Raw genomic sequence first — 142,891 nt, forward strand, 5'->3', positions numbered from 1 at the left:
CCTCTCACAAACTCCAGGAGAAAAGCTTTGGTAGCCTCCTATTTAAAGGAATCTTAGCATCTAGTTACCAATCAATCAATTGGCCAATCAATCAATCATAAACATTTATATGGCACTTACTATGTGCTAAGCACTTTACAATTATCATTTTATTTGTTCCTAGTCATTAACTTGTCATAACCCTGGGATATGAATGCTATTATAATCTTCATTTTAATTTCCATTTTACTGGTAAGGAAACTGAGGTTAAATGACTTGCCCAGGGTCACACAGGTAGTAAGTGTCCCAGACTGGATTTGAATTCATCTTCTTGAGTGTATGTATGCCTGGGCCTCTGCCTCCTGCTCTACCAAGCTGCCCTATTAAGCCCCTACTATCTGTCAGCCACTTACACTAGGCTTTGGAGATACAAAAACAAAAGTGAAATAGTCTCAAGAATGGTTAGTTGTTTCTTCACTCTTGACATCAAGCTGTGGAAGATGCTTTTCAGAAAAACAAGAAGGAATGTGGTGTTCACTATGAGTCCAACTCAGATATTCTAAATGTTCTGAAGAAGCAACAATCACTAGTGAAGTCTTTTACAACCATACGAGAATATGAAGGCCCTTGCTTTGTAGGGCCAACTGAGGAAGTGAAGATGTTTGTACAATGTGTTCAGGAAATGGCTTTCAGTGAAAAGCCAGTGTGTGTGGAACATCCCATTCTCCATCTGCCTAGATATATGGTGGTCAAAAACACAACAAGAAGGTTATATCTTCTTCCTCACTCTCCAGTGACTATAGCCATGGCAGAAGATCCTTTAGGTATGATCACTTTTCAGGGACCCCAACAGGATGTGCTTGAGGTGGAGAGGCAGTTTTATAGTCTGCTGGGTGGTTTTAAGGACTGGCCAGTCTCACTATCTCCATTTCAAGTGCAATTTATCCAAAAACTCCAGGAAGAACTCTTTAATGAGAATTTTTTCCTTGCTCGAGATATTTTGGCAGTGCTGAGCACTTCTGATGGAGTTGTGATTTGGGAGCTTGACTTTGGATAATTGGTGCAAGCAGAAGAATTACTGAAGACCCTGGTATACGAAAGGAAGATTTATAAAGGGGAAGATGTCCAGTAGGAAGCCAATAACCAGGAATAGGAAGCTCTACTTTTTTATAGTGTCAAATCACAACAAGATAGCTTGACTTCAGTGGTCATAGTGGGTGGTAGGGCTGAAGCAGCTGAGACAGATATCAATATTAGGGAATATTTGATGAGTTATTCAATAACTGAAGACAGAGTTATTTCCCCCCGACCTGAGCTGGCTGAAGCCAGAGAAAACCTACTTCGGATAGTGAATTGGGGAGACTTAAAGGTGAATATTTGCATTCAGACCAACCATTCTACTTTAACCTTGAAATTAAGAGGACTTAGAAGACATGTAAATGAGGCCAGAGTTGTTGTTCAGACTGATCTAGATTCATTGACTGTGAGAAGCATTCCCATAAGGCACAGAGGAGTACAGCAATATCTTTTGGGGACTGGAGCTACAGTTCTTGTCACATTTGCTGAAGGACTCCAATGTTTGGTGAAGATGCAAATGCCAGAGGAAATTACAAGTGCTTTGTTCTCTGAGGTCTCAACCTGTAGGGAGGAGAGTGAATGGGTAAGAGTCATTAATTCTTGATAAAATTACAGAACTGAAAGGGAACTCAAGGAGTCTTTTTCTCCCTTTATTCTAAGACTAGAAAAATGCCTCTTCTGTTCTCAGAGGACTTTAGAGTTGTGACCCAACCTTGCTTAAGCTCTTTTTGATGTTCACCCATTCATTAAACATTTGTTAAGTGCATAGTAAATATAACACTGTGCTGAATGGTAGAGAAAGTTCAAATTTGGTCCCTTCCCTCGAGGACTTTATAATCTAGTAAGATGTACACATGTACATGCATATCTCTGAGATATTACAGGTTCAGTTCCAAACCACTTCAATAAAGTAAATATCACAATAAAGTAAGTCACATGAATTTTTTGGTTTCCCTGTGCATATAAAAGTTATGTCTATACTGTACTCTAGTCTATTAAGTGTGCAATAGTATTATGTCTAGAAAAATGTATACACATTAATTTAAAAATATTTTATGCTAAAATAAATGCTAACCATCATCCAGGCCTTTAGTGAGGCATAATCTTTTTGCTGGTGGAGGGTCTTACCTCAGTGTTGATGGCTGCCGACTGATCAGGGTGGTGGCTGCTGGTGGTTATAATGGCTTTGGCAATTTCTTAAAATGAGACAACAAGGAAATTTGTCACATTGATTGACTCTTCCTTTTTACTAGAACACTTCTAGGCCATTGTAGGATTATTAATGGTCCTAATTTCAATATTGTTGTATCTCAAGGAATAGGGAGGCTAAAAGAGAGGGAAAGAGACAGAGAACAACCAGTCAATGGAGTAGTCAGAACATATGCAACATTTATTGGTTAAGTTTGCCCCTCTTATATGGGCATAATTTGTGGCACCCCAAAACAACACAATAGTAATATCAAAGATCACTGATCAACATAATAGATATAATAATAATGAAAAAGTTTGAAATATTGTGAGGATTACCAAAATGTGACACTGAGACATGATGTGAGCACGTGTTGTTGGAAAAGTGGCTTTGCTAGACTTGCAGGGTTGCTACAGATCTTCAATTTGTATAAAATGCAATATCGACAAAGCACAATAAAGGGAAGCATAATAAAACAAGATACGACTCTATACAAATAAATATTACATAAATGTTGGTGTTTAATAACTTTTAATATTGAAGTATTGGGAAGCAAATTAGACTAGATGACTCCTAAATTTGCTTTTAATTCTAAGATTCTATGACCAAATCCTACATTATTCTAGAATTCCCTGGATTTTGAGTTGTTGTGCCACTTGACAACACACTGGGAAACAACCCTCACTGACCCATTTTAGCTCTCATTGGCTTTTGCAATCTTCCTTTTTTTTCCTTTAGCTTTTCTCATCTGTGCTTGGATGAATTTTCTCATGTTTGAGTATAGTTTCTATGCATTGATCTATACCCATCACTCTTTTCATAAGGTCCATTAGCATCACCCCTTGTATTCTATATTAATCTGAAACATGGTCACTATAAAAATATTCTTCCTGATGTCTAACCACTATCTCTCTTGTGGCATTTTTGGCCCATTTAATTTCACTTTTTTTTAGTAAACACTGACTGGTATCTTCTATATAATAATTCTTTGCATATTTGGATGCCATTTAGTGGTTTCACCAGACTAGTCCAGAATCTCAAGGCATGCAGACAGAGTTTCATACTCAGCTGACTAACAAAGAGATTTATTTTAGTATATCTTAAATCCTGCTACATTATTAAAGCTATTGTTTCAAACAATTTTTAAAATTTGAATCACTGAGGTTCTTTAAATAGACAATCATATCATTTTGCCACCATAGATAATTTTGCTTCCTCTTTGTTTATTCCCATGATTTTATTTTCTTGTCTAACTACAGTAGCTAGCATTTCTAGCTCTATATCAAATAAGAGTGGAGACACTAGACACCTTTGCCTCACCCTTGATGTTACTGGGAAATATTCTAGTTTTTCTCGAATTACATTTTAAGTAGATATATTTGACCATGATAATTGGCAATTTACAAAACAATTTAGTGGATAGTGTCCTGGGCTTCAATCTTGGTTCTGGTTCCTGGAAGCAAAGCAGCAAGTGAAATAATCTGGGGTCACCAACCCTTTCCAAAATTGTGAAGGCTGATTCTGGATGTTACAGTAGTTAGGATGAATAGTGGGTAGACTGGGGAAGCAGGACTCTACAAATAAACCAGTCTGGGGTAAGCAGAACCTAACCACCTCTAAACACACTAATTATCACCAAATAGGGATAAACACAGCGGTTAGCCGCACTTAAGGATTATTCTTAATGGATTCATCAGTAATTCAATCAGTAATTTTGTGTCCCTATTCTCCGTCTTCCCTCCTGGGGGAAGGATCCCAACCTAACTAGACTGCATCAATGGTAAAATGTCAGTACACCCTTCAAGGCTTTCCCTTGATTTCTTCATCTTTTAGTCCACTTAGCTTTTTGTTTTTTAGATGAGAAAAAAAAACTTTCTAAATGAGAAGTGGAAGAATAGTTTATAAGCTTCTGAAACTCAGCATCATATAGAGTAGTTAAAAGAAAGATCTTCTCAGAGTCTTCTGGGGAATGTCATGTTTTGCTAATATACTTAGTAGGTTTCTTTTTCTTTCTCTTAGACATCTGTCCATGAGCTCCTGAAGGTTCTCAGAAGATACAGAAATGAACATTTTACTCTTGGTAAGGCTAAGAAGATGTTGTCCTGTTCTCTGGGATCCCTGCTAAATAGCTGAATTATTTTTCTTTCATCTCCAGATGAGTGGGAATTTGGGGGCATTATCCCATTTAGAGATATTTGTGCTCCAGCTAGAAGTATCCTCTTCCCAGTTACTGTCAAAATGGCAATGGAGACACTAAGCAGCAATCTAAAGATAGTATAGTACCTATAGTTGCTCAGCATTTTCAGAGCAGTGGTACACATTATTTTTTGAATACTGCTCTGTGCCTTCTTTTAGTGTGGAATCTGTAGAGGGGACCAATGTGTAGAAGGAGAAGGGGGAGAAGGAAGAGGAGGATCAGTGTTACTAGTTGGCTGAGCTATTAATCAGCATCAAGCCAGTCTGATATAACAACCAGTTAAGGAAGAGAATAGCCATTCATATAGTGTTTCCTATGGGCCAAGCACTGTGCTAAGTGCTTTTATAAATATTACTTCATTTGCTCCAATAACCCTGCAAGGTAAGAGCTATTATTATCCCCATTTTATAATTGAGGAAACTGAGGCAAACAGAGGTTAACTGAGTTGCCCAGGGTCACACATGTAGTAAATATCTGAAGTTGGATTTGAATTCTGGTTTTCCTGAATCCAGGGCCTGCAGTCTATCTACTGTATCACTGGCTGCCTCTAATGAAATCACTAATGCCAGCCATACACTGATTGAAGCTCAGTCAGCTAGTGATATTGATGAAAAGAGAGAGGAAGTAGTAGTTTCCTCTAAATTAAACTTCATACTTTTAATCATTGTAGGTTAGATTTGTAAAAGATCTTAGATGTTATAGTTCAACTCCTACTTCCTCAGCCCATTCCCAGGGTTTGATGAGCATACGGAAATTCATGCATATAACAATTCTATATGTAAAATTTTCTGTATGTAATAAGTTTCTGAATAAGTGGAAATTCCATCTTATCAATCTTAAAAGTTAAAAAAATCCTGACTCTTGTCATTCCTCCACAGTTTGTTCATATATATTTATTTATATATTGTATAATTTATATTCATTTAATTTTTTAAAAATACTAGTTAAAAGTTGGACAGTTCCACAAGTCATCTTGTCTTGGGTCCACAAGCCAAGTGGGTTGCCATTAGCAGTACTAAGCAATGCCTATGGGTACTATTAGAAGCTCAATACATGAAGAGAAGGGGAGAGAGAGAGAGAGATTAATCTAGTCTTTTAACTCTCCTTTGCAGACATGTTTCTGATATATAAGCTTAGCCCTTTGCTAGATTTCTAGTGCAATTCATTATTTTCTTGATATCAGTTACATTAGAAAATAGTTATTCCCATTTTCTATATGCTAATCCTTCAGAAACTGAAGGGAATTATTCAGCCTTTTTCAGACTAAGTAATTTCAATTCTTCTGCCCTTTCCTTATACATCCCATTATTCTAGACCCTTCATAGGCAGCATGGGGTCAGAATGGGTCAGCTTTTGCTTCCTTTTCAAGAATCTGGGGTATTTGACTCATTATGAATCTCTTCTCTCTGTTCTCAGGTGACCATCCACTAGGACTGGTTCAGGTATTGGGTAGGGAGGTGAATTTAGCCAAATTTCAGGAAGCTTTTGAGGACTTTATGAATGGATTTTACAGTGAAACATTCAACAGTGATAAAATATTAACTTTCAGTGAAGACTGTCTTCAAGGGGTCTTGGATCAGGGGTACTATTTCCCTCTCAACCTGCGTCATCATGAGAATCTCTTAAATATCCAGGGCTTCCAGGAAGATGTGAAGAAAGCTGCCACTGCTGTCCAAACTCTCATCCAGGAAGCTCAAGACACAGTTAGAGCAGCAGAAGCCCTGAAATCAGTGGTTCAGTGGCAGTATGACATTGGGATCACTGGTCTTTCCCCATTTGACAAAATCACAAATCTAAAGCTGGAAGCAGCATATAGGAAGAAGAGAACATTGAAATCATCCTGGATTCTAGAAGAACCCAGGTCAACTTGAAGAAGAGGGAAGGTTTGGTGCCAGACACGGGGACAATCTTTAAAATAAAGCGGGAAATCTGCATATGGGGTGAGTTCTCCCTTCCCTTTAATTTTCATTTCTCACTCAATCTGGGTTTACTTGACTTTATCCCTTTCTTTAAGTTCTCATTCCTTCCCAGATCATCCTCAATAATTTCTCTTAAATAGGAGTGAGAGAGGTGATCATTGACATAGGTTGTTAATATGAATCGTGGATGATGTTTATGGAATTTCACAAATTAGAAATTTGAGGTGGTAGTTGTTACTTTGTCTTGCACTATTTTTTCCACTGGGGTGCTCTATCTAGTCAGTTTCCTAATTGCTGATAATGGGGGAAACATAAATATTCGACATGCACTGATTATCCAAAAAGCCCTTTTGCCAATCATTCTAACCTCTTTGTTTTATTTTTATTAATACGTTGTATTCCCCTGAAATACCTAAATAACACTACCCCCAGGATGTTCTCTGAAATGTTAAGTAAAACTGTAACTAATAATACCGTAGATCTCTATATTTGTAGTTTACCAATTGAAAAATGAAAAAGAAAAAAAATAAAGCATCCCAATGTAAGAAGTAGGAAAGCTCACAGATTTCACTTAAGATTTTAAAGATACTTCCAACTTTTTGTAATAGAGATGAGCATCCCTCAACATTGGGAACAAATGAATCATGGCCCAGTGAAGATTGTGAAACTCCCATCAAATCTGGAGGAGTACCAGAGAGTAACCAGGAGGTTCAAGTGCTCCATGAATAGGAGTACCATCCTTAAGGTGAATTATGTTTAATGAATAGGCAATTATGCTCATTAACTCAACGTACAAGGAAACACTGTTGAGTACTAAAAAGATCAAGATTGCATAGGAATCTGTAATGTAGGTAAGCTAGATGTGGTCAAACAGGAGATGCAAAGTTTAAACAACATCTTGTGTGCTAGTGAACTTAAATGGACAAGAAGGGGTGAACTTAATTAAGGAGGTCATTACATATTCTACTGTGGGCAAAAATCTATTAGAAAAAATGCAATAGCCATCATAGTCAATAAAAGGGTGAGAAAAGCAATACTAGGGTATAATTTCAAAAATGACAGAATGATATCTGTTCAAATCAAAAGAAATCACTCAGCATGACAGTAACACAAATCTGGAACCAAACACTGATGCCAAAGATAACAAAGTTGCTCAATTCTGTGAAGATCTATATCTTCTAGAAATTACTCCCCTGAAAACGTTATATTCATCATAGAGGATTAGAATGCTAAAGTAGGAAATCAAAGATAGAATAACAGGCAAGTTTGGCTTTGGAGTGTAAAATGAAGCAGGGCAGAGACTAACATTTTGTCAAGATAACACTCTGGTCATAGTAAACACTGTTTTCAATGATGCAAAAGATGACTCTACATATGGACATCACCAGATGGTCAATATCAAAATCAGGTTGATTGTAAACTTTGCAACCAAAGGTGGAGAAGCTCTATACAGTTAGTCAGAACAAATCCTGGTGCTGGCTATGGCTCATATTATGAGTTTTTTATTGCAAAATTCACACTTAAATTGAAGAAAGTAGGGAAATCCATCAGACCATATAGGTAACACCCATTATGAATATGAATTGGAAGTGATCAATAGATTTTAAGGATTATATCTGGCAGACAGAATGCCAAAAGAACGATGGACAGAAGTTTGTAAAAACACATCTCAAAGAAAAAGAGAAAGAAAGCAAAATGGATGTCTGATGAGGTTTTACAAATAGCTGAGGAAGGAAGGAAAATGAAAGGTAAATATGAAAGGAAAAGATATATCCAACTGAATGCAGAATTTTACATAACAGCAAGAAGAAATAAGGTTTTCTTAAATTAGCAATGCAACATAATAGAAGAAAACAATAGAATTGGAAAGACAAGAGATCTTTTCAAAAATTAGAGATATCAAAAGAATATTTCTTTCAAAATTGTGAATGATAAAAGACAAAAAATAAGGACTTAACAATAGTAAAAGAGATTAAGAATTGGTGGCAAGAATATACAGAGGAACTATAAAAGAAACGTCATAACATCACTGATCACCACAACAGTGGGCTTACTGATCTAGAGACAGGCATCATGGAGAATGAAGTCAAGTGGGCCTTAGGAAACATTATTATAGCTAGTATTTCTAACACAATACTGAAAAATATTGAAGTTAATGGACATTCTTGCTTCACACCAGATCGTATTGAGAAGGCAGCAAGTTCACCCCCATTAGAGGTATTGTATAGATGCTTGCTATTGGTTTTAGTTAGATGCTACTCACTCATTTTAAGAAAGGCCCCATTTATTCCTGTGCTTTCTAGTGTTTTTAATAGAAATTGTATATTTTGTCAAAGGCTTTTCCTGTATGTATTGATATAATTATATGCTTTTTGTTGTTTTTGTTATTAAGTTGGTCAATTACACTGATGATTTTTCTAATTTTGAACCAGTCCTGCATTCCTGGTATACATTCCATCTAATCATACTGTATAATCTTTGTGATATGTTGCTGTAATCTCCTTGCTAGTATTTTATTCAATTTTTTGCATTGGGGAAATTGATCTAGTGTTTTTTTTCTCTGTTTTCCATTTTCATGATTTAGGTGCCAAAACCATATATGTTTCATAAAAATATTTTGGTAAGATTTCTACTTTACTTGGTTTTTTTCCCCTTTGGGCAAAGCAATCAGGGTTAAGCAACTTGCCCAGGTTCACACACACAGCTAAGTGTCAAGTGTCTGAGACGGGATTTGAACTCAGATCCTCTTGACTACAGGGCTGGTGCTCTACCTACTGTGCCACCTAGCTGCCTCTTTACTTTTTTTCCACATAGCTTTCATAGTATTGAGATTAATTTTTCCTTAAATGTTTCGTAGAATTCACTTGTAATCTATTTGGTCATAGGGAATTTTCTTTGGGAGCTCATTGGCTTGTTCAATTTCTTTTTCTAAGATAATTTAAGTATTCTATTTCCTTTTCTGTTGATCTCATCAGTCTTTATTTTTGTAAATATGAATCAGTTTAACAGTCATTTTTACTGTCATATAATAATAATTTCTCTAATTGTATCTTCATTGGTGGTACATTTGTCCTTTTCATTTTTGATACTAGTAATTTGGCTTTCTTTATTTTTTTAAATTAATTTAACCAAATTATTTGTCTATTTTATTGTTTTGTTTTTCATACAACTTACTCCTAGTTTTATTCTTTAATTTATAACATTTTAATTAATTATACACATTACACTATTTGTTATGTTCAATTTTTAACCTCCAATTTTTATTAATCTCTCCTTTGATTTTCAGGATTTCTATTTTGGTATTCAATTGGAATTTTTAATTTATTCTTTATCTAGGTTGTTTTAGTTGCATGTCCAATTCATTGATTTGTTCTTTCACACATTTATTGTGTTTACATCTTTTAGAGATATAAAATTTTCCGTAAGTACTTATTTAGCTACATTCTAAAAATTTTGGAATGTTGTCTCATTTTTGTCATTTTCTTTAATGAAATTGATTATTTCTATGATTTGTTCTTTGACACACTCCTTCTTTAGAAACAGATTTAGTTTCCAATTAATTTTTAATCTATGCTTCTATGGCCCTTTGTTAAATTTAAATTTTTATTGCATTATGGTCTGATAAGGGTGTTTTCCTGCATTTGCTTATGAGGTTTTTATGCCCTAATAAATGGTCAATTTTTGTGAAGGTGCCATATACAACTGAGTAAAAGGCATAATCCTTTCAATCCCCATTCAGTTTTCTCCAGAGGTCTGTAATATCTAAACTTTCTAAGATTCTTTTTATCTCTTTAACTTTTTTTTTCTTATTTATTTTATTGTTAGATTTAGCTAGTTCTGGGGCAGGGGGGGGGGAGTTAATGTCTACCACTAGTAAAGTTTTAATATTTCTTCCTATAATTGATTTGATTTTTTTCCTTAAAGAATTTGGATGCTATGCCTTTTAATGCATATATGTTTTGTATTGATATTACTTCACTGTCTATGGTTCCTTTTATTCCCTTTGTATCCCCTTTAATTAGGTCTATTTTTGCTTTTGCTTTTCTGAGATCATGATTGCTACCCTTACCCATTTTATGCAGCTGAAACATAATGGATTCTGCTCTGGCCCCTTATTTTAATTATGTGTGTGTGTGTGCATCTGTTTCAAATGCCTTTCTCATTAAAAAACAACAACAACAACAACATGTTGTTAGATTCTAGTTTCTAGTCCATTCTGCTCTATGCTTCTCTTTTGTGGGTGAATTCATCCCATTCACATTCACAGTTATGATTAGTAATTGTGCATTCCCCTCCATCCTATTTTCTTCTGCCTATTTTCTTCTCACTTTTTATCTAGTTTCTTTCCTAAAGTCTGTTTTGCTTCTGACCACTGCTTATTTTATCTTCCTTCCCTTTTATCATTCTTCTACCTTTTCCTTAATGCCTTGCCCTCTTACTTCCCTACTGGATAAGAAAAATTTCTATTACCAATTGAGTGTGTGTGTGTGTATTCCCTCTGTAAACTAATTTAAATGTGACATTCAAGGATTACCCACCCCTCTCACCATTTTCCCCTTCACTATAAAAGTGATTTTTTTGTGCACCTCTTTTATGTAAGTTCATTCCCATTCTTCCTTTCCCTTCCCCCTTCTTCCAGGACATTTTTTCTTGCCTATCCTTTTTATTTTCTTCATCATTCCAAAGTAATCAACTCATTCTTATCCATTCTCTCTATGTAGGTCTTTCTAATTGCCTTGATAGTGATAAAGTTCTTAGAAGTTCCATATCTTCCCATATAGAAAGGTAAACAGTTTAACCTCATGGAGTCCCTTATGATTTCTCTTTCCTGTTTACCTTTTTAACTTTCCCTTGAGTCTTGTATTTGAAAGTCATGTTTTCAATTCAGTTCTGTTATTTTCATCAGCAATACTTGAAAGGGTTCTATTTCACTAAATATCTACTTTTCCCTGATAGATTTTCACTCCATTTTGTTGGGTAGGTTATTCTTGGTTGCAATTTTAATGTATTCTTGGTTGGCTTAAAAAAACTATATAATAAGTATTACTCATCATTTTCAAAGCTGCTCTGCTTTCTATGCTTCCTTCTACATTTTCTTTTATTCTCTGCTGTGCATTTTTTATATTTTTTCCTCCACCCCCTCCATAGCTACCATTAGACACAGATGTGTGTGTGTATATATATATATATATATATATACACACAAATATATATGTGTATATGTATATATTCACACATATATGTAAAGCTTTACTATATGCGCATCTATTTATCAGTTCTTTCCCTGGAAGCAGATAGTGTCTTCCTTTATAGGTCCTTTGCAGTTAATTTGGGTATTTAAAACACTCGAAGGATTTGGTCTCTCTTAAAACAATATTGCTGTAATTGTACACAGAGTTCTCTTTGTTCTGCTCATATTGCTATTCATTATTTCTGGCAAGTCTTTCCATAGTTTTCTAAAATCATTGAACCCATCATTTCTTGTAGCAAAGTATCATTCCATCACAATCCTATATCAAAACTTGCTTAGCCATTCTCTAATTTCCGGTTCTTTGTCACCATGAAGAGAGCTGCTATAGCTATTTTAGAATATGTAAGTTCTTTTCCTTTTTCCCTAAATAGCCCTCATAGTTGTATTGCTTGGTCAGCATTTGGATCCTGTTCTTATGAGAAGTCATAGGATCTGGATTTGAATTCTGGTTTTGCCACTTCCTACCTGTGTGTACTTGGGAAAGAAAATTCACCTCTCTGTGACTTATTTTACTAATCTATAAAATAGAGGAGTTGGACTAGATGATTTCCAAGGTCTCTTTCACCTCCAAATCCTATGGCTCTGTGATCCTACTCTAAAATTCTTTCAACTGTACTTGCAAACCTCCTTGTAAGAAAGCTTACTGAGAACAAGAACTGTCCTCTTTCTCTTTAGGTCCATCCATTCTGTTACCTATTACATTGAGTTTAACATGGGTGCTTGATAATTTTATAGTCTTGATACCTTGTAAGCACCACAAGGGCAGAACATACGTCTCACACTTTATCTCCAGTGCCTAACATGTGGTAGGCTTCAATCAACAAAAAGATTAAGTAATTTGTCAAAGAACAAAGATAAGTTGAACTATGAAAAGTATTGATGCTCATAATAAATAAATACTTGATAAATGAATGAAAGCTTCCCTTGGTTAATTGGTGTTTAATTATAAGCCATCAAAACAGCTGGCCATCCTGGGTTTTCACTCTTCCCTTTATCTTGGGATGTCTACCTTTAGACATTAGCAGATGGAATAAGTGATGCCTGACTGACAGCTGTCAACTATCAGTGGGGTATGATATAGCAATGATGAGTGAGTCCCTTGAGTACCAGTGTATTTACGAGCTCCATCCATGGAACTGATTTTCTTTTTATAAAATCTGCTATCCACTATAGATTTTGAGTAGCAAAGGGCTTCTCCAGTGACTGCAAAGAAGTTTAAAGGTGTAAGGATGAGAGAGAGGATCCAAGAGTTTGGGAGTTGGAATGGTGGGTTTTATCAGCAAGTTTTATGTTATAAAATAGTGCAAGCACACCATTTTCTTATTTGCTACCTTGTTCCAATGAACAGGCATTATTATTATGAATATCACTGTTAATCAGCTAGTGTTGATTACAACTGCTTACTGACTATTGACTATATGCCCTATATTGTGCTAAGTGATATAAGAAAAATATAATACATGATACCTCAAGGAACTTATAATCCTGCTATGAGGGAAAAAAACCCAACTATATGTGAAATAATTAATGAAAACTTATTTACCAAACAGGGCTACTCAGCAAAAGTTTGTCCTAGAGTGATAAAATGTTTCCTGGAGTAGGAAATGACTAGATCCTTGAAAAATCCATAATATTTGGGATAAAGAAAAGAAGAGAAGATGATGTAGACTTTAGAAACTGCATGAGAAAAATCGGAAATCTATTTATTGTCCTATAAGGATCAGTTTTGAGCTCTCCCACAGGCACAGTGTTTATATAGAGAGTTTGCTGGACCTGGAGGCAGAAAGACTTGGGTTCAAATCGGGCATTCAAATACTTACTGATTGTGGGATTCTGGTCAAATCATTTAATACCTCTGAGTTTCTTCATTTGCAAAATGATGACAATACCTCCAACAACTACCTCATAATATTGTTGTGAAGGTTAAATGAGATCATAGGTGTTAATGTCATTCAAGAGTTACATATATGTCAGTGATTTTAATTATCAAACAAATTAGTGTGAAGATGAATCCGAGAGGAGGGTTGCCGCTAGGAGGTGCAATATATAGGCTTATCCCCATCCTGCCCCTACATGTTTATCTCTCTTTTTTTTTTCTCTTGTCTTTCTGCCTTGTTTCCTCTGTTCTCTCTACCAACTCATGGTCTTCTTGGACATTTTGCAGACCAGAAAAGATGCTCTAGAAGTATTTCTTGTGAAGAGACTAAAAAGCAGCAGAACTCCAGAAGCTAAACACACACAAAGGGGATCTTTCTCAGTATCACCAGGGCTTGAAGGGAATGTGATTCACACTTTTAACTCAGGTGATACAGTCACAGATTGTAATCATTACACATGATCAAGTTTTCGTGTAAAAACAATCTGTGTCTATACTCTGATCTCTTTATGAGGTTCAAAAATTCTCTTATTGAGTCGAGAAGGAAATAATTCAGTTGACTGGGAGGGGAACGATGGGGGGGGGGGAGGGGAACGATGGGGGAGAGGGAAAGGGGGAGGGGAATAAGCCTGGATTGTAGAGGCTTTAGAAAGATAAATTCTGAGGAGCAGTCAAGGATTGGAGAAGTAGTGAAGTGACACCCCTACAGGTGAGGAAAAAGAGATTTAATCTCTCTTCTTTCTGTATCAAGCATGACATCTATCAGCAGAAAGAGAGACATCCCATTCAGCAGTTCAAGAGTGAGAGAGATTTCAGGAATAATTAAGAGACACTGCCTCTAATGGAGAGTAGCGTAGAGGCAAAAGGGCTCACAGACATGCAGGCACCCAGAATCAGAATCAGAGGTACATAGCACAGACACACACTCCAGACAGACACTGATACACAGAGACTGTCCCTCAAGGGAGGAAGCAGCTTCAAGAAACGTGACCTCCGGCAATTGAGTGTCAGGATGCAGAGAGGAACACACCCTGGGAACCCAGGCGAGCAGCCAGCTAAGCAGAGATGCCCTGGGAACAGCAAAGCCAGCCCGGCTGTGAGGCTGTAGTCAAAGGGAGTTGCATGAGGACTCTGGGAAGAGAGAAAACTTCCAGACCTTGCAATACTAGAAGCTGAGCTGTCTTCACCACACATTTACTACACATATGCCTAATGACCATCATGCTCTTCGAGTCCGAGTCAACTCTTCCCACCAACTATATGTGTATTTGTGGGATGATGTGCCCTAAGTTCATGAAAGGAATATCTTACAGAAACTCTTTTTACCATACTGTCTTAGTGAATGATTTTTCTAAGAGCTCATTGCCTACACTAGTTGATTGACAAGAAACCCGAGTAGAGGAGCTCCTGAGCTATGTTGTTAGGAATGTAGTCCCATAGGACTCCCCTAGAACCTAAGGCAGAAGCAGTAGAGTGCTGGAAGCCATTTCACAACCGCCTCTCTGAAAATATCCAATGCTTTTTAAAGTTTATTCTGCATCATTAGTATTTTCTCCATCATTTTCTTATTTACAAAAAAAATAACTCAAGGTCTAATTTGTAGCATCTGATGACTTCCAAGATGCAAATATTCACACTGAAAATTTAATCATTGGCTCACTTGAGAAAGTTCTAGCTGGTTCTAGCACACCTCTGAACAAATTATACTGAGGCATAAATAAATGACTTTATCAGATCCTTTCCTGAAACCAAGTTTCAGTAGGGCAGAAGGAACTGGCCTTGCAAACTGAAGTAAAAATTAACTAATTCTTACTTCTGCCTTAGGATCTGCCCTGCAACTGCCTACTGGGAAAGAAATTGGTAGAGTTGACTGATTAATTTATACAAAAGTGTCCCTGATTTCTGAGAAGACTAGATGACTCTTTGTTGGAAATGCTAGAGAAGAGATTAATGTTTTCTCCAAAGATTGGAGGTCCCTTCCAATGTGGGAATTCAGTGATTCTGAAGCCTTCTCTTGGATTCATTCCTAAATTTCTACTGACTCCTTCTGCCTCACCTGCATCAAATATTTGCTAGCTGTCCCTGCACAAGTCAATTTACTGCCTCAGTTTCCTTATCTCTATGATGGGGGAAATAATAGGAACTACTTCATAGAGTTGTGAGGGTGAAATGAGTTAACATATGTAAATCACTTTGCAAACCTTAAAATGTTGTTATTATTATTTTGTGCCCAAAAGAACAATATAGTCATATTGTAAAGACTGAAAATATTAGAGATCAACTTGCAGATCCCTTTATAGACACCACTAATGGTCCTTGGACCACACTTTGAAGACCAACAAGGCATAGAAGACCTACCTGGGCCTAAGTCTCAGTTTTCTCAGTTGTAAATTCAGGATGCTATTTGTCTTCCTTACTTTGAAGGGCTCTTGTGAAAATCAAAAGAGTGAATGCTTGTGGGGGCACCCTCTAGCAAGTTTTCTGAGACTTAAAGTCTTGGAGAATTTTCTGGGAGCCTAAGTAATTAGGCTCATGATCCTACTTACATGATCACACAGCTAGTATGTGTTAGAGATGGGTCTTGAGAGCTCCAAGACCAGGCTTCTCTCTACTATGCCATCCTAACTCTCAACAATCATGAAACTTGTGATTTCATTAATAGATGGCACTCTCAAATAAGAGAAACTTCCTCTGACAATTTGGTACCTTCTCTGCAACATATAATCTGGGACAGAAAGCCCCATCCTAGAGCAATGAGGGCTTAAGTGACTTTCCCAGGGTCACACAACCAGTATGTGTTAAAGACAAAATTTGAACCTAGGTCTTACTGATTCCTAGGCCATGCAACTATACCCCTGTGACATATTTTCTCGAACTGGAAAGCCAGATAACCATAATGGACAGTTAAATTGAGTAAAGACCAAAAGGCCTGGTTTCCCCCAGAAAAGAATTAAACTAACAAAAGCTAGAGAGAATACTAAAAACATTTAAATTCAGGTGTGCAGCTACAGGTCAGCTACAAACAAGAGAGCTGTGGGGGTGTAAGCAAGGAGCAGAACTGTCTGATGATTGAACAGTTGCCAGTCATTTTCCAATCTTGGATCATTTCCTTTCTTGATGATTGGATGTGTTTCAGTCTCCAAATGGCCTGATTTTATAAAATTGGTGGGTGTAGGAGCAAAAACAGGCTGAGAATATACCCAAAGAGCTGGGAGGTAAGAGGGTGGAAGGAGGGGACAGAACTATATATAAGGATACAGAGTAAACTAGGAGATTCCTTACTGTTTCTTCTGTAGCTCAGCTTCAGCATCTGATAAAGGGAAGGAAACCTTAGGTGGGAAGGGAGACTCAGGGAGGGTAAAAGGGGAGAGGCAAGAAATTGAAGAGAGCCTTGGAAGCTACTCTGGTGCTTAGGTAAGTTATATCAGTATTGGGAGTACTGGAAGAAATACCATCCTAGATGGAAGGGACCAGTCTGTGGAGGTCTGACTTGGATTCAGAGCTTGATGCACCCTTGCTCAGCTGTCTTTAGATCTGGTAAGCAAGAAAACCCATCACTAGGTATCTGACATCCCCTAGCCTACCTTGGGGTTGGTTTAAGTTCAAATATAACTGGGTAAAAGAATAGTTTATCAGCTGCAGAAGTGGCTTATTGAGGCAAGACCTAACTCTAACAAGCATCATCTGGCCTGGAGATATAAAAATAAATATTCCCCTCCCTGAATTGGCTTGGAGATATGGAATAGTTGACAGGAGTGAGAGAGTTTCTTCCTGGTTTGGCGGTGAGGTAAGGGCATAGATTTCACAACGAGGAAAAATTGCAAGAGAATCAGAGCCATAAATGTACTATTGTACATTTTGCTTCATCTCCTTATAGGATCATAAGCATTACTGCTGAATGGGACCTAGATCATCTTAATCTAACACTCTCATTTTACAGAGGAGAAAACTAAGACCCAGAAAAACTGAGTGACTTTCCCAAAATAAGGAAAACAATATCAGAACAAAGACCAGAAACCATAGTCATTAGAAACCAAGCCAGCGTTTTTTCCAAACACTTAGCAGTCTCCTATTATAATCCTCTACACAGAGTGAGGTTTGGACCAGGTTTCCCTATTGCTGAGGATATTTCTCAGATGTTTAAAAGCTAAATCCATTTGCTCCAAGTGAGAGGAAAAAAATAAAGGCTATTCTCACAGAATCTTGCTTCATCCATCACTTGGAGCTGTAGAATTTATGATCACATTCTCACTAGACTGTGATTGTAATCTCACTGAAGAGAAGTGTATTTGTATGAATTTATGTTACTCCTGGCCTTCTACCTTGGAGTCGTTGTGGTCATTTATGTCCTAAGGGAATACTTGAGCAACTTCCATCTTTCCCCACTAAGGTGCTACATGTGGAAAAAGTCTCAACTTCACCTATTCCACTAATTTCCAACTCTAGCTCCTGTCAGTTATAGAAGAAAGACATTCCTAGAGCCTCTTCGACCTGAGGAAGAGGCAGATCTTGTTTCTGTAGAAACCACGGCACAGGACCTGGGAAGGGGAAGGCCCCAGAACTATGATAGGATGTCTTGGGCCAGTGTGGGCTATAAGAGAAAGGCCACTGGTTCTTGAGTCAGAGGAGCGGGATTCATGTCCTGCCTCCCCCGTTGACCACCTGTGTGGCCCTAGGAAAAACATTTAACCTCCCCAGGCCTCTGTTGTCTCATCTGTAAAATGAGGAGGTTGAAGGCAGTCATTTCTAAGGTCCCTTCCAGTTCTAGTTTCATGATCTGAGGATCCCAAAGTAAGGTGAGAAAGTAGAATAGAAAGCACTGGAAATATGTGAAACATAAGTAGAAGGATACTTTTTCACTTGTGGATGAGGGAATGTGGAGAAGGAAGACACTAAGGGACAAGACTGGGAGGGTTAGGGAGATGAGTGTCTTAAAAAAAAAATAGGTTCCTACCTCTCTTCCCTCCTGTTATCTCCCTTTCTTTTCTCCCAGGGAAAATGAAGTTAGTCCCGCTGAAGACCTTTCCTGTGATGCTGCTGTTGCTGCTGGGGCTAGGGTTGGGCCTGGGCCTGGGGCTTTGGCCGACTTCCACAAAGCCAGAGGAAAACCAGGAGCTGCTGAACCTGCTCTGGGACAGTGACTCATGGGAGGAAGCAGAGACCACAGATGATACAGGAGACATCAAAGCTACAGAACCACAAGAGTCTGGCAAGAATGACATGCTATTGGGTGAGGTGAAAATGTCATTGGCAGAGGCCAGTGAAAAGGAAGCTACAGGCCATGAGACACCAGTAACTGAGGAGTTGTTTCAAAAGGAGGCTATATTCTACTCAAGGCAGCTCAAGAATAGTAGGGACTGCAATGTCATGATGGCCCAGAAATTATCAGGGCCAAAGGGCACCTGTAAGGAGAAGCACACCTTCATCCATGAACACTACGACAAAGTGAGAGCCATCTGTGCCACTCCAAATATTCCTTGTAAGGAAAAAGGGAATAACTGTCACCAGAGCAGAGAACCTTTGCAATTGACTGTCTGCCAACTGATCCACGACATGGTCTCAAGCCATAAGTGCAAATACCAAAGCATTCCCATGACCATGAACATAATCTTTGCCTGTGATGGGATGAACCCCCGGAATTTTAAAGAACATGCCTAGTAATGGAGGCATCTCTTCTTTTCCTTTCTCCTGTTTGTTCTCACTCTAAAGACATAGAAAAATTGACTCCAGATCCTAATGAGAATATAGAGATTATGTCCCTCACTTCAGATGAAATCATATTTGTAAGACGTTCTTAGTGCAGTGCTTGACAAATAATAGATATTGTATAAATACTTATTCCTTCCTCCCCCTCCTGCCCTTCCCTTCCCTCTCACTTCCTAAATTAATAAACTGAGGTCAAGAAACTTTAAGAGAATTGCCCAGCATGCTCTTCCTTCTCTTCCCACACCATACACACACACACACACACGCACACATACATACACACAGACACACAGACACACAGACACACAGACACACAGACACACACACACACACACACACACACACACCCCTTAAATGATTTTGCAAGGAAGGCTGCCAGAAGAGGCGCCAATGAACTGGGTTCTCACCCTTCACTGCTTTTATCACCCCTTCAGCAATCACCCTAGTGAGGGTCTTCTAGAAAATGGGACACATCTTTGACCCTTCAGAAGATGGAGGCAAGAAAAGCAAAGCTATTAAATTTCCTTTTTTTTCTCTTGGCATGAGGGGTAATGAAAAGGCAGATCCAGTGTTGGGTCTGCCCCTGCCCAACATCCTCTCCCAATCAAGGAGCAGGTATAACTGGTGTAGAGCTGCTGTCCTAGTCTTGATCCTCTGAGTTTCTATTTCAGGGGAAACTTGGGTTTGGTAAAAGTCAAGATAAACTGAGTCTCTTTGCTTTTGTTGCAATTAAAGTGGTTACAATTGTGTGACAACTATAGATAGATAATAATTTCTCATAGGGAACCAAAATCAGTTCCATTTTAACCAATCCGTAATTAGTGATAATTCCATAATATAAATTAGTTATGAATCCATAATATCTCTCTTATATTAAAGGAATAATCAAGTATAAAAATAAGCTAATAATCTGATTTTATGCTATTGACTCAAGGAAGAATGTAGACATTTAGGAGAGGGTTCCAGTGAATGTCTATGTGCACTGTTCATGGTTGGCTATTAGTATGAAAGCTCAATAGAAGTAATCCTTGGAAAAAAAATGTGAAGGAAGGTGACACAGCGGTACCAGATATCAAACTGTATTACAAAGTAGTAATCATCAAAACAATCTGGTACTGGCTAAGAAATAGAGTGGGGGATCAGTGGAATAGATTAGGCACAATATACAATAGTAAATGACTATAGCAATGTAGTGTTTGACAAACCCAAAGATCCAAGATTTGGGGACAAGGAATCACTGTTTGACAAAAATTGGTAGGGAAACTAGAACGCAGTTTGGCAGAAACTAGGTATAGACATTACTCATATCTCATACCATATACTGAGATAAGGTCAAAATTAATACATGATTTAGACATAAAGGGCAAAATCATAAGCAAAAAAGGAGAGAAGGGAATATTTTTCTTGTCAGATTTATGGATAAGGGAAGAGTTTATGACCAAACAAGAAATAGAGAGCGTTATAGATATAAAATGGACAACTTTGATTACGTCAAGTTAAAAAGTTTTCACAAACAAAACCAATGGAGTCAAGATTAGGAAGTAAAGCAAGAGATGGGGGAGGGGGGGTGGTATCCGGGAATGCACAGAATTTTTTACAAGTTTCTCTGGTAAAGACTTCCTTTCTCGAATATGTAGGGAACTGAGACAAATTTATAAGAGTATGAGTCATTCTCCCACTGATGAATGGACAGTTTTCAAATCAAAGCTATCTATAGCCATACAAAAAAATGTTCTACACATCACTACTGATTAGAACAATGCAAATTAAAAAAAACTCTGAGGTACCACCTCCTACCTATCAGATTGGCTAATGTGACAGAAAGGAAAATTACAAATGTTGGAGGGGATATGGAAAAACTGGGACACCAATGAATTGTTGGTGGAGTTATGAACTGATCCAAACATTCTGGAGAGCGATTTGAAACTATGCCCAAAGCACTATAAACCTGAGCATGACCCAGCAATACCACTACTAGGTCTGTACCCCAAAGAGGTCAAAGAAGAAAGAAAATATACACAAATATTTATAGCAGCTCTTTTTGCGGCGGCAAAGAATTGGAAATTAAAAGGAATGCTCATCAACTGGGGAATGGCTGAACAACCTGTGATATACAATTGTGATGGAAAATTATTGTGCTATAAGAAATGACAGGCAGACACATTTCAGAAAAATCTGGAAAGACTTACATGAACTGATGCAAAGTGAAACGAGCAGAAACAAAAACATTGGACACAGTAACAGCGATATTGTATGATGATCAACCGTGAATGACTTAGCTACTCTTAGCAACACGATGATCCAACAATTCCAAAGGATTTGTGATGAAAAATGCTCTCCACCAGAGAAAGAACTGGAGTCTGAAGACAAATTGAAGCATTTTTTTTTACTTTCTTTATTATTGTTGGGAATTTTTTGGGTCTGTGCTTTCTTTTGCAATGAGGCTAATGTGGAAATATTTTGCATGCATGACTTCACCTGTATAATCTATATTAAATTGCTTGTCTTCTTAAGGAGGAGAAATAGAAAGGAGGGGAGGAGAGAATTTGGAACTCAAAATTTTAAAAAATGAATGTTAAAAAATGTTTGTATATAATTGAGAAAACATATGCCAAAAATCTTCAAAAAAAACCCTTTAAAAACAGTAATCCTTACCAAAGAACAGATTCTTTCCTGGACTTTCCCTCTATCTGTCTTATCACTACCCACTAAAAGAATGACCTTCTGATAAGACAATAGCACTTAGTTTTCCAGGGTTCGTAACCTGAGCTCCTTGAACTTTTAAAATTATACATATGGAAAATATATTTGAATATAATTGGTTTCCTTTGTAATCTTTTGTATTTTATTTTAGGTATTTAAAAACATTATTCTCAGAAGTGACCCACAGGCTTCACCAGATTGCCAATGTACTCTATGACACACACAAAAAAAATAAAAACCTTTGGTTTGGAGCACCCTTAGCACTCTTAATCGTACATTTATTCGTGTATGTACATGTCCTATTCTCTTTCCAGACTGTGGTCCTTCCTGTAAAGACATGAACCATGACTTACGCAAATTTTATATGTGGCTGGTGGTGAAATGGATAGCAAACAGAGCCTGGAATCAGGAAGACCTGAGTCCACATCTGGCCTCAAACAATCATTTCTTTTTTTGAAAGGGAAAGGCAGGGCAATTGGGGTTAAGTGACTTGCCCAAGGTCACACAGCCAGTACATGTGTCAAGTGTCTGAGGCTGGATTTGAACTCAGGTCCTCCTGACTCCAGGGCTGGTGCTATAGTCACTGTGCCACCTAGCTGCCCCGCCTCAAGCAATTATTAATTATGTGAACTTGGGCAAGTAATTTACCCTCTGTTTGCCTCAGTTTCTTATCTGTAAATGGAATTAACAATAGCACCTACATCAAAAGGCTGCTGTAAGGATCAAATGAGATATTTGTAAAAGCGCTTAGCAAGGTGCTTGGAACTTAAAAAAATGTTAGCAACTAAAGAAACAATAGTCACTAAAGAGATCCTTATTTCCTTCTCCCTTGCTAACACGTCTGCCTGTATCACTTGGTACTTAATACTTTTAAAATTGCTGGTCAATAACTGGACCATGAGGAAAAACTTTCTATTCAGTGATGTAGGAACCCAAAATCTCCCAAGAAGAGGTGAGAGTTTAAGGTTGGTTAACTGACCTAGGTGTAGGGAAACTTGAATACTAAGAAAAAAATTTTTTATTATAACCATAGGTAGAACTACAGAAGGACTTGAAATACAAGGGTGCTCCAAAGTAAATACAAAAGAGGCTTTGAATCACTCTGCAAACATGCCTCCCTCCCCACCTCTCTTCCAATGAATTTCTGTATTTTTGTAGATGTAGCATCCTCTGCGGTGATTCCTCCAACTGCATACTTGCTCCCACAAGCAACTCGAGGTACCAAAGGGTGGTTAACTATTTTCTCCTTTTAGAGTTCTAGGAGTAACCCTTAGAATATGGGTACCACATCAATAGTTAGCTGGTAGACCAGACCTGCACAACATATGGCCCACGGATCCCTTGCGTTCTACCAAAGGATTTCGGGTGGCCCACGAAAAATGTTGAGGATGTCAAAGAAAGTAAAGGTGTGATGAGTGCTTTGTCCATGCCCCAATTAACCCTCCTTCCACCAGTCACTATTGTGCCTGACTCGTAACTTGGCAAGTGGGTTGCCACTACGAACTCTCTCCTTTTTGTCTCTTGACCCGAAGCAACCAACCATCGTCAGTCTGTCTCTAGTCTGAGAGGAGAGCAGGTCGTATCTCTTTTTGGTCATTACTGGTATTGAACAGGAACAAAGTGAGTGCAGCCACTCACCAACACAGCTGATGCCAGCTATGTGATGAATGGCAACAACATGCAGGCTTCTTCCCCCCCCTCGCTGCACGGCTGCCCTCCAAGTTATAGGAGTGTCTAGTGCTCTCTCCAAGGTCAGACTACTCAGTTCAGTATTTCTGTATATGTGAGAAATTGCTGTGGAGATTTTTTGGTTCTAACATTAAAGTTTTGGGGGTGACTTTGTAAAATGGGTGATAAAAAGAAACAAGAACAAATCAGAACATAAAGTATTTAATCCAGAGTGGACAAATAGATACTTGTTTACTTACACAAGAGACATAATATTGTGCCTTGTTTGCCAAGAAATAATAGTCATTCCTAAGGAATACAATCTTTGTCACCATTTCAAATCAAAACATCTTGACATAAGCATGTCGGACACCAATGAAAAACAAATTAAAGCATCCAAATTGTTGAAAAATCTCAGTGGGAACAATGGTTTTTAAAGACAGTAAACTCAGAAAATGAGGCAGCTACTAAAGTTAGTTTTCAGATTTTTAAAGAAACTGCTATTGCTGGGAAGACTTTTACTGAAGGTGACTTCATAAAGAAGTGTTTGCTGATTGCAGTTTCTGAATTATGTCCCGATGTAAAAAAAAAAGTGTTTTTGAGAATATAAATTTTTCCCCTATGACCATGCATGGAAAAATAGCAAATGATAAACTGATTGCTGACAAAAACTGTAATTAATACGTCCCATTAACTAAATATAAACAGTAACAAAACCTGAAAAATGTATTAAAACTTGTATCACTTAGTAAAATAATTTTTAACATTAATGTGATTTCATGATAAATAAAAATCTTAAGCAATAAGCATAATTAATTGATATTAATTGAAATGTCCTCTTTTTAAAATGTGGTTTATTGGCAAAATAGTTTAATCATTAATTATACCTTTACTTGGAAAGTGAGCCGCTAAAAATCTATTCGTGGCCCAAAGAAGTTTAGCCTGTTTTAATTTTGGACCCTACCTACTGCCAAGTTGTGCAGATCTGCAGCAGACAACAATTAGGTTTTAGAAAAGTTATTTACTAAAAAGTTATAGCAAGAGTTGGTACAAAACAATCCACCAAAAGCCTGAGGCTTGCTCTCCCACAAATAGACACAAAGTTCACGGGGGATAGTGGGCTACTGAGTTAAGGAGCATATGAGGGTAATGAGGCATACACCTGGAGAACAAGTGTGACTGGAGTTTTTCCAGACTCTGGTACCCGGAAGTCCCTCCCACCCAGCTTTGCATGGGAGGCATTAGTATTCCATTGGGTTGGCTCCTCAAAAAATGAAACATCTCTATTGGACAGATTGGTCTACTATGAAGCTGAACAAATCTGCTGTTAGGCTATGCTGCTCTCCTAGCTGCAGGACCGGGCTACTCTTCTTGTGGGCTGAGTTGGGTTTTTGGCTTTTTTTTTTTAACTGCCAGCTGACTAATTAGCCATTGCCCTTCCTATCACTAATTGGAGATCTGGACCTCCCATACTCACAAAGTCACTGCTACTGCCTCCAATTTGGATTACTCATTCAATTAACATTAGGAAAGCACAAACACCAGTGACAGTAGTGGCCATGGGCTCACAGTCACCTTGGCACGGTGGGAGGGTAGATAGGGCAGTCCTTCTCCCAAATGGCTCTGGTGGAGGCAGAGAGGTGGAATGCAAAAGTAGTACTGCCTCCTAAAGGAAAGAAAGCATAGGAAGGGTGGGTCAGCAATAAAAAGTGGGTCATCTCTTTTGCATAACCACTCAGATCTGATGCAGCACACCTCGGATTGTCATTTCTTTTCATTCTATGGGCAATTAGAAGTCTTTTTGTCTTTATACAGCATTAACACCTAATCACTATAAATGGAAAACAGATTCTCCTGAGATTCCACATTCACCTAGACTGAAACCAGGATGGAAACATAGGGACATACTTCAAGGATTGCCTCCTCCCCCTTCTGACCAGTACTCTCTCCACAAGAAATTGTAGATTATTTAGATATCTATGAATGTAGAAACAAAATGCTTGGATGAAAGAATGAGAAGTAGGTGAAGAAAACCAAGGAAAAGAATATAAATCTTCGTAAATTGTCATTCTGTTTCAGTTAGTGTGATTTGTCCCTAACACTTTCTCTCCTGATAGTACATATTTAACAGCATTGTTTGACTGATAGCAGTGTTAATTCAACAACTATTTGGAAGTCCCTGAGATTTGATTCTTTCTCCCTCTTATTTTCATCTCTCCCTGGAACTGCTGTAGGACCTGAACCCTAGAAAGGACAAATACAGTTTAGGGATCAACTGCTAAAGTATCTGTATAGAGATATCAGGGCAAAGGGAGAGCAGGTGGGGTACAAAACAAATAGTGTTTGCCTTAAGAAAAGCATACAGGTGTCCTGGCCCTGAGGATATCTCTCTATTCAGAGAAAAGGAGAGGAGCATGTTAGGGGGACTGATCAGGGCATTGAGGCATAATGAAGAGAAGCACCTAGTGACACAGGTGGCAGAGTATTTGTGTTCAAACCCTGTCTCTGCTATTTACTACCTGTGTGACCTTAAGACACATAACCTGTCTGAGACTTTATTTCCTCATCTACAAAACTAAAGGACTTAATGATTAGGCCCCTTCCAGCTCCAATTCCTATGATTTAAATTCCTATGACTCATCAGAACTTGCTTCTGAGATGCCATCTCCCATGGTCCCCTTCTGGAGTGGCATAGCCAACAACATTTTTCCAGCACAAGACAGCTTAGGAGGAGGTCTGAAGGTCTGTGACACTGGGGTTGAGGCTGGCCCAGAGCCCATACTGGGGCAACACCAGCAGTGGGTCTTGGAGGTAGTTGTGACAGCAGCAACGGCAGCAGAAGCTTCAGGAACTCTCAGACCAAAGATGTTAAGGGGACTGGACAAGTGGTCAGAAAGACATTACACGAGATACTTGTGCTGACATTTTGGCACCGTCAGCCCCTGAAAATAAATTAACAAAGAATCACAGAAGTCATGCAACAACTGTTAACTCTGAAAATACCAAAGCTCACAGAAATTATACCTGTTAAACTCTGAAAAATAAAACCAAAGAGCTCACAAAGGCTATTGGCAAAAAGTCTTATTTATTTCACTGGAGGAGGGAAACTAAACATGTGTCCCAGGGACTGCTCTGATATTGAAGAGACCCACTTCAGCAAGACCAAACCTTGATACATATAGCAGTGGCTAGACAAAGAAACAAACTTTACTTTATGGCAATGAGGGGGTAGCAGCAACAATGAAGTGAGTTTGATTCACAGCAGGGCTTCATGACCAGAATGTGGTTCAGATAAGCAGGTGTTTGTCTGACTTCAGGGGTGACCTGGGGCTGGTGTGAAACAATTCTGGGATTTTTGTGCAGCAGAGTTCATGTAGAGGTGAGCACAAAGGATTGTTGTTATGCCCAGCTTAGGGCACAGCTTGCTTGCTGGGCCTTAGCTCCGGAAAACAGGGTGTCTCCTAATAGTAAAAAGTGAGAAGTAAAAAGAGGGAGGTAGTCTTGGCATGGGGATCCTGACAACACCTAAATTTCCCACACACAGTTCTGGGTCACAGTTCCAAAGTGAAAAGGAGTGCTAGCCACAATGGACCTTCCTGATTAAGCACCAAAGGACAGACCAGGAGAGCAGTAACCAGAACTCTCCCCAGATCACACAACCAAAAAACACCAAAACTTACAAACTCCAAAAACTATCTCTAAAAAAAGCACTGTGGAAAAAAAAAAAACCTGAAGCTTGGGACAGTGGGTCTTCTACCAGGTGAGCAGAGCCCAATTTTAGCATAACGTTCAAAGTCAAGAAATAGGCTGGCAAAATGAGAAAACAACAAGAACAAAAAAGAACCTGACCATAAAAAGCTACTATGGTGACATAAAAGATCAAGATACAAATTCAGGAGAACATAACATTTAAAAATAGCTGCAAGCAAAGGCACAGAGGAAAAACAATGCTAAGTGGGCACAAGTCCCAAAAGAATTCCTGGAAAAGAGCACAAAAATGATTTTAAAAAACAAATAAGAATGATAGAGGAAAAATTCAGAAAAGTAAAGACAGCAATGCAAGAAAATTATGAAAAAAACAAGAATTAATAGCTTGGTAAAAGAGGCATAAAAAATGCTGAAGAAAATAACACCTTAAAAACAGAATTGTCCAAATGATGAAAGAGTTACAAAAGATCACTGAAGAAAATAAGTCCTTAAAAATTAGAATTGGACAAGTGAAGCTAACGCATCCATGAGACATCACAAAACAATCAAAGAAAATTTAAAAAATAAAAAAGTAGAAAATGTGAAATATCTCATCAGAAAAATAATTAACACGGAAAAGAGATCAGGGAGAGACCATTTAAGAATTATGGGACTACCTGAAAGCCTAAAAAAGAGCCTAAACATTATCTTTCAAGAAATTATCAACGAAAACTACCCCAAAATCTTATAACTAGATGGTAAAAAAAAAAAAATTGAAAGAATCCATTGATCACCTCCTGAAAGAGATCCCAAAATGAAAACTCCCAGGAATATCATAGCCAAATTCCAAAGCCCCCAGGTCAAAGGGAAAATACTGAAAGCAGCCAGAAAGAAACTATTCAACTATCATGGACCCAAAGTCAGGATCACACAAGATTTAACAGCTACCACATTAAGGGATCAGAGGACTTAGGATATAGTCCAGAAGGCAAAAGAGATGGGAGTACAACAAAGAATAACATACCCAGCAAAACTGAACAAAATTGTTCAGGGGGAAAAATGGATATTTAATGAAATTAAGGACATTTGTTGTTGCTGAGTCATTTCTGACTCTCTGTGACCCCATTTGGAGTTTTCTTGGCAAAAATACCGGAGTGGTTTGCCATTTCCTTCTCCAGTTCATTTTGTGGATGAGGAAACTAACCCAAACAGAGTTAAGGGTCACAGAGCTAGTAAGGGTATGTGGTCAAATTTGAACTGAGGTCCTCCTGATTCCAGGGCCAGTGCTCTATCTACTGCACCAGACCAGAGCCAACAGAAAACTTAACATTCAAACACAACACTCAAGAGAAGCATAAAAAGGCAAATATAAAAGTAAGTCACAAGAAAATTAATAAAGTTAAGCTGCTTATATTCGTATGTGGGAAGATGATATTTATAACTCCTAAGAACTTTATCATTATTAGGACAATTAGAAGGATTATACAAAGACAGAGGACATGGCTACACGTTGATTATAATGAAATGATCTCCCAAAAATGGAGGGGTGAGAAAGAAAGATGTTCTGGGAAAAGAGGGAAGGGAAAGAAAGAATGAGGACAATTATCTCACCTAAATGGGGTATGAAAGGAACAGCTTTGAAAATGGAAGGGGAAATGGTGGTGTGGCAGACAACTCTTGAACTTCATTCTCATCAGAATTAGTTCAAAGAGTGAAGAGTGTGTGTGTGTGTGCGCGTGTGTGTGTGTGCACGTACGTACGTACTCAGATATAGAAATTTATCTTACCCAACAAGGAAACAGGACAGGAAGGTAATAAGAGAAAGGGGAGAGGGGTGATAAGAGGGAGAGTGGATTAAGGAGAGCAGTGGTCAGAAATAAAACAGACTTTTGAGGAGGCACAAAGTTAAAAGAGAGAGAAAGAAAAATAAACAGAAGGAAATAGGATGATAGGAAATATACAGTTAGTAATCATAACTGTGAATGTGAATAGGATGAATTCACACACAAAATGGAAGCAGAAAGCAGAATGGATCAGAAACCAGAATCCAACAATATGCTGTTTATGAGAAACGCACTTGAAACAGAAAGACACAAACAAGTTAAAATAAGAGGCTACAGTGGAATCTATTATGCTTCAGCTGAAGGGGAAAAAAGGCAAAATATGATCTCAGACAAAGCAAAAGTAACAACAGACATAATTAAAAGAGATGATCAGGAAAACTACATTTTGCTAAAAAAAAAATATCATAGATAATGATATAATGGCAATACTAAACATATATGCCATGAATGGAAGAGCATCCAAATTCATAGAGGAAAAGTTAAATGAGTTATAAGAAAAATAAACAGTAAAATGATGCTGGTGGGGGACCTCAACTTTCCCATCTCAGAGCTAAGAAAATCTAACAATAAAATAAGTAAGAAAGAAGTTAAGGAGATGAATACAATTTTAGAAAAGTTAGAATAATAGACCTCTGGAGAAAATTGAGTGGGAATTGAAAGAATACCTTTTTCTCAGCTGTATATGCATCCTCACAAAAATCGACCATATGTTGGAGCATAAAAACCTCCCAAACAAATGCAGAAAAGTAGAAATAGTAAATGCAACATTTCCAGACCATAAAACAATAAAAAATTATTCAGTAAAGGGCTGTGGAAACATAGATTAAAAATTAATTATGAAGTAAACAATTTAATCCTAAGAAGAAGGCACAAAGGACAAATCACAGATATCAATAATTTAGCTAAAGAGAATGACAACAATGAGACAACATTCCCAAATTTATGAGATCTAGCCAAAGCAGTATCTAGGGGAAATTTTATATCTCTAAATGCTTACATGAAGAAAAAAGAAAAAGAGCAGATCAATGAATCAGACATGCAATTAATAAAATTGGGAGATTCAAAGACAACTCCAAAGGACTCATGAAGGAGAGAGCTATCTACATCCAGAGAAGGAACTATGGAGACTGAATACAGATTGAGGCAGAATGTTTGCTCTTCCTTTTTCTTCTTTTGGTTTTTTTTTCTCTCTGTTGTTTTTGGTTTTGTGGTGTTTTATTTTTGTTTTGTTTTGTTTTTTCTTTCTCATGATTCATTCAATTGGTCATAATTCTTCTTTACAACTTGATTATTGTGTAAACAAGTTTAATGTGAAGTTATATGTAGAAGATTTATTGGATTCCATGCTGTCTTGGATGGGGGGAAGAAAATCTGGAACTCAAAATCATGCAGAACTGAGTGTTGTAAACTAAAAGTAAAAAATCTTAATAAAAAAAGAGGAAAAAAATAAAACTGGGGGGTGGGGATTTTAATCCCTAATTAAACACCAAAGTAGAAATCCTAAAAATCAAAGGAGAGATAATAAAAATTGAAAGGAAAAAAAGAACTAATTAATAAAATAAAAGCTGGTTTTATGAAAAAAAGTAAAATAGATAAACAATTGGCTAATTTTTTTATTTTTTAAAAAAGAATGAAGAGAATCAAACTACCAGTATCAAAAAAAAAAGATAAATTCCCTACTAATGAAGATGAAATTAAAGTAATTATTAGGAGCTATTTTGCCCAATTACATGCCATAAAGCTGACAACCTAAGTAAAATGGATGAATATTTACAAAAAATATATAAATTGCCTACATTAACAAAAGATGAAATAAAATACTTAGGTAACCTTATCTTAGAACAAGAAATTAATTTTGCCAGGTAAGTTATTCTTGGTTGTAGTCCTAGCTCATTTGCCTTCTGGAATATCATCTTCCATGACCTCTGATTCTTCAATTGTCACAGATACCAAGTCCTGTGACATCCTGATTGTGAGTTCCCAATATTTGAATTGTTTCTTTCTGGCCACTTGTAGTATTTTCCTTGACCTGATAACTCTGAAATTTGGCTATAATGTTCCTTGGAGTTTTTATTTTGGGATCTCATTCCAGAGGTCATCAGTGGATTATTTCAATGCCAATTTTGCCCACTGGTTCCAGGATATCAGAGCAGTTTTCCTTGATAATTTCTTGAAATGCTGTCCAGGTCATCCTTTTGATTATGGCTTTCAGTTAATCCAATGATTCTGATATTATCTCTTCTGGATCTATTTTCCATATAAGTTGTTTTTCCCAGAAAGAATTTTACATTTTCTTCCATTTTTTTTCATTCTTTTGAATTTGATTGATTCTTGATGTCTCATAGAATCATTAGCTTCCACTTGCCCAATTCTAACTTTTAAGGTGTTGTTTTCAATTAGCTTTTGTACTTTCTTTTCCATTTGGCCAACTGTACTCTTTAAGGAGTTGTTTTCTTCAATATATTTTTATATATCCTTTTCCATTTGGCCAACTCTACTTTCTAAACAGTCTTCCAAGGTGTTGACTCTTTTCTCATAATTCTTTTGTATCACTCTCATTTCTTTTCCCATTTTTTCTTCTTCCTCTCATATGATTTTTAAGCTCCTTTTTGAGTTCTTACATGAGTTCTTTCTGGACTTGAGACCACCTCCCATTCTTCTTTGGGGTTTTGCCCATAGGTGTTTTGACATTGTGGTTCGCTTTTGAGTTTGTGTCTTGGTCTTCCTTGTTACCATAACAACTTTCTATGGTCAGATTTTTTTGTTGTTGTTTTGCTCATTTTGGGGGTCCTTTTTCCTTTCTTTTAAATTTGAGCTCTGTACATGGGGTGGAAGGGGCACTGTTTCAGGTTTCTTGTACCAGTGGCTGCAGGTCCTAGCTGTTTACCTTGTGTTGCACTGATATTGTCTTGAGGCCCCTAGGAGACCCTCATGTCAGGTGCTGTACTGAGCTGGGGAGGGGGAGTCACTGGAACTGTTGGAGGCTGTAAGGGTCTGGCAGCTTACCTGGTGCTGAGATGGGGTCCTAGTGGTAGTATCTGGCATGTGCTGAGGCCCAGTGGGGTATTTCTGCATTTCCCAGGGTGACACTGAAGCACGTGGAAGTCTGGCCTACTTTCTACTCCTCCTGTACCTAATTTTTACCTTATCTTGGTATATGATATGAGAGGATGGTCTATGCCTTGTTTCTGCCATATTATTTTCCAGTTTTCTCAGTAGCTTTTGTCAAATAGTGACTTCTTATCCCAGAAGCTGGAGTCTTTGGGTTTATCGAACAGTAGATTAACTATGGTCATTTACTACTGTGTCCTGTGTACCTAAGCTATCCCACTGATCCACCCCTCTATTTCTTAGCCAGTACAAAATAGTTTTGATGATGGCTGCTTTATAATATGTTTTAGAAATGGTATGGCTAGGCCACCCTCCTTTGCCTTTTTTTTTCATTAATTCCCTTGATATTCTTGACCTTTTGCTCTTCCATATAACTGTTGTAATATTTTTTCTAGCTCTATAAAATAATTTTTTGGTAGTTTGGTAGTTTGACTGGTTTATGGCACTTATTTGAACTGATGCAAAGTGAAGTGAGCAGAACCTCGAGAACATTAATCAGGAGAATTTGTACACAGTAACAGTAATATTGCACAATGATAAACTGTGAAAGACTTAGCTACTCTGATCAACACAATGATCCCAGATAATTCTGAAGGACTTATGATGAAAAATGCTATCTGCATCTAAAGAGAAAATGATGAACTCAGTGCAAATCAAAGCACATTTTTCAACTTTCTTTTTGTGTGTAACATGGTCAGTATGAAAGTATGTTTTGCATGACTTCCCATGCACAACTGATATCATTTTGCTTGCCTTCTCAGTGAGTTGGGAAGAGGATGGAGGGATAGAGAGAATTTGAAACTCAAAAAATTTTAAATGAATGTTAAAAAAGACTTTTAAAATAAATAAATTTTATAATCATGCCATATCTGCCTTAATATGTTACTGATAAAAATAGTAATAATAATATTAGCTAACATTTACATAGTGCTTACTATGTGCCAGGCACTGCACTAAGCGGTCTACAAATATTACCTCATTTGATCCACACAACAACCCTGGGAGGTAGGTATTATGGTTATCCCCACTTTACAAATGAAACTGAGGCAGAGGTTAAGTGACTTGCCCAGGGTCACCTAACTTGTGAATGTCTTAGACCAGATTTGAATTCAGGTCTTCATGACTTCAGACCTGGCATTCACTGCACTATGTAGCTAATGAGCCAAATAGGGTCCAAAACAAACTCTTATGGCACTTGACCAGAGCTATCCTTCTAGATCAAGAGGTCATAATCTTTTTTTTGTGTCATGGACCCCTTTGGCAGTCTGGTGAAGCTTTTGAACCCCTTCTCAGAATAATATTTTTAAATAATTAAAGGAAGTGCTAAATTTTAGTTAGAGGTTAGTGAAAATAAAGACGTGGTTTTTTTTCCCATACAAATTCACAGACCTCTCCTCAGAAAGCTAAGACTCTATAGCTTACGAACCCCTGCTCTAGGTTGATATCAATCAACTAATCAGCAATCTTTGGGTCTAATTGTTCTACCTGTTTCTAATCACCCTAACTGCCCTATCCTTTGGCCTTCTCACAAGACTATTCTGAAATTATTAATCAAATCCTTTGCTGTAATCCAGGTAATGTGTGTTTTAACTTTTCCCTTACCTACCAGGTTAGCCACTTTATTTTAAAAAAAGAAGTGAGACTAATTCTGTACAACTTGTTCTCTTTAAAAACAAAAACTTAACATGCCATTTTGACACAACACATGCTTTCAACCAAACACTCAATCAACCCTACCCTACAAAGAACATTTCCTAAAAATAAGCCAGCAAAATAATTGATTGCAACAGGCTACTTTCTGTTTTCAGTTTATCCACTGTTAACAGAAAGGATCTCTTTTTAACTTTGAAACTACGGTACTAGCATTGACATATATTTAAACCCATGTTTTGTTGCCTGTCAGCATCACCTATATTTATAGTGTTGTAGTCAATGTAATTTTTCTTTGAGTTCTGTTGTCTTCAGTTGACATCATTTCATATGAGTGTTCCCATGTTACTTAAAACTAGTAATATTTGATATTCCTATTGACACAGTAAAAATTGTATTGCACTCATATTAGCACACTGAACACATATTTCTTTCCAGTTCCAGCTTTTTGTTTTGACAAATAATTCTGCTATGAATGCTTAATACAGATGAGTATTTTTTTCCTGTTCTCAATAACCTCCTTAGGGTGCCCCAGTAGTAGAATCTCTGAATCAAAAGGTTTAAACAATTTAGTAACTTTTCTTGCATAATTCCCAGTTTTTTCTGTAGCAGTTCAGCTGATTCACAGTCCTACCAGCAGTGAATTAAGATACTTGATTTTCTACAGATCCTCCAACAAAAGAAAGTGTCCCTTTTTTTTTGCCATATTTGCAAAACTGGATTTCAAGACAAGATAGGAGACACACCTATTACAACAAAACCCTGAAGTTGGTACCAGATTGAATCCTAAGGTCATTAGGAGAGGAGGTTTCCAACAAAGCCAGTACTAGTACATGGTAGCCTTCTAGTAAAACTAGTCAGGGCCAGAGACATATGTAGACTGCAAGGTTCTGTGTGCAAGGCAGCAAGAGCAAAGGCCTTCTCTGAGAAAACCCCAGAGTAATTAAACAGCCCCAGGCTGGGAAGTGCTAAGCAGCATGACCAAACAGAAACCAGTAGGGCACCTAAGCAGTCTGACCAAATCACCCCAGGCTCAGGGCCTCTGAAGTCCCAAACACTCTATGTTAAGACATCATAAAGGGTCCTAAACATATAGTTCCTTCAAATTCAAAGATCCACCAGGATTTCTAATCCTGGAAGGTAAATGTCAGTGCAGGAATTCAGGTTACTGAAGGTGGAACCAAGCAGCAACAACCACTCCTCCCCAGGAATACAGCCTGGGGTTGGCATAAGAATCCAATTCAGGAACTAAAGCTATAGAGTTGAATAAAGAAATTAAAAGCAGGAGAATTTTTTTTTAAATGAAATAAAATCTTGAGGAGAGACTTGGAAGGAGAATAGCAGGTTTCAAAGAGAAAGTGTTAAACCTTACCCACTAATGGACTCCAGAAAACTAGAATAGGTTAAAAAGAAATAAATGACTCCATGAAACATTAAGAATCATTAAAATAAATCCAGCAAATTAAAAAAATAGAAAAAAATGGAAAATATCTGATTTTTTAAAAACTAACCTGAAAAACAGGTTAAGGCTAGAGAATTTAAGAATCACTGGACTCCTTAAAAACCATGATAAAACAAGAAGCCTGGACTACATTTCAAGAAATCATGTGAAAACTGACCAGATTTATTTGAACCAGCTGGGAAATTGAAATTGGAAAGAAACCACCAATTCCCTGCTGAAAGAAATCCCAAAATTAAAAGTCCAAAATATGCTATAGCCAAAATCTAGAGCTGTCACACCAAAAAGACGATATGACAAGCATTCAGGGAAAAACAGTTCAAGGACCAAGGGACACAGTGAGAATCACCACACCCTCACAGCTTTTACTGTAAACAAGAGGAAAACTTGGAACACAATATTCTCAAAAGGCAAAAGATAAAGGCTTACAACCAAGAATAACTTACTCTGCCAAACTGAGTATAATCCTCCTGGAGTAGAGGGAATGGACTTGGAATGCATCATTAATGGAATAGAGGACTTTAAAGCATTTCTGATGAAAAGATCAGAGCTGAGGAACTTTAAAATATAAACACAAGAATCAAGAGAAATCTAGAATGGTATGTTTTGTTTAAGTGATTAGAAGGATCTCTCTTAAGCAATGGGCTAACATTGTTTTTTAAAAATGTTATTTATTTTATTCTGAACTTAAGAAATAAAACAAGCATTTCCATAACATAGAAGAATAGAGAAAATGATTGTACATGAAACTGCAAATCCTTTATGTGCAACTTGCTATTCCTTTTAAATATATAACAAAGTTGTTACGTAACTTTTTTTCTTTTCCTTCCTTCCCCCTCACACTGAGATGGCTACCTCTAGACATAAGGGTGTGTGTGTGTGTGTGTGTGTGTGTGTGTGTGTGTGTGTGTGTGTGTGTAAAGTATCAGTTCTTTCTCTGGATGCAGATAGTAACTTTCTTCATATGTCCTTTGCAGTTAATTTGGGTATATATAATAGTCAAAATGACTTAGTCACTCAGTTGTTCTTAAAACAATGTTGCTGTTACTATATACATTGTTCTCTTGGTTCTGCTCATTTCACTCTTCATTATTTTGTACAACTCTATCCATGTTTTTCTAGGATCATCAAGCTCACCACTTTTTATAGCACAGTAGTATTTCATCACAATCATACCAAAACTTGTTCAGCCATTCCCCAATTGACAGGCATCTCCAAAATTTCCAGTTCTTTGCTACTACATATTTTAGAAAATATTGGCTCTTTTCCTTTTTCCCTAATCATCTTGGGAAACAGATCTAGTAGTGGGATTGGTAAATCAAAAGCAATAGGCAGTTTTTTAACCCTTTGGTCATAATTCTAGATGCTCTCCAAAAGGGTTAGGTCAGTTCACAGTTCCACCAACAGTGAGTTAGTGTCCTAATTTTTTCTCACATTCCTTCCAACATTTCACATTCTAATAGGGTAAGTAGTGTCCCATCAAAACCTTACTATCTTTGAGAGGAATTGATAAGAAAATCAAAGGTCCTCATTATGGATTGGTTTTGTTCTAAGGATTTTAAGAGGGAAAAGAGAAGGGAGGATAAAAGGAGGAATACACATAGTGTAGGAAGAAGGGGGAATTTGCTTCTTCTTCTAATTGTGGTGTATGAGATGAAGAGCACATAAATATGAAGAATAGAGTGAAGGAAATGGCTCTCAGAAGAACTTCACATTTATCTAAAATGGGTAAAAGAGCTGAACACACACAATTTGGTTCAGAAATACGTCAAACCCAACTGGGAAAAAAGCAGGGGGCAGGTTTAAGAGGAACATTAACAGCAGAGAGAAAATAGTAACAAGTGGAAGGGAAGAACTTAATGGGAGGTGTTTTATGTTGCATCTTAGACAATTGGAGAATGATCAAACAAATTGTGGGCTATGAATATGATGAATTATTATTGTGTCATGAGAAATAACAAAAGAGACTATTTCAGAAAATCTTGATAGGGATTGTTCAAACAGAGGGATGTTCAAACAACAAAAACAATTTATACCAGGGCATCAACATTATAAAGAAAAACAATTTGAAAGAATTAAGAACTCTGATCAATGACCAACTGTCATCTGTGCGATGACCAATCATATCTCCAGAGGCCATGATGAACCTTGTTATCCACCTCTTGATAAAAAGGTGATGGACATAAGGTGAAGAAAGAGACAATTTTTTTTTTTTACTACAGCCATTTTATGGATTTGGGTTTTTCTTATTTGGATTTATTTTCTTTCTTTTTCTCAGTTAATTGGGTGAGAAGTAGAGAAAAGGAGTTAGCAATACTAGTTTCCCCCCTCCCCCAAAAAAAGAGAGCCATTGAAACATTTTTTTAATGTAAAGAAGACAGAATGAACTTCAAAAGGAAGCAGAGCGAAAAGATCACTTCTGAAAGTAACATATAGAATGTATTATATATTTTAGGGAAAAAAGCAAGTGGTATAAAATGAATATTACAGTTTTACAGAGAATTCATTTTTGTGCATTCCTTTGTATGGTTGGATAGGCTTTTTTATATTTAAATGGAGAATTTTAAAAAATTTTAAAGGAAAAAAGAAACCATGTTTGTTAAGTTGCTGGATGTAAGGTAACATATCAGGGTTGTTTTGATTTCTTGATGATTTTTCAGGTGATTGTTTGATACTTCAAGTTTCTCCTTTGAAAATTGTTCATATCTTTTGACCACTTGCGGACTTGCTCTTTACAAAGCATGCTGATCATGATCATGACTTTCCTCTTATAAAATGCACAAATCATACATTTAATAATGTCTTATATAAGGAAAACTTATTGACTTACAGTTTAGAGAAACTACCTTCTTTTTGAAAACAGGGACATTTATTCCTCTCTAGTCCTTTGGCACCTCTACCATTCTCCAAGATTTTTTTGGTGAAGGCCTGTGCTAGAGTGGTGACAGTATCAGAGGAGAGGAGGGTGGTTTTTAAGAGATGAAAATAAATTTGACAGACCTCCACAACAGATTGGATATGGGGATGAGAGATAGTGAAAAGTCCAGGATGGCTCCTAGGTTGTGAGCCTGAGGGACCAGAAGGGTGCTGTTGCCCTCTACAGTAATAGGAAAGTAGGAGAGGGAGAAGGTTTGAGGGAAAGATAATGAGTTCTGTTGTGACATATTGAGTTTAAGATGTCTATTGGATATCCAGTTTGGGATGTCTGAAAGACAGTTGGAGATGTGAGACAGAGTTTGGGGCATGATAGGTAGATTTGAGAATTGTCAGCATAGAGATGGTAAGTGAATCCATGGGAGTGGATGAGATCACCAAGTAAAGTAGCATAGAGGAAGAAGAGAAAAGAAGCCAGAACAAAACCCTGAGGGACACCTATAGTGAGAGGGCTTAATCTAGAGGAGGATCCTGCAAAATAGACAGAAGGAGCAGTTTCCCCTAGGGACCCTTTTCCTTGTAAGGGAAGGCAGAGGGAGAAGTGAAAAGCCAATAGATTATGGTTGGATAAGAGGATTTAAGAATTCTTTGATATAGAGGTGGTCTGTTGGTGGGTGATAGCAACATCAAGAATAGGACCATCTTTGTGTATAGCTGAGGTGGAATAGAGAAATAGATAATGGGAATTGAATAAGTTAAAGAACTGGAAGGATAGAGTATTCGAGGGATTTGAAGTCTTAGTATGGTGGCAGGAGTTGAAGAAGAGAGAACAAGTGTGAGCCATATACCAAACTCATTGAAGAAGGAAAGGAAGTAACATGGGGGTCTGTAGACAACAGCTACCAGGATTTTGACTGGGTGGTAAACATGACAACCATGAACCTGAAAGGGGGGGAGGTTCCCAAATGATAGAAGTAAGGGGAGAAGGTGGAAATGGCAATGGGGAGCAAGAACTATTCTAACTCTCCTGCTTTAACCAGTGAGCTGAGGAGAAAGAGTGAAGGTATAGCCAATACTGGAAAGAGTGGCCAGGGAGGCTCATCAAAGAAGGTATCATCAGAGGAGAGCCAGATTTCAGTAAGAATGGGTAGACAGAAGGAACAGGAGAGGAAAAAATTATTTAAGATGAAGGGAAGTTTGTTACTTATGGAACAGGCATTCCAGAGGGCAAAGTGTAAGGTTTGCATGGAGTTAGATTGAAACTTTATGGTAACCCAAATGACACCCAGAAAGTTAAGTGATTTGTCTAAAGCCACACAACCAGTAGAGCTGGAACCAGAACCTGGATTTTCCCTCCTGCACTTTTACTTCTATATGCAACAACTTGACTCCTAGCAGGACTGTTCTTGACAACACCCAGACAAATGGAGGTATGGTTACTTATCCTTTTCTTAAGAAGGTTCATTAGTTCTTCTTGCAACCCTTGTTTACTTCCTTGATAAATGCTTCCTTTAAATGACCTCAATCCTGCATGTAGTCATAATAAACTCTGAGGATGAATATCTCCTACTCTGAGAGATGATTCTGATCCCTCAGAGCAAGGCCATATCTCTAGGGGGGTAGCACAGAAGGGCAGGAGGGGTGGTTATCTAATACTACTGGTTAGGCCACCACCCCACTCCCTATGTGCTCTTCCTAATATCAATGAACTGGAATTATCACTGTAATTTTATTTAACCAACTTACATCAATTAGCTTTGACAAAGGGATATTTACTGAGAAGACATAGCAAGAATAGGAAGTTACAAAACATTTCCCTCAATGCCTTCCCTATACCACCCATGTCCTTTGGGAAAATGGATTCATATTATATAATATTCATCCCACTCAATTCATTTCTAAATTTGCCATAGCTGATGGATGAACCATACCCCTCTTGACTGCCTTCAATCTATGCTGGATCAAACAAATATCTTAGGACTCCACTCCTCACCTCTGGCTTCCAGAAAAATCTGACATGGACTTCAACTCATGGATTTCTGGTATTTGCAATTCCCACCTTTGAAATTATTTCCCAATAAAATAGGTCATAACTAGAGACAAAGCAGCCCACGTGCACGTGCCTTTTTCCTTTGTTTCCTCTCTCTTTCTGGTTTAGATATGAAGAGCATATTTCTTTTATAGAAGAAATTTAGAAGATCTCTCTTATGCCTATTTTTCCAAACAATTTATGTGATGTGTGATATTAGAATGAATGTTCAGTAGTATTCATGTGTAAATCCACCTAATCCTGGGATATTTTTCTTTGGGTTTCATGTGTTGTTTGTTCAATTTCTTTTCTGAGATTACGCTATTTAGTTTCTCTCTTAGTCTATTTATCTGGGTATTTTATATTTTTAAAAATATTAATCTATTTCATTTAAGTTTTTGTTGGGCAAAATAATGCCTTATAATGTCTTTTATTTCATTTTCATTTCATACAGATTTCCTTTGTCATTTATGGTACTGGCAATTTGATTTTCCTTTCTTTAAAAATATCATTTTAGCTAAAGCTTTATACGTATTATTCTTATTTTCAAATAATTCCTACCTGTATTTTTCAATTTAATGAGTTATTAGGTTTTTTAATTTCAATTTTACTTATCTCTTCTTTAATATTTGGGATTTCTATGTGTTCAGTTGGGTTTTTTACAATTTCTGTTTTTCTAGGGTTTTTGTTGCAATTGTAATTCACTAATTTATTCTTTTTCTCTTTTGTTGATGAGAGTGTCTAAACAAATAAAATTTCCTCTTAAGACTGCTTTGACTTCATCCTAGAAGTTTTGCTATGTTGGTTCACTGCTGTCATTTTGTGATATAATTATCTGCAGTTTTTCATTTGTTCTTTGACTCACCCATGTTTGAGTATTATTTAGTCTTCATTTCAGTTTGAATCTTTTCTTCAAATGCCTTTAGTGATTATAATTTTTGTATGTGTAACAAAAGATGTATTTAATATTTTGTCTTTGTTATATTTGTTTTATGTCCTAGGACATTGTCAATTTTTATGAAGATACCACATCAAGGTGAGAAATACATATATTCCTTTCTACTCATATTCACTAATTGTCAAAGGCTTACCATATCTAACTTTTCTAAAATTCTGTTTAGTTTCTTAGCTTCTTTCTTGTTTATCTTACTGTTAGATGTATCTGTATCTGGAAAAGACACACTGAGGTACCTAAATAAGTTTTGCTTTCTATTTCTCCCTCTCATTCAATTACTTTTTCCTACAGATATTTACAGGTTATGCCATTCAGTGAATATAAATCTAAAACTGATATTATTGTATTGTATGCGATACTCTTTAGCATCATGGAAGCTTGCTTAGGGGAGGCTTGCTTGTAGGAAGGCTTTCACAGCTTTTGGTACTAAGGCACTGAGTCACTGAGGTTGTGATGCATTCTGGTTCTGAGAAGTTTATATATACTCTGAGTTGGTATTTTGCTTTGGAGGTTCACTTATGAGAAGGACTTTGTTATTCCCTGATCAAGATTCTGAGTAGCCATGCATTCAGACTCCCCTCTCTCCTGACTGCTTGGTTGTAAAGGCTGCCTTGATCCAGTGGTGTATGTAAAGTGTATAGCAATGTTGCTTTGATTCAGCCAGTCAGAGCCCTGTCTGTTGGTCTTTATGCTAATTTCTCTGCTTGTATTTTCTCTGTCTATATTTTCTCTGCTTGTATTTTCTCTGACTTTCAGGGGGCTGACTTTTCACCTGAACTAGTGAATATAATTAAACAGGATTGTTGACCCCTTTAAAGTTGGCTCTGTCGACCTTCAGTTTGGTAAGCAGCCTCATACTCCTTCCCTCCCATACTTTCCTTCTGAGCCTCCCAAACGCTGAGCTAGTTCTGGCAATATGTGTGTCAACCTCATCATCTATGTGTACATCCCTGGAAAGTATACTTCCAAGGTAAGTGAAGTTACCCACAGCATTTAAAATTTCTCCGTTTGCTGTAACCAGTGGTTCTATGTATGAATGATGTGGTGCAGGCTGGTGGAGAACCTCTGTTTTCCTGGTGTTGTCAGACCAAAATGAGCACCAGTAGCAGCGAATTGTATCTCAGCCTCAGAGGCTACATCAAGTGCACAATCATCTGCAAACAAAAAGTCAAGCACTAACTCTCCCTCCACTTTAGTCTAGACCTACAGGGACTGGTCCCTGAATGAAGTAATAAAAAGGAAAAATCTCAATCTTAACTTAATACTTGGTTATTGATATAGTAGTAAATAATCATTTCTCTCACATATAACCTGGAAGATTTTTCAGCTTTTGTGTAAGCAATAGACTCCCGTCTTGTAAATCTCAGCTGGAATAGAATCAGCACCAAGGACCTTTGCCACACAAGGGAATCCTAATAGCATTCAAAACCTCTTTTTCAGTTAGAAGTTCAGATATAGAGGGATTGGCATCAACAATGATTGATGACAGTGTTGAGAATACTATGGAAGAATTCAGCCCATCTCTCTGGGATCATGTCCTTATCACTAATCAATGTTGTTCCATCAGTACTGAGTCATTGAAATGCTATAAATATTTGTATATATTGTCTTTTTTCTTTGACCTCTTTGAGATACAGATCTAGTTGTAGTGTTGCTGGATGAAAGAGTATGTACAGTTTTGTAGCCCTTTGGCCCATAAATAACCTTCAGGGCATCATAAAGGTGCATTAGATTGTCATTATCAGCATAAAATTTAATTTTATTTGCCTTCTTACTGAAACAAGAATCCTGCATCTCTCTAAATTTCACTTACACTTTACTTTTGATGGAGATAAACACTGCCTTCTTAGAGACAGACAAACTATACTTCTGGTAAGCCCTGTGGAGTTCTTGTTTTTCACTTAGCAGTTTCTGAATGTCCCCATTATTTCTGTCAAACCAATCTTGATGTTTGTGAGTGTTCTATCCCAGATGAGTAAAAGCGGTGCTGTAAACCAAATTTCTGAAAGCTGCCGGCTGCTTTTCTGCTCCACTGTTGCCAACCATGTGTTCACTCAGCTCTCCCTCCAAGTTAGCAACAAATTGTTCATGCACAGTTGTCTTGCCCTGGGGTGACCACTTTTGTTAAATGTCAACATTTAGCTTGGAGAGATACAAAAAAGGGTAAAATTTTAAATTAAAACAGTCACATCTTTATGTCTGATTTTCTCTAATAACATTCTCTTAAAACTGCATTTCCATTTGCATTTTTTGTACATCATTATATACGTGTTTTATGTTTTTAACACTTAAATTTGTTGCACTTAACTACATTTGTATGGCATTGCATTTTAAAATTTTAGCCTTTTTTGTATCTTTTGTTCTCTGACTACTTAAATGAAAGAGAACATATTCATTTCAATTCAGCAAACATATTAAGCACCTACTTTGTGAAAGGCACTGGAGATGGACTGAATTCTTCCATAGCATTCTCAGAGGAATACAAAGGACAGTAACTGTAGAGTAAGAATACTTGGGTTCAAATACCCCTTCTGAAGCTGACTGCCTTGGGAAAGTAACTGACTCTCCTTGGGCCTGAGTTTAGTCATCTGTAAAATACAGGGATTGGCCCACATGGCCCCTGAGGTACTTTCCAGCTTTAGATCTATAATCCTAGGAGCCTATTCTAACATAAGCTAGAGGCACCACTCATCTGAACCCACTGGGCCTGGACACCTATACCTCTAGGTTATTCTGTAGGTTACCCTGGTTCATTGCCAGGGTGGGATTTGATTTCAATCTAGGGAAGTTGGCTCCTGAGTTTCACATCTATTGGTTCATAATACTTCCTCCTAATATACACACAAGCCCTGGAAGAAAGTTACTAATATGTAAAATTCATATTACTCTAAAGTCATAAGTTCCCTTAAAAGGAGAAAATTTTAAAATTGTTCAATATGCAAATGTGAATTACATATGGAATGTTTTTTTTACACATAGAAAAAGGAATGGTAAGAATTAAAGAATCACGACATGCATTACAGAATGATTAGAAGAGAATCTAGTAACTTATTTCTACTAGTATAATTAATGACCAGAAGAGAAAGACTCACAACTAAGGACAAAGGGAAACAAGCACCAGGCACTATTCTCTCTTTTGATCTTTGTAACAATTCTGGGAAGGCAAATGCTATTATTATCCCCATTTAACAGCTGAGGAAACTGAGGCATGGAAGTTAAATGACTTGCCTAGGGCCACACAACTAATAAAGGTCAGATTTTAACTCAGGTCTAACTGACTCCAGGCTCACTGGCCACCTAGCTGCCTCTAACTGCTGTAAGTCATTATCTTTCAAAGGTATATTGAATCATTGGCTCTTTTTGTCTCTGATCTCAAAAAAAAAGGGTAAATTTTTTAAATGCTGTGCCATGTAAATGTTATCAACCTCACAATGTTTGATCTAAGAAAAACAAATGAAATTAGGCTGTGTCCACATTTTTAATTTCTCTCAAGCTGAAGATGCACATGCATCGGTTGCATGGGAGTTGCAGTACAAAACTGGGATCCCCAAGAGAGCCAGTCCAGAACTGGTTCAGTTTGGGGCTTGGGGGTACAGAGTGATATGTCCTTTGAAGAGGGGTTGCCAAGGGGTGCCAATCAATTCTGATTAGTCAACACACTGGGAGGTGGGCTATATTAAAATGAGGGGTCTTGGGGTACATGACTTAGGTCATTTAATCTTGGTCAAAGAAACATCAATTTCCATATCACCAGTCTTGACAATAGGGAGGAATCAACATCCTGAAGAAATTGAACTTTGGAAGAAAGGGAGATGGGGGGAAGCTCTGAGTCTCCAAGATAAAGATTACTAAGAAAAATCATTTTTCACAGTGTAGATGTTCATAATAATGTTAAGTGTGAAAAGTATAAAGCACCGTTGTCATCTGATGCCAAAGGAAAAAAATGTAAGTGGAAAAGCAGTTTTTAGAAAAATATTATTGGGGGAGGTCAGACATAAGAATGGTGGTTCATAAGAAATATAGATCCTTGAGCAACAGTGGTCATTACAACTTTGTCCTGCACAGACCTCAATAGAAACAACCATTGTACCAGACAGAAAATCTCAATATGAAGGTTAAACACTTTATTTTTAAGCTTTGTTTGTTTTAGTGGACTGGACAGGCTATTTGTCCAACCTCAGGAGAGCTAAGCTTCTGAAAATGGGACTTAGAAGGCACGTGGAGTCCCCAAGTGAACTATGGATTTATTTCAAAGGATCTATAAAGCTAAAAATGTTAATATTTTGATAACTGCATTTCAATATGATTATTTTCCTTGAATCCCATGTATTTTATTTATATAAAAACATTATGCTAATAAGGGGTCTATAGGCTTCACCAGATTACCAAAGGAATCCATGACACACAAAAAAGGTTAAAAATCCATGTTCTAGAGCAACCTGACTGACAAGCAAAGAGGGAAAATCCTATTCTTATGAGTGCAAATATCAGAGATCTGGCTACTAAGACAGTGAATACCATTCTACTTACAAGTCTCCACTATCCAACAGCAGATTCACTGTGCTATAGGGGACACTAGGGAATCCAAGAGGCAAAATAAGATGGCAAAAGGAGGTGAGGTCCAACTAAAAGTAACAAACAGAAATTAAAAAAAAAATAGGATGTGGAGAATGGGTGTAGAGAGTGTTTCTGTGCAGCCGCTGGGAGAGGGAAAATAAAGCTTCCAAAGAGCAATCATCAAAGAAAAACAGGAAGTTAATAATGAAAGTAAAATGCCAAATGACCTCAAAAGATAAAAGGCAGGGGAAAAAAAAACAAAGGTTCATCCTAAATACCAAGAGTAATTTAAGCCAAAAGCAAAAAAGAAACAGAAGCAGATTGGGGCCAACTTTAAAATCTCAAGCTGGCTACAACACCAGGAAAATGGATGAAAAAGCCAGGATTTAAGGACCTGGTTAAAGGACTAATTATTACAAAGAGAAGATAATTGTGAAAGGCATGTTTAGAAGTGTAAAAGGCAACACAATTTTAAGTCAATCAAATCAGTAAATAAAGCAGCAAAACTCTGGTGCCTCCCTTCACACACCCCACCTTCCTATACCCTATTCTACCTGGCACACCAGCTCCCTTCTTCCTCTTTTTCCCCACCTCACCCTCTCCAAATGAGTTCTTTGAAAGAGCAGCAGGTGGCAATAGTATCTTCATCTTTATTCCCATATGCAACCTGACAAAGAAGGGGCTAAAATATAGCTGAGTTCCATGGTCCTTGGAGGGCCAGAAAGCATGTCACCAGAGAAGCAAGTCAGAGCTTTCATTACATTAAAAAAAGAAGACATATAAAACACGAAATAGGTCCCAAAAAGGGCAGTTACCATTTAATGTTTTTAATTAAATAAATGTTTTTCCTGCCTTTTTCTCTACAAATGACTGCATTAAAAAAAAAAATCTGGCTCCCAGGAAATGTCAGAAACATGATGAGACTAGTTATAAGACCCTGTCCCATAGCTAAATAGTGATAGTTTTTTTATGAGCTAAATTTGTACTCCCAAGCCCCTCCCCCTCAACTCTGAATCTTTGGTAGTTGCATCTGGCTCAACAGTTGTTTCTAGATATGACCATTTTGGGGGTGGGAGGTGACGTTCTCTAACTGCCACACCTCATCCCTGACCAAACTCCAATAATATTTTGTACAGACTCCATTCCTATTATGCTATGCTGGCCTCAGAAGTCCTTTATTACTATTCCTCCAACATGACATGGGTAAGCCTTTTTGCAATTAATTTCCTCTTCCTGGAATGCCTGGCAGCCTACATTTTTATCTAAGTGCCATCTTTCCCATTAAGCCTATCTCACAGAATGGATAAACAAAGATGTACCTTGGTACAGTGGAAAGAACATCATATCTGGCACGCTGAAAGGTGAGTTCAAGTTGCAGTCCTTCTACTTGCTACTTCTAAGATTTTGGGTAAGTCACTTAAGTCACAGTTCCTCACTTAAGTAAGTCACAATTCCCTCAAAAATAAAATCAGGATTTTATTTTAAAGGATTGGAGGATTAATTAGAGATTGATCAGAGGGCTCCTAAGATTTCTTCCAGTTCTAAATCAATAATTCTATGACCTCAGGGGTCATCTACTCTAGTCCATACCCATTCAGGAATTTTCTTTTACAATTTCCCTAGTGAATAGTCCACAAGACTCTACTTGAAAATGTCTAGTACAGTAAAACCCACGGCCTCCTAATGTAGCCCAACTTCCTTTGGGGTAGCTCCAATGTTGGGATGTTCTTGTTCACCCTGAACCTTAATCTATCTACTTCTCTTCAATTTTCAACCATTGCTCTTAGCTCTGCCCTATAGGCCCAAGGGGAACAATTCCAATCCTTCTTCCATATGCATAACAGCCTTTTAGACACTTAAAAACATCTATCATGTTCTCCCCTCCCAACCCCCTTACCCCCCGGTCACCCAAATCTTCTGTTTTCCAACTTGAATTTACCCAGTCCCACCCAGCCAGTTCATACCTGGCATGATTCAAGGCTTTTCACTATCCTAGTCATCCTCCTATCGATGCTGTTTGTCCTGCCAGTGTTTGCATGTGTGTGTGTGTGTCTGTGTCTGTGTGTGTGTGTGTGTCTGTGTGTGTGTCTGTGTGTGTGTCTGTGTGTCTGTGTTACTGTGGTGCCAAGAACCAAGCACCATAGCTGTGGTCTGATTAGGACCTCCTTCATTAGGACATTGCACCTTTTTTGACATAGACAAAGACCAGAATTTTTTTTTGCTTGTTTTGGCTGTTATTTATATTATTAATTCATATTGTGCTAGTACTCCTTGAAAACCCTGGGATTTTTTTTCAGACAAGCTACTATTTAACCACATTTCCTCTTATGATGCACCTTGAAATTGACTATTTTAAACCAAGGGGGAGGCTTTGCATCTATCTGTATTAAACATTATTTTACTAAATCCAGCTCATCATTCTGGCTTATCAACATCTTTTTGGATCCTTTCCTCCCACATGTTAACTATCACTCTCAGGCTTAAACTCTCTGTACATTTAATAAGCATATCTATGTCTTCATGTAAGCCATTGATTTAAAATATATATATTAACCAAGCTAGACTTCATTCAAGTATTTTCCCTAAGCTGATGTGAAAGAATTCCTGAGTAGACCTTGGGGCTTCTGATTCTAGTTCTAGAACAACTTGACTGTACAGTCCTTAAATCTCTCCATCTTGTCTACAAAGACAACATTAGAGATGCTATCAAATGCTTTACTCGAGTTTAGGGAAACCGTCTCTATAGCTTTCCCTTGTTTTACCAGTCTAATGACTATATCAAAAAAGGAAATAAAATTATACTGGAATAATCTGTTCATTATGAAACAATACTGGCTTTGATCACTATTTTCTTTTCTACATTTTCACAAACTATTCCTTTAGGAAAATATTCTACAAAATCACCAGTCATCACTGGCTTTGAATTTTCAGACTCCATACACACCCTTTTTCTGAAAATTAAAACATTTGTCCTTTACCTTTTCTATTCCTGTGACATCTCTCCCAATCTCCACAAGCTTCCAAAGATCACTGATATTAGCTCAGAAATCATATCTGCCAGGTCTTTCAGTTTCCTGGGGAAAAGTTCGGCTTGATCTAGACCACAGGTGTCAAACCCACTAACCAAATCAGTTAAAAATGTAATTGGGAAAAATGTTTAACAAAATAAGTAAAAAATGATGCAATTTAGACAATCTTAATTTATAAGTTTCTAAGCCAATATGCAGCCAACAGGTATCTGTTTCTATTTGAGTTTTTCACCACTCGTCTAGATTACCAATATCTGACATGGGATGGATAGATGTAATTCCAGCCTAATATTCCTCTTCCACATCATGAGGAAAGAAGCCAGCATGCCACTACAGCCCTTCACGTATCTACAAAGGCACTATCCAAATGGGGAAGGGTGGGTCAAATCCTAGATCAGATATTTATTCGTATGATAGGAAAGCCAAACAATCTTGTACAGGGTGTCCCAAAAGTCACAGTGCAATTTAAAGGTACTAAACTTAAGGTATACTATCTATAAATCAGCTAACAATTACATAAATATCTTACAGAATCAATAAATTAAATTAAAAGTTGCAGCTAGGTAGTACAGTAGATAGAGAGCCAGTCCTGGAGTCAGGAAAACCTGAGTTCAAATCTGGCCTCAGATACTAGCTGTTTGACCTTCAGCAACTCACTTAACCCCAATTACCTCCAAAAAAAAATAAAATAATTTAAGTCCCCTCTCTTCCAAGAGCACAGAACTCGGTAAACAGCCTTTCCTTTGAAAGTACACATAGATCAACAGCCCTCATTTCACATGAGAAAATGTTGTTGATACCAATAACCTGTTATTATTTTAGACCAGGGGTGGGGAACCTGCAGCCTCGAGGCCCCACATGGCGTATTAAAACAGTCCATTGCTCTTACATTGTTATCTTTTCATGCATGTTTCCAATCTGAGCAAACTCTCAACATCACCCACCCTGAAGGAGTCTTTCATGCTCTTTTAAGGAGGCATGTGTGTGATCTGATAAATTAGGTGGTATTATGAATTAGGGTGCTAGGCTTAGAATCAGGAAGAACTGAGTGCAGTTCTGAATTTTTGACAGATAGTAGCTGTGTAATTCTAGGCAAGTCACTTAACCTGCCAGCCTCAGTGCCCTCATCTGTAAAATGAGAATGAAAGCACCTACCTCACAAGGTTGTTGTGAGAATCAAATGACATAAGCAGAGCTCTGGGCAAACCTTAAAGTACTATTATGTATATGTATATACATATATGTGTATGTATGTGTGTATATATATATATATGTACATATATATATATATATGTGGGGAGGAAGAGAGAGAGAGTGAGAGAGAGAGAGAGAGAGAAATTTCTGCTATTATCCATAACTAACCTTTAGGAAGCCTTCCCAGACTAACTTCATCTTCTTGTTTATCCTTTAATCTATGGCCACCACTTTTTACACACAAAATCCCATACCCTTATATAGTTTGTGCAATATTATTTCTCATTTGATAGACTACTCTGGAAATATGCAAATCATTTCATGTATACATAGTCTGTTTTCCCAACTCCCTTATAAGCATCCCTAATACCTAGGACAAAGCACTATAAATAGTAAGCATGGAAAAATGCATATAGAATTTATTGGTTGGTATGAGAAAAACACTTTGTAAAGCCTCATAAAGCACTATTTTAAATTTGAGTTACAGTTATTAAGATTTTTCAATCATTCATTCATTGACCGTTTATTAAGTACTTATTAAGTGATTAAGGAGATAAAAATGCAATTAAGGCATAGTTATTATTTTCATAGAGCTTACAATCCTGTAGGGGAAATACGAAATATACAAAATGACAATATAATGATAAATATCCAGAATTATAGTGCAAAATGAAATATATAAAAACATTAAGACAAGTACAAAGGGCAATTCAAGAACCAGGGAAAGAAAGATCATTTCTTATTGGAGAGTTTTAAATGAGGTTTCCTGAAAGAGGTCGCATTCTTAGAAAAGTGGTAAGCCTTCAAGAGGTGAAAGGGAGGAAGAGGAGAGGATTGTTTCCCAGAACATTCCAGACACAGGGAATAGTGAGAGTAAAGGCATGGAGTCTGGCCATAAGTCTCTTTCAAGGTTAATTCTTACTCTCCCTACCTTCCTTATTGGCTACTTACATTGCTGGGACACCACAAAATGACTCAATTTCTTTGGAATGAAAGTGAAGTTGGTAGCCAATTTACCCCATAAAGACCTGGACACACTCTCAGTAGAGTGCATGTCCTCCCCTATCTGAACTTTGTAGTTAGGATACCAATGAGCTTCTGTTTGACCCTGTCTTCCCATCAAATACTGCAACTCCCAAGGCACACTATTAGTTTCTACACACTTGCTAATAATTAAGCTATGTTTGGTCCTCAAAAAGCCACTAGATAACTCTTGGGTCTTTAATTCGCAGGTTGAATGGTTCCAATTCTTAGAGTTCTATCAGAGCCAAGTTGTAGTATTAAGAGATACGGAAGAGGATAGTGAGCCCATGGAGCAAATCCAAATCTTGTTTTAATTTCACCCACCCTAACAGGTATCCTAAAGTTGAATCTTTTCCCCAATTAATATAAAGAAATCATAGTTGGGTGCCTATCTATGAGAGAAATGCAGAAGGTGGTCTCAAACCAGAACTTGTATCTCTTCTGGCAGAGAGAAAAAGCAGATGCTAATGGCAAATTGTATGAAGCAACTATTTTGGTGGTGAGGTGATGGTACATGAAGAGTGACAATATAACACTGGCTTTCTTATTTAACTGTGCCCAGCCTGAGAGACATCCTGATACTGAAATAAAACCACCATTTCCTCTTGTTAATAGCTAGCAGGAAAAGTATGTTTTTATAGAAAGGGATCAGAGGAGAGGGCACTGGCTAGGAACCAGAGGCACCAGAGTAGAGGTTCTAGCCTGCCATAAGGTATCACTAGTTGCCCTGGGGGCAAGGGCCATCAGGAGTGGGGAGAAATTCTGTTCCAAAGTACAAGGGTGCCAGATTGGTTTCACAATTTTGCCCTAGTAGAACATTGTGACTATCTGGGAAACAGAGAACTACTTCCTTTGTAACATCCACAGGCACAAATGCCATACTTGTAGAAGCCTAATTCCTTTGCTGAATCAAATCAGAAGGTAAGTGAATTGTTTAGCTCATTCCCAACCACTTGTTTGCCCAGCCCCCTATGATCTGATGGCCACTACTCACATCACTCTTGTGAAACTATTCTCTAAAGTTACCACTGTCTTCCTAATTACCAAACTCAAATGGAACTTGAATTTTTCCCACCTCTCTGTAAGTGTTCTTGAAGGTTGCCTACAGCTAGAATGCTCACTGGCTATATTCTTCCTTCTGCATCTTCATTTGTAAAATGAGGGATTAGATTGAGTGAACTCAATTCTTTCCTGGCTCTAAAATGTTTTTCTATATTCTATTGTGCATTTATATCATATATCCTCCTACCACACCAAATGCCCTTTGACAGTAGGAGCTTATCTTTTATTTATCTCTCTATCTGACAACACCTAACAGTTTCTTTACATACAGTGGCACTTAATGTTTTTAATTGAACTGAATTAAAGCAGCCTAAGCAAAAAAAAACATTGCTCCCTGTCTTACCTGTTGATCCTCAGTACAATTTCCTAATATATGCCTAGTGAAACATCCATTCTTTATTCTCTAAGAAGCCTGTATACCTTTTTGTCATTATCATATTTTACATATTCTCACAGCCTAAACTGTTGTTCCCCAACCAGTTAAGTGTTCAGCACATAAAGGCAGAAAACATTTCTAACTGTCTTTTTATTCCCACATAGTACTAAATTTGCAGTATACACTGGTCTGGACCACAAAGGGCCTCAGAAGTCATAGGATAGCAGGGTGAGGCCTTGGGAATGTATGAGTAGTCTTTTCAAAATATTAGCAGCATCCTTAGTGCAAAGTGGATTTAATCCCTAGACAAGTCTACTAGGGGTGGAATGAAGGATGTTGGGATGTTGGCTATGGTTGGGAGCTACAATGGAATGATCCAGCTTTCCATGGTGGGGAAGGGACCAATGGAATAAAAGAGAATTAGGTGCCATTAGGAAGGGCTTGAAAGGATAAGCGAATATTCCAAGGAGGTGGAATACCAATATTTCTCATTTCTCTGTCACAACCTCAGGGCAGAAAATGGCTCAAGCAAGGAGGCAAAGCCAGAATGCAAAGTGGGCATCAGGGAAAGGAGAGGCCAGGCAGCCTGTGGGTCAAAAAGTCTTCTCCGAAGGTGGCTGCATGTTTTCCACAAGAGTACAGACAAATTTCTCCAACTTCTTGGCAGCCAGGCGCCCAGCTGCCAGCACCTCTTCATGATTGGCTGTCTCCTGGCTTTCATAATCCAATACTGATTTGTTCGTAATGAGGGAGAATCCAAAGACTCGCATGCCACAATGCCTGGCCACTATCACCTCTGGCACAGTACTCATGCCTGATGTGGAAAGAGAAAGGGAACTGATGTCAAGACACCTTTACCTCAGATCTGTACTGAGCAGCTCAAGCCCATCTTTCAGCATTCTCAAGACAGATCATAATGGGGAGGTCATAGTGGGGTGGAGAAATGTTAGAAAAACCAAACTACCTGGCAAAACCCCACGATATTAAAGGACTGTCTCAACGGATTTGTCTTAGGATTTTGTTATATCACTTGAAAGAAGGGAGCTCTCTGCTGGAGTTTGGAATTCTTGGCATAAAATGGGAGACTCCAGTTTTTAAATAGCTCTACAATTTTCTCTGTGTGTGTATGTGTGTGTGTGTCTGTGTGTCTGTGTCAGGGGGAGGGGGAGGGTGTCTTTCCTCACTAGAATGTGAGCCTCTGTCATAGATTTAGAGCTGATAGGGACCCTAGAAGCCACCTAATCCACACCCTTTATTTTACAGATAGGGAAATGAAGACCCAGAGAAGGGAAGCAACTTGACCAAGGTCACATACAGGTGGGAAAGAACAGAACTGAGATTTTAACCCAAGGTCTCTAACTCCAAATAAAAATGTTAAAGAAGAACGTGAGCTCCTTGAGGGCAGGGCATAGTGCCAGACACATAAGTTCTTAAATTCTTCATCTATCTAATTAGAGAAGCTGTTAGCACTGGAGTCAGGAAGACTTGAGTTCAAAAATTCATTCTGAAGAACTTGCTAGCTGCGTGACCCTGGGCAAGTCACTTAACCTCTGTTTGCCTCAAATTGCCTCAACGGTAAAATGGGGAACATAATAGCACCTACCTTGCAGGGTGTTGTTGTGAGGATCAAATGAGATATTTGTAAAATATTTAGCACTGTGCCTGGCATATCAAAGGCTTGCGTCCCTTCCCTTTTCCTATTTATCTCTAGGATTTATCTCTAGGATACTAGGAGTAACCATAGCCTTAGTCTGGCAAAGTCTCTTAATTGATTTAATCCACCAAAAAGCCTTTGGTATTTTTGGCTTTCTTCTTACTTAATGGCCAGAAGAGCAGATATTAATTAAACCAGTAGTAAATCATTAGCACTGACTTTAACATTCAAAATTTAGTTGAGTAGAAAACGTTAAAGAGATACCTGGTTATTTCCCTAAAAACCATTCATCTAAATTAATAACTAATCTAAATTTGATCCTTTCAGTTTGGTCTACTCTTCTTTAAACCCTTCAGGACTGTCAATTCCCACCTCCTCCTTAGGCCTCTAAGCCATAATTCTGCAAGAGCTCCCCTTCTTACCAACAGCATCAGCTCCTACTTTCTGCAGAAACCGACACTCTGCAATGGTTTCAAAGTTGGGCCCTCCCACCATAACATAGGTTCCTTCCTGCAGTGGTCGTTCCTGTTCCATTTCCTCCCATATGCAATGGGCCTTCTGTCTCAGAATCCTGTCGTAGGCATCAGACATGGGAGGAAACCTTTCTCCAAACCTGAAGTAAAGAATGAGAACTGTGGACTCCTCTTAGATAAAAAGGGAACCCTCCTCTGACCACCAAGTGCAGAGAATCAATTTTAGCTCCATCCTCTATGAATGAAGTACATATACATACCTCTCATCATTGGGGCCTCTGAGTGGATTTTGGCCACTGAGGCCAGCCAAGTTGATATGATCTCGGATCAGCATAATATCCCCAACTTCATATTCAGGGTTCAGTCCACCAGCAGCATTGGTAACAATTAAAGTGTGCACATTCATAAGTCGGAAAACCCTCACAGGGAATGCTACCTGAGGAGTCAAAAGGATAAATGTGAGGCACCCAGGAATTCTACCAATCCACAAAAGCCGCAAAGCCCAAGATTGCATGAGAAAGGTAGAGAGAAAGAGGATAAGACTGTCTAGAAAGAACCTTAAAGGTAATTTTGTCCAGCCCCTCCATTTTACAGAGAATAAGACTGAGGCCTTGGGAAGTTAAATGATTCACCCAAGGTTACACAGGTAGTAGCATAGCTAAAATTTAAATCCACGCCTTTTGACTCCAAATCCAAGGTTCTTTGCCACTATGCCAAATATGGAAGAATCTGTGGATCAGGAAGAGATAACTGGGCAGCTAGGTGACACAGTGAGTAGAGCACTGGGCCCAGGAGTTAGGAAGACCTGAGCTCAAATGTGACCTCAGACACTTGACACACTTAGTAGCTGTGTGACCTTGGGAAGGTCACTTAACCCCAATTGCCCTCCCTTCGCCACTCCAAAAATAAAAAGATTAAAAAGAAAGAGATAACTATGCTGTCATGGAAGGGACCAAATATAGGAAGTCTAATCATGTTATCTCCTTGACATATTATTATTCGCCTTCAGCTTTAGACACATCCTTCTCTAACCAGCCCCTACAATTCAGATTTAAAGGTACAAAGCTTCCCTAGTAACCTCAATCCTCCAGGCCTAGCTATTCTCTCAAATGCCCAGACCCACATCATGCATATATTTACATGCCACAAATCTCTGAGAAGCAAGGTAATGGGCCAGAGACTCTGATGATTACACAGCTAAGGAAACAGGTACTGGATAATAAGTAGAAAGGAAAGGAAAGGTGAGTGAATGACTCATGAAGTTGGTATTAATGACTGAAATCATTCCCCCTTTCTAATAGGAATTACCCACCTGTGTCTAGGCATCAGACTCACCTTCCAGAGTGGGTAACCTTCATATGAGTGGAATCGGCCCTGCATCATAACACAGCATTTGTCACTTAAATATCCGAATACCAGCCGCCCTGCGTGCCCTGGTACTACACGGGAAAAAGAAAAGGGAACCAGGATCATTCAACAGGAGTTGTTTCTCATGTTCTGGGCCTCTGAAAGGACAGTAAGTGAATGGTTCTTCAGGGTCTATGGCCACCCTCAGAGAAAATGAAAATATGACCTATCTACTTCATATTTTCCAGGGTAAGACCCTATGATAGAGGAAAGGAATGTCTCTGGTGTTTTCTTTCTGGAGTATAAGGATAGCGTTATACTGGTTCTTAGCTACCCAGCTGCCTAAACTCCCAACCAAGAAGTCTCAGGGACCCAGAAAGGAACAAATCAGGACAGATTAAGAGGGAAGGGTAGAGAATGGCCTATTAGTAAGAGGAAGATAAGCCAAAGGACTAGTTTTCTGTTCCTACCTCATATAATAACTATTATTAGTCAGTCTCTTAATTGTCATTTCCAGAAAAAGTGGCCAACCTAACCGTTCCAGAAATAACAAATGGCCTCAGAAATGGGGTATACTCAAAAGGGGAAACCAGAAATGTAGAGCTTCTACTCGGAGGCAGGGATTGAGGGAAAGGTAGGTTAGCAGATAATGGTAGACATGGAGGGAAAAAAGCATCAATAAACTTTTCTTTAAATTCAGAGAAAAAAAGTACAGCAGGAGACATAAGAGCAATTGTTACTAATTTGTTAAATTTAGTATATATCTTTTCAAAAATTGCATATAAACTCAGTTTCTAATTCCCTTTCATGACCTTCTTGGTGTGCTGAAATACTCATATTTGATGAGTATCCTACACTCCCTATACCCTACACTACTTCTTCTTTATCTCACTAATTATAGTTCTCCACACCTCCAACTTCTTGCCAGGCAATATGGACAACTAGACAACTCAAGACCAAAATGAACTCAATTCTCATTTCCCAGAAAGACAACATGAGAGAGACTATTACTCCGTATTACAGGAAGTCTCCTGGTTACCAAATGACTACAGTACTCTGCCCAAGTCAGAGGGCCAGTCAGATGCTGGTCTTGTATATGTTCTGCCTGTGTTTACATTTATCTGTTTGTATGCTTTCACAAATATATACATAAAATATAATAGAGCTTATATGTTTTTAAATAGCACATATATATTCTTATGTATGTACATGTTTAATAGCTTTAATAGCTTAAAGCTGAACTAAGGCTTTAGGGATGCCTTAAACATAACTTTAGGTATATAGGAAGAAACTGCATGCTACTAAAGTTATGGAAAGTGGCAGAGCTAGGCTGGAGTGAATTAGAAGGGAAGGAGAGAATTTAGGAACATATGAGTTATACTGCCATAAGCAAGAAGTCAAATATATGTTAATACAGACATGTCTATCTAATGAAACATGAAAGACATTCACATATCCTGTATGTGCCTTGGTGGAAATGTTTTCTCACACCTGGGAATTGAGTTCTATTAAACCACTCCCAAAACCTAGCAATGGTCCTTCCTAATTTTGATGGGTTTTTGTCACCTCTTGATGCCTTTTTATACGAGAAGACAATAGTTTTAGTATTGGGGCAAATATTGAGACTACAAGGATTTGCCTTTAGTTATGAAAACATTTTTTCCTTAGGCCTTTTGACTTTATTCTCCACATCCCACCTAGGTTCCCAGATCAAATTCTCTGCTCCCCAAATCTACCAGCATCATCCTTGTCAGTACCTGTGCTTTCAGGGAAGTTGGGTATCTCACTGTAGTCAAAGGCCTGGAATTTGGTCAGTCTATCCGCCAATCCCCCCAATCCAGAACCACAGATCACTGCAATTTCTGGTCGAAATTTAGTATGGGATAAAAGCCACTCAGCAGTTTCCTTATAATCCTCATACTTGAATCTAGGAAAGAGAAAAGACTCATTAAATAAACTGAAAGGGACAACGAAAAGTAAAGAAGGGAAAGGCTAATATGAAATTAGGCAATCCCCAGAATTAAGTATTCAAGGAAAACTATTCATTGACAGATGGCTGGTAAGGGGGTGGGGAGTAGGGAGGGATGGGCAGACAGTCACATCTCCTTGGTTCCTCTCCCCTCCAGTTACTCAGAATGCCTATGGCCTCCTATCTTCCTTTGAGGCTCCAGAGAAAGATAACTTTTATCTTGGGGAAGGAATTGAGAGTTTTGGCGTTGGAGACCAGAGCTTTTGTCAAGTGACTGAAGAGAGGTTACAGCGATTTAGAGTACACAGAGGTTAAGAGCACAGCACAAGGGTTGTGGTTCCTAGTTGTAGTGATCTTCAGCAAACCAAATTCAGTTTCATTTTCAATTGTTGTTGTCATTTTTCAGTTATCTGTCCAACCTTCCGGGACCCCATTTGCTGTTTTCTTGGCAGAGATACTGGGGTGGTTTGCATTTCCTTCTCCAGCTCATGTGACAGATGAGGAAACCGAGGCAAACAGGGTGAAGTGACTTGCTCAGGGTCACACAACTATGGAAGTACCCGAGGCCAGATTTGTGCTCATGAAGATGAATGAGTCTTCCTGACTCCAAGCTCTTTGCTCTATCCACTGGGACACCTAGCTGCCCCTTTCTTCAGTTACAAGAGTTGTAATACAATTTGCCATAACTCAGGCAGAAGTTTGTTGAGGGTAAATTGATGTGAAAGTGTTTTTCAAAGCACTAAACAGATTTTTTAAAAATTCACTTATGTGTCCACCAATTCTTTCTCCCTTCCTTTCCTTAAAATCACCAAGAAGCCAGATTTGCATTCCTCCCTGGAATAGGAGCCCCTTTTGCCTAAAGTTAACCTTATACTTAACCGCCTAATACCCTCCCCCCAAAAAAATTCAAACCATTCTCTAAGCCTCAGTTTCCTCTTTTTCAAAATGGTGAGATAGCCTCTGAGGTCCCTTCCAGCTCTGGATGCCGGATCCTATGACCCCTCAGCAAAGAGGCAAGCTCAAGTCTTCTCTATAGTTTTAGAGACTAGCCTGAAGGCAGTAGCAATTTAGAAGTCTTAGTCTCTCCTTTCCAAGTTCTTTCTCCCTCTCTGTTTCTCCCCAGGCCAGGGTAGAGGGTGCAGAGGTGAAAAAGAAAAGGGAGGTACCAGTGTTTTAGCAGCAACAACCAACAGTCTCTAGAGGACTGTCTGCCTCAAAAATAGAACCTGGCAAATTGGAGCATAGTTCCAATAGCCTCCAGAAGTTACAGACTGTAAGGAATGGGCAGGAAGGGTAGGAAGTGGTCAATAGTGTGGCTGAAGCCCTGAGGTCAGATGAGGTCATGCAATGGGGCAAGGAAGAGGCTATCAGGAAAGAAAGGGGGGAGAAAAGGGGAAGGTGGGTAACTCAAAAGGGACATGAGAAGGAACAGGGTGGAGGGTTTTGAATAAGCCACCACACCCAAAAGTCCCTTTTTCCAGCAGCCTCTGGCTGAATGATAGTATCATAAATTCAGGGCTGGAAGGAACCTTAAATTTTTAAATTGAGGAAACTGAGACCCACAGAAACTAAGTGACTTGAACCCTGTGTCTCAGAGGTAGCAAAAAAATTAGCAGAGCTAGGATATGGACCAGACCTTCTCATGCCAAATCCAGCCTTCACTCCACTACTCACTATTCATCACCACTGAGTCACTTGGCAAGAACTCTGGACCTCAAAGCCAAAACTCTCTCTTTTCCTTCTTGAAGACAAAGCCATCCTGCTAAGACGTCATCAAAGGAAGGAAAGTGGTACAGACGTTCAAATTAAGAGGAGTGGATTCCCTAATCCAGCCTCCCAGGTGTCCAGGAGACCCATTTTCTGTCCCAGGAAGTTCGGAGTCCCTGCCGCCCTCAGATTCTCAAATACAGAGAGCTGCCCACCCCCCACCTGCACCCCTCAGTCTGCCCCATCCACCTGTAAATGAATTGCCTTCAGGGATTCCCTAATACAGCGTCCAAGGTGTCCAGGAGACCCATTTCCAGTCCCAGGAAACCCAGAGCCCCTGCATCCCTCTTTCTGTCACACTCTCAGATACAGGGAGGTCCTTCTCCCTCCATGAGACTTCTCCCGAGATTGGTCCATTCCCAGGGATATATCAAAGTCAGGCAGAGAGAAGCCTGGAGCCTCTACAGTTAAGCACTTGTTCCTTTCCTAGAGATGTGATCTCCTGATCTCACAAGAGACAAGGTCATCATGGTGGGAAGGGTGCATGGACACATGTGCCTGGGTACGGGGCTGGAGCACGTAAAGTTACACAAGTCAGCTCCGAGGGGTGATCGACTCCTAATCTGAACAGGGTTTGCCCCCAAATTTAAGCTCCCTTCATCCCAACGCCTGCACTCTGACTCCCTGCCCCATCTGGGAGTCCGGTCTCAACACCCACATCTCCCCACCCCCACTTCCCCACCCTGGAGAGAGAGGTGGGAACACAGAGCCCCAGGATGCCAGGCCTTGGTCTCCTGCCATGCACCCTGTCCTCACCACATATGGTCTATCCTCACCTGGCCCCTCTCTGCCCCCAGCCTCCCCGATCCCTTTCACCCAGCCTCCCCTGTCTCCCTGGGGGCCTTTGGGCCTAACTCACTGATTCTCCATGGCTCCGTCGTGGTATTCTCCTCTTCTCTGCCTCGGTCTACTCCTCTCCCTCAGCTCTGCACCGTTGAGCTCGCAATGCCCCAGTCAGCAAGGACTTGCACAGAATTCACTCGCTCTTGGCTTTAAGCCCCAGCCTGTGAGGTCGCCAGCCAATGGCTGTTGCAAATGCAAAAACTAGCCGGCCTCCTTGGAGACCAAGCTTGATTCAATCACTAGGCCAAGTATGAGGTTTGGGAGGGGAGGGAGGGAAGAGGGAGGAGACTCTGAAAGGAATAACAAATGAATTAACTCTCCTGGCAGATGCTTAAAGAGATACAGACCCTACTTCCCTTTTAAGCCCTGGGGCATGAGATCTGGCAGCCTGCTTCCTCTCTCACCCCTCCCCCCCACCTTTAACCTCAGTAGAGAAAGTTTATAGTTCTATCACAAATTCATTTTTATGAGATTTGAAGGTTAAAAGAGAATTGAGCCTAGGTCAGTTGCCTTTGCCTCAGTGGCAGACAGGAAAGGCCAAGACCACATTCAACCCCTCTGGAACATCACAAACCACCCATCTTTTCTGTCACTAACCACCTTAGTGACTCAGGGCAAATAAGTTTAACTGGATGCACCTACATACCTTCATTTGTAAAACAACAAGGAGGCTTGCGCTAAATGGCTTCTCACATCCCTTTCATCTCTGAATCAAAATCAGCCTTGTAAGAGAGGTCAAGTATTTATTAAGTGCTTACTAGCTGCTAAACACTAGGCTAAGTAACTGAGACAAAACCTAAGTCCTCCCTCTCGAATGATTCCATAATCTAATTTGAGCCATGGCTATGTGTATTCAAGACGCACACAACGAAAAGGAATCTCGGAGAGAAAGCACTAGAATGAGGATGGGAGATGGAGGTGGAGGGGTGGGGGGGGGGGGATGAATTGGAGTAAGGAGAGATTAGAGGCAAGGAGGTAGCCCAGAAGGCTATTGCAATAGTATCGGTCATGAGATGCTATTGCCCAGATAGGGACAGAATGAATGAAGAGAAGGGGGTGTATGAGAGAGAGTTTGTGAAGGTAGAAATGACCAGACTTGACAATAGATTGGATATATGCGGTAAGCACAAGTAATCCCAGCCTGGGTGTCTGAGAGAATATTAGTGCCCTCGACAATCAGAGGAAAGTTGGGAAAAGGGAAATGTGTGAGGGTCCTGCTTTGGGAACATGGAGTTTGAGATGTCCAAATAGCATTTGGCAATGCAGGACTGGAGCTCAGGAGAGAGACGAGGGTTGGATATATTGATCTGGGAATCACCTTCATAGACATAATAATTAAATCCGTAGAAGCTAAGATCACCAAGTGAGACGGTATAGCTCTAAAAGCAAAAAGGGCCTAGCCTTGGGGGACACCCATAGTTAGTGGTTTGTAGAAGTGACCTGGATAAGGATCCAGCGCAGGAGACTGAGAAAGAGCAAGTACAATTCTAGGAGAGATAGCAAAGAAAAAGAAATCCCACAAAGCAGACTATCACACACAATACTCTACAACTATGACAAGATGCATAAGGGGTTGTGGGGGTGGGGGAGACCGAGGATGCAGGTCTTGGGACACCAAGGATCCATATCCAGCCTATGAAGGGGAAAATTAGGAAAACAGAAAGAGGTCTAGAAGCCAGGATGCCTGGGTTCTTTATCAGAACATGAAACATGTAAAACATGTAATGGTGGGAAGCATGTGTGAATGGAAAGAAAGAAACATCTAAAATTTTCAAGGGTGGGGAACCTGTGGCCTTGAAGCCACACGTGGCCCTCTAGGTCCTCAAGTGAGGCCCTTTGGCTGAATCCAAACTTCACAGAACAAATCCCCTTAATAAAAGGATTTGTTCTATAAAACTTGGACTCAGTCAAAAGGCTAAAAGGCTGCCCTCAACGACCTAGAAGGTCACATGTAGCCTCCAGGCCACAGGTTCCCCACCCCTGAATTCTAAATTATGAAATTTGGGGTCTTGGTTCTGATTCTCAAGTCCATAGAGAAGGGCATGCCCCAGGGCTTAAACTCCTTAACTGAAAGTAAAAGTTTTATCTATTCTCTGATGTCCTACACCCATTTAGTTACTTGTTGATTGTCCTTCACCACCCCTAAAATGTATTGTCTTCCAAGGAACCTCAGCCTCATGCCTATGCCCCTTGTTTTTTCCAACCTCTGTTTCTCCTTCCTGAACCCAAAATTGTACTTTTGCACTAAACCACTGCTGGCACCACTGCTTACAACCCTGTTTCTATCCTTTCAGTCTCCTTGGCCTATTCCCCTTCCTGTCCTCAATTTGTTCATACCACACCTTATCTCATTTCCATTCTTTTTTCTTTTGCCTATTCCTATCTTTATGCTAGTCTCTAACTACAACTGTGTCTGATCAGATCTCTACTTTTCCTTAGCCTAATCTCTTTATCTATTCACATTTCTCACACTGTTTAGCTCATACCAGTCTCTCCCTCCTTCAATGGAGTCATTTGGCTTAGCATGTTGGCAGAAATAGAATACTGAAAATGTTATTTTAAAGACATTTGTGACATCTCTATTCAGTTCATTACTTAGACTATAACAAAAAAAAAGTAATTAAAAAAATAATTTCTCTGGAAAGTCTCTTGCTTCTGGCCAGAGTTGAGAAACCAAACAATCACTCTCATTAGGGTAATTATGCTTCATTACCTTTTTACAACCCCTTCTTCTTCCTCCAAGGAACTGTGTCTGCACCATACACTGCCATCTCTCCACTCACCAGACAGAAAAGGAACAAACAGTGACAGAGAAAGGGACAGGGTCTTAGTGGTCCAGTATTTCAAAATCAGGGCTAAGAGTCCTCAGAGATCGTAGTTTTTCCCTTTATGAGTCAGCAACAGATAGGATCCCTCAGGGTTCTTCAGATTACAGGTTCTAGAGTGGGAATTCCTTCACTCCCTATATCTTGCCACTGGACCCAGAGGGCTCCAGAGGAGAAAGTGAGGCTGGTGACTTTGCACAGCCCTCCTTCACTTCAATTCAATTCACTTGCAAATCAATCACCTTCCTGATGTCATGGTCCTCTTTGAGAAGGAAGGACAAACAACAACACTTCACCTGGAATCTCAGTCCACATCCTACTTTCCCTGGACATCAAGATTTTCCTCTTTTTAAATCTTGCTTCACCAATCCCTGACTTGTTCCAGGTACATTTCCTATCCTATATGTATCACTTCCATTGCTCTGTTCAGAGTTCTGGATTCCTGACTAAACAATAACTTGCATGAGGGAAAGGGGATGAAGGTTGGAGGATGTCCCTAATAGCCCGAGTCTCAAAGGTTAAACTCCAGGGAACCACACCCAAATATCTCCCCAGACTGGCTGTCCCCCAACAGCTAAAGGGTACAGACCTGGCACATACGGTGGGCCATGAATTCTCAGAGCCAAATGAGGCAGTCTCAGTGCAAAAACAACTCCCTAAGGTTGGAAAGTTCTCCTGCCTGCTGCAGTGCCATGTTATACAATGTTAGTTCTGCAGCTGCTGCGTTTTGGTCCCCTCACTTGATAGACATGTACACAGTTGCATTTACATTCAGGATCTAGGCAGGGATGGGGAACCAACAGCCTCAAGGCCACATGTGGGCTCCTAGGTCCTTGGGTGCAGTCAAAAGACTTTTTGACTAAGTCCAAGTTTTACAGAACAAATTTTTTATTGAGGGGATTTGTTCTATGAAGTTTGGATTCAATCAAAGGGAAACACTTGAGGACCTAGAAGGACACATGTGGTCTCAAGGCTACAGGTTCCCCATACCTGATAGGGGCACTGGGAAGAAAGGAATTAGGAATGGACATTGGGTATGGTATTTTTACCTTCTCATGCTCAAGAAAACAGGAAATGACAGCAGGTGCATTTTGCTGATAGTGAAGTTTTAATCAAGAAAGAAGTAATCCATTTGTCTGGAATGAATGTAATGGAAGCAAGAAGAGTGGAAGGGGAAGAAGGATGTGTAGGAAACATCAAAGCTACTTCCTCATGGATCAGGAAAGTGTGCTTTCCTTATATGCTTCCCACTATACATACCTCTACTCATTCTCCTCTCCATCCTCCATTGCTTTACCAAAGACATCTGAGTCTGGCCCTATCATTCTTACCTGCACTCTCATCCCACTCTCTCTCCCCTGCCCCTCACTACTGTTGCGGGACCCTGAATTACAGAATCCAAAGGGTGGCTAGGTGGTGCAGTGGATAGAGCACTGGGCCTGGAGTCAGGAAGACCTGAGTTCACATTTGGCCTCAGATACTTATTACCTTTTTGACTCTGGGCAAGTCACTTAATCCTGTTCGCCTCAATCCCTGTTTGACCCAGTCCTGAGTTGGACAGGGCCAACCACAACAAGCAGATTACATACTCCTGGAGGGAGGGGCTGCTGCATTGTATTTATATATCCAGTGCCTATGATAACACCTTACATGAACAGAATCCTAGAACATTCGAGGTGAAAGAAACCTTTCAGATTATCTAGCCAGGTCACAAGAGGCCAGGGAAACTACTGAGTGGTACCAGAAGCAGATTAAAATATAATTGGGAAATGTTTAACAAAATCAGTAAAATACAACATAATGCCAATTTGTGGTTTTCTAAGTCAATATGTAGCCTGCAAAGATCTATTTCCATCTGAGTTTGACACAACTGAATTTAGTTTGTCTTTAGTATATTTTCTCTCTTCTTAAGTAAACTAGTCCAGATGATGAAGAGGCTGATCTTTGTAACCACATTTCAATGGTACAGATTCCAAATGCTGAAACTTCTAAGCACAGAGAAGGTCCTCAATATAGCACTGTTCATTTTAGGGTGAATTTATCACAAATTGGGTCAATTTGGTATAAGGACACTTCTTACAATTTCTGGTTTTCATGCTTTTGCTCACAGTCCTCCTGCCTAGATGGTCCTTTCCATCTGTCCAAATGCTCCCCATCTTTGAAAGCTAAGTCAAATCATAAGTCTTCTATGGAAAACCTTATTTACAACTAACTTTTCCCATCCTTTTCCTCTGAAAGCCTTAATCATTCACTTTCTGTATCATTTGGTGTTTTGCAGAATCTCTTATTGTAATCTTGTATTAATAAAACCTGATCTGTTTTTTTTTTAACTTTTCACATATTTCTGGCTTGTCTGAATGGAATGTTAACTTCTCAGTGGCAGCTTTCCAACACAAGGCACTATGATATTCAGAAAATGCTTGCTAATTCATTTAAAAGTTGTTGAAACTGATCTTTACCAGTGGAACTGCCATCTCTTCCATAAAACCTTTCCTGCTAAATCAGTCAAAAGCCATCTCTGCTTCTCACTGCTCTTTGTTCCACTATAATATACCTCTTATCACTTATTTATGGAAGAAATCATCTAACCAATTTGATGAATCAACAGAATCTCTCCATAAAGAGACCTGCCCGTTGCACCTTGTTAGGAGAACAAAGAGAACTCCTGATTAGTCCAATTTGGACCGAGGTCCTTGGAAATTTTTATAGCTGGGTTGGGATTGTAACAACACAAACATGGCCTAAGTGAAAAAGCACCCTCATTTGAGGAAGAGGTGACCCAATCCTGTGGGAGGAGACAGTGAGAAGGAATTTACTAAGAAGCTGTATATCCTCTCACAAACTCCAGGAGAAAAGCTTTGGTAGCCTCCTATTTAAAGGAATCTTAGCATCTAGTTATCAATCAATCAATCAATCAATTGTAAACATTTATATGGCACTTACTATGTGCTAAGCACTTTACAATTATCATTTTATTTGTTCCTTGTCATAACTCTGGGATATGAATGCTATTATAATCTTCATTTTAATTTCCATTTTACTGATAAGGAAACTGAGGTTAAGTGACTTGCCCAGCATCACACAGGTAGTAAGTGTCCCGGACTGTATTTGAATTCATCTTCTTGAGTGTATGCCTGGGCCTCTGCCTCCTACTTTACCAAGCTGCCCTATTAAGCACCTACTATCTGTCAGCCACTACACTAGTCTTTGGAGATACAAAAACAAAAGTGAAATAGTCTCAAGAATGGTTAGTTGTTTCTTCACACTTGACATCCAAGAACGCTGATTCCCGGGGAATGGAGAGGAAATGGAGTGTCAACTTTTACAGCGAATAGGTATTATGTTATGAAAAGGGCATTTAATCTGGAGTCAAATTCTACTTTGATGCTTAATGCAAGTCTTTTCCCCACCTTGGGCCTCACTTTCTACAACTGTAAAGTGAGATTAAACTAGATGGCCTCTGAGGTCCCTTACAATATAGAAACTAGATTCTTTGGGGGAAGGAGCTGAAAGAGGCCCTGTCACACTCTCCTCATCCCCTAAATCAACATATCTCATCTTAGAGCTGGAAGGGACTCTAGAGATCGTTTAGGAAGAAACTTAGGCCCCACAATGAGGAAGGTTCATTTACTTCTTATTGAAATTGAGACTGACCTTCTGTGAAGTCAGATCATGGAGCCCACAAATCATAGTCAAAGATTGTTAGAGTTGCTATTGGAGCCCAACTTGTCCAACCCACTCATTTTACAGAAGAAACAGAGACCCAGGTTTGAGTGGGAAGAGGGACTAGAGCCCAGTTATCCAGACTCCTATTCCAGGACTCCTTTTTGCCAAATTGTTGGAATTTAAGATCCCTCAAAAGCAAGGGAGGTAGCCCTTCAGAAGCATAGACTCCTAGTCTCTTGCCTCAGGGCAAATAGCGAAGCTGTGACAGTGTGCCACAGCCTTTCTGTAAATCTGGGCTCCAAGCTGATCCCACACTCGACTCCCTCATACAAACCCTCATATTCCACTCCAGGGAAAAAATGTAAGCAGCTTTGGAAAGTAAAGCTCCAAAGGAAAAAAGCAAATAAAGGGTGAGGGAGATAGAGGCATTCCTAAGAAGGTGTCACCCTACAGCAGGGACTGAGGCCCAGGTAGTGAGACAGAAAAGAATGTTTGAGGCAGATGGAGCAAGCAGGATGCAGGATATGAGATATGAGAGAAGATGCAGGAGGTGACCAGCCAGAAAAGTGATCAAAGAAGACTGTGGATTGAAAACCCCCACCAAGGACTTGCCCATGTGGTTTCGCAAAGCACCCCCAATTCCAGAACAACTCTTCTCCTTTCCTTTTCTATACTCTTTGCTTATCTTTATGATAAAAGTTCCTCAGACTGCCTGGTATCCCAAGCATTTTGGGGCATTGCTTGCTCCTCGCATTCTCTTGTCCCCTTTCCCCCTTTACTGATACCTAACCCCAATAATCGCCTTTGTCCCCTATGGGAAGCAGGGCCAATCTGCTCCCTTAGGGTAGTAGGGCCTGCCTCCTATGCTCTGCCTCCCATGTGGAGTAGAGCCCATTGGGGCTTTGCCTTACTGGGAGTAGATCCGCTTGGGTGCATCACCCCAATAAATGGCTTTCTTTAGCTTGGAGAACTCTCCAAGTGAACTCTTTTAGGACAATAGAACCCATGTCTATTCATCATCATTTCAGGGGTACACCATGAACTCATCATGGAGAAGCATTTCTCTCCTTTCTAGGACATCCAGCCCCCTGGAGGGCCCCTGAGATGGCTAAAGTATGCCTCCCAATAACAGGAGAAGCCCCTCCACATTTTCAGCCTAGTCCTCCTTCCCAAACCCTGGGCTACAGTCCTCGGCAAAAGTTCAAGAATAATCATAGCTAACATTTACACAGCACTCTAGAGTTTGCAATGTGTTTTACATATCTCATTGTATCTCATAATATTCCATTTTATTGATGAGGAAACCTAGGCTCACACAGCTAGTAAGTTTATGAGAAGTCTTCCTTACTCCAAGTCTAATACTCTTTTCCACTATGCCACCAAGCTTCCTATAGAAGAAACTTAAGAGGTAAAACTTTGTGGGAAAACACAGGTCTCCAGCAGGAATAGTAGAGGTGCTGAGTCCCTTAAGAGCTTAGACTTTCACTTGCCTTAGAAAGTCATTTGTGTAGGCATGATTTTACCTCTTTTGGATTGAAAATTCCTTTAAGGCAGGGATGGGCACCTTATCACTTTGATTCTCTACAGGGACTATTAGTAACCTAAATTTGATACAATGAGCAAAGAGACTTTACCCCAGAGGACATGTACAGAAAAACAGCTGTAGAAATAAATGTGAGAAAGAAATTCTTTGTTATTAGCAATTTTGGACAATGGAATGGGGAAGCAGGGGAGACAGACCTATCTTTCTCCAGCAAAATTCTTTTAGCATTGGATAGATCAGGGCTGTCCAAAGGGAGGCCCTCGGGCCACACGTGGCCCGCAGTGATTTTATGCAGCCTGCCTGTGTTTACTATGAGAGTGGAAATTGACATAAATGCTTTAACTAAAGCATTTGCACAGATTTCTGTGCTTGTGGTGGACACAGGCAGACCGCATGGGGGCGCACGGCCCATGTTTTGGACAACCCTGGGATAGACTATCCATTCACTTAATATTAGTGGTTGCTGTTCTTCCTTCTCTAAGGGGATCAAAATGACATCACTATGCTTGAGTCAAGATTCAATGTGTCAGACTGTGGCTGATAAGGCCAACACAAGCTCAGAATGCTCTACCACAGGTCGGGCACAAATAGTCCGTGTGAGCATTTGGGGTGGATACTCCAAACTTGGGCATCCTGCATTTCCTTTGAGCTGTTTCAATTCTGCTTTGCTCGTAGAGCACAGCACCTTCTCTGATGTGGGAACACCATGCTGAACGGTCCTGTGCCAGTGTCTCCCATGTCACACAATCAATTCCAAAGTTCTTCAGAGACACCTTGAGAGTGCCCTCGTATTGCTTCTTCTCACCACCATGTGAGAGCTTGCCCTGTGTGAGTTCTCCACAAAACAATCTTTTAGGCAAGTGTATGTTTTGCATTCAAACAAAGTGGCCAGCCCATCAGAACTGCACTCTCTGAAGCAGAGTTTGAATGCTTGTCAGTTTAGTTTGAGTGAGGACCTCAGTGTCTGGTACCTTATCTGTCCAGGTGATCTTCAGAATCTTTCTAAAACGATTCAAATGGAAGCGATTCAGTTTCCTGCCACGGCACTGGTAGACTGTCCAGGTTTCACAGGCATATAACAATGAGGTCAGCAACACAGCTCTGTAGACCTTTAGTTTGGTAATCAGTCTAATACCTCCTCTCCCATACTTTCCTTCAGGGCCTCCCAAACACTGAGCTAGCTCTGGCAATGCGTGGGTCAACCTCATTATCTATGTGTACATCCCTGGAAAGCACACACTACCAAAGTAGTGTACTTTGGCCTAACAATTAACAAGAAGCACAGGGTGCTCCATCAGCCACCACCACACCATCCATACGTGGAACCATCAGTTACAATAAACAGAGAAGTATTATTAGGTGCTAAATAGATGTCCCCTCTAGAAGAATGAAGGCTTCTTGAGACCAGAGGTTGTTTCTTTCTCTTTTTTTAATGTTTGAATGATTCAGTGAGGGTCCATGATACTCAAGTGCTACAAGGAACTTGTTATAAGGTCCACCTAGTATCTACAACACAGATCACAGATACTGATAATATTACTGCCAGGAGAGAGAAAAGCATTTATTTAGCTTCTACTATGTGTCAGTCACTGTACTGAATACCTTACAAATATTGTTTTCATTTGCTCTTCACAACAACCCTGGAAGGTAGGTACTAATATTAGCCCTATTTTACAGGTGAACAAACCTAGGCATGGTTTAAGTCAGTTATCCAGGTGACTACTTAGGAAGTGTCTGAGGCTGCAGTTGAACTCAGAGCTTTCTGACTTTAGGACCAGTGCTCTACCTACCAAGCCTTCTACCTGCTTCCGCCAGATCCCAGAGTATTTTCTAAGTGGTCTTTGAATAGTCTCCTAAGTGGCCTTTGTGTCTTCGTTCACTCCCCTCTCCAATTCATTCCTCACAATACTGCCAAAATAATTTCCTTAAAGATCAGGTCTAACCACGACATTCCTCTACTCAAAATTTTCAGTGCCTCCTTATGACTTCTAGGACAAAATAATTAACTCAGCAGCCTGGTACCTAAAGCCCACCACAATCTGGCTCCAATCTATATTTTCATCCTTCCCCATCCCCCACCCCAATCCTCTTTAAGTATTTCCAGTCAAAACGAGACCATTAAAGCAATAAATCAATTTACTAGCATTTGTTAGTTGCCTCTCCTCAGTTTTTATAGAAATTTCTGATGACGCAAAGACAAAAGTGTAAGTTCTTTCCCTCTAGGAGTTTCCATTCTCACTTTTCCCCACCTCCAACCAGAAGAAATAATCCTAAAAGGTAAATAACAAATAAATCAGGTCCAGCAGCATTTATTAAGTGCCCAAAAAAGGCAAAAATAGCCCCTGCCCTCAGGGAGCTCCCAGTATTTTGGTAGCAGGTAACTAGCAAACACCTATGTACAAACAAGATACATATGGCATAAATTAGATATCTTGGGGGAAGGCACTAACATTAAGGAGAACCAGGAAGGGATTCCTTGCAGAAGGCGGGATTTTAGTTGAGACTTTGTCAGGATCCCCATGCCAACACCACTCCTCTGTTTTTATTCCTCTCTTTTTACTATTAGGAGATACCCTATTCTCCAAAGCTAAGACACAGCAAGCAGGCTGTGTATCCTGAGCTTGGCATAACTACAATCCTTGTGCTCACCCCCTGCACAGCTCAGACAAGTACTTCAATATCCATATTCAGGTCATGAAGTTCTGCTATGAATCAAACTTGTCTCATTGTTTCTGTTACCCCTCATTGTCACAGCTACAGTTCACTGTGTGGACATTGATATATGTATTAAGATTTGCCCACACTAAAGTAGGTCTCTTGGGTGTCAGAGGAGGCATGTGTCTAGTTTCCCTCCTCCAACGGAATAAAGAAAAAGCTTTTTGCTTAAGACCACTGTTAGCAATTTGGTTTGATTTTGTTTTTATTTTATTTTATTTTTCAGAGTTAATTGTGGTTGTGAGAGTCAACTGTGTGAGCTCTTTGGTATTTTCAGAGTTAACAGCAGTTGCATAACCTCTGTGACTCTGTTCATTTGTTTTCAAGTTTGACAACTTGAAGAACGTCAGCAGCTAGGTTGTGAAGTGGGTAGAGTGCTAGGCCTGGAGTCAGAAAGACTCCTCTTCCTGAGTTCAAATCAGGCCTCAGACACCCACTAGCTGCATGACCCTGGGCAAACCCTGTTTGCCTAAGCTTCCGCACCTGTAAAATGAGACAGAGAAGGAAATGGGAAAGCACTGCAATATCTTTGCCAAGAAAACCCCCAAAGGGGTGAAGAAGAGTCAGACAGGACCGAAAAAAAAAAAACTAAACAACAGGAGAGGAAGCCCGGAGGCAGAGATTAGGAGGGAGAGAATTCCAGGCTTGGGAGACTTAAAAAAGCATGGAGTACAACATTTTGTTCTAGAATTGCAAAGAGGCAAAGTAATCCAAGAGACTGAGATGTAAAGGTTTCTCCCTAAATGGCAATAGCATTTTGTAGAATGCTGGCTGGATCATTTTACACCTTGTAGAGAATGTAAAACCTTGAGTAGACTAGTTCACACCAGTAAAACTTTGAAGAGTCTATTTGTATCTGAAAAGTCAATCAATTAGCATTTGTCTGTCATCTAGTTTTGATTAAGCCCAATGACTTACAGAAAGAGCTTCACGATAGAAGGAAAGGTAAAAGACATTCCCTGTTCTCAGGGAGCTTACTGCCAAAAGGGGGAGAAAATGTGCTGACTACTGCATACAAACAAAATATAGACAGGATAAATTGGGAAAACACTGGAGGTCAGGAAATAGAGTATCAGTGTGTGTTAGGAACAGCATGGAGTATGTGAAGGGAAATAAGATGTAGGAAGACTGGAAAGGTAGGAAGAGACCAGGTTAATAAAAGACTTTAAAAGTCAAATGTAGGATTTTATATTGAAGGAGGTGTGGGACCCAGGACTATAGGTAATCATAGAGAAGAGACTTAAAGTTGGGGAACCAATCAGGAAAAAAAAATCAGGAAAACAACTGAGCATCTAGCAAAGACATTTCAGTTGCTCCAGGGCCCAGATTGCCTCTGTGTCTCTTCCCTACCTACTTGTTTTCAGGGACCTACAAGAGTTTAAAAAACTAGGAAGCCTTGAACCTCAGAGTTATTTGGTGATTATTGGGCAAATGGTTATTGCCTGCTTATAGTATACCCCTGAGGTGTCAGATGAGTGTGGCCTGAACCAGATTAAAATGTAATCAGGAAATATTTAACAAAATAAATAAAAATACAATAAAACATTGATGGTATTGAGCTTTAGGGGTGCCGGGACCCTGAAATAGTGACATGTGGGTCTGGCCCAAATGAATTCGACCCCAGCCTTTTTTCAGCCAAAGTAAAACAAACTTTATTAAAGATACATCATATTAAGTAGACTTTTAAGGAATGTGAGCATTTGTGTCACTAATGCCAGCGGGCCAGATTGAAACTTAAGCTTTTGTAATGCTAATGCAAGCAAACTATATAGATGGGATAGAATCTGAGCATTTTCATGGAAACAAGATGGATCTTATATACAGAAAGACTGAGGGAGGAATCCAGGGGTGACCAAGTTTAGAATCAAATCTAGGGAGATCTTGATAGGAATGACCAGTATCCTGGGGTGACTAGAGGTCAAATCTAGGGAGATCTTGATAGGAATGTGACCTGGCCCGCAGGTCACACAATCGTGGGCCGGCGAGGCTGGAGAGGACCGGGGGAGCTAGGCTCGAGGAGGGCCTAATGGCTTTAAGAGGCCATGAGGCTCGGGAACAGGACCACGGAGAGGAAGGAGACAAGACGCGTTGCTGGTGTAGAAGTGTGTGTGTCTCTCTTTATTGTATCTGGTAAGGGTATTTATGAGCATGCTATCAGGATGCCACGTCCCCAGAGGCGTGGCTATGCATTGGACGCAGGCCTGCGTCATATCCCAGAAACGAGAGTTAGCCAGGAAATGAAAGCTAAGCGAGAAATGAAAGCTAGTGAAGGGAGAGGGCGCGGGTCAGGCAGAGGGGAGGGGTAAGGTGATTTTCCAGTCTCCGGCATGTCCCCCATTTTTATTTTAAGGAAAGGGTGACTGGCCTGTCTTAGGCTATGCAACTTGGTTCTGATAATGAGGTGAGAGCGTCTGGTGTATAAAGGATTTTCAGAGCCCGCCCTTGATCACTGTCTTAGGTCATCCGGGCGGGGTGTTTACAGTAGGGTACTACAGCCCTGCGACTTGCGCCACTGGAGGTTGCCCGTCATGGTGATCAGAGGGTCTTACGGCCAGTTTCAACCAGACCTCAATCATCCTTCATTCAGGGTTGCAATAATCCCGTCATGGGCTCAGCCACAGCCGTCCTTCAGAGGGTCAGCAGGACTGTTTAAATGGAGAAAGAAGGGTGGGAAGAGTGAATTCAAAGGTCAAAAGATAAGAATTTGGTGACAGAGCTAAGCCGAGTGGGGGAAAGGAAGGGGTTGATTGGCTTTTCTACAGAGAGTATAAAGCCTTTTCCTCCAACGCCGATGCCAGGATTCCTTCAGGAGGTCTTCTGTGAATTGTAAACGTTCTCCTGGCTGTTCAATGATGTCTTGTTCCGGTAGTCTGCTGTAAAATATATGGCTCTTCCTGTCAACAGCTGAATCTACTTGAGACTTAACAAACGTGGTTAATTTATTGAAGGCCCAAGGGCCAAAGGAAAGGAGCAACAAAAAGCCTATTAATGGCCCAAGAAGGGGGATCAGATATGGAAGGGTCCCATGCAGACCATTCCAGAGAGGGTTATCTAAGAGTTCTTTGCGTCTTCGGACCAACTCCTCTTGCAATTTTTTAATTTTATCCCTTACTATGCCAGATTTATTGGTATAAAAGCAACATTTTTCCTGTAGGGCTAGACATATTCCACGCGCTCTTTGACCTCCATTTCTCTGATTTGATCAGTAGGGCCCCCGCCATAAGAGACGTGAATGGGTGCGTGGAGTGACCAGCAGACATTTTTCCCAATGTTATTTTTGTCACAAGAGGCTTGGGCATATTTGTTAGTCGGACCTGAGATCTGAATAGGGCCCCAGTCGCCTCCAGTGCTCCCCCCGTACGCCCTTTGTTGGCGGGCGGTGAGATAAGTGCCTGATTTGCCTGTACATTGCTGTGTGCTAGTGTAGCACGAGGAATGAAGGGCCTGGAGGTAAACACAATCAGAGGGACAGGGTCCAGGGATGCCATTATTCTGGGGGATTATTTTGACTTTTCTTACGCATTGGTAGGATTGTCTGGAGATTCCCGTGCCGGTGTGGTGGTACTGGAGGTAAGCTATCTTGTCGCCGCAATCAATGGCCCGAGTAAAGGCGGTAGGCATAACAGTGATGATGCCGCCCTTACAGTCACAGGGGGCTCCGAAGAGGGCATGGCGCAAGTCTGTTCCAGGGGGAGGCCCGAAACCGGCGTCGGTCTCCGCGAACAGGAACAGGGAGATCAGCAGAGTGGATATCATTTTCTAAAGAAGACAAGAAAAGAAATAGCTTCGTCTCAGGGTAAGGCAGGGCCCTGGACTCAGTGTTTAATGATGGCATGATCTACTAACTTAAGCAACCGTTCAGGTAGCCATCTGGCGTTCTGTGCATTGGAATCATATATACAGGCATGTCCCTTGCCCCATATAAGGACTGGATCAGGGCCATGCCACTGATGGGTGAGGGGATCCTTCCATTTCACTTGGGCATAATCATGGGCCGACGATGGGTGCCAAAGGCGATCTGCGGCGGATCTGCCCTGAGCGTCCAATGTAAGAAAATTTAGGACGAAGAGTGCATGATTTAGGAGGGTCCTATGGTTATTGGCCCGTATGTATAGTTTTTCTGACCCCGATTGCAATTTAGATATCATTCTTTTCAAAGTCTGATGGGCTCTCTCAACAATACCTTGTCCTTGGGGATTATATGGAATACCTGTGATATTTCTGATGTTCATATATGCACAAAACTGTTTAAAGGATGAACTAACGTATCCCGGTCCATTATCAGTTTTGAGAATTTTGGGTTTAGGCCCTATGGCTAATGAGGCCACAATGTGATTGATAACGTGCTTGGTGGCTTCTCCCGTTTGTAGGGTTGCTATGAGGAAACCACTAAATGTATCTATGGAGACATGGATGTATTTGAGTTTACCAAAAGGTGTGAAATGAGTGACGTCCATCTGCCACAGTTCCCCGGGAACCAGGCCTCGGGGGTTCACTCCAAGGTGAGGTTCAGGCAGGAGCACCAGACATCCTGGACATTGTTTGACAATCTGTCTGGCCTGTTCTCTGGTGATTTTATAAATTTGACTTAAGCTGTGGGCATTAAGATGGTGCAACTCGTGTGCCTTGGTGGCAGCCTCTATGGGGGAGGGTTGCATTACAGAGGCGAAAAACAAGTGCTTGGAAGCCGCATCAACAGCATCATTCCCTTTTGCCAATGGTCCAGGGAGGTCAGAGTGCGCTCTGATATGGCAAATGAAGAAAGGCTGTGCTCTTTCTCTGATCAGTTTTTGTATTTGAAGGAACATAGAGAATGCATTGGTAGAAGGTTTTATATAAGGAACAGTTTCAAGCTCGGGGATTGAATTAGCAATATAAGCACTATCCGTGTATATATTCATTGGGTCCGGAACATGTTCAAAGACCCAAAGTATAGCGGCAAGCTCCACTAGTTGGGCTGACTTATAAGGTGTATGAAAGGAAGTTAGATTGGAGTCTATAGATATGGCAGCAGTTCCTGAGGAGGACCCGTCAGTGAAGACTAGACGAGCACTTTCTAGAGGATCTCTTTTAGTGATTCTGGGGAAGGCCACTGGATTGTCCCTAAGAAATTGGATCAATTTGTCAGGAGGGTAGTGATTATCAAGGATTCCCTGATAAGATACAGAGGAGATGGCCCAAGTATCATCATTCTGTTGAAGCCATGACAGTTGTGCGGAGGTGTAAGGGCAGACAATGTGGTCGGGGTCTTTCCCAAAAAGTTTGACTGAAAGAGACCTGCCTTCCTGAAGGAGGGAGGCAGTAAGAAGCGGGTAGGTGGGTAGCACTTTGGTGGGTGTTGCAGGACCATGGATCCAATATAGGGGCAGATCTTGCCATAAAAGGCCCGTAGGGGAGAATGATGTAGAAAAGATAAGAAACCAGAGTTTTTTCTGTGGGTTATAATATCCTATTTTTTGGGCCGAAATAGCATGATTTATTTTTTGTAGGGCAACCTCGCCTTCTTTAGTCAGGACACGAGGCGAGGTTGGTTTGGAATCACCTTTCAGAATGTCAAAGAGAGGTTTCAGATCTCCTGTGGTATTTTAAGGTAAGGGCGTAGCCAATTAATATCACCCAATAACTTTTGGAAGTCATTCAGCATGTGCAAATGATTTGTCCGTATCTGAGCTTTCTGTGTTATTATATGAGAGGAATGCAATTCGAATCCAAGAAAAAAGAAAGGGGAGGCAAGCTGGACTTTATCCGGGGAGATGTGCAATCCCCTATCTTTTAAGGCAGTGTTAAGCAATTAAGCAATGTGGTGATCCTAAGTAATTCCTGCTCGCAGGGCCCAGCAATAAGAATGTCATCCATATAGTGAATGATATAAAGTTGTGGAAATTGTAAGCGAAAGGGGTCGATTGTCTGGGCAACATACTTCTGGCAAAGGGTAGGGCTGTTGGTCATGCCTTGGGGGAGAACTTTCCATTGAAAGCGAGGAGAGGGTCCTACGCAATTGGTAACTGGGACAGTGAAGGCGAATCTTTTGGAGTCGTCGGGGTGGAGAGGAATGGAAAAGAAGTAGTCCTTGAGGTCTATTACAACTTTCTGGAAACCTGCCGGGATTGCTACGGGTGCAGGAAGACCCGGTTGCAGCGATCCCATGGGGATCATGGTCTTATTGACCGCCCTTAAATCATGGAGCAATCTCCAGGCACCTGACTTCTTTTTAATAACAAAAATTGGAGTATTCCAAGGAGAGTTGGAGGGTTCTACGTGACCCGCAGTCAATTGTTGTTGAACTAACATTATTGCAGCCTCTAGTTTTTCTTTAGGAAGGGGCCACTGGTCAATCCAGACGGGAATCTCAGATCTCCATGTGATTTTATCCGCCTGTAGGCTGAGGGGACCAGTGGCCCTTATGAAAAATGTTTCTGGAAACCAAGGCCGGAGCGGTCAGGGTGAGGTTGTATATGTAAAGGTTGAGTGATGCCCTGTTTATTTTTCCCTAGTCCTTGGAGGGGTAAAAAGCCTTGACTTAGCATTTGCTCTGTAACAACTGAGCTAGGGCTGCACATGATAACTCCCATTTGTGAGAGGATATCTCTTCCCCATAGATTAACGGGGAGGCATGGGACTACAAAGGGACGGACTGTTCCTCTATTACCCTCTCGATCTTCCCATTGTAACAGTTGTGAGGATTGCATGGTGTTGGAACTTTGCCCTATGCCTTGTAGGTGGGTTAGAGAGGGCTGTAACGGCCAGGTAGACGGCCAGTGTGATTCAGAAATGACGGTTGAATCAGCCCCAGAATCGAGTAAGCCCATGAAGGGTTTACCTTGTATTTTGAGCATTAGTGTAGGCCTCTCTTGTGACAGAGCCTGGGCCCAGTAAATATCTGAGGACCCAGGTGTTGAATTGCCCCTCTTATTTTTAGAAGCAGGAAAGGTGGTATCCATAGGAAGAGGGAGGGCTTGGGCAATACGTTGATTGGGCTGGATTCTCATAGTATCTTTCAGAGCAGAAGCAATTATCTTAATCTCTCCTTCATAGTCATTATCGACAATAGTTGGGTGTACTGTTATCCCTTGAAGGGTGGTAGAGGCACGGCCAATAATGAGGAAAAAGGAACCTCTGGGCGGAGGGCCGAAGACTCCCGTAGGGAGGATTTGTGGGCCGTCCTCCGGTCTCAATATTGCGGCGGCGGTGGCACACAAGTCCACTCCTGCACTGCCTGCCGTTGCTCTGGAGAGCTGTGGGCAGGAGAAGTCCCCGTGGCCGGCTGGACTAGTCCTTGAGGGGTCCGGGGCGGACCCCGCCAGCCGTTTCCCGACAACGGGGGGAGGGGTTTGCCCTCTATATCATGTGTTGCTCTGCATGTATTCCCCCAGTGAAACCCTTTTCTGCACCTAGGACACGGGGTGGCAGGTGCTGCGCGCCTTTTCTGAGCGGTGGGATTAGGTTGATTCATGGGGCATTGTCTGGCAAAATGACCCTCGGCTCCACATTTAAAACAGGTTTTCACAGTATTACCAACAGCTGCTCCTATAGTTAGAAATGCTTCCGACATGTTTTTCAGAGGGCTTTGTAAAGCTAGTACCGCTTGAGACATTTTTTCGATTTTCGTTGCTGCAGGATCTTGGATATCTCGGCACAATTTGATCATCTCATTCAATGTCTTATCCTGCCATTGGCCATTTAGTACGCTCCTACATATCCCATTAGCATTTTCAAAGGCCAATCTTTTGATAATTTGGTCATCTGACGCTTCATTCCCTAATGTCCTTTCAGCCGTTTCTAACAGTCGACTGACAAAATCAGAGTACTCTTCATCTTTTCTCTGAGTGATCTTATTAAGGGGTGTAAAGGGGGAGCCTGTAACAGGAAGGGCCCTCCAAGCGCGGTTAGCCGCGTGAGCAGTCTGTTCTAGTAAGCCTGTAGGTAACTTTCTTTGTCTTTTCTCTAATGCATATTCACCCCGTCCTGCCAATTTATCAAAAGTCCAATCCCTATTAGCCCTAGATTTCAAGTTTCTTTTCTCAATGGTTTGACAATGATAATCAAATTCTGCTTTCCATGTTAGGAACTGTCCTCTTGATAGGGCAGCCTGAGCTACTCGCACCCATTCTCCCGGCAACAAAAAACCTCCCTGTGCTATAGCCTCAAGGGCAGAGAGAGTGAAAGGGGCATTGGGACCATACTTTTTCACTGCTGCATGGAGATCCTTGATATTTTTAAACCTTGGGGCTTTGTATTTAGAGGGGGGTGATTTACTATCCTCTTCTGAATCAGACTCCTGATCATCATCCCCCACTTCCTCCTCCTGGCTTTCCTCCTCGGACTCTTCAAGTCCTGCGCTATTTTCAGGGGGGGACTTTTGGTTCTTTTTTTGTTGAGGGAGTTTTCCTTGAGAAGGTGTTGTGAGAAAGCCGTTTGAGGCAGAGGGAGGAAGGAGCGCCTTTTGAAGGGACGCTTGTAGCGCCGAGAACTCCTTCACCATTTGGTGATATTGATTCTGTATATTGACTGTCTTTCGTAATTCAGCCATGCGCTGGGTCAAATCTCTTTGGATTTGGGAAAGGTCCATAAGGGGGGGTAGTAAATAGGGGGGTGGGGAGAAAGTATGGGATACGAACACTTCTTGAGGGTTGTATGCAGCAGCCTCAGCGTCTAAATTGGCTGCATCCTTGTCAGGGATCGGGCCGCTTTCGTTTTCGGGGGCAGTATTCATGCCGACTTTCCTCTCGGTAGGGAAGACCGGGAAAGTGAGTGTTTCTTCAACAGGGTTAGGGAGTGGCGGGTAAATGGACTTGACGGTAGGGGGCATGATGATAGGGGGAGGAGATTTTACTTCCTCTTTGTCTTGTGAGTTTTCTGCGTGAAGGGAGGATGCAGAAGCAGCGCGAGAAAGTGGCACGAGACAGGATTCCGCCTGAACGAGTAACTGGCGGGCACCTTTGTCTCCTGTTGATCCCTCAATAATGTCATTAATTAAGGTCCAGAGGGAGAAGGCATTTATGGGAACTGACTCGGGACCTTCTTGTTTCAATTTCTCATTAAGATCTCTCCTTACTTTCTGCCATTTCCCCGGGTGTATTTCTGGACCATTAACAATGAACCAGGGACATACCTTATCTATAAAAATAAAAAATTTTAAAAGGTCCTTTTTCTTTACCCTTATTCCTCTCTCTCTGAAGCTTTGTTTTAAATCTTTAACAAAAACCTGTTCTTTGGATAGTTGTGATCCCATGATGTCCATAGACGCGAACACTTACCTTAATGGGGTTTTCGGAGTCCGGACGAGTCGGGGCGTCTATCGGGTCCCTGTCCAGCGTTCGAGCCCCCACGTTGGGCGCCAAGTGACCTGGCCCGCAGGTCACACAATCGTGGGCCAGCGAAGCTGGAGAGGACCGGGGGAGCTAGGCTCGAGGAGGGCCTAATGGCTTTAAGAGGCCATGAGGCTCGGGAACGGGACCACGGAGAGGAAGGAGACAAGACGCGTTGCTGGTGTAGAAGTGTGTGTGTCTCTCTTTATTGTATCTGGTAAGGGTATTTATGAGCATGCTATCAGGATGCCACGTCCCCAGAGGCGTGGCTATGCATTGGACGCAGGCCTGCGTCATATCCCAGAAACGAGAGTTAGCCAGGAAATGAAAGCTAAGCGAGAAATGAAAGCTAGTGAAGGGAGAGGGCGCGGGTCAGGCAGAGGGGAGGGGTAAGGTGATTTTCCAGTCTCCGGCAGGAATGACCAGTATCCTGGGGTGACTAGAGGTCAAATCTAGAGAAGATCTTGATGGGAGTGGCCAGTAACCAGGAGAATGAGATCAAGGGTGGGAAGTAGTTGAACTGAGATTTGGGCATAACAAATATGCTTATGGCCTCAAGGGAATGCCAGATCCAGTGGAGAAATCCAAGGAGATTTCAAGGTGGGGTTTTCCAGGGCCCTTTAAACAAATGGGATCTAAACTCTTTTGGGGTAATGGACAAAGATCTCAGCTTGGGCCCATACTCTGTCATTAGTATTATGGTTTAAAACTTTAATCTTTAATTTAACACCACTGGTCTAGCCTATAGAGATGAAGATTTGGGAAATGGATTGGATGGTCATTCAATTAAGGTGAGGCACTGAAAATATCTGAGGCTCAAATTTTCTCATCTCTGAAATAAAGGGGTTGGACTATGTGATCTCTGTGGTCCTTTCTATCTTGTCCATTGATTAATCTTTCTGCAAGACAAGACTCACATATTCAAGACATTCCATAAGATCAGACCTAGAGATCTCTACATCCAACCCTATCTACAAGAAGCCTTCTACTCACTACATTACTTAGCCCAAGCCTAAGCCAAGACCACTTAGAAGAAGAACTTTCCAGGAGTACAACTGAAATCTAAAGGTTTCAGGTAGAATCAATAAACTGGGGAAACAAAACAAGTCTAACATCAACTGATTTAATGCTTTAAATGACCATCCCAGGCAACTTCAAGAATGTGATTTGAAGGTCAATGGGATTCAAATCAATCTGTAAGGGGAAGGGGGGTGGGAATGGGGGTTGCTGGGGCTTAGGGCCTGTGGATTCAGAGTTCTAATTATTTGATTCGGATCAGGATTATCTGATCCTATAAAATCTCAATCTGTCGAATCTTATTCCCTTATCAATTCTTTAAAAAATCAGTTTTAAATGAGCTTCCAATGCATCTTTGAATAGGAAAACATTTCACAAAACTGCCTCAAACTTCTTAGGTGGGTATTCAAGGCCCCTTTAATATGGTTCCCCAGATACTCACAATGCCTCAGCCCAAGAGGATATTCAGCATTTCCAATCATTACCATCACCACCCTCCACCAGCCCTAACTACAACTCCTCTTCTTCCCTCTTTCCTAGGACTGGCACTGCAGCCAAGCCCTAGAGACAACACTGTAGCTGAAAGAACAAAGAATGTGAAAGCAGAAGATCAGAATTTGGTGTCCCCTTTGTTAATTACTGTGTGCGTTTAAGCAAGTCCTCTCACCTTCTGGGCCTGTTTCTTCACATGAGGAATTTGAATTAGATGATCTATAAAATCCCTTTCAATGCTAATCCTAAGAATGATTTCTAGCTGTTGAAACTCTATGCTTTAAAAGTCCAGTTCAAACGCTCACTCCTCCCTGATCTTAGATCTGTAGCTGAAAGAGATCATAGAGTCCATCTAGTTCGACACCTTCATTTTACAGATGAGAAAACTGAGGCAGAGGGAGATCACACTCAAGGTCACATAGTGTAAAAGGAAGGATTTGAATCCAACTCCTGTCTCCAGAGCCAGCCGGTTGTTTTGGTTTTTTTCCCTCCACTCTAATGCTCTCTCCAAGTCAGAATAGTCCTCCTCCCTTTCTACACCTGGATAAGCACTTGGCCTTTCTTAATGCCACTCAATGAGTATTTTGGTTGGTTGTGCAGATGACAAAAAAAATAGTAATTCAAAAAACTCTTAGTAATGACTTGATTACTCGCTTTGCACAATTAAGTGATTACTACGAGTTTTTTGTGCAAAGCAAACAATCAATTTACTAAGCTCTTACTGCTGGCCAGTCATTCTGCACAGCTCTGGTCAGACACAAAAAGTAAAGCAGAACCTGCCCTCCCCCCCTCCCCCCATTTACACTCCGACCAGAGGAACAAGTAATAATAATGATGGTGGTGATAGCAACACTTATATTGCCTTTTAAGATTTGCAAAGCACTTTTGCTTTTGGTCACTATCACAGTGGATGATCAAGAAAGGCTCAACTCAGAAAGTGTTTAAGTTGAACCTTAAAGAAAATTCAGGATTTATAAAGAAGGTGAGGAGTGCTCAATTCGAGTAGGGTGAGGAGTGGGGGTGGGGGTGGGGAAGGGGGAATTAAAAGTTTAGATAAGAAGGATCTCTTCCCTCAAAGCCTATCAAAACAATAGGAAACATGGCTATGCTGGGGTTTCAACTCTGCCCACTCAGGGATGGCAAAAACTGTGTTGTCTCAAAGAATTCAGAGTCAGACCATCTCTAATCCAAGTATAGGCATTTACTGAGACTGATGCCTCTCATGAAGCAGGCTGAGTTTCAAGAGGAACCAGCAACTTCAGAGAAAGCAAGATGGATTTTTAGAGGGTAAAGATGCAATTATATAACAGAAATTATGAACATTAAAAAGGCAGGAGGGGTTTGTTAAGGGATTAGGTAATAGGGGAGGGGTCCCAGCCACAGAGGAACTGTGCCTGCTATTTCTGCATACAGAAAAAACCATTTGGGGGATATGTATACATGATATTATAATAAGCCTCTCTACATCCTAAGTTTACTCTAGGTCAGTTCTTTAGAATACTTGGAAGGTGTCCACTTAGGGAAAGGCCCTTCTATTGTTTTGGGGTCCACATTCTGCTAGGACATCCTGGTGGTGCTGCTTTCTGATTGGCTGAGTCTTGTGGTCCTAAGGCTAGATGGAGGTGGTTATGGTTGAGTGCATGGACACACCCGCTGTTTATGTGGGCAATATGAGGAATGGGTCTGGGGCCAGTGGTTAGTTTGAGGCAGCGGCTGGGATCCCATCACATGGACACCCCTGCTGTTCTGTGAGAAATATGAGTTCACGGACACACCTGTTCTAGTGAGCAGTGAGGCATATATGAAGAAGTAAGGATATTGAGTGGGGCGTGGGTGGGGTGTTGGTGGCTAGGTAGGTGCAGTGGGCCTGCTGTTCAGGGGGACCTATAAGGAAGTTAGAATATCGAGGTTGGGGGGCAGCTTTATTAGGATTCCATCAGCTAGATATGCGGTCAAGAGGGTCTAGGTTAAAATTCTCCTTTGGCCATAAATTCCTTATGTGACGTACGTGAGTAACTCAACATGGGTGAAGCCTCAAAAATACATTTTTAAAGTGCTGGGCTACCTGAGTAGAGGGTCCTGAGAAGCACACAAACACCAATAAGCCTTACGGCTCTTCCGGATAACAACAATAGCCCGAGCTAAGCGAACCCCACTTCCTGCCCAGCTTGCAGACTCTTTCTGGCCACGCCCTCTTGCGCCGAATTCGGGCGCTAAATCCCAACCAATGAGGCTACCAGCTTGAGACCACTGGGCGGCCCGAGGGAGAGGCAGCAGCCAATGAGAAAACGATCTTGTGTTCTAGGAAGTGAATACCTCTTCTGGGAAGGAAGCGAAATGCGCGAGGCCTCGTCGTGTGGTTAGAAGGCTGTGGCCAACTAGAGAAAATAAAGGGTCACGTGCTCTGGGAGCTGAGCAAAGCAACTAATCAGAGGACGACTTTCCTGGACACGTGCCGAGGGCAGGGGCGAAACCAGGCGGCACCTCCCCCTGGCCCGGCGGTAGCGTGATGGCCGGTGGTACCAATGGCCAGAGGTTCTCTAGTCACGTGAAACTTCCTCAGGGGTTTCCAGATCACATGGTAGCGGCTGTCACCGAACAGACACCAATGAGCGGGGACAGTGGCTGTCATGGGACGAGGGAAAAGGTCGGTCTCTACCAATGAGATCCTGGTGAACTTGCTGATTTCACCATCACGTGCAGCGGCGGGACGGAAAGGGGCGTCCACCCAGGAGAGAAGCGGGGTGGGGGCTTGAGGGCTGGGCGCGTGGGGCGCAGGCGCCTTGGGGACCCGGTGGCGGCGGCAGCGACACCGGCGGAGGAAGCCGGGTCCCGAACCGGAGCGGGCGGCGGCGGCCATGGCGGCGGACGGAGAGCGCTCCCCGCTGCTCTCCGAGCCCAACGACAGCGGCGCCAGCGGCAACGGGCTGGTGGGGCCCGGCGGGGGCGGGGCCTGCGCCGGGGGAGGCCTGGTTCCCTCAGTGCCGCCGTATGGATCCGGGAAACATGCCCCGCCTCAGGGTGAGCCAGGGCCCGCTCCCAGATTTGGACCGAGAACCGGGGTCTAGAGGGGACGGGGCCAGAACCGAAGGAGCTGCACTGTGACCCTCCGGAGGGACCTGTGGGAAAGGAAAAAGGATGGGGCTCGCTGTCTTAGCTAGAGGTGGAGCCTTGGGCAGAGATGGGCGGGTCCTTTGGAATGAGGGCAATGACTGGTGACTGAGGGAGGTAGAGGGTTACCCTGGCCAGAGTAAATAGAGCAGGACATGTGGGGTGACATGTGGAGGATCATGGGTGACCCACTCTGACTGTACTTCCACAGCGTTCCCTCCATTCCAGGAGGGTCACCCGGCTGTGTTGCCTGGGGAGGACCCACCACCATACTCCCCCCTGACCAGTCCAGACAGTGGCAGTGCCCCAATAATCACGTGCCGAGTCTGCAATTCTCCTATCAATGTGGAAGGCAAGATGCACCAACATGTTGTTAAGTGTGGTGATTGCAACGAAGCCACAGTGAGTTTCATTATCCAGGATTTTTTAGTTGTCTAACTGTACACCTGAAATTTTTCCTGATTCCTGTATATAAACCCCAGGAATAACACAAGTCCAGACATCTGTCTTTCCTCTCTCCCCTCCCAGCACCACCCAGAGTAAGTCCCACAATTGTTCTATCTTGTAGAATTGTTCAGACCATCTCAGGTTTCCCCTTGGTTTCTGCATCTATATCTAAGTTCACCCCTGCTTTCCATGGTCCTTTTCCATTCTCCCCAGTGTACCTTCTTTTCTTTCTAATCAGGATCCTTACCAGCTTCCTGGATTATTGCTCTCGGGCCCTCCTGAAAAGGTATGTTTGGGAGGGATTGAATTCAGGGTTTTTGGTGCTCACCTCCCTATTATTCCTTAGCCAATCAAGAATGCTCCTCCTGGGAAGAAGTATGTTCGCTGCCCCTGTAACTGTCTCCTCATCTGCAAAGTGACTTCCCAGCGGATTGCCTGTCCTCGGCCCACATGGTGAGAGCAGAGAACTAGGAAAGCCAAATGAGGAGGGATGGAGACTTAAAGAAGTTGTAGGGAATTTGAGAGTGAAGGAATATGTGGGGATAGAAGGAAACCTTGGGAGGGGCTTGCTGGTAAAGCAGCAAGGTTCTCTAAGGGGAAGTTCAGAATGTGCACAATGAAGAACTCTTCTTCCGGGTTGATTCTGGTTTGCCTAACCAACCAGCTTTCTTGGATCCTTAAATAAAAGGTTTGGGGGAAAGATGAGGCATTCTGGGACTAATGGGTTATATCTAAGAGTATAGAGTTAGTGATCTGAGGCCTAGGTCATATTTTCTTACCAAGGTGTTATCAGTTAAGGACAGAGAAGCAGAGGATCTTGTGTGGAGGAGGAAGCATGTGGACACTGTCCAGGTGATAAGAGGGAGGGGAACAGTTCTTCGGATTTGAAGGATCCTAAACTGTATCCTTCCCTCCCCCAAAATAGTAAAAGAATCATCAACCTGGGTCCAGTACACCCAGGGCCTCTGAGTCCAGAACCACAGCCTGTAGGTGTCAGCGTCAACTGTGGCCATTGCAAGAATACCTTTCTGGTGAGGAAGAATGGGACAGGCTGGGAAAGGGCTAGTAGACATTTATGAGAATACATTTCTGTGGCTAATGTGAATGTGTAGAAGGTGGGAAAGGTCAGTTATTGAAATTACCACCTTTGCCCTTTTTTGTCCTTTCCCCTATGCAGTCTTTTTCCATGGGGATCCCTCAAAGAATTGACCGTACAACCCTTTTTTATTTCTGTCTCTACCATAAATTGACCCCGCATCCTGTTTTCTTTATAGTGGACAGAGTTTACAGGTCGAACCTTGGCACGTTGTCCCCACTGCAAGAAAGTGTAAGTGATTTGGAACTGATATCATAAACCTAGTTAACAGAGAGAGGTGGGGGATGGGGACTGGTTAAGGATTACAAAGTCATGAAAGGCTTGCCACCTGTGCTCATTCCTTCATAGCTCATCCATTGGGCGAAGATATCCCAGGAAGAGATGCATTTGCTGTTTCTTGCTTGGGCTACTATTAGCTGTTACTGCCACAGGCTTAGCAGTGAGTAACTAGCTCTTCTCTCCTCTGACCTTTCACTTTTTGTCTTACTGTTTTATACTCTCCCAAGTTCACCACTAGAATCAGTTTTCATAAGAGTAATTTAAATGGGAAAGGTTTTCTCTCCACAGAAGAGGACAGATGAAATGGCAGGTGATAGGAACAGCTTTCACATTGGAAGCTGATGTAACTTTGTCTTTTTGGGGGAGGCAATTTGGGTTAAGTGACTTGTCCAGGGTCACACAGCCACCAGGTGTCTGAGAGCAGATTTGAACTCCGGTCCTCCTGAGTCCAGGTTCAAATACTCTATCCACTGTAACACCTAGCTGCCATGTATAACTGTCTTAAGTGAGATTGGGAATTTTCCTTTTCCAGAGAATTTTGAAGAGAACTACATGCCCAGTGGGTAATAACTACTTCCATGAGGTAGATGAAGGTTGAATATCCCTGAAGAGTTTTGCCTCATTTCTGCTGTAATTGTCTATAGGTGGGGGTGCTAACTGAAGCTAGCTTGGATCCAATGTTTCATCAGGTGGTGAACTGACATTTTGGCACAGTGGCACTGATTCCTTTTCTTCTTCCTTCCATATTCCTTTTCTAGTTTGGCACATGGAAGCATGCCCGACAGTATGGGGGTATCTATGCAGCTTGGGCATTTGTCATCCTGCTGGCTGTGCTCTGCCTAGGCCGGGCTCTCTACTGGGCCTGTATGAAGGTCAGCCACCCTGTCCAGAACTATTCTTGAGCCCCAAGATGACCCACTAACTGTGCCTGGCCCCTGTCCAGCAGGGACAGTGACACCACAGAGGGGAATGGCAACATCCCCTCGGCTTCCATAAGAAGAGCCAGGCTGTTGCCCTCCTCTTCTATAGGGGAAAGAAGTGGGAAGGATCTGAGCCCTCAAAAACAAACAAGATTGGAAGGGTGGGTGGGCCACTGCTGGCTGGTTAGTCCATTCTGAGGGCTGCCTGTGCTTGGGGTGGAGTGTGAGATAAAGCATCCTTACCCCAAGTTCTGGAAAATGGTTATAGCTCTTTCCTTCCTCCATGTTCTCCTAAGGGGCCATTCCTGTCCCTCAGACATTCCAGGGCAGGGTAGGGGTAGGCAGCCCTGGGAGTTTTCCTCCCTTTTGCACCCCCAGGACCCTGCTGCTGCTATTGCACTTCACCAGGGGGTAACTTTAATTTGGCTGCCCTCTTGGCCTCCTCTCCCCACCCCTTTCCATGCCCTGTGGGGGTGGGGTCAGCCGCTGCTCTGTACAGTACTATGGGAACTGATGTGTATATAGCTATTTAATGTGGGGTATGTTCCCCAACTTGTGCTCCCTCTCCCCAAGTCCTTCCTCTCTTACCGGTTGTGGCCGGTATGTCTGTCTTTGGGGATCAGGGGCTCATCCTGTGCTTGTAAATAAATGAAGTTGTGACTCTACCTTATTCCTGTGTCACCTTTTCTGGGGGGGGGGGGGGCCGGGAAGAGATTCCAGCCCTTTCCTATGATCCCTTCCAAAGGGGATAGGACATAAAGACAACAAGGCTGGACCTCTATGGTTCTTTATTCAACAACAGCATTCTCAAAATTAAAGAAACAGTCCCGGATTCTGGTTGCTGAAGACCCGGTTTAAATTGTAAAAGAATTACAATGCCAGCAAGAGGGTGATAGGACAATGGTCACTACCTAGGGCTTTGGACCGGATCTTACTGTCACATAGGGCAGGGAGCAAGGACTGAGACAACAAGAAATAGTCAAGCCGCCAGCCCACATTCTTGGCTCGGGCATTCATCATATAGGTCCAAAAAGTATAAGCGTAAGCTGCCTCTGGATAGAGATGACGGAAACTGTCAGTCAGTGGCACTGCCTGGAGCAGCTCCCCAAAACCTTGGCGTTCCTGTGGGGTAAACCCAGCATTTTTCTTGTTCCCCTTGGGATTGCGCAAGTCAATCTCTTCGTGGGCCACGTTGAGGTCCCCACAGAGCACAAGAGGCTTTTTGGCACTTAGCCCTTTCAAAAACTTGCGAAATGCCTCATCCCATTTTTGTCGATATTCCAGTCGAACCAGCCCTCGTCCTGCATTAGGCACATATGCTGTCACCAGCACAAATGCCTCAAACTCAGCCACTATCACCCGGCCCTCCTGATCATGCTCCTCTTCACCTATGGAATGGATACAACAAACCAATATAGAGATCAACCGTTAGAAAGCAAAGGTGAGGTTGGAGAATGTTTCAAATACTTCTGATCTCGGAGCAGTAGGGGCTAGGGCAGCAAGCTATGTCTCACCAATGCCAAAGGTAACTTTGAGTGGGCACTGTCGGGAAAGGAGACCAACACCACTGTATCCTTCTTTATCAGCAGGTGAGGACCAGTACTGGTAGGTAAGTCCAGGCAGGTCCTGAAGCTCAGGTGGCAACTTGCTCTCTGAACATTTGGTTTCTTGGAGGCAAAGGATGTCAGGAGCTTCTTCCTTTACCCACTGTCCACGCAGAAAGGAAGGCAGGTTACAAGGACTTGCTCATCCCAGACCATCACCCTCTGCCTCCTCCCCAACTCATCTCATCCTAAAGCCTAAATTCCCAAAATGAGATACTGGCATTTTAAGGAGGAAATCTTTAAAGCAGAGAAACTAACAGGACTAGACTCCCAAAAGCAAGTCAATAATTTTGAATCATTTTCCCTTCCTGAGAGCCATACTCACATCCAGACCCTTTTTCTTGATCCAGGCCCGAAGCCCATCCACATTCCAGGAGCATATCTTGAGTGTAGAAGGTTTGCCACTAGGTGAGGTCTGCTGGTCTGGGGGGTCCTCGTATGTGGCAGATCCTTCCCCTGCTGCCTCCTTCTCTTTTGCACCCTTCTTAGTCTTCTTAGGCTCAGGCTCTGTTCAAAATTTCATTGGAAAGGGGAAGGGCAGATTTCTCAAGGGTGATGGCAGCTAATTCTACTTCAGGTGACGTCCATGATAACCAGCTGACCAAGAGGTCTACCAATGGAAATCTACTCTGCTACCTTTTCCCATTTATGGAGATCTTCATAAACCCTTATAATTTGTATTTTTGTCTCCCTTCACCTGGGCCTCTGATTCCTGGGGAGGATAAACAGATCAAGGTCCACGTATTACCTTTAGTCTCTGGCTCCTCCTCACTGATTCCATCCTTCTTAGATACTTCCTTCTTCCCTCGCTTTGGCATCCTGCTCGCCCAGAACAACGCCCCGCGGCCCAAGCCCCCTATAGCCCAACGCAGCAGAATCGTGGTCCTGTGGACACCTCTGTGGACACAGTGAATTGAGAGGGATTAAGGATAGTGATGTTGAAGTTTGGTGATGGCAGAAGTGGGGAGGGGCCATTCCCTTTGGATTCCCCTTCTGATGAGACTTTGAAATCCCTTCCTCCCTTCCGCTCTCCCTTCCTCCTTCCCCAAACATCCCAGGATTCTCGGCCCTGTTATTCCCTGGATCCTCAGGCCCCAGCCTATCCACTTCATACTGAAAACCTCTTGGGACAGCCTCCTTGGCTCGGCGGGCACTTCTCGCCTACTGCTGCTCTTAAAGCACCGCCTAAAGCCAGAAGCGCCGGGGAAGTCTAGCCCAAAGGCGACTCAGCTTGGAAGGTAGGAGCTTCTTCCTACCCCGGACACAAAGAGAAGAACGCGCGATTCCCCCACGTGGGTTAGTTGGTCCTGGTCACCTGGGCTTGGATCGCGGGCTTCCGAGTAGAGGAAATGGCAGAGATTGGCTGGGACGAAACGCGGTGAGCCCGCCCCTCCATGTGACTCAAATGCGTATCCACGGGAGGTCCTCTCCTTCTGGGCTGTCTATCCGTATGCCTTACATGAGAGTCCACCCTCCAAGGGGCCCCTAAAGGACGTCGAATGAAGAGCAGGGCAGGGAGAGTCCGGGATTACCTAGAGGAGACTTATTGGCTTGGTGATGGGACAGAGAGGAAAAGCGTCATCCTCCCCGGCAGTAGCTAGGGCAGACCCCACTTGGCACAGGTCGCAGGTAGGGGCGGCGAGGGGGGCCCTTTGGTCCCGTCACTATGGCGACGGGGGCGGGAGCGAAGGAACTCTGCTGTTAGTGGCCGGAGCAGCAGGCGCGTACGGCTTTTGTCGTGTTCCTGTCGGATTCCCACCGCATTCCGTGACCTCTTCTGGCTGTGGCGGTGTCAGCGGGGGTGGGGCAAGGGGAGAGTTCCATGGACCCCTGGGACCTCTGACCCCACGGCCCCAACCATGCCCACGGTGCTTGGTTTCGAGGGTAGCGCCAACAAGATCGGCGTGGGTATCGTGAAAGATGGAGCGGTGCTGGCTAACCCTCGGCGGACCTACCTCACCCCTCCCGGCACCGGTCAGTGAGTCTGGGGGCTGTGGGGGCGGGGGGAGCTTTGCCATCCCTGCCCCCTGACAGGCGCTGCTGGACCTGGAAAGTAGCGACAGTAAATGCGCCTCACGGTTAGGTGATAACAGGTGGACACACGTGTTTGTTTGGTGACAGCTTCCCTGGGAGGTTTACCGATAAAGACATTGAGGTTCAGAGAGGTGAGATAATTTGCCGGCACGGCAGTTGCAGGAATAGACCTTCAAAAGAGAGCAGAATACTTCATATCTCTTTTCTCCTGAATCCTTCCATAACTCCAGGACGTGGGTAATTGTAATCAGAGTTCTTGTTCCCACTTTATAGATGTGGAAGCTGAAGCTCAGAATGGGTTGTGAGTGACTTACCCATGCTCGCATAGCTAAGTGTCAGAGCTGGGATTAGAACCCAGGTATGGCACCGTATCCCCCAAGCTGAAGGGAACTGGATTTGGAGACAGAGAACAGGGGTTCGTTCAACTGATCATGGGCAAGACACAACCGCTGTGGGCTGCAGCTTCCTCGGATTTAACAAGAAGAGGTTGACTGGATGGCTTCCATCTAAATCTCTGATCCAGTGAACTAGTGTCCGTGCTAGAACTCAAACGCGGGTCTTTCTGACTTCTAATGTTCTCTCTACTGTAGTTAGAGCCAGAGGGTCTTTCAGAGTAGTAGTATTTACTTTTAGTTCCCTGAATGGTGAATTTCTGGGAAATTTTTCTAAAAGTAGGTGCATGACCTCTGACCCTCCTATCTGAACCTCTACCAGGGTTCCTTCCAGGAGACACTGCCAGGCACCACCGAGCTTGTGTGCTGGACCTGCTGCATGAAGCACTGACGGAAGCTGGACTCAACCCTAAGGACATTGATTGTGTCGCCTTTACTAAGGGTATGGGTGAAAAAGTGGCCTTCAGTTTGGGAATGGGCTGAGGCTTGTCTAGTTCCAAATGCCCTATCCTTGTCAACTGCTCTCTTGTGGATTGCTAATCCTTATTTCTCCTTCACTTCAGGCCCTGGAATGGGTGCCCCACTAGTCTCAGTGGCTGTTGTGGCCCGAACTGTGGCACAATTGTGGAATAAGCCATTGGTGGCTGTGAATCATTGTGTGGGCCATATTGAAATGGGCCGCCTCATCACTGGAGCTACCAGCCCAACTGTACTCTATGTCAGTGGTGGAAATACTCAGGTACTGGGGAAACACCTCCTTCTAAGACTCAAGGCACCTTCATTTTAAAATGACTAGCAGGAGCAGAGTTGGTGTAAAACAGTGATGTATCATACTGCTACTGAGGTCACATCAGGGATTTTTTTAAGATACAGTCGGGTACTAAAAAAAAGTTCTAGGAAGTTCTGTTTTAAATGATCAACAGAATAAGGTGGCACCCAAGTAAATTACAAAGTTTAGAAGTTTTTCATCTAGAAAGATGAAGGCTGCAAAAGATTATGATCAAAGTCTGAAGGATTTGTATAATGGAAACATGAGTTTGTTTACCAAATCCCAGAAAACTGGAGCTAAGGATGTTTATCAAAGCTGCTTCAGAGCAGGATAGAAAGCACAACAGTGTCAGTGAAAATTGGACCTGGTAGTTTTTCTTCCATTTTACCATCCTTTGCTGTAGCTTCCTGAAGGTGGCTAGTAAATGAGCATTGATTCAAACACTGAATAGGAACTTACTGTTTATGAGTTACTATCCTATGTATTTATCAATATGTGCAGAGTTTAGATATATCATTATCTTTGCCCTTGTGGATCTTATAGTCTAATGCAAGGGTTCTTTTTTTATCCTTATTATTTATTTATTTTAAATTTTTTTTTTATTTTTAGTTTATAACACTCGGTTCTACATAATTTTTGAGTTCCAGATTTTCTTCCCTCCCTTCCCTCTCCCTCCCCAAGACGGCATGGAATCCCATATAACTTCCACATATAACTTCGCATTGAATTAATTTACACACTAGTCAAGTTGTGGAGAAGAATTATGACCAATGGAATGAATCATGAGAAAGAAGAAACAGAACCAAAAAAAAACCCAAAAACAAAAACAAAAGAGACAAAAAAGGAGGGAAAAAAGGCAAGCATGAAGTGTGCCTCAATCTAATGCAGAGGTTCTTAACTTGGGATTCTTGATTTTTAAAATATTTTAATTATTGTATTTCAATATTATTTATTTCTTTAACAATCCCAAGTATTTAATTTTATGTATTTAAAAGTATTATTGTGAAAAAAGGGTCCATAGGATTCACTAGACTGCCAAAGAGGTCTATGGCACCAAAAAGGTTAAGAAAGCCGGGTATGATGGGACTTAGATACAAATACAATTGCAATATGCATAATTGAAAACTATAGTGATACATAAAGTCTGAAAGGGAATCAGGTCCCAGAGTGAGGTTGAAGGAGTGATAGCAGGGGTCTTACTGAGGCTTAATAGGTTTTTCCCTTTCTATACCTTATTCCTTGCCACTAGCCCTCTGTTGTTGACTGGTACTGGGAGAAGGAGAAAAATCTGAAACCAAGATTTGGGGTGGGAACAGCAGGTATTACTGTCCATGAGCATAGCTGCAATGAGAGGGCCCCAACTGGAGTTCAGAGGAAGGGACATTCCTCATCTGTACCTCACTGGGATAACTATTCATATGTAAGGGTTCTTTATTGACTATCAGGTGTTCATAGGTAGGAAGACTATCTACTGATTGGGTTAAAAAAATGAGTATAAATCAGTGAAATATTCCCTGTTATCTACCTTCCTCGGCTCAGTCCATGGCATATACTTAAACTACCCCTACCCTTTTGAATGGTTTCTGCAGGACCCTTTCTTCCTACTTTCATACAGGATAGCCTCTTTTACAGCTCAGACTGACAAGGCCATGCCCTCAAAAGATATATGCCCAAAGAATGTGTAGGAATTTCACAGGCTAGATAAATATCAACAAACTGGATATCTGTTTTTAGCTTTCTTATGCACTAGCTAAGACTACTCTTGGCTTTCCTAGGCTACTTCCTATAGAAGGAATACAGAGAATAATTAAATCAAAAATTAGAGAAGCTATCTCTTCCCCATTTTTTCTTAGAAGCCTTAGTTACTATATTGATTGATCGTAATGTCCTCCCCAGACTCAAGGTTTTATGGACACCCCTACCTCCTTTAGGTGATTTCATACTCAGAGCATCGCTACCGAATCTTTGGGGAAACCATCGACATTGCTGTTGGTAATTGTCTGGATCGATTTGCCCGAGTTCTAAAGGTGAGAGAAAGAGACTTAGGTGCCTAAGGGAAACATAACATGGAATAGTGCCCACTAGGCTTCCATGGGGATTGAGGGGAGGACGTAGGGTTCTAAGCAAACTGACTTTAGAGTGGAAAGATCAAAATAGTGAAATATTGAGCAATCTAGGCCTGCCCTTTGTTCCCTGTACATCTAGCTTAACCCCCTCCCACCTCACTGCTTTCCTGTTTCCTCCCCTACCAGATCTCCAATGATCCCAGTCCTGGCTACAACATTGAGCAGATGGCAAAGCGGTGAGGGGGTATGGGGTGAGAAGAATATTAAAGGGTATGGGGGGGTAGAAAAGGGAGACTGGCAAGCCTTCACTGCATGTACATATGTGCTTGGGCAGAGAGAGAAGCTTTCTTATTCTCAGCCTGATGCCTTATGTACTCTTCAATACAGAGGCCAAAAGCTAGTGGAGTTACCATACACTGTGAAGGGGATGGATGTCTCATTCTCAGGAATCCTGTCTTATATTGAGGTGAGTATGAGAGATGAGGACCTGGATCACCCCTCCAATATACCAGGCCACCACTGGAAGGGCATTGTGGGGTTTGGATCCCAGGAATGTAGGCTTCTAAACCTCATCCTAAAGACAGCCTGAGTTTTGAGAAAATAGGTATTAATTCTCTTGGCTCAGACCATAGACTAATTTCTACTCTCATTACATACCACATGCTACCTTTAGGTTTGTCTCCTCTCCTAGGAAGCAGCTCATCGAATGTTGGCTGCAAATGAATGTACCCCTGAAGATCTGTGTTTCTCTCTCCAGGTATGAAAAGGGAAGGGGCTGTGATAGAATCTTGAGGCCCAGGAAGCCTTGTGAGTAGGGTGGGATTGAGCTGAAATGATTCTCACATGTTACATCCTTTTGTTTTCCTCCCTGTCCCAATCCAGGAAACAGTGTTTGCAATGCTGGTGGAAATCACAGAGCGGGCCATGGCACACTGTGGTTCCCAAGAAGTCCTCATTGTGGGAGGTGTGGGGTGTACGTATCATTGTGTGTCTCACATACACTCGGATAGATATATAGATAGACACATGTATGTGCATTTATATACATACACATACATCCATATATATTTCTTCATATTCAAATAAAATATATTCTGACAAGAATTCCAGAGCTAAATTGGTCTGGTGGGAGAGAGGGTGGGAAGTATTTTAATGGTCTACTCTTCAGCCTGCCTCCCAACCTCCCCACCCCACCCCTTATTCCTCTGAATTGGCTCTGTAAGAAGGATTTAGCTGGGATTTGTTGATTGGTCGGTGACGTAAGTTAGAGAAACAAGTGGAATGAAACTAACCTGATTTCCGTCGCTAATTCAGGTAATATGAGGCTACAGGAGATGATGGGGACAATGTGTGAAGAACGTGGTGCCCAGCTCTTTGCCACTGATGAAAGGTGAGAGTGCTTCCTCTTTTTTCTCTTCTGTCTACTTCCTCTCTTCTCCAAGAATCACTTATTCTAGCCAGTGGACCATAGGACAGAGATCTCCTTCCTCGATTCCCAAGGGCTCATGTATTTCCCTTCTTCACCCACAGATTTTGCATTGACAATGGAGCTATGATTGCTCAGGCTGGCTGGGAGATGTTCCAGTCTGGTCATAGGACAGCACTCAGTGATTCTGGGGTCACTCAGAGGTGAGATACTCCTCTTCCCCACCTCTTCCAACATACAAATACCTTGGAGAGAGTTCCACATCCTTTGATGAGTGGAGAATGGGGCTAACATTTGTATACATTGTCAGACATGAGTTTTTGTACTAGATGTTTTTGCCTAATTCTTTCTCTTTGTTACAAAGGGAGGTTTCAGGTTAAAGGTGCTAGTTGGGAAATGATCATAATGTTTTTAAAAAATAAAGAGAGGGGGCAGCATTGTCAGAATTCTCTATCTGGGAAAAAAGGGAAAGAGTGCTGAAGAGACTGATTCTCAATGTCCCCATTCTTTCTTCTACCGTCTCCCTCCATAGGTACCGTACTGATGAAGTAGAAGTGACTTGGAGGAACTGACCTAGTGAGGAGAGGGCCACACAGGGTTGACACCAAGGAAAACCTGAATGTGTGGAACCTTCTGTTTTCTGATGTGATAGATTTCAGAGTAGGTTCCTTTACTACTTCTTATAGAGAGCTGAGCTTCATCATGATCAAGTAATAAAACACATTTGTTTTTGTATGTCTGTCATTAACATGGATTTCTCAGAACCCATGTGAATTGCCTTGTGCCAGGTACATAGAGATACGCTAAATAAATGCTTGTTGATTTGACAAGCTGACTAAATAAAAGTGTTATTGACTAAAAAAGGTGATGGCCAACTTCTTTAGGATGAGAAAGGAAATGAATTAAAAATACACAAAAAGGTTGTTTGACATCAGAAATTTGGCAGCAGAAATGGTTGGATGTAAAGCTGAGAACTGTGGGAGGTTGAACTGCTTTTCCTGCATATTTCTGAAGACATTTGTTCAGCAGACACTTATTGAAATCCTGTTTGGAAGGAGCAGGGAGCTGGTTGTATAAAGGGGGAGCAAGGAAGTCATTGCACATTAGCCCTGGGTGTTTAATTTAAAAACATTTTTTGAATAGTTTTTAAGGTGGTGGAGGTCTGGGAGAGGGCACCCCTCTTTGGAGTTGTGTACCCTGTTGCATGCTTGGGAGGGGAAAGCTCCTGCTTTATAGAGAGCTGAGCCCTTGCCTAAGACTCTCCTGAGGAAATCCTAAAGTCTTCCTGGAGCTGGAGCCCAGAGTTCCCTGGGCCTTCTCTCCCCTCCTTTGTCAGCGTAAGTCACTGGCAGTACAAAGTAAGTGTGTCCTGTTGGTTTCCACGGATGAAGGCAATGGGGGCAGCCAAGCCTTGAGACAACATCTCCAACCACACCATGTATGAGAGCCCCAGGACAGGCTGAACTTGGGGCCACAGGCAGGCTCCTATTGTTGACATGCAGTATCAGAAAGTAAGAACACACTTCAGGTTTTCCTGATGATTGAGGATTCCCCACCATAGTGCCTGGGATCTATTTCTTTTGCCATTTGGGATCTTCCTAGATTCGCGTAACAATAAGGGCAGCCCCTTGGGAATATTGCTGCAGGACTTCATGGAGACGCATCTGATGTTCAGACTGTAGGGATGGGAGGAGCAAATGAGTCAGAGATGAGCTAGTCATTGTGGAAAACTGATCATCCTGGTTAACCCCAGAGACCTATATACCTTCTTTGATTAGCCTGCAACTCCTCAGAGATGCTCTCTAGAGGAGCAGAAGCAATAGGGGAGATTGATTCCAGCTTTCCCTCCAATGGTGACTCCTGTAGCCCATGTGAGGCCACCAGATCTTCAAATGCCTTTCAACTGCAGACACAGGAGAAAGCTCAGGCCTAGCCCAAAGCAAAGGTAGTCTTTGCCATCCCACAAAATTCTGAGCTTCAAGGACCATAGAGCATCTGTCTTTTTGGTTCTCTTCAGTGTTTCACGTTATTTTATACCTCTCCCACTTTGGTCAACTCATCCCTATCCATTCCATTGAACACCAGAGTTACTCCATTTCCTCCTGGTTAGTCCCTAGTGCTATAGCTATTTTTTAAAACCCTATTCTGGCATCCTGTCACCCTGTCTTCCTACTCAGCAACTCTGGTTGAGATCATGGCACTCTAAGCCTCTAGGCTATGTGAGAGAAGGTAAGACAAGAAAGAAAATACAGTAGAGCAGTTGGGGTGGTCTTGACCTTTTCTCCTTTGGTTTTCCTGTGAGTTCAGGAAGCACTTCCACCTACTGGAAACACAGAATCATTTGAGGAGAGTGGATCCTAGCAGAAGAGAATGGAGGGTATTGGGTAAATAGCTTTAACTCCCTACTGTTCCTCCTGTCAGTTCCCGGTGACGCAGTGGAAGACTGGAGCTAGCCCTTAACCTTGACATGGCTTCATGTCCCCCTTGTGCCTTGATCACTCTGCGCTTCTCCTCTAGGCATCCAGGAGGGCTGCTCACAAAAATAAATGGGGCATCTAGCCCATTTCTTCTGTTGAAAATAAGCAAATAAGGAATCAGAACTATCAATCCTGTAAAGCAGGAGAGGATAGATGGACAGCCCCTCTTCTCCATGCTACATCCTCTCAACTCCAATATTACAAAACAAAAAGGGGGGAGTTGGATAAGAGATAAAATGTGACAGGCTCTGAGATAGAGGATGAATGGGCCCATAAGAAGGGAGATTGACATGGGAAGCAGCATAAGAAATGACAGTAACCTTGGTTTCCCCCTGTGGTGGGGAATCCAGGGAAGCCACTGGATCTAGCTATCTTTGAATTTTAAGGGGTGGGCTCATACAGTGAAAAGCTGTTAATTCTGTACTCTCCTTTGATTCATCTCATTCTCAGAATTGTCCCCTACTTGAAAGAAGTGGGAATATGGAGATAGGATCTCTACCTCCACCATCACTCGGCTAGTATACATCCACTGTCTGCTGGCCCAGCCTGGAGTGGAACAGAGTTTGGGGCTGCTAGTCTGGTGGTGCTGTCCCCAGCTGGTCAATTGCCCCCAACCCAGTCCCATAGATTTCCCATTCTCCTAAGGGAATTATCTATTTCTGGGAAAAATACCACTAAATTTTCCATCCTAGTAAATTATTCAGTTATATTTTTTCCCTTCTGTGACCCTGGCATCTCATTTTTGTATAGTTGCCCCTTTCCCTACCCACTGCTATTCCCTCCACCTCATTACCTGCTCCAGATTCAGCAATCCCCACCCCTTTCTCCAAGGCAGCCATTCCTTTGGAGTCCAAAAACTGGATTTGCTGGTGGAAGGGCAGGTGGGAGAGAGCAGAACGAGTTGTCATGATGTCACCTCCCTAAACTCCCTTTTCTTCCCCACCCCCATCCCCACACAGACCCCTATACCTTCTGAATAGCCAAGTGCCCTAAAATGAAAGAGGAGTCCTGTGTACTGTTTGGGTGACTCCCAAGTATGAGTTGGAAAGGTAAGAAAGGTAGGATTTGGAAGAACCTCAAGGGAAAGTCAGAGACTCTGCTCCTCCTGACCATACCAAGCTTTAGACTTACCCCAAATTGTGCTGAGTCACTTGATCCAAATCTCTCCCACTTCTCCAAGTACACTTAAATTTTCTTTTCCTTCCCTTAAAACCAGTCTCAGGAAAGCAGACAGACAGGAGATGTGGAGCTAAATCCACTTCTCTTTGAATCTTTTAATTCCTCTCCATCCTGAGTCCTGCTCATTGTACTAACTGGAATATACTCTTTTTATTTCCTAGCTAATCTCTTTATTACTAACCTCTGATGTCCCAATCCCTTGTCCTCCCCAATGTCCTCCCCAGTTTGCCGTGGGCTCGGCCATGGGGTGGGAGGGGCAGGGGTAGTGTTGAGCGGGGTGCTGACAGCCTCCCGGAAGGTGCAGAAGGCAGACTCCACAGTTGTAATTAAAGGTATCGCTAATAAGGAGGGAGAAGAGACAGTTACTGAGGGGATAGGAGCTGAAGGAGGCACCCCTCCCTGGGATCACCTTCAGTTCATTGTCCTGGAGGATCACCGTGATCATATCCTCTACTGCCTCCTGTCCCCAAGCCCCATCTCCCCACCATACTGAATGTAAGGTGGGCAGTTGGGACCCCTTCCCCCCACACTCACTGTGTGATGCCCACAAAATCCTCTACAGCAAGTGTGGGCACCTCTTGCCAATCATGTTTATATCCCAAGACTAGCACATTGGGTTTCAGCCAGCCCAGACCTGAGACCTGGGAGAAAAGGTAATAAAATGATGAATGAAGGGATGTGGGAGGCAGCACAGTGAGGATAAGATATGGTAGTTCTATGAATAGATGAGAGTGTTGGTCCTTAGCACTCACCTGCATGAGACCCTGTGCCCCAGCTCGAAGCTCCAGGGCAGAGATGGCTGTGTAAAAGGAACGGATCTTCAGTACATTCGACAACTTCACAAGGTCCTCTGAATCCTGAATGCCTCAAGTCTCCTAAGGGGCCAGCAGAGGTTGGGGGTTAGGAAGTCTCCTGATTCAAATTTATCCCTAACCCCACTATCCTGAGCTCAGATGACAAACATTTGTCTTATTTTACCTAGAAATAAAGTTGTTCTGCCCAATACCTTTTATGCAGTACTTCTAATCTCTATTTCTTTTCCTATGCCCCATGTGCCCACTTAGCAAGGCTACATTCCCACAGATCATAAGACTGACATTCTTGGTAAAAGCTCCTACAAAATCCACCAGAGCTGGTTGTTGACTGGGTGGTCCAGTGAGTGCCAGACACTGAGACCTGGGAAGAGGAAGGCAGAAATGGCATTAAATTAACTAATAAGATATTTGCCCCCTTCATAGTTAACTTTAGAAAGATGTGGAAAGAAACCTATAGAGAAACCTATTGGCTCTTCCCTACTATAACAGGTTGGAATAAGACTTGAAGCCCCAAGTGTCCTCTGCCTTCCCTCTCCTTTCCCCTCATTGTTATTAAATGGTCATGGATTATTCCTACTGGAGTCTCTCTCCCTGATAATTCCCACCTTCTTTTATCTCCCTCCCCTTTCCTCCCCCACAGGTTCTCTGCAATTTAGTATCCCTGCTGCTCAAGGAGTATCTCACCAAAAGTTCTTGCCATGATCCTGCACACTGGTCAGGCTCACTGAGTAGGTCAGAGCCATGTGATAGGTTCCAGCTTGGACTGGGGATCCCCAATTCACATCTGTGAATATGGGACAAATAGAGAGCCAACCAACATAGGGTGAGGTGGGGGAATTGGAATAGGGAACAGGGAAGAGAGGAAGACAGGCAAGGTCATGGAGGTGGACAGGTGTGGGGCTTGGATGCCACCTCTCTCTAGCCCAGGGGTTGGTAAAACAATGGCCTTAGGCCTAATACTTGCCTGTTTTTGTCAAGCCAGGCCCTTTAGATAAGAATGGTTTTTACATTTTGGAAAATATAAAAATCATTCTTAGCTGAAATGCTATACAAAAACAGGCAACTGGCTAGATTTGGCCCTCCTACTCTAGTTTGCCCACTCCTGTTTTAGCCTATTCCCACCATTTCCCTGGAACGCGCGCGCGCGCACACACACACACACACACACTCTTCAGGGTCTCCTGTAGTGGGAGTACTCCTCTATTCTTCTCTCACTTCTTGCTTGATGTCCTATCCCACTCCTACCTTTCCACTCTCCACAACCTTCCTTACCAGGCTTCCTGTGGAATCTATAGAGTAGCAGAAGAAGGAGTAATACGGCTATCAGTGCTGCCCACCAGGTGAGGAGAAACATGATGAGCAGACAAAGCAGGGACCCCAGCAGGGACAGTCAAGGACTATACCATTGGAATGAAGGATGCCAACCTAAGCCAGAGAAGAGACTATAAGCTATCTCTCACCTTTAATCCCCAACCATTACTCAGACTCCAAGTTTCTATTCCAACTCACCAGCCACCCCCTGGGCCCCAGTTCTGTTCCCAGTCCCCTCCTTCCAATTTCTGCCTCCCACATCTTCTCCCCAACCTAAGAGATTCCCAACTCTGGCCCTGCAGTCACCAGGTGAGTGGGTAAACAAGGTGTGGAAGCAAGTGAAGTTGACAAGGCCACAGGAACAGAGGAAGAAGTTGGAGATGATGGGAGCAATGGTGTTCAGCTCAGCTTTAAAGGAGAAATGAGAAAGTTAAGTGGGAACATCTGAAGTGAGGGACACAGGAATTAGGCAAGCCTGGAAATCTTGAGGAATCCTCCCCACAGCTTCCCACAGATTAAGTCATTTTCTTAAATGCTAGGGAACTGGAGAAAGGGGCAATAGGAGTGGGGCATGAGGAAGGGAATGGGAACAAGCATTTATGAAATGCCTGCTATGTGCCGGGCACTGTGCAAAGCACTTTACAAATATTACCTTACTTGAAGGAAGAGGTATGAGTCCTGGGAAACTTGACAGGAGAAAGGGAGATGAACAAACTACATAGAACAGGAACAAAGCAATGCCTGGGGCCCTGATGGGATGAGAATGAAGCCTACAGCAATGGTGATGGTGAGCAAATACCCACATAGTGCTCATTCTTCTTGCCATATCCCTTCCCAAAGAAGCCAACGACAGGGTACAGCTAGTCCTGGCACAGACACTGAAGGAGCGGGTGGTTTAGCAAGAGCTGAGATTGGGGGCCCCAGATGGCGGGGGAAAATGGAAGACTCACCTCCTTTACCGGGGTTGGGAAGGATTTGTAAAAGCACATAAATGAGAGGAGCAAGGGCCAGAGATGCATGGTGTGGGGGAAGTGTTGTGGAGAGGCCAGGGGATGGCGTGAGAACTCATGGAATCCCAAAGATGTACTAGGCTCTAGACCAAGAGAAATCCTTAGAGGGATGCAAAAGAAGAGTGGGAGCTGGCACTCCTGCTAGCACAGGCTCCCATAGGTTCGTGGGAGCCTATTAAATTTTCAGTGTGAGCATTTACACCTTGGAAATTGGCAAATGCCACAAAATTAGGGCTTGATCGATTGCTTTGTTGATTGTCTAGATGTAAGAAGTGATGGGGAAAATGCTAATAATGCAGATTGAATCTGAAGTGTATCAATATTGTATGTTTTTTTAAGTTTTCAGAGAGCTGATTGTTAAACATTTACCAGTATACCACTAACTAAACATTTTCAGATGAGTAAATCAGGATAAAATGAATATCCTGGTGAGCCTTGAGGAGAATGGGAGGAGGAGGGGAAGTCCCAAGCATTCTGCCTCAGTCCTAGTGAAGTCATTACGGGTTAGTTGTCTATATATAAGGGCTTCAAGTAGATATCTTTTTTAAAGAACCAACTAACTGGAGCCATATCCACCCCCATCCCTTTTCTATCTTCATCTCTTATCTGAGCGCCGCCCCCCACCCCACCCCAGCCAAACACTGCAGCAGGGAGACACATCCTTAAAGTGTGCTGAGGGATGGCCCCTACCTAATTGCAGGGGCCTCACACTCCCCTTCTCCTGCCCCTTCCAAGGTGCTGACTGACACAGAAGACTTTGAGAGCAGAGACAAAGCAGGAGAGAGCAGAGGACAGTGTAGCACCAAAGATTCCAGCCGACTGCAGAGGACTGAAGGCAGACACCACACTCATGGTCTAGAGAAATAAGGTTGGTCAGGAATAGAAACTGAAGTCCTTAACTGTTCATTCCTTCTCCCCTCCCACCCCTCAGCTTTCCCCAAAGTTCCCGGACTAGAACTTCTGTTGTTAAACATCTCAGTATCATATCCTCCGTAGATCATCTCTTCTTCTTCCTGTCAGTCACCTGATAGTGGTTAGACAGTCCATAGGTACAGGAGCCAAGTTCCTGAGAGCTGCTGAAGTCCCAGCCATACGTACACTCTGGCCCTGCATAGCTCCTGTTCCGCACATCCATATCCGTCACATTCTCTGAAGCATCTCACACCACACAGGAGCCTGAGGATACAAATCTCTTCCCAGGGAGAGGTCCCCACCTTAGGGCAGCCCTACAGACTAGATACAACAAGGTCCAACCCTCTTCCAGAACTGGAATTCCTTCTACAGTATCCCTGACAGGATGACCCAGTCTTAGCATGTCTGCATTTTAATTATCAAAGAACACTATAAGATAATATGTAAATCAATAATTAATTGACAGATATGAGTATATGATTAAGGAATCGAAGGTTACCAGTCTTGCTCATTACATTCTCTTCATTCCAGTCTCTGGTTTTTCTGAGAGGCTGAGCCAAGTAACGACCAGGTAATTCTGCAGGAGAGGCAAGTGAGGAGGGTCTTAACAATGGTGGCAGCGATGCCCAGGTAAGAAAGGGTAGCTTAAAGGATGTAGAGGAGAGTCCCTTTAGGGATGGCTGTGGTTGGGTCCGAGAGGCAAAAGCAAAGTGCAAAGAGGAAAAAGGAAGCAAAGTGGGAAGAGGAAATAGGAAAGTAGATTACATCTTCACAATACATACACATATACCTACACATAAGGTTCCCATTTCCCCTACTGTCTTTCCCAGACCCCAGCTCACTTTGAGATCTCCAGAGATATTAGCCCCAGCCAAGATCCCTGTGCCTGAAGGGAAGAAGACAGAAAACATTCCAAAGAATCTGCCACCTGGACCTTGCCATTGTGGGAGCAGATTTTCCAGAAAAATATTCTCTAAAGAGTCATGGAAAAGCAGAAGAAAGGCTGTGAAGAAAACTTCAGCCCAGCATCCTTTAGTTTACCCCTTCACCCAGCAAGTTACATAATCATAGATTTAAGATTGGAAGAGACCTTAGAAGTCATGGGGTCCAACCCCTTGATCTTGCAGATGAAGAAACTAAGGCATAGGGAAATCAAGTAATTTGCTGGAGTTACACAGCTTGTCGATGTTTAAGGTAGGATTTGAATTCAGGTTTTCCTGACTCTAGGTCTAGCACTCTATCCAGTGCCATCTTGTGGCTTCCAGCCCTGTTTTCCTCCAACCCAGCTTAGTTCTAGTGATTTACTTCAAACCATGAGGTTTACCCCATCCTTGATCAGCCCTGTAAGCAGATCTCTGCCTTCATACCCCCCAGCACCCTTCCCTTTCTCTTCACCTTGGTACCCAACGGAGCCAGTGGTTTGTCAGTTGGGTTTTGTAGGAAGCAGAGTCTCGATGGACTAATTAATGAAGGAGAGGAGAATAAGGAACAAGAAAATAATTTGGGCCTGAAGACCATGGCAAAAGCAAGTATGCAAAAAGGGAAGACATCTAATAAACAGCCTCATTTAAATTCCATCCTAACTCTTCTCCAGTCAATGTCCTCTCATCCTATCTAATAAGACCCCATGTTGACAAACGTCAGGCTTTGAGGAAGCTAGTCAGAAGGGTGTTCCATTCCCTCCCTGAGACTCAACAGCCCCTCCCCACTCTAAGTGGACCAGCCTCCAGACTGAGGGGACATGCCATGCCTCCTTCCACCACAGGCCTCTTGTTCCAAGCTCTCCATTTTATTTCCCCAAGACTCTGTACTACTTTGCCTCAATTCTCTATATTTCTTCCTCCTGATCCCTCCCTCTTTTTAAGACCCTCCCCCATTTTGAGACTAGCCCTCTCTGAATTCATCTAAGGGCTTTCCCCCCAGCCCTTACATCTCCCATCTTGCTCTCTGCACCCTCTTCCAATAAGCCCCAGGGTGCCTGCCTTGGACTCCCACTCCAAGCCAGCAAGTGACACACCCAGATGGATGGTCACAATCACAACATCCACGATCCTCAATTCATTCTCTGGCTCAGTCTGCTGCAGCTGTACCCCATGTTCCCAGGGTGGGCGGGAAGATGAAAGGGAGAGGACAGGCATGGGGAGGGTCACAGATGGTCCTTCGTGTAGGGAAAGTCAGGAGGGCCCAGAGGGGAAGAAGTTCAAGATGCTCTCTCAAGGAGAGGAGCACTTCAGGTAAGAGAAGGGAGGGCAGAAGTGTGGGATGGGATGGGGTTGGGCACCATACCCAAAGCAAGTCACAGAAAATCTCAGCAAAGCCACACAGCCACAGTCACAGCATTGGCAAAGGCAAAAATGAGGCCGATGGAGCCTCCAACCTCTGGACCCAGACTTTGGGAGATCAAAAAGTATGTGCCTCCTGGGAGGAGAGTGAAGAAGGAACTGGTCAGGAACCAAGCATCAATTCCTTCCCCACCCTAAGATGGCAGGAAAGGAAGTTGGGCTGGTCTGGAGTGTCCAGAGTTGAATTTGGACTGCTGTCTTCAATAAAATTGGCAGATCCCATGGATGGGAAGAGGGATTGGTTAGGGAAGGAGACAATGGAAAGAGGGGAGAAAAGAGAGCAGGCTCACTGTATTAGTAAGGCAAGATTCATGACCTCAAAGATGACCATGAACATGCTTGTATAGTTCAGAATCGCAAAGCATAAGAGATTCTCTACGTAGAAGACAGAGGAAGTATAACATTTATTTAGGCACCAGAGAATCAAACCCCAGAACCAGTAATTCCAATTCGATATCGCAGTAATTATATTCCAAAACCAGTAAGTCTACCTCAATGTAACAACAAGGAAATTATAACACAGTATTACAGCAAGGAACCAAATCATCCTGTAACCTTCCCCCCTGCTGGGGCCTTCCTGTAAACACTCACAAATCCCAACTGTGTGCTTGCCTACATTCTCTCTCTGGTTTCCAATCTCCACCCTGCACTCTCTTTGCAGCTCTGTCTACTCAGAGTTCTTTCTTCTCTTCTTTGGACTGAATTCTGACCTTACAATGGTTACCTTCTGGGTATATATACTCTTTTTAAGGCCCAAGGGCTTCACCCAATCAGCCATACAAGCCTGGGGCTTAGTAGTAAGTAAAGAGTGTAGGCCTGGGGCTTAGCCTAGGAAGTAAAGGGTATAGGGCTGCCTACAAACAAACCTCTAATTAAGCTTCCCTTAACTGGCCCACATGAGGCCTATTGAAGGGGTGGGAAAGATCTTTAATCACTGATTGGAATCTCAAGCATGTAGGCCTGCTTCTAATCCAGCCTCCCCTAACTAGCCCCACCTGAATCCTATTGAATGGACAGGAAAGATCCTTAATCACTGACTGGTATCACACTCACAAGCCTTGGCTTTGCCATTGCTGGAAATAGCAAGATGGATAGGCCAGTGATGGTAGTGACCAAGAACAATGGTCCATGTGAGTCCTGAAAGAGTCTTAATTAACATCTCTGGATTCTAATGCTCAGCACATCCTTTCCTCCTAAACTATACCTCCTCTACTATTAAAGTCCTCCTATTGGTTCATGCCTATGCCAGCCTGGGCTATGATCCAGGGTAGCTAAAGGTAGAGGATGACACCCAGATGTTGAACATGCAGCACATCTCAGAGAGAAAACCTGGTGAAAGATTGGCAGTCTCCCCTCAAGAATCTATCTCCCCAGTCCAGTCTGACTATTTCCCTGTAGGCCACTCAACTTCTCTTGGTTTTAAATTTCCTGCAGCCCACAACTTTTCCATCCATGTCTCTTCAGCCCTCTTCTTTCCCTAGATTGCCTTCTCCATCCCTTACCATGACTCCCATGACCCAACCAAAGTGCAAGGCAGGAGGGCGAGGGGAGGGGGGTTGTTCTCGCCAGCTTGGCCACCAGTTGCAGGATTTTGCTGTTCTTCATTTCCTCCGATAAGGGGTTAGCTCCCAGTTCCTCTACCTGAGAAGACATACCCACCCCTCTGAACTGGAAGTCACCTTGCTCAGCAGTTCTCAGGGTATCAGTGACTAGAATCAGCCTCATTTAGGAGGGAAAAAAAAACCTAATCTCTTGGAGAAGATAAAGAAGGGGACTCCCAGGGAGGACAGGAGTATATATGGGGAAACAGGGTTAAGAGTAGGGGTGGGAGACTCATAGGAATGAAGTGGGTGTGAAATGGGGATTTTAAGGAACCTATACCTTCCTAGGTACAAGGGGGAGGGGAGGAGATAGAGAGGCATATGAAAGTGAAATTTGGGAATTCTCACCAGGGCCTGGCTTCGAGAGCTTCCAGGCAGGGTGGACTTTGACAGAGGGATCCAGACACTGCAGAGATGGCATGAAACTCATAATGTAGCTCAGTGTCCAGAACCTTGGAAGCTGGAGTTAGGCTCAAGTTGCCCAGTGGGAGGTCAGGAGCACGACTTCAGGTGGATGCGCAAAGCCCAGGGGGTTTGGTTCCATCCTGGAGAGGCCATGAGAGGAATCCAGAAGTGGGGAGGATGGGAAGGGGAAGGAGAAGTTGAAGCAGACAGAAGAAATGGCCACTATCTATCAACAGGGTCCCTCAGGGTCCAACAGGGCTTCCATACCCAAGATAACCTGGCTGCCTTGAGGTTCACAGAATTCATTTTCTCTGCTGGCCCATCTCAAGGCTAAAATGCTCTAGCCCTCAAGGGGTATTGAAGGAGTCAGAGTAGAGGAATCAGGCCACTAGTGTCAGGTCTTTAGACTAGACCGATGAGGAGCCTGGGCCAGTCTGTGACTAGGCAGCTACCCAGAATACTACCTCCCTCACCCCCAGGTACTCTTCATCCTCAACTGAACTGGAAGCCTCAGCCCTGTTTGTGTTCCCCTGAAGCTCTGTCTATCAGGTCAGCCTGTCCAGTCAGGCCCAACCTTTTATCCTAAGACAATTTTTCCCCAGCAGCCTTTGGCTTGTCCTCCCACCCTCCCAGAGTGTGAGGGTGGGGGAGAGGAGTGACTGCCCCTTTTCTCAAACCTATTTCTTCTCAGGAACATCTGACCCAGAAAATTTCTGGGGGATTTGGGTGGAATCTCCTCTAAACCCCAAGAGCTCCATCTCTGAAGTTGCAGAAGGGTTGGAAAGAGGAGCTCTGGGGAGATCCTTAGAGGTATTGGCTCCAGCCTGGGAATCCCGAAGTCTTGAGCCTCAGCCAGTCTCAGGACTGGTTCCTGAAGTCAAGACTGAAGTTATGCCCCACACACCACTCCTCATTCAAAAGTCAGTCAACCATGGGTGGGAAGAAGAACGAGGGAGAAGAAGGAATTTTTCCAGCAGGTAGAAGGCTTTAGAGCACCCAATCCCTCTCCCAGAAGGCCTTGGAGATGCGTCATTTTGGATCTGCAACCTTGACCCCTGCCCTCTACACCTCTTCTCCCTCAGTCTCTCAGGCTCCTGGTCCATTCCGAGGACAGAGCTGGCTTCTGTTTGCCCTCTTCAGTAGCTTTGTTTCCTCTTGGATCCTAGCTTTATAGAGAACAGAAAAATCAATAGCCAAAGCTTTGGGGGATTGTCCTTGAAATACCTCCTCTTGATTTGTTGCAGCCCCCTCTTCCTCCAACTAGACGCCATCTCCCTTCTTTGGCTCAACTTTTTGTTGCCCCAGCATGGTACCCCAGCTCAGATGCCTCCCTGGCTTCTTCCTGCTCCATGCCCTTCAGTCTCCATCTGCCACTGAGTTTTCTATGTTCAGCTCCCCTGATCTCAAGTGGAAGAGAGGTCATCTGGGGACCTGGCTCTGGGGATTGGGTGTCCAAGCCCAGGCAGCAGTAACCTCAGCCCCTTACCTGACTATAATTAGCCCATGCGGGGAGATAGGCCAGGGTGGCCCCACAAGTTACCTCTCCCTGGGGCACAGAGACAAAGCCCAGCACCCAGGTGAGGAGGATGGGGGAGCTTGTGAAGGGGACCGGCTATAGAGACTGTTTAAGGACAGGGTCTCGGGAGCAGCAAAGGGAGAGGGCAGTGCTTGGACAAACACTGGAGTCCTCAGGACTGGGAAAGGTCCCTATACAATTCTCTGCCTCCTTGGGGCTCGGATTCTATCTCCTTCTTGAAAGAAAGCCTGGCTCCCAAGAAAGGCTGAGAAGAGGGAATTGTCCTGGAGTGGGGCAAAGGGTAGGGCTGGGGTGTATGTGGCAGAATGCCTGAAGTACGAGGTTTGGCACTTCTCGGACTTGGTGGGTGGTGACGGGCATGGAGGTGCATTTTACCTACGTTCTCTGACATAGAAGCTCAAGCTTTGACGAGAGCCTAATATCGTCCTTCTCCCACCTACCCTCAGACCCAACTAGCTTCAGACCATGAGTTCCCCAGACACCGTGATCTGCCGCTCAGAAAGGGGGCTCCTTTCCCCTCAGTCCCGGAGGGACTACCCCAGCCTCTCCTTACCAGCCCAGCGAAGCCCCACCTGGCCCTCCTCCCCAGACGAAGACTCAGGTCTGCTCCCCTTCCCTCTGGAAGAACCCAGTCACCGGGCCTCCGCCCGTGGAGATCTTCCCTCTCCCTCCTTGTCCTTGGAGGAAGATGAAGAAGGGGAACCTGAGGTGCTGGTGAGTGAGGAGCACCCAGGCCAGTTCTTTGCAGAAGCTCGACGGCTTCGGGATCTGAGCCTGCTGCTCGATGAAGAGGTAATAGTGCAGGGTCGAAGGTACGCGGTGCACGGGGTGGTCCTGGCTTCGGTCAGCAGCCTCTTTCGCTCCCGGCTGCTGAGGAATGGGGGTCCACAACCCCCCATACACCTGGACGTAGCTCCCCGGGGCTGGGAGGCCGTGCTGACCTTCGCCTATGAGGGACTGGTAGGTCCCGCCGCTCTGGGGGATGTAGTGGCGGTGGCGGAGGTACTGGGGGCCCCTAGGGTAGCAGCAGCTGCTCTGAGGAGACTGGAAGGGGACCGGAACCAAGGAGACAAGGAGCAGGAGGGACCGGATAAAGCTGAGGAGTTGAGAGAGAATCTGAATAGCATCGAGCAGCTCTATCGTGAGGGTGTTGGCTGTGACCTGGAGCTGGAAGCAGAGGGCTGCCACCTGAAGGGTAAGCAACTGGATAGGGACAGAGGGAGGTGGATGAGAAAGAAGTGAGGAGAGGCAAGGGCAGCTACCCACAGGATTCTGTGCATTCACTAAATCCAAGAGGAACTTGGATGCACTTTTTTGTCTATATATAACTTCCTTGTGCTCTTTACATATGAAGGTGAGCTGCCAAGGATGGATTGACTGTCAAATAGAACATGCGCTTTGAAGTTGTTTTTCCCATAGTGGTGATAGATTTACACTGACCCTGCACTCTTTCTATCCCTATCCTCTCTTGAGATAAACAACATTCATTTACAGGACAGGTGGCTGGGGTTAGTAGTACAATCTATGGCAGTACAGACAAGCAGCAGCCAATTGGGGCAAAGAAGGATAAACCTAAGACCTTGGCCTCATTGGTCTGGCCATGCTCTGGTCAGGGACAATACTAGTGAAAGAAATGATATGGAAAAGTGAATATCAGTGGACACACGTACTTGACACTCATTGGCAGATCTGGGTCTCCTATAGCTGTTAAGCAGGTTTTCTTGCTCTGAATTCAGTTTAGTAGGATCCAAAAGCTCCCATTCCAAAATGCCCTGGCATTCAAGACCATACCCTTTCTGACACCTTGCTTATCACCAGTGGTAAAATAGGTCAAATATTAGTTAATTTGTTCTATGCAGCCAAGGAATGAAGAATGCTGGTGAAACTGCTCAGGGAGCCAGATGTGACTTATACCAATGGCAGATGACAAGAACACAGCCCCCTAGGCCTCAGTAGACCTCAGAAGACTTTGAGGACTGGACCTTTCATTTTGTCTCCAGCCCCTAATACTTGGTACAGATTCCAAAGGACCAAATAAATCTGGTGTCAGGATCCAGAATAACAGAACTAAGATGTGGAAGGGGTCTAAGACATCATCTAATTCAATCTTTTTTTTTTGGATGGGGTAAGTCAGGGCAATTGGGGTTAGGTGACTTGCCCAAGGTCACACAGTTAGCGTGTCAAGTGTCTGAGGCTGGATTTGAACTTAGGTCCTCTTGATTCCAGGGCCAGTGATCTACTCACTGCACCACCTAGCTGCCCCCAATCTTATTTTCCAAGTGAGAAAACAGAAGCTTTAAGGGGAAAGTAACTTAGGTGCTTAGGGTCACACAAAGAATTAGTGGCAGAACAAGGCAAACCACAAACTCAGGTTTTCTGATTTATCCAGTCTGCTGCTCTTTGCATTATACTACATTGTCTTCAGAAGAAAATTCTAGGCGAGGCACATCTGTGTGGCATAGTGGTCTGTAAAGCGATGATATTGACAATCCACTCGAACAATTAAGTGCCCAACATATGTAAGCTGAGGCAGCTGGGTGGTAAAGTAGATAGGGTACCTGGCCTGAAGTCAGGAAAACCTGAGTTCAAATCCAGCCTTAGACACTTACTAGCTATGTGACCCTGGGGCAAGTCACTTACCCCTGTTTGCCTCAGTTTCTCCATTTGTAAAATGAGCTGGAGAAGAAAATGGCCAACCACTCCAGTATCTTTGCCAAGAAAACCCCAGATGGGGTCATGAAGAGTTGGAAATGACCGAAACTACTGAATAACAACAATGAATATGCAAAGTGCCACACCAAGCATTAGGGGCCAGAGACAAAATGAAAGCTCCCACCCTCAAGGTCTGAAGCCTATGTGAATGTGTTCCTGGCACCTGACACAGGCATTAAGTCACATCTGACACCCTGGAAAGTTTCATCAGCATTCCTCATGTATCCAACTGAACAGGGCAGGATTACCAGCAATGAGGTCTGGGAATGGGACCAATTTACTGGCATTGAAGTAATTCTCACTGCAAAAACAGCTTCAATGAATGCAGAAAGTAAACTGGCACACCACCCAAGGAGCTGTTGTGTGTCAGACCCAAAGGAAACCCGCTCAAGTCCCATCTGACTTCTTGAACTTGGGCATACCTACTTACTTAGTCTAAACCTCAGTTTCTTCATCTGTAGAAGATGGGGAATTAGAGACCTAAGATGGTCTCTAATAACAATAACCAGTGAGGAGGCTATGGGTTGGAGTGAAGAGAGCCTAGGACCTAGAGTTAGGAAGACCTCAGTTCAAATTATCCTTCAGACATTTAGCAACTGTGATCCTGGGCAAGTTACTGAAACTCTCTCAGACTTAGGGAATGGGGATAATAACAAAGTCTACCTCCCTGGGTTACGGTGAGGATCAATGCACTTCTGATCCAAAGAATTATTCTAGAGTAGTCTAGTTCACAAGTGCCCTATGGGAGAGGTAGTGGAATGCATTATTATACCCATTTTACAAGGGAGGAAGCTGAAGCTCAGGGACATTAAGTCACCTGCCCAGGGTCACACAGCTATTAAGTGTTGAGGATGGGATTCAAATCAGGTTCTCTTCTGACTCAGCTCTAACATTCTAATGTATGAGCTACCAGTTGGTCAGGCAGATGATACCTTTCGGGAAGCAGAGTCAGCATGTGATCGTACAAAGAATTGGATTTGGAGTCAAGGGACTGAGGTCTAATCCCAACCTTACCCCTTGTTATCTAGGTAACTTTAGAGCACTAAACTTTTCTGATCCTCCAGCTTTCTCTCATCTGCACAATGCTCATTGTACTATCTGTCCTACCTACCTCTCACTGATGTTATGAGGTCCATAGGTGGTAAGGTAGCTGAAAGCACTTTCAAGTTAAAAATTGTTTTCTATATAAAGATTCTGTAATATTAGGTTGCACCAAGGCAGATGTTCAAGCCATGTTAAGTACCTCTAGACTTGTGGGTGACAACAGAGGCAGATAGACATAGGAGCCTGGAGCACAGCAATCAATTGCTGGGAGAAAGGCAGCTTGTTAAACAAAGGTTTGATTGTAGAACTGAGTCAGAAATGCAAATAGCAAAGTAGCAAGATGCGCAAGGATGACAGTAGCATCTGCTATCAAGAGAAAAAGCAATCTTCACAAGGTACAAGTTGTGGGCAGGGCTGTTGACCGGATTCTGGTCTTTTCAACCATATCTATCTGCCCTTGTAGCAGTGACTGTCAGTGAGAAACTCTATTAGAAATAAAAAAGAATAATGTTCTGCTCCAGGTGACAGCTTAGGCTCTTGTTTTGGAAAATGGGGATTTCTTAGTCTATAGGGGACAGAATAGGAGCTTGGCACTGAAAATAGGTAGTGCTAGTGGGGTCAGGGTGAGGCATGGCATCTGTTCTGACCCTATGTCCTTCCAAATTTCCTATACTCACAGTTCACCGAGTGGCCCTGGTCTGTGGGAGCGAGTTCTTCGGCGCGATGCTCTTGAGCGGGATGAGGGAATCCCAGGGCTCGGCTGTCGTCCTACGCACAGTCTCTGCCCCAGATCTGCAGCTCCTTGTCTCCTTTGCCTACTCAGGGGCACTGCAAACAAACTGGCCAGGGCTCCTGAGGGCCACCCAGACTGCCCTGCAGTACCAAAGTGGCTCCTGCTTGGCCTTGTGCCAGAGAGCCCTGGCCCGAGGCCTCAGCCCTCTCCGATGCTTGGCCTTGCTTCCTGTGGCTGAAGCCCCAGGCCTTGAGAGACTTTGGGACAAAGCCCATGACTACCTTCTCAACCATCTGCCTGCTGTGGTCTCCTGCCCCACCTTCCCAGAACTGCCTCCTCCCTTTCTAGCCAACCTCCTGGCCAGTGATGAGCTGCATATAGAGGAAGAATTTGAGGCCTTCGAGGCTGCATGGCACTGGTTGGCAGCAGATCCCATTGGCAGAGAGCCTGAAGCTGAGACTCTGCTGCGCTGTATCCGTTTTGGTCGCATGTCCACCCGGGAACTGCGGCGTGTGAGAGCTGCTGGACTGCCCCCGCCTCTGCCCTCATCCTTGTTGCACCAGATTCTGGTAGAGGCAGATGTGCCAGGCCGAGAAAGGAGGCGGGAGCCTGGTCGGGCATTGGTGGTGATTGGTGGAGATGGGCTTACTCCAGACTTAGCTCAGAGTCAGCCATCCCGAGGGGTGTGGTGGGCACGGGCCTTCTGCAGTGGTGTGGGGCTGGTACATAGAGTGGAGTGGGGTAGGCTCCCTGCTTTGCCCCCTCCTGGGCGCTTCCGACATGGTGCTGCCAGTCTCACTGGGAGTGAACTATACGTCTGTGGAGGGCAGCATTACTACAGCTACTCAGACACCTTGGCCTCAGTCCTCAGGTATGGAAAAGAAGACATAGTTGAGATAGAGTGCAGATCAGACTAGTCTTTGTTATATAGGTGCCCAACCTTCTTCTGGGGCCACTTCAACCAGGTGGAATCTTTATCATAGTAGCCAGATATCCCCAAAATTCTCTTTTCTAGCCATACTTACCTGGCAGGGGATTATATCAGGAGGGCTTTGGGGGTAAAGTAGAAGGCAACAAAGTATCAGAAATCTGGTGGGTGCCAGATCTGGAGAGTAGAATGCAAGGATAGAAGTCAGATATCTCTGCTGGGAGGGGAAAAGGAAAGAAAGACTTGCTGATTCAGGAATAGCTTATAAGTACCAGAGCTAACTCTACCCATTTCTCTTTCCTGTGTGTGTTCACAGGTGGGCACCTGGCCAAAGTAACTGGGAAGAGTTGGCTCCAATGTGTCAGGCTCGATCTTTCTTCCCATTGGTGGCTCACGATGGACATCTTTATGCCCTGGGTGGGAGAGACAATGGGGCTCCCTTGGATTCAGTGGAGGTCTATGATCCCAAGCTTGATGTTTGGAGGTGAGCAGGGGAGAGGAGATCAATCAATCAGCAAACCTTTCTTAAGTGCCTACTGTGTGCTGGAGAAATTGGTAATGGAGAGGAGCCAGGCTTCTCTTAAAACTACAGCAACTACTTACCCCTACACAAGATGATTTTTTATTACTTCAATGTCAAAATGCACAGATAGGAATCTGTCTTTTCAGCCAATTCTTAGATCATAGAATCTCAAGAGTTGTAAGAGACCTCAGAGATTACCTAGTTCAATCCCTTCCTGAGCAAGAATCTTCTGGTTTCCTTACTTGTGCCCTCTGTCTCTCTTAGGAATAATGGGATGTCTAGACCGATCCACATCCATGTCATGGTGCCCACATTTAACTGGCCCAAGATGGTCAGTGGCATGAAGGGGCTGGAGGGATCTAGAGTTAGGCAGGGGAGAGGAAGCCCGGATGTGAGAAGGAAGTTGAGGATATTAGCTGCCCTTCTCCACTGAATCAGTCTTTTGTTCTTCCTACAGGGCAGCACCATCCCTTCCCACACCTTGCTTTGCACATGCAGCCTCTGTGCTGGACGGCCAGGTCTATGTGAGCGGAGGCTTCAATGGGACTGGTCAATATCTGGCTGCCCTCTTTAACTACAACCCTACTCGCAAGCCATCATGGATCCTGCTGAATCCTATGAAGACCCCTCGGGCAGGTCATGTCATGGTGGCACTGGGTGGAAGACTCTATGTAGCAGGAGGTCTGGGTGAGACTGGGGACCTGCTTAGTTTTGAAGCCTATGAGCCCAGGACTGACACCTGGATGAGCCTGGAACCCCTGCCCTCCCCCCATGTGGGAGCTGCTGGAGTCTCTCTTCAAGGAGAGATGCTAGTTTTGGGGGGCTATAGCCATCGAACATATGCTCTCTCTCACCTCATCCATGCATACTGCCCTGGCCTAGGCCGCTGGCTTTGTCTGGGAACCTTGCCCCAGCCCCGAGCTGAGATGTCTGCCTGTGTGCTTCGTCTGTCTCCTGTATAGCTGCAAACCCCAGGAACTGACTTAGCTCAGGCTTAAGTCCATAGTGGGGCAGAGAAAGAGAAAGGAGTGGGATAGGAGGAGAAAAAGATGGAGAATCAAGATGTACAGATTGAGGATGTGTGGAAGAGGGGAAGAAGCACTGAAGGGAAGAAAACCAATAGGTTATATGAGGAGGGGAAAAGCTTTACAGCAGGGCTTCTTAATTTTTGGTGTGTCATGGACCCTTCTGGCACTCAGGTGATACCTATGGGCCACTTTTTAGAATAATATCTCTTAATATCGTACACAATGTAAAATACATCAGAGTACAAAACAAACCAATTATATTGATATACAGTTAACAAAATGTTTTTTTAAAAATGGACCTCTGGAGCCCCAGGTTAAGAACCCCTGAAGTAGGGAAACAAAGAACACCTAAGTTAGGGGGAGAAAGTCTTCAACTCCAACTGAGGCTTATGGACCTAACAATAGGCATATGTATAGTACAGGCCATGGCATCCTCTCATCCTAGGATTTAGAACTGGAAGGGAGCTTAGAGACTCTCCTTTTATGGACAAAGAAACCAAGGTCCAAAACTTTTAGAGGGCTGTGCAAGTTAATGTAGACAATAAAGGCAGCCTATGGAAGGATCATAGGAAGAAAGGGGAAGCAGGGAAGATTTGATAAAAGTTGGAAAGGGGTTACAAAGAGGCCTTCTCTTCTCTCCCTCTTTCACCTTGTTAAATAATTCTCTTTTTTTCACTGTCCATGCCTCAAGCTGTCTAAACCCTCCTGACCAGACCAGGTCCCTCCTTTAATAGCACTTTAGACTGAGCATAGTTTTTCCATATCTCAATCATCACTTCTTCCTCTGGGCAACTTCTAGGTTCCAACAAAGTTGACATCTCAAGCAAAGAAGCTCTTGACTGGGGGTGTAAGAGATGAGGAAATATAGTAGATAAAGTGTGGGATTTGAAGTCGGACAACCTGGGTTCAAATCCTGCCTCTGATACTTACCAGCAGTGTGATTTTGAGCAAAATCACTTAGTATTTCCAATCCTCAGTTTTCTTATTTATAAAATAAGAGGATCTCTAAGGTCCCTTCTGGCTTTAAATCGATGATCCTATGAAGTGTCAATGTCTAGGAATGAACTTCAGGAAAGCTGCTGATAAAAGGAATTGTGTGTGTGTGTGTGTGGCGCGCGCGTGTGGTATTTGGTGAGGGGAAGCAGAAAGTGAAGCAGGATGAAATTAGAAGGACCAATAGTGGAAGGGATTGTGGTTTAGGGGATGGAAGCTGAGCTAGATAACTTCAGTGCCTAGATCTGTCCTAACCTGTCATCATGTCCAGCCTCCAGGGTGGACTGTGAGGTGGGTAGAAAGAAACATTTTTGACTTAAGATTCCCTGGCTGAACAAGAGGTGGATAGAAGGATCCTTTGGAGACCAAGAGAACTGTACAGGTGACTCCCCCCACCCACCGACCCCCCAGCCTCCCAAGTCCCTTTCATCCTTTTCCCTGGGATTTTTATGAATCATCTATTTTCTGAGTGGGGAAGGAGAATGAGGCAAAGATATATTGTGTTTTGGGGACATTTGGTGTCCATTTAGTCAAAGGCAAGTAGCTATTTCAAAGGTATTTCAGGGATATGACTACATTTTATTAATTTTTATTTTTTTACTCTGAACCTAAGAAACAAAACAAGAATTTCGATAACAAAGCAGAATAGAAAAAAGAGGATTGTACATGAAACTACAAATCTATTATGTACAACTTGCTTTTTCTTTTAAATATATAATAAAGTTATCATGTAATTTTCAAAACTGTGCTGTTTGTGTTTCCTTCTGTCCTTCCTTTTGTTCTATTCTAGGCATTTTAAAAAATGCTTTATTTATTATTTATTTGCTTTCTTTTTTTTTGGCAACGCTATTGCTAATCCCTGCCCCTCCCCCTCCTTTTCCCACCTTCCCACTAAAAAAAAAAACCCATGTTGGAGATGCAACCTGTTGGAAGTATGCTGAATTTCAGGTTCCAGGTCAAGTCTTGAGATATGGATTTAGATGTCATTCTTTAAAAAGTGAGAGTTGAACAAATAAAGTCTCCAAGGGAGAATACAGAATGGTAAGAGCAGAGAGGGTTGAAGACAAAACTTGGGGTAAACCGCAGGTGAGGAGCAGAAGGAAGAGAAGACTGAAAAGAAGCAGCTGGATGGGAAGACAACCCAGAAGAATACATTGTTTCAGAAACCAAGGGAGAACAATATTTCATGAGAAAGAGTATGGTTACTATTGTCAAATGTTAAAGAGGCAGAGATTTTGAGAGAAGAGAGAAGGGGAGGGGAGAGGAGGGGAGGGGAGGAGAGGATTCAGGACTGGCTCCTGAGGAACTCATGGGTAGGAGATGAATGGTGATCCAGCAAAGAAGACTAAGGATCAGTCACACAAGTAAGGGAACCGAAAGCATTCAGTATCATGGAAAGGAGGAGGGGGTAGTTGATAGACTCAAAATTCAAAGAGAAATCAAGTAGACAGGAACTGAGAAAAGCCTGTCAGCAGAGATCATTGGTAATTTTAAAGAGAGCAATTTCAGCAAAATGGTGGAATCAGAATTCAGACTGCAAACCTGAGAAATGGAAACAACAAGAATAGTTCAACTTTCCAGGAACTAGGCCCTGAAAGGGAGGTAACATAGGGTAATAGATTAAATAGATGGAAGGGCCAATTGAAAGTTTTTAAAGTGTGGGAGCTTGATTGTATGCACAAGGGAAAGAACCAATGGGTGAGAAAAAATAGGAGATAAGAGAAAGAGATGGAATTATTAAAGAAGCAGGCTTCTGTAGAAGACTAGAGGGAGTAAGATAAAAGGCACAATTGAAGAGATTGGGTGAAAAAAGAACAGGCATATTTTGAGGTACAGGATGTGGAGAAAAGGGAACTCTTGATTTATAGCATCGATTTTCTGAGTAAAGTAGGAAGTTAGATCCTCTGCTGAGAGGGAAGTGGGAAGGGGTCACGTGACATAGGAGACTCTAGAAGAGAAGAGAAAGTTTGGAAATGTTATTGTTGAGAATGTGATAGAGAGTCAATCAGGTAAGAATAAAAGGATTGCTATGAATCAGCGAAGGCCTAGTTGAGATTAGATAGAGGTGGGAGTTGAAGTCACAGGACTGAATGAAATGGCTAAGGGACAGAGTATGGGGGGAAAAGCTACCTAGGGGTACACTCATATTAGAAGATCAAGAAGAAGACAAGGGGACAGAAAGGATGCAGTGAGAGAAGTAGGCAAAGGAGGAAAATGTGATGTTTCTAAAGTGAAGGGAGGAGAGAATCTCCAGTGAGGTGGGAATGATCAACCAAAGCAAAAGCTGCAGAGAAGCCAGAGAGGCCTCAAAAAAAGACTTTGGATTTTGTGATTAGGAAGTTATTGATGACCTTTGAGAAAGCCAGTTTCAGTGAAGTAGTACAGGTGGAAATCACATTGCAAGGGATTGAGGAGAAAGTATGTGCTGAAGAAAGTGATGTGAATAAAAATAAATTGAAGGCAATTAGATACAGGGTAGTTAAGGAGGGACTAACAGAAGAGGGTGGATGATTCATGTAGAAGGTGGTGCTTGTGATGCATCTTGAAGGAACTGAGGGATTCTATGAGGCAGAGGTGAGGATGGAGTGATTCCAGGGATATGGGACAGCTAGTGCAATGGGACAGAGATGGGAGACAGTGCCATTTGTAAGGTACAGGGAGAAGGCCACTTGGGCTCAATAACAGACTGTGGGAATAGAAGTTGGGACCAAACTGTAAAAACGCTTTAAAAGCCATACGGAGGAGTTTACATCTTATCCTAGAGGAAATAAGGAGCCACTGGAGCTTATTGAGTAGCTTAATTATATAATGAGATCTATGCTTAAGGAAAATTACTGTGGGGAGGATGGATTAGAGTGGGGAGATATCTGAGACAGGGAGATGAGTAGTGATGCCATTGCAATAACCTAGTTGAGAAGTGATAAGGGCCAGAACTATCAGGTAGCTAAATAGATTTTCTGGACCTGTAGTCAAGAAGACATGAGTTCAAATCTTGATTCATAAACTTACTAGCTACTCAACCCTTAGCAAGTCATTTAACTACTTCTAGTCTCAGTTTCTCATCTGAAAAATGAGGTAAATAAAAGCACCCACCTCCCAGAGATGTTGTGAGGATAAAATGGGATGCTATTTATAAAGTACTTTACAAACCTTTAAGCACTATATAATTGGTGAGGAGAAAGAGTTGAATGTAAAAGATTTTGTGGAGGTAGAAGCAGCAATATTTGGCAGATGATTAGCTATGTTGCATGAGAGAGAGAATAAAGAGTGAACGACAACTTACATCAAAAGAATAGCCATGCCTTCAACAGAATGGGGAAATTTGGTAGAAGGGAGGGTTTGAAGGGAAAGATAATGAGTTATGTTTCAGCCATACTGAGTTTGAGATGTGTCTGTAATATCCAATTTGATGGTTTATGAAAAATGGTGGATTATTGTTGGAACAAGGTCCTGGAGGAGGGAGGAGAGAATAGTATCAAAGACAGAGGTAAATGGATTAGCCTTAAGGAGGAGTAAGGATACCTGGAATAAGGATACTGGAAGGAAGGAGAAAGTGGATGGTGATACAGAGGAAAGGAGGAAGGGAGCTCAGAGAGCTCCTGTTGGATAACCTCAGTCTTCTCAGAGAAGGAGACTGTTCTCTGCTGTAGTTGTTGAAAAAAGGGGAAGCATCAGGGGTTTGAGGAGAAAAGATAAGGTTTGGAATAATCACTATGGGGAATAAGAGTCAAGAAGCATAAAGAAAGATTTTCAAGTAGCTTTGAGATCTCAACTTTGGTTATGCACCAGAAATTGGTAAGGAGTGAAATCAACTTGATTCCTAAACTTTACCCACCAACACTCAATACCTAGAAAAAAGAAATGAATAAACCTGATGGGAGGACAGGACTGGGGGGAGGGGGGTCACCCAAAGATTAAGATTATCACATTGGGAATGACTTGTATATCATAAGGTCAAGGTTGGATATGGAGGCAAATGAAGACTAAGAAACCTTAATAGTCTTCATTGACATGATTTCCTATATTTTCCTTCCCATCAGTCACCCTGTTAATTCTTTATTTGTAATGTACCTCAGAACTGTCTTCTTCCTATCCATTCCACTACCACCACCTTTCCTCTTTCCATACCACCCTTCACATCTAAGCCACATTCAGCTTCCTGAAACAACCGATCTCTATTATGGTGCCTCTTCATTTCAAGGCCCTAAAGGGTTGACTTTCTACGGAGAATTTAACTCTAAATGTTGGCAAAGAAAACCACTGCACTCCAGAGAGATGGAATGCAACCTACATTAGAAAGCCTTCAGACTCAACCAATTGATTGCTGATCCCAGTATGTTAGATAGTATTCTTTGGTAGAGTTGGTTGGTAAACCAGTCAAAAAACATTTGTTAAGTGTCTACTATATGCCAGGTACTGTGTTGAGTGCTGAGGAAACAATGAAAGGTAAAAGGCATGTTCCTGGCTTTGAGGAGCTCACAGTCTAATGGGCTGGTCAAACTCTCCCCCTCCCAGACTGGGCCTCTGATCTTATAGCCAGGTCTGATCATCTCTCTGAACAAACACCACTGTGTGGAGAAAAGAGGCATGTGTGCCACAAAAAGCCCAACATGCCGGAGGTGACAGAAGAGGATGGTCAAAGAGGATGGGCCACCATAGCAGCATGAGGATGAGCCAGATCCACCTGCTGAGAAGCTGCTTCCTCTGGGGCAAACCAAAGTCATCATTTCTATAGAGGCAATCTTTATTTACTAAGGTTCTAAGCCCCCATTCTCTAGAGGACAGGAGGCCCCAGATCACTGCTACCAACTCTTTTGTTGACCAGTTGACCACTTTCTGTCTACCTCTCTGATCTAAATCACTATATCTGGACTTCAGGCATTTTATCCATGCCTGGACCTTCAAGTCTCAGCTGAAGTTCTACCATCTGCAAGAAGTCTTTTTCATTCTTTAATGCTAGTACCTTCCCTCTTGATTATCTCCAACTTGTACCATATACATCATTTGTACAAAGTTGTCTGCATGTTGTCTCCCCATTAGACCACAAACTCCTTGGAAGCAAAGACAATTTTGTTGCCTTTGTTTGCGTCTCCAGCATTTAGCACAGTGCCTGGCACATAGGAGGCCTTTAATAAATGCTCATTGGCTGACTAAGTCACAAGAAACAAGTTAACCTTTGAAGAAAAAACAACAACAAGCCACCAAGATGCAGGCTTGAAAACAGGGACTTGCTTAAGCCTTCCCCCAAACCCCTCCAAACATCTGTAAAAAATGACTAAACAAATTCTAGAGCTATAGAACCCACGAAATAACAGAGGGAAGCAGGTCTCCAGCCCAAAGCAGCCTGAATGGTTGTTGGGAAGGGTCTATCACACCATGGGCTTTGCTGAAAGAGACCAGGCCAGAGCAGACAAGCAGAGCAGGCCTTAGGCCCCTGAATCACTGAGCTGTGGCAGTTACCAGACTTCTCAACCCACAAACACCAATGACAATGGAGCAGGTCAGTGAGAAAACTGCTGGATCTGGGTGAGAGAAGAGCATGGTCCAGCCCCAGCCCCAGGGTGGTGGAGGTGGCACAGCAGCAGCAGCAGCAGCAGCAGCAGGAAGCTTCAGCAGCTGCTTCCAGAGCTCTAGTTGTGGCTGCTTCTGGTCCCAGGCCCACCCTGTGGGAGGAATGAAGCTCTGATCAGAGTGGGAGTACAGGGCGTGCTTTGCTGGTACAGAAGCAGGGCTCCCTTGCTTTGCCATGCTTGATCTGGGTCACGGTCCTGGTTGGCGGTTCTTGGGGGAGAAGGAGCACTGGTGTGGCAGGGCTTGAAGTGACTGTGGAGAGGGGGTCCTCCTGGTAGTTACACAGCAGAAAGGAGCACTCACACTCACACACCAGAGCACAGGCCAGCAGAGGAGTATCATACCACCACAGAATAGAAGTAGCTCTGAAAACAGCAGCAAAAAACCCTTGAAGCTTGGGACAAAGCACTCTTTACTCTGAAGGTAGTCATACCCTGACCAAAAGCTCAAAAGTCAAGTAATTGGCTGGGAAGATGAGAAAGAAGCATAAAAGGACTCAGACTCAGACTATAGAGTCTGTTTTTGGTGACAAAAAAGATCAAAACATAGAGCCAGAAGAAGTCAATAAAGTCAAAGAGCCTACATCAAAAGCCTCCAAGAAAAATAGGAATTAGTCTCAGGCCATGGAAGAGCTCAAAAGGGATTTAGAAAAGCAAGTAAGAGAAGTAGAGGAAAAATTGGGAAGAGAAATGAGAGTGATGCAAGAAAATCATGAAAAATAAGTCAATGACTTGCTAAAGGAGACCCCCCAAAATAATGAAGAAAATAACACCTTAAAAATAGACTAACCCAAATGGCAAAAGAGCTCCAAAAATCCAATGAAGAGAAGAATGCCTTGAAAGGCAGAATTAGCCAAATGGAAAAGGAAGTCCAAAAGACCACTGAAGAAAATACCACCTTAAAAATTAAATTGGAGCAAGTGGAGGCTAGTGACTTTATGAGAAATCAAGAAATTACAAAACAGAACCAAAGGAATGAAAAAAAATGGAAGACAATGTGAAATATCTCATTGGAAAAAAAACTGACCTGGAGAATAGATCCAGGAGAGATCATTTAAAAGTTATTGGACTACCTGAAAGCCATGATCAAAAAAAGAGCTTAGACATCATCTTTCAAGAAATTATCAAGGAAAACTGCCCTGATATTCTAGAACCAGAGGGTAAAATAGAAATTGAAAGAATCCACGGATCGCCTCTTGCAAAAGATCCCAAAAAGAAAACTCCTAGGAATGTTGTCACCAAATTCCAGAGTTCCCAGGTAAGGAGAAAATACTGCAAGCAGCCAGAAAGGAACAATTTGAGTATTGTGGAAACACAATCAGGATAACACAAGACTGAGCAGCTTCTACATTAAGGTACTGAAGGGTTTGGAATATGATATTCCAGAGGTCAAAGGAGCTAGGATTAAAACCAAGAATCACCTACCCAGCAAAACTGAGTATAATACTCCAGGGCAAAATGTAGACTTTCAATAAAATAGAGGACTTTCAAGTGTTCTTGATGAAAAGACCAAAGCTGAATAGAAAATTTGACTTTCAAATACAAGAATCAAGAGAAGCATGAAAAGGTAAACAGGAAAGAGAAATCATAAGGGACTTATTAAAGCTGAACTGTTTCGTTTACATCCCTACATGGAAAGATGATATTTGTAACTCAAGAGACCTTCCTCAGTATTAGGGTGGTTGAAGAGAATATACATATACATACATACATATATATACATACACATGTATATGTGCTGAATATGAAGGGATGATATCTAAAAAAAATAAAATTAAGGAGTGAGAGAGGAATATATTGGGAGAAGGAGAAAGGGAGAGATAGAATGGGGTAAATTATCTCACATAAAAGTGGCAAGAAAAAGTGGCAAGAAAAAGCAGTTATAATGGAAGGGAAGAGGGGGCAGATGAAAGGGAATGAGTGAATCTTGCTCTTATCAGATTTGACTTAAGGAGGGAATAACACAGTCAACTAGGTATCTTAGCCTACAGGAAAGTAGGGGGAAGGGGATAAGAGGGGGGAGATGATAGAAGGGAGGGCAGATTGGGGGAGGAGGTAGTCAAAAGCAAACACTTTTGAAAAGTGACAGGGTCAAGTGAGAAAACTGAATAAAGGAGGACAGGATAGGATGCAGGGACATACAGTTAGTGTTCCACAACATGACTATTATGGAAGTGTTTTGTATAACGACACATGTGTGGCCTATGTTGAATTGCTTGCCTTCTCAAGGAGGGTGGGTGGGAAGGGAAGAAAGAAGAGGATTTGGAACTCAAAGTTCTAAAAACAAATGTTCAAAAAAAGGTTGTTTTTAACATGCAACTGGGAAATAACATATACAGGCAATGGGGTATAGAAATCTATCTTGCCCTACAAGAAAGTAAGGGGCAAAGGCATAAGGTGGGGGGGGATTGGGATGACAGAAGGGAAGGCAGACTGGGGGAAGGGGCAATCAGAATATATGCCATCTTGGGGTGGGAGGAGGGTAGAAACATGGAGAAAATTTATAACTCAAAATCTTGTGGAAATCAATGTTGAAAGCTAAAAATATTAAATAATAAAAAATAAATTAAAAAAAGAAAGAACAACTAAACAAAGGCCAAGGTAGAATTAAATAAAACAAAGAATACAAGGACTACTGAGCTTAGTCTAAGAGGCAGTTGCAGCATTCCAAAGACACAGAGCAAAATTTTTCTTGATTAATCCTGTACTTATTACAAGGAATTCATCACTGGAAAGAATGAGTTTGTCTATTTTCATCTTCGGAAACAATTTCCTAAAGCAAAAAAAGTTTTGCTGTGCATTACTGGAGGGCATATATATGCTAACAAAATCATTGATCCTTGAAGTATCAGAACTAGTATGACCCTATGCTTTTTCTCTTGCATTTGTCCCTTTTAAATTTTTCTTCCAAATGAACTCTTACCTTATTTAGTTGTCTTGCTTTGGGAAAATAACTTAATCTTCTTGTATTGCTGTCTATCTGGAGCCTTGCCTCGACTTCCTTCCATCCTGCAGGCTCCCCAAAGTCCATTGGATCTCTTAGCCAAAAAAGCTGTCCAAAGGCCCTTCAGTCTTACCCAATTAACTGCTGATCACGGTATTTTAGATAGTCCTCCTGAGTGGGGCTGGTCAGGCTCTTCCCTTCCAGACTAGGATACTTTATCAGTCAGCTATGATCCAGTAGCCAGATCTGACAGTGCATCTGCTTTATCAAACACCATTGGGTGAAAGGAGAGAGGCATGGATGTCAGAAACAGTTAGCAGATACAGGAGGTGGGCAAAAGGGGATGGTCAAAGAGGTTATGGGAGAGGCTGGGGCAGGATGAAGGAATGGAAAAAGAATCACACTAGTACAAAGCACAGGGGATGCAAATAGAAAATAGTAAAAATAAAATAGAAAAGGAAGACAGCCCCTACTCTCAAGAAATTCATGTTTTTATTTGAGAAAAATTCATATGGAAGGTTTCAACTGCAAGTCATATGCAAAGGTCCTGTGGTCCTTAGGATGCAGTGGCAAAACAGATGACATTTATTTCTTCAATGTCATATGCCTGGGCAAGAGGCAATTATGTGATGGCTTTCAACCTCTACAGCCTGGGGTCCAGAGCTATAATATGAAAAGATTACCCCAAAGAAACAAACTTTGGGAACTCAGAGGTTCATACTGTTTTCCTTTCAGCTTTTTCTTTATATTTCTCTGCTGTCCTCCAATACTGAAATCTCCAATTGCCTTTCAGGCATCATGAACTGGATGTCCAGTAAACATCTTAAACTCAATGTGACCAAAACAGAACCCATGATCTTTCCCTCTAAACCCTTCCCCCTCCTACCTTCCCTATTACTGTAGAGGGCAACATCATCCTTCTAGTCCCTTAGGCTTGGATGTCCTAGGAGTCATCCTGGACTCACTATCTCTCATCCCCCATCTCCAAGCTGTGGCCAAAGCCCGTCGGTTTCAATTTTGAAGTATCTCTTGAATACACTCCCTTCTCTCCTCTGACACTGCTACCATTCTAGTGCAGGTCCTCATTACTTCACACCTGGAATACTGCAAGACCCTGATGGTGGGGCTGCCTGCCTTGAGTCTCTTCCTACTCCAATCAATCTTGTAGCCACTAAAATGATTTTCCTAAAACACAGATCTTATCATGTCACCTCCCCCCTACTCAGTAAACCCCAGGGGCTCCCTATGGCCATAGAATCAAATACAAAATGCTCAGTTTGGTATTCAAAGTCCACTATAACCTAGCCCCATCTTACCTTTTCAGTATTCTTATACCTTACTGCTGTACATGTACTCTTCTATCCAGTGACTCTGGCCTCTTGGCTGTTCCACAAACAAGACACTCCATCTGGTGGCTCCAGGCATTCTCTCTGACTGTCCCCTATGCCTTGAATGCTCTCCCTCCTCCACTTTGACTACTGATCTCCCTGACTTCTTTTAAGTCCCAACTAAAGTCTCACCTTCTATGGGAAGCCTTTCCCAACATCTCTCAATTTTAGTGTTTTCTCCTTTTTAATTATTTCTTATCTTGTATGTAGTTTGCTTTGTGTATATTTGTTTGAGTGTTGTCTCCTCCAATAGATTGTAAGCTTTTTGAGGACAGGGACTGTCTTTTGTCTCTTTTTTGTATCTCTAGCACTTAGCACAGTACCTGGAATATAGTAGGTACTTAAAAATGCTTATTGATTAATTATACTCTTTATAGAATCAAATCCAAATTCTTTAGTTTGTTATTTAAGGCCTTCCATACTTGGGTCCCATTTTTTCATTTAGCATTATCTCCATTGCATCATGAGTCCTTCATTCTTTAAAAATAGACAGACAGACAGAGAGACAGAGACAGAGACAGAGAGACAGAGAGAGAGAGAAAGAGAGAGAGAGAGAGAGAGAGAGAGAGGGAGGGAGGGAAAGGAGGAGGGGAGGGAGAGGGGGAGAGGGGAGAGAGAGAGATAGAGATAGAGAGGGGGAGAGAGAGAGAATTACAGCTATGGGTGGGAAAGGAGAAATTATTTTTGAATTTTAATTTTTTTATTCTGAACTTAAACACCAAAAAAGAGCCATTCTATATACGTAACAGAACATGAAAAGGACTAATTCTATATGAAACCATGAATCTCTATTCCATACTGTTTGCCTTTTAAGAAATTTATTATGTATTCTTAAAGTTATTTTCAAAACTTTCATGCTTATCTGTACTTCCTTCTTCTGAATTTCCTTTTGTTCTCTTCTGTGCATTAAAAAAAATAGACCTTTCCCCCCCAAAAAGGCTGACCTCATCATCCTTCACATATGCCACATTTATTTCTTCCCTCCTTTACTTAATCTGTTCACCCCAACCCCTTACATGCCCCTCCTTCCTATCCAAATCTTGCTGTCCTTCAAAGATCACCTCTTCCATGAAGTCTATTTTACTTAGTACTACAATCAGGGAGGCAGAACAGTTGAGATATGGGACCAGTGAAAGCCTAGTTCTATGAGATAGTGTTTAGGCTGACCTATTGTGCTAGATCTGTGCATAGGAAGGAGAAAAGAAAAAAAGCCAGATTAAGATCTTTTCAAGACAGAACAGTGTTGCTCTGGGAGCATGGTATTACTGGATGGCTTTCCCCGTATGCCTGTGTTTGTGTTCCCTTGTGTTGTGCACGCCTTTGGGGAACTCTCATACACTAGGCTATGATGCAACCTGCCTGAAGTCTTTGGCACAGGAATATCAAAAGGTTTGGGTAATGATGATTGCTAAGTAACAGCTCTATCCTTCTAAGTCCTTCTTTATTCTCATGGATGTAACTTGACAGAGGGCAAGACTGGCATTCAGAGGTCAAGGGACCCTAAAATTTCCTTCTTTGAACTTCTAGTGTATTAAGATTCTGCATAATGTCAGTTAGCATTTGATTACATACAATCTACTACTTAAAGTGCTTGTTTTATCTCTCAATCTTTTTTTTGAATCTAGAGACTATGTTGAAAGTTAGGACATTATAAGGTTAATTTTTATTAAATCGCCTGGGGAATAAAAAGTTATACCTTGCAAGTATAGCTCTTATAAATTCTGGGAATCTTTATCCCAGTTCTCATTCACATTGATGAGCTGGTTTACCCAAAGAAATATTCTATCTGTCCCTCAGGGTCCCCATGAGGGATTATGGGGTTATTTACTAATTTTGTCATCTCAAGTCCCCATTCCAGTGTGTTTTCCCAATATACCAGTTCAAATTAGTACCTCCCTTAGATCCTTGATACCTTACAGTGATGAGTACTCCAGTATTACTCAACCAGTTAACACCAATTAGCTTTTACAAAGGGTTACTTACTGAGAAGACATAGCAAAACAGAAGTACAAACATTTCTTCCTAACACTTGAGGGTGTACTTTCCCCTATGTCACCTTGACCCCTGGGAAGTATGGGCTCAAACTTACGGCAATTGCTACAAAGCATTTGCCCCACCAACTTCACTCTGAAGGTAACACAGTTTGGGACACATTAAGTGGAATGTGTCAGTGAGACACTGAAGTAGAAATATCCTACAGACAACTGGGCATATGAGACTGGAGCAAGAAAGAAGGGTAAGACAGAGTTTCAGAGGCCATCAAGTTCAATCTGAAAAAGAGTGCTTGACAGCTGTTCATCATCTAGCCTTTGCTTAAGGACTTTCAATGAATGAAGGGGAACCTACTGTCTCTCAATGCAGCCCATTCTACTGTTGCATAGCTTTAATTGTAAGGAAGTTTTACCTGGCATCAAGCCAAAACTTGTCCCTTTTTGGCTTCCACCACAAATCAGAGATATTGACTGGGGAGTTAGCTATTTGTGTAGAAATGTTGGTTGAAGCTATAGGATTGAATTGATTAGAGAAAAGGTGACAACATCAATAGAGATTTTTAAGCTACAGTTTAGGAGTATGGACCTGCGCAGTATCTTGAACCTGGATAGTTGTTTCCCAGGGGATCCAACCTGTGAATGTGAATTGGGGGTTGGCTGACCTGAAGTATTACACTAACCCCCGAGATTTTTTAGGGTTTCTATGCCAATGAATAGAAGGGTAGAAGGCTAAGGCAGTGGGTTCAGTCCACGGGATAAAAACTATTTTCATAGTAATACTAAGACATCTCAATTTCTAATATAGTAAATATCAATAGATATAACCCATACAAACAAAAGTTCTTAGCAGGGAGGGAGTGTTCTGCAATAATTTTTAAAAGTGTGAATTTGAAACCTCAAAAAGTTTAAGAACCACTGGACAAAGGAACAACAACCCCTAAATGGAATCACTTCAAGGCTTTTTCTTAATCACCTCAATCCTTTGTTCCAAATTCTTACCTTTATTATGTACATGTAATTATTATGTACAAATTATTATGCTAGTACTAAGCCTAGCACCTGGCTTTAAGCCTACATTTGTATCTCCCCCAGAGCCAATAGGCTTAATAAGTTTTTTTTTCTGAATTGAATTTGCTGAATACTCAGGAAAGTGTTGCCCAAACCAATGATTCAGCATAGTCAAGTGGAATTGAAGTAACTGGTCTTAGTTCAGAAATGCAAAAAATTTCATGCCTTTATTTATGGAAGATACCTGTAGTTTCTGTGGACTGTGATACTTGGCAAAGTCACCGATGATGGTGACTCCCTTTCAGAAAGACATTTAAAGAATTCAAGATATGTGCTTAAAGATTTATAATATTAGAATTATATAATAGTAGATTTTTTTTCTCCCAATCCAGTGCTTTGACACGCTAAAACATGGTGTTTCCTCAAAATCAACCAATCAACAGGCATTTATTCAATGTTTAATGCTGTATCCTTCTGGCACTTTGCTAGGTCCTGGAGGCTCAGTGCCTGACCCTCTTTTGTGCTTTGGGGGAGAACTGTGTGTGTATTATAGGATAACTTTGTTCCAAGTGGTCTCCATTGGTTTTTCGTGAAGTGATGCAGCGGAGTATAGTGGAAATATCCCTGCACTTGGAGTCAAAAGATCTGTGCCATTTGCTATTTGTGTGATCTTTCACAAATCACCACTTTTCTCTCACCTGTAATGTCTTGTCTGAGAAATGGAGACAATGGCGCTTGAACTCCCTACCTACAAAGAAAATGCACATAAACCATACAGCACAATAAAAATGCATAATGCTTGTAGATACTAGGGATGAGGAACCTTTTTTTCCCCTTACTGATGGGTCTTGATACCCTAGAGGGAAAATCAACAGAAGGTCACACTCATATCAAAAGCTCAAAAAAGGGGGAATGTGTTGCAGACCAATGCCCATCTAATTACAGACTACATTTTCCATAAGGTCCAAACTTTCAAGAGATGGAAATAATGGCAGGGGGCTAAGACTTTCCTGTGGCGGTGCTGTGTGAGGAGTAAGGTTATATTATGAATAGATGGTAAAAGAGGGAAGTGAAAATAGGACCACTCATTGGGTAGGGTAAAGGCATGAGGTTAGGGAAGAAGTAACAGATGAGTAGTACAGTGAGGGGGTCTCAATACATGGAGCTGACTGGTAGCAGAGCCAAGGTCAGAGTAGAACAGTAGGTGTCTGGCTGAGTCAGTCAGTCAATAAACATTTATTAAGCTGTAGCTATGAGAAGGTGAGGTAACAGAGATATGATATTTTCCTTAGTTTAGAGAAAAAAAATTAGATAAAAAGGAGCTTCCTTTAAGAAGCATGCTGAAAAAGTAAAGAAAGGTAATACATTCATTTAGGGAATGATGGCTGAGCATGTATCTAGTAATTTGGTTTTTTAAAATTTCCTTTTCTCTTCCAGTTAAATGGCTTTGCTGTTCTTTGCCTAGCGTATGAATATGATAATAAATGAGTTTCTACATTTAACTTAATTTTAGAGGTCACCAGTTCACATTAGAGGGAGGCCTGAGCCATGTGCAAATTAGAACAGAAAAAAGATTGTGTATGAAACCATAGATCTCTATTTTATATAACTTGCTTTCTGAAAATATGTGTATCGTAAATTCAACAAATACTTTCAAAGGTGTCCTGTTTGTCTGGGTTTTTCCCTCTGGCATTTCTTCTGTTCTTTTCTGCACATTTAAAAAATGCTTCAATGACCTCCTTTTCTTTCTTTGGCAACATAATTGTTAGCTTCACTCATCCCTCCAAATCACCACCCCCAGTATAAAAGAAGGAAATTCACAATCATCCTAACAAATCTAAGCACTGTCAAGCAAAATAAATTTCTGTATCGCTATGTCAAGTTCAAATTTATATGTCTCATTCTGTCTTGAGCATGTCACCCCTCTGTCAGAAAGTGGGTGGCCTGCTCTGTCATTGGTCCTCTGGAGTTGTGGTTGGTCGTTGCATTGATCAGCATTCTCAGGTCTTTCAGAGTTATTTTTATTTGCAATTTCATAATGACTGCATAAATCACCCCTCTGGTATGCTTGTTTTGGTCTATATCAGTTCTCAGCTTTCTCTGAAACCATTACTTTTGTTATTTCTTGCAAATTCCATTACCTTCATGGACTATAATTTGTTTAGCTATTTCCCAATTGCTGGGCATACCTTTAACCATTTCTCTTTTGGGAAATGGCTCTTGTTCTGAAAATAAGGTGTTCTAAAAATCTTAGTTCAGTTTTAAGCTATTCAAGCTTAAAGCTACACTAAGACATTTGGAATATCCTGTATTTCTCTAAATTCCCTATGTGTATTAGACATTAAACTATTTTTTTGCTTTTTGGCAGGGTAATTGGGGTTAAGTGACTTGCCCAAGGTCACACAGCTATTACATGTGTCTGAGATCACATTTGAACTCAGGTCCTCCTGACTCCAGGGCCGGTACTCTACTCACTGTGCCACCTAGCTGCTCCAATGTTAAACTTTTAACAGAGGAACTTGATATAAAGATTTTTTTTTCCTATTTAACTGTTTTTTCTTCTAACTTTGCATCAATTTAGTTGATGTCAAATTTGCTTTTCAATTTTATATAATCAAAATTATCCATTTTGTTTTCTGTGGTCCTCTCTCTACTCCTTGTTTGGTGAAGAACTCTTCTCCTATCCACAGGTATAAAAGACATCTTCTCCCTTGCTCCTCTAATTTATGATGTGACCTTTTATATCTAGGCTTCATATCCATTTGGGGCTTGCTGTTGAATATGGTGGGGCAGCTAAGCGGCCCAGTGGATAAACCAGTAGGCCTGGAGTCAGGGAGACTCATCTTCCTGAATTCAAATCTGGCCTCAGATACTTACTTATGTGACCTTGGGCAAGTCACTTAACCCTGTTTAACTCAGTTTCCTCATTTATAAAATGAGTTGGAGAAGGAAATGGCAAACTATTCCAGTGTCTTTGCCAAGAAAACCCTAAATTGGGTCACAAAGAGTCAGTCATTATTGAAAAACAACAACAATGGTGGGAAATATTGGTCAAAATCCAATTTTTGCCAGACTTCCTTCCAGTTTTCCTAGAAGTTTCTGTCAAATCACAAGCCATTACTTTATGCAGACTTTATGCAACTATGTTTATTTACTTCTGTATGCTATGTGTTTAACCTGCTCTAGTGATGATCTTTTATATTTTTAAACAATACCAAATAGATTTGATGATTATTACTTTGTGGTATTGCTTCATTCTTTTCTACTTTGCTCATGACTTTCTAGGGTGACAGTTTACTTGACGACAGAATCCATTTTTCATGATACACCAAGATCAAAATGAGCAGAAGCATCGAATCAAGTGACCCCCAGTCATAAAAAAATAGTCAGCCATGTTGGACAGAATCATTTGAAACAGTTTACTCCTTCACTAGGTTCCCTCAGAAGTAGAAGACAACCAATATGCAGAAAAACTAACATGAAAGGAGAAAGAGACAACTATAATGGAGAGGAACCAGGTTAGGGACTTGCTTCTGAAGCAACGTGTGGCTCCTCTGAGCTAGAGAAGTTAATGACTCTTTCAAATGACTTTTCAAAAAGACAGACAACTTCCAGCTTGACCTCCCCAGCTTAGAGTCTTCTGTTTAAGAATTAGTATGCTCTGTCTCTAGATTCATCATGAGAGTGAGGATCATCTTTGCTCTTTACTCCCAACTCTGCCCCTGCTCCTTTGCAGAGCATGAAATCAACTAGGCAGGCTTATATTTGGGTCCATGGATGCCTTTTCCACTTTATGTTTTCTTTCATGAATAGATGATTAAACATCCTTCCTAAAGAGGAAGTAAACAAGTTTGCAGTCCACCTTGTGAATTCAAGGGTTGTGTGAAAGGCCAGGGTCCTGTTGAATCAGAGCTAACTGGTGATCCTGGGAGAAGTTCCTGGCACCCATTCCAGTGCTCTTGAAAATGAACAAGAAAATTGGCCCAAATTTGGTTGTTATACCAGCAGACATGTATATAACATAAGTTGTTTGAACAGCACACAGACAGCAATCCCCAACACTGCTTTGTTTTTATGAGATTTAAGTATCAGTTTCCAAGCAGATTGTAACAGTAGTCATAAGTTATCAAACCTATTTTAACTTTATGTTAAATGTATAGTTGTGAGTGTTCTGCATTTAGCATCACCTTTTTTTAACACAGGTTCTGGAAAACTTCATTGTATGCTAGTTGGATGTAAGCTTAAATTATTCCAATTTTGTTGGCAACATCTAAAGCTTCATAGTCTGTGGCAAGTCAGGCACTGGTTGCATAATTATTCTCTTACACTTAGTTTCCTTGTACCTTTAGCAACTTCCTATTACTTACATACTAAGACACAGAAACAAGATTTTTTTTTTCTCTTCCTCAGTCTGGATCAGTATGTTGACTTCAGCCACACTGATGCCATACAATTTCTTTATGAATGCCAGGGTGGTACTGTCCTCACTCTTCTACACAGCAAACTCAATGGCCAAGGAAAACTTGATGATGGTGTAGCAACAATCTTGCTAGCAGCTACTGTGGCTGTGTAAGACCAATAACAACCAGAACACAGCAGGCTGCAAACACAGGTTCTTTGATCTGCTTTTCTAAGGAAAGCAACTTTAAGGGGTTAACAATCTCAGTTTAATTAAACATACATATATTATTCACTTAGTTCAGGGGGAAAAGATCAGCCCCCTGAACTTCAGGGCAAATACAAACAGAAATTACAAACATCAACAGACAGACCTTGCCTGATTCAAATCACAATTCACAGTTACCAGAGAAACACCAATATCTATCTGGGTTATCAAAGCCGGTGGGCAGTGACAATGGCTTGCCCAGAGTCTCAACATTCCTTCCATGAGTGAGCTCCAAAAGTCAAACACCAAGCTCCCCTCAATTATATCCTTTTCGGAGCCCTGAGGGCTCTGACCTCACCCAGGCTGGGTGTGTGAAAGTTTCCCTTCCCCAGTATCACATCATATACAAGTCATACTCCTCATTGCCTCAGTGCTGAGAAATAGCTGAGAAATATTCCAAAACAAAGACAGCAAAAGGTTTCCCACCAATTCAAACAAAGGGGAGACTTGATAGTCTTAGCATCCCAAAAGGGAAGAACAAGGAAAAGTCTGATTGCCTCAACAGATGGCACAGTGACCAAACTTGTCTCTCTTAGGGGCAAAGTGTCTTAGATTACCCCAGAATGTGGGAGACATTTTCTTATTTTAACTAATGCATTAGTTGAGGTGTTAATCTTCTCCATGAAACTTTCCCTTTCTGAAACGGATTTCTCCTTGCTGGTACTTTTTTGTTTTAGACAACTAATTTAGAGAGGTTAAGTGAGTGGCCCATCACCAAAAGTAGTGTCAGAGGTAAGACTGTTATTGTATAAGTTGCTCTCCTATTTCAGGCTGCATCACTTCATACTTCTCTTCCCAGATTTCTCTGAAACCATCCTTTTCATCATATTTTATAGCACAATTGTATTTCATTACATCCATATATAATTTGTCCAGCTATTCCCCAATCAATGGGCACCCCTTAGTTTCCATTTTTTTGTCACCACAAACAGCTGCTATAAGCATTTTTTATACAAATTTTCCCTTAGGATATATTCTATTGTCAGACATTTGTAGGTAAACCATCAGGTTTGTTGTTGTTCAATAGTGTCTAACTGTTCATGACCTCATTTGGGGTTCTCTAGGTACAGATACTGGAGTGGTTTGCCATTTCCTTCTCCAGCTTATTTTACAGATGAGGAAACTGAGGCAACCAGTTGTTAAGTGATTTGCCCAGGGTCACATAACTAGTGTGAACTCTGGCATTCTTGACTCCAGGCCCAGCACTCTGTCTGCTCTAGCTATCCAAACATGTCAGATTAGGTGGTAAAAATAGAGATTTGCATTCTTAAAGTCATCCACTACAGAAAATTCAGGTAAAAAAATCTGCTGAGGGAAGTTTTATCATCATTGCAGATTTTATCTCTTGTCTCTGTGTCTTAGCATGTATGTAATAGGAAGTTGCTTAAGGCACAAAGAGACTAAATGTAAGAGAATAATTATACAACCAGGAAAGATGAGCAATGGATTTGAATCCCAGTTTTCCTGCCTCCAAGCCCAGCACTCTATATACTTACTCTACCATATTGCCTCAACAGGAAATTTAAGTAAATAAACCAAGAACCTCCCACAAAACCTCTTCATTTTAATAATGTTCTATAGAACTTGATCATTAGACAAAACAGAGCAGTATCATAGGAAATACTGCATACAGAGCAGAAGACAAAACTATGACTAACACTGTGTAACTCTGAAGGCTAACTTTCCCTCATCTCATAAATTGGCCTTTTCTTTATTTATTCTAATAAATCACACCCAAACTTGGCATGTTTACCATCACAGAAAACTCTGACAGCCAATTTCCATCCATTTCTGTCTTCTTTGTGGTCACCCTTATATTTGAACGTGTCAGCTATACAGTATGTTCAAAGTGTCAGCAAAAGACACTAGTTCCTTTGCTCTGTCCCAGAATATTTTCAGTTCCCTTTCTCCTGTTTAACAGACAGGCCATCCCATGTCAACCTCAGACAATTCTAACATGCACACAAGAGGCACAATAAGCAAGATGTGATATCTTGTTAAGTCACAGCATTCAGCCCCCATATATCCCTTCACTCTTCAGTCTCAGTATCAGCTGGCTGTGACACCGAGGCTGTCTTCTCCCCTCTGTCTCCATCTCATTCCAGGTACCCTTCAGACCTGCAGTCCTTCTCCCAGAACCATCTGCCTGGTCCCTGGGATTCCAGTAAAGCTCAGACTCCACAGTCAGAGTGCTGAGCCAGCAGGAGAACAAAGCCTTGTCTGGGAGGGGCTTGTTGTTATAATTAACCTTTCCTTTTTAGCCCAGGGCTATGATCTACCCTTTTATAACTACTCTTTTATAAATTTGAGCCTTGTTTTGGAAAATTTTCTCTTCATAGTTCTCTCTCAGTTGAAATAGGGTTGAATCTGCAAGACATGCCATGTAGAGGCTGGTTGAGTGCCCCATGGGTCTAATGTCTGTCATCAGGGAGCTGCCACCTATTAGACCATGGTACTGATTTAGGGTAATGTAGGCAGCTCTGTTATGCTCTTTTCCAAGCAATAGTGTCATACTCAAACAGAAGTGGGGGCCACAAATCCTACATAATGATCCCTGCAGGCTGCATATTGACTTAGAAAACCACATATCAACATTATCTATGTTCTACTGTATTTTAATTTATTTTGTTAAATATTTCCCAATTACATTTTAATCTAGTTTGGGCACAGACACCTCTGCCTTAGGGCACTTAGAACACATTCCAGTCCAGACTGCTCTTTATATAGAAATAGAATTTTATTTGGACAAATATTAACTAAATCCTATCACATCTGTGTATTTAAGAAAAAATATTTTCTGAAATCCTAAAAGAAGAAACAGAACTAATTGGGAGATTGTTGCTTGTCTAATTTTCATTGTATTCAATCTCTGCTTAAATTACTCAATTTCCTGGATTTCAGAGATTCCTGGTGCTTTTAATTAAATTCCTCCAGATTAGGAATCACCAACATATAGAAGTGGATGTCTGCCAGAGCCACCATTTTCTCAGTTTTCTGAGAACATGGGATAGGGTTACTAGGTTTGGCAAATGCACTACCTAGGACATTAGGCTTTTGTAATTTCAGCTCTCCCATCTGCCCACAAAGACAAGTTTACGCCTTAATCTGAGGTGAATTTGTTACCTTTGGAGTTTTCTTTTCTTCTTTAGGTGGTCTTCCTTTTTGGCATATACTTTCCCTTGACTCCCTTCCGATTGCCTTTCTTGTCTCTGGTGGTCTTAGGGGAGATGAAGTCAAATTCCTTCTTGTGCTTCAAGAGATCATCAGGCCTCTGTAGCTTGGGTCACTGCTGAAGGTTCCATGTTTTCTACCTAGGAAATCCAAATGGGCATTTACTAAATTTCACCATAAAACCAGTGAAGCAGACTACATTACTATCAACCCAAGATGTTCATCTTTGCTCTAGCTAAATTTGGCTATATCATCTAGGTAGACCATAGCAGATACTTTAGCCCTCTTAACGTATGAGTCCTTAGAAAGAGCTGGATATGTTTCCTAGTCCAAAGAGTAAAATCATTCAATATATCCATATAGATATATATTTGTATACACATATGTGTACATATATATATATATATATATACACACACACACACACACACACACATATATACACATCTATGTTTATCTGTGTATACATTGTTTGGCACTACAAATGCTATTTTTTGAGTTGAAGTTTTCATCTGAGGACATTTCCCCCAAAACCTTTACATAAACAGATAATTGCAGAGTGGCTCATTGGGAAAAGCATTGCATCTGCTGTCAGATTACCTCGGCCCAAATCTGTCCTCTGAAACTTACTACCTATCTGACTGAGCAAATAATTTAACCGCCCTGTACCTAAGATTCTTCATCTATTAAATAAAGAAGTTGGACTAGATGACCTCTGACACAGTAATTCAGTCTAAATATCTGGGCCACAAACTGAGCTGTTGTACTATTCCCATCTCCCCTGGCCTTCCCACTTTTACCCCTTTGTTTTGGGGAGGAAAAAGATAGCCCTTTAACAAACCTGCATAGTCAGGAAAAACAAATTCCATCATTGGCTGCATCTGAGAATGTCTATCTTATTCTATACCTTGAGTCTATCACCTCTCTATCAAGAGATGGTTAACATGTTTCATCATCAGTCCTTTGGAATGGTGGTTCTGGGTATTACAATGATCAGAGCTCTTAAGTCTTTCAAAGTTGATTTTCTATATAATGTTGTTGTTACTGTTTAAATTGCTTTCCTGGTTCTACTTACTTCATTCTGCATTAGTTTCATATAGATCTTCCCGTCCATTTCATGATTTTTTTTATGGCTCGATAATATTCTTCTACATTCATATAACATAATTTGCATGGCCATTCCCCAATGGATGGGCATCCCATTAGTTTCTAATTCTTTCCTACTACAAAAAGAGCTGCCACAAATATTTTTGTAGATATGGGATCCCTTCCTTTTTCTTTGGGGCTATTGGGTATAGTGATGGTATGGGTGAACAAAGGGTATGCATAGTTTAGTGAAATTCTGTGTTTAATTACAAATTGCTTTCCAGAATGGCTAGACCATTTCATAGCTCCACCAACAGTAGATTAGTATACCTGTTTTTCTATAGCTTCTCCAACATTTGCCATTTTTCTTTTTTTATCTTTTCATTAGTGATCATAGAAAGAAGGCAGGGAGAGGTACACAGGGAGAAAGAAACTTTCAATGGAGGAAAGAGGAGAACAGCACTGGTCTAGAGTCCAAGAACACAATGATGATTTCTATATGGCTGGTGCATTGGGTCTCTGAGCTCCTCAGTTCTGTCTTTACCAGTTTGGTGGTGTCAAATAGTGTAAAATATATAGTTATGAGAAAAGGAAAGTGAACCAGTAGGGCCAAAGGAAGTAGGACATTCCCCAATCCTCTCCATGGGAATGTCCTATATAGATCAGTAGTAAAGTATGGAGCCTAGGAGCACAGGCATATATGAATTGTTAAGTAGCCAGTAACTGGTGTAGTTCACAAAGAGAATGATTAAGATAATTAAAGGACCAATAATAAGCCCTATCAGAAAGTGAACTGAGGAACCAGATTATTTAGACCAAAAAAAAAAAAAAAAAGCTGAGAAGAAGCTTAAAAATGAATTTCCAAGTACAACAGGAACTATGAGTTGGAAAAGAGACAAAAAAGAACATTCAAACTAAGAACTGGGACCTTGAGAAAAACTTTGGAATTCCTTCTCTGGAACCTTTTATTTTATTAATATCTCTTGTTTTTATATCCTCTACATTTCCTAGTGTAATTTCCTTCCCCTCTCAGAGTCATCTTTTACAGCACATCTTTTACAGTGAGGAAAAGTTAAATAAAACTAATCAAAAAGTCCAACATTTTATGTAGTATTCCATACCCATAGGCCACCCCCCCCCCCACCTCTACAATGAAGGAAGGGAGATTTCTGAAAACTTTTAAGAATGATTTAAGAGTTGTCAACACAGGGTATTTAAGTATAATCTTGCCTAGCATCAGAGGGCTAGCCTTGATAAACACTCAAGGTCCTTTCCAGTTTATTGATACTATTAGTTAAGTAGAAGAAATAATTTTGGGGGCACAGCGAAAGTGTACTTTGTTTATTTCCCTAACAGTTTCACAATTCACACAGTTAGGAGAAGATAACCATTTATCAATTTAATAACTTCAATAAGGGCCAGAACCTGAACTAATCAACCAGAGGAAGAGCCTGGACCTAACAGCCTCTTTGTTCTCTGAGTAAACTCAGAGAATACCTCTTCTTATGTCAACAAGCCCAGATGGGGCTGACTTAGGAGCATTCATTCCTCTGTCTATGCCTATTAAGGATGAGACCCTTAACTGGAAAAACTATTTTGAATAATGGGACTTTTTCTTATCTTAGTATTTTTTAGACCTATACTAGGTTATGTTATATTAATAATAAAGAAAATACAGATGTCCTGGATTGTAATTTCAATCGACATTTTATCAACTCTCTTATTGTATTTACAACCTATCCAATTAAGAAATTCCTTTCTTGTATTATGTTTAATCATATATGGAGATCATAAATTTCAGTGAAACAGCTGCCCTGAATTGAGATGGTTCTAAAATGCATTTAAGCCTTTTCATTCTTTTGTTCAGACAGTCAGATTTCATTTGGTTCCATGCATGTAGGTATTCTGCTAGCTTTAAGGGAATAAACAATATAAAAATATAGCCTGTTTGCCTCCTTTAACCAAATTTCAGGTCGACAGAGAAAATAACTAGTAATCAATCTATATGAAGTCATATAGAAGGGGTGTTTCCCTGTTATTTCTAAATTGAGATGCCATTCTTTCTAAATTAAGGGACTCCCAGTTAGTTAGAGATTAGGGGATATAATGTGACAGGAAGAAGGGAGATTATATTGCAGAGAACCTCAGGCTTCTGGGTTGGTCAATACTAGCTTTGTCCCTAAGCAAGATTGTTTGCTTCTCCTTAAGGACTAAGAGACTATCAGTAAAGATCCTCTCTTTGCTTTTGGCTGGTTTGGGGCAGAGGTGGAGAGAAGATAAGAAGAAGGAAGATATGTTCATGGTGGTAACTTAGAGGCAGCCTTGCCAAAAGTCATGTGGGGTCCTGGTCTTGAACTCTTTACATGCCTCTGTCCACTTCTGACCTCTCTCTCTCTCCCTCTCTCTCTCTCTCCCCCCTCCTCTCTCTGTCATAGTTTAATGTATTTTAATATCATACTTACAGAAACAGCACAGAAGACAGAAAACATTAAAAATATGTACTTGCATGTACAATAATTCAGTTAGAAAAGTATAGTTAAAGGATGGAATCTACTGTACGATAAAAATGCTACAAACCCCATTTAGTTGCTGTCAATAAGAAATTTACTTTGTGAAAAAAAAACAAATGCTGGCATTGTCCAGAAAAATTTAGCAGGTTTATTTATAATTGTTACAAAGTTATATCATTGAAACTTGTTTATGGAAACATTTTTTGACCACATTAATGCTTTATGTTCTCACATTTATATTCAAAATTAATGCACAAATGAAAATGGAAAAAAAAACCTTGCCCATACCTGATTCTGTTCACTATTTTTCCACTCGCAATCAAATGCTTAAGTACCTTTTGACCCCATGGGGGGGAAAATAACATTAAGGACTACCAATAACAGGAAGAAGAGATTTTTTTCTGTTTTGAGAATGAAAAATGTTTTCCATCATAGTGGAGTTTAAGCACATTCTCTACCTATGCGGTGTGCTAGCTGGATATCTTTTGGCATGCTTATGACATGTTTCACATGGATAGCACATAGGTTGGTGTCCCCAAACAGGCCAGCCAGACAGGCTGCACTTGCCTCCTGCAAAGCACCAATTGCTGCTTTTGGAAGCGAAGATCTGTTTGGAAATCAGGAGCAATTTCACAAACCAGACGCTGGAAGGGAAGTTTACGAAAATCAGAAGTTTAGTGGACTTTTTTCTGATAACGTCTGTTTTCATCAGTACCAGGCCTGTAGTGATGAGGTTCCTTGACCCTTCCAGTAGAGGGTGCACTCTTGCAAGAGGGTTTTGTAGATTGCTGCTTCCTGGGGGCTTTACGGTCAGTGGATTTAGGGGCAG

The 142,891-nt window shown here is 41.8% G+C and overlaps 6 protein-coding genes, 1 long non-coding RNA gene and 1 pseudogene across 12 annotated transcripts; 5 read left to right on the top strand and 3 right to left on the bottom strand.

Moving 5' to 3' along the window:
- The first annotated feature begins 18,486 nt into the window (after positions 1-18,486).
- Positions 18,487-19,146, top strand: LOC118829715 (inactive ribonuclease-like protein 10). The gene has a single exon (XM_036736621.1). It carries the CDS (start codon positions 18,487-18,489, stop codon positions 19,144-19,146), a length of 660 nt encoding a protein of 219 aa, XP_036592516.1.
- Positions 19,147-51,789: 32,643 nt separating this feature from the next.
- Positions 51,790-53,419, top strand: LOC118828567. Its single transcript, XR_005008955.1, has 2 exons — positions 51,790-51,898; positions 52,927-53,419. It is a non-coding gene; the product is annotated as an uncharacterized LOC118828567 (long non-coding RNA).
- LOC118828566 (purine nucleoside phosphorylase) lies at positions 52,548-60,628 on the bottom strand. The gene is made up of 6 exons (XM_036735268.1): positions 60,485-60,628; positions 57,647-57,816; positions 55,878-55,981; positions 54,803-54,978; positions 54,492-54,682; positions 52,548-53,229 (listed from the first exon to the last, which is right to left on the bottom strand). The coding sequence occupies exons 1-6, from the start codon at positions 60,493-60,495 to the stop codon at positions 53,009-53,011; spliced, it is 873 nt and encodes a 290-aa protein (XP_036591163.1). The 5' UTR covers positions 60,496-60,628; the 3' UTR covers positions 52,548-53,008.
- Positions 60,629-84,832: 24,204 nt separating this feature from the next.
- PIP4P1 (phosphatidylinositol-4,5-bisphosphate 4-phosphatase 1) lies at positions 84,833-88,557 on the top strand. The gene is made up of 7 exons (XM_036737308.1): positions 84,833-85,055; positions 85,357-85,547; positions 85,939-86,045; positions 86,518-86,623; positions 86,867-86,919; positions 87,037-87,127; positions 87,726-88,557. Exons 1-7 carry the CDS (start codon positions 84,893-84,895, stop codon positions 87,867-87,869), a joined length of 855 nt encoding a protein of 284 aa, XP_036593203.1. The 5' UTR covers positions 84,833-84,892; the 3' UTR covers positions 87,870-88,557.
- Positions 88,558-88,658: 101 nt separating this feature from the next.
- Positions 88,659-90,823, bottom strand: APEX1 (apurinic/apyrimidinic endodeoxyribonuclease 1). Of its 6 annotated transcripts, none has more exons than XM_036737249.1 (5): positions 90,748-90,823; positions 90,240-90,376; positions 89,817-89,998; positions 89,402-89,594; positions 88,659-89,275 (listed from the first exon to the last, which is right to left on the bottom strand). In XM_036737249.1, exons 2-5 carry the CDS (start codon positions 90,307-90,309, stop codon positions 88,758-88,760), a joined length of 963 nt encoding a protein of 320 aa, XP_036593144.1. In that variant the 5' UTR covers positions 90,310-90,376; positions 90,748-90,823; the 3' UTR covers positions 88,659-88,757. The 6 variants fall into 6 exon arrangements, with proteins under 6 accessions (XP_036593144.1, XP_036593142.1, XP_036593145.1 ...); XM_036737247.1 differs by having other exon boundaries at positions 90,240-90,388; positions 90,748-90,818; XM_036737250.1 differs by having other exon boundaries at positions 90,613-90,789.
- Positions 90,824-91,101: 278 nt separating this feature from the next.
- On the top strand, positions 91,102-97,041 carry LOC118830185 (O-sialoglycoprotein endopeptidase). The gene is made up of 11 exons (XM_036737092.1): positions 91,102-91,465; positions 92,240-92,359; positions 92,481-92,656; positions 94,618-94,713; positions 94,939-94,988; positions 95,140-95,218; positions 95,444-95,509; positions 95,635-95,725; positions 96,067-96,142; positions 96,283-96,381; positions 96,711-97,041. Exons 1-11 carry the CDS (start codon positions 91,351-91,353, stop codon positions 96,748-96,750), a joined length of 1,008 nt encoding a protein of 335 aa, XP_036592987.1. The 5' UTR covers positions 91,102-91,350; the 3' UTR covers positions 96,751-97,041.
- Positions 97,042-97,776: 735 nt separating this feature from the next.
- LOC118829716 lies at positions 97,777-104,105 on the bottom strand (annotated as a pseudogene).
- Positions 104,106-109,728: 5,623 nt separating this feature from the next.
- On the top strand, positions 109,729-118,467 carry KLHL33 (kelch like family member 33). The gene is made up of 5 exons (XM_036734160.1): positions 109,729-109,807; positions 110,214-110,962; positions 114,203-115,127; positions 115,501-115,668; positions 116,165-118,467. Exons 2-5 carry the CDS (start codon positions 110,233-110,235, stop codon positions 116,667-116,669), a joined length of 2,328 nt encoding a protein of 775 aa, XP_036590055.1. The 5' UTR covers positions 109,729-109,807; positions 110,214-110,232; the 3' UTR covers positions 116,670-118,467.
- The last annotated feature ends 24,424 nt before the right edge of the window (positions 118,468-142,891 follow it).

The sequence above is a fragment of the Trichosurus vulpecula genome, chromosome 8, assembly GCF_011100635.1.
Source record: "Trichosurus vulpecula isolate mTriVul1 chromosome 8, mTriVul1.pri, whole genome shotgun sequence".
Classification (NCBI taxonomy): Eukaryota; Metazoa; Chordata; class Mammalia; order Diprotodontia; family Phalangeridae; genus Trichosurus; species Trichosurus vulpecula.

What these genes read in the sequence shown, in the direction of transcription:
- LOC118829715 (XM_036736621.1), top strand. Translation starts at nt 18,487, where the DNA reads ATGAAGTTAGTCCCGCTGAAGACCTTTCCTGTGATGCTGCTGTTGCTG.
- LOC118828566 (XM_036735268.1), bottom strand. An exon ending in CAACTTCCCTGAAAGCACAG is followed by an intron (nt 55,982 to 57,646) that starts GTACTGACAAGG and finishes TTTCCCGTGTAG; the next exon opens with TACCAGGGCACGCAGGGCGG. An exon ending in AGAGGCCCCAATGATGAGAG is followed by an intron (nt 54,683 to 54,802) that starts GTATGTATATGT and finishes TCTTTACTTCAG; the next exon opens with GTTTGGAGAAAGGTTTCCTC.
- PIP4P1 (XM_036737308.1), top strand. Translation starts at nt 84,893, where the DNA reads ATGGCGGCGGACGGAGAGCGCTCCCCGCTGCTCTCCGAGCCCAACGAC. An exon ending in GCCTGTCCTCGGCCCACATG is followed by an intron (nt 86,046 to 86,517) that starts GTGAGAGCAGAG and finishes CCCCCAAAATAG; the next exon opens with TAAAAGAATCATCAACCTGG. An exon ending in TGTCCCCACTGCAAGAAAGT is followed by an intron (nt 86,920 to 87,036) that starts GTAAGTGATTTG and finishes ATTCCTTCATAG; the next exon opens with CTCATCCATTGGGCGAAGAT.
- APEX1 (XM_036737249.1), bottom strand. Translation starts at nt 90,309, where the DNA reads ATGCCAAAGCGAGGGAAGAAGGAAGTATCTAAGAAGGATGGAATCAGT. An exon ending in GGAGGAGCCAGAGACTAAAG is followed by an intron (nt 89,999 to 90,239) that starts GTAATACGTGGA and finishes AATTTTGAACAG; the next exon opens with AGCCTGAGCCTAAGAAGACT. An exon ending in TCAAGAAAAAGGGTCTGGAT is followed by an intron (nt 89,595 to 89,816) that starts GTGAGTATGGCT and finishes CTGCGTGGACAG; the next exon opens with TGGGTAAAGGAAGAAGCTCC.
- LOC118830185 (XM_036737092.1), top strand. Translation starts at nt 91,351, where the DNA reads ATGCCCACGGTGCTTGGTTTCGAGGGTAGCGCCAACAAGATCGGCGTG. An exon ending in CCTCACCCCTCCCGGCACCG is followed by an intron (nt 91,466 to 92,239) that starts GTCAGTGAGTCT and finishes AACCTCTACCAG; the next exon opens with GGTTCCTTCCAGGAGACACT. An exon ending in ATCTGTGTTTCTCTCTCCAG is followed by an intron (nt 95,510 to 95,634) that starts GTATGAAAAGGG and finishes GTCCCAATCCAG; the next exon opens with GAAACAGTGTTTGCAATGCT.
- KLHL33 (XM_036734160.1), top strand. Translation starts at nt 110,233, where the DNA reads ATGAGTTCCCCAGACACCGTGATCTGCCGCTCAGAAAGGGGGCTCCTT. An exon ending in ACCTTGGCCTCAGTCCTCAG is followed by an intron (nt 115,128 to 115,500) that starts GTATGGAAAAGA and finishes GTGTGTTCACAG; the next exon opens with GTGGGCACCTGGCCAAAGTA. An exon ending in CCCAAGCTTGATGTTTGGAG is followed by an intron (nt 115,669 to 116,164) that starts GTGAGCAGGGGA and finishes TTCTTCCTACAG; the next exon opens with GGCAGCACCATCCCTTCCCA.